We start from the raw sequence: 144,179 nt of genomic DNA, 5'->3' as shown, positions 1-144,179 counted from the left end.
ACAAAATATGCATTCAACATCGCCAATTTAATATCGGTTACAAGAAAAATTGATGTTAAATTATATGCGGTGACATTTTTGTAAATACCTGAAGCTTCTTAACATCGATTTTCGAAAACCAATGTTACTACCAGAAACTTAACATCGGTTTTTTGAAAACTAATGTTGCTAGTACAATTTTAGCATCGATTTTTTGAAAACCGATGTTGTTAGTAATTAGCTAACATCGGTTTTTGAAAACCGATTTGTCAAATTAGTATATAACATTGATTTTTAGATAAAACTGATGTTACTTAATTTTTTCTAATATTTCTAAACCTCTGGCACTAACCCATTTTCAAACCCTCTCATTCTCTCGAACCTTCACTCTTTTGTTGTTGCCATTCTTGTATTCACACGGACTTGCGTAATACTCGAAAAAATAGATATATTGATTAATTATGGCTTTCAGAAACAACAATTAGAATTTGATTGTAACAATATAAATAGCAAGAAATGAAATAAACATAAAGTTCAAGAGAAAAAGAACAAGAAACTCTTTTTGGGAAACTTTTAAAAACACTTGGAGTGCGATAAAAAGAAGTAAAATAACAATGAATAAAAAAAGAGTTAGGGTTGATTTCACTAAACCACCTCCTCATGCTAACAAAGGTCACTAATCTAGTTCAAAGCCCAATTATAATCATCAACTCACAAAAATACTCAAACCCCGGTCCCTCGGATGGAAAGAATCTAAGTCCCTTGATCAAACTATCAATCCCTTGACTAATCCACCCAAATGACAAGCTTTGTTCTATCTCTAGACACAAAACACATGAAGTGTTCCTCTTTATTTCTAAATTCAAAAACATTTTCCACTGACAATTCAAACCACAACATCAAGAAAAGGGTGGTCAAGCCAAAGCAAACATTAATGCATAGAGGATAACACTCAATAATGAAAAATAAACAGATTAATAATCAAAATGTAAACATCTGGATGGATTCAACTACATCAACCCATAAAATGGGTAAACCTAACTACAAGAAGAAAATAGATAATGAGAAATGGTAGGAAAGCCATGGAGGGTAAGGGAGAGCTTTGCACCTGCAACCTCAAACCCTAAATAGTCCCCCAACCAATTATCTACCTTTTATTTGCATCCTTGGAGCTTAAATAGGGTCAAATGGGTCTCATGAAAGGAAGGCCCTAGCCATGTTGGTAGCCTTACAATGCTCAAAGATCTGGGATTGATGATATCATTATTGAATCTGATTGCCTTCAAGTGGAGAATGGAGTGTATAACTATCACTTAGGTAAATTAGAATATGGTGAGATCTTATGAAACTATCTGACTATGCTACATGATCTACCAAACTTTTGAGATTGTTTTGTCAGGAGACAAGTGAACTCGGTGACTCACTGTCTTGCTTGAGCTCTAAATTCTCCTGTTGATCCCCGTTATTTTAGTCATGTTCCAAATTATATTGTTGATTTTTTTTTCGTATGGAAATAATATAAGTCAATTGTCATAAAAAGTTAGAATTATCTGTAGTAGTAATTAATGTCATTGCAGAGGATCCATTTGTGTTTCGTTAATGCTACTAGACAATTTCAAAATTCAGTCATTAAATAAAATGACTCCTACCCCCTCACCCCCATCCAACATAATCACTAGCATTGTGATGTTTCATGTAGACGAAAACACACTCTTGGATTTATAACTCAGTGTAGTGTGTTTGGATTGACCTCAAAATCATGGTTTATTATGGTGAGGTGTGTCAAATTTGTTTTTGACAAAAATTTTGCATGTTTGATTATCTTAGTTGAATCTTTTGATGAAAAATTATGGTGGAGTTGAAGCAAGTAACTTTGACTTCTACCAAAAATGAATTTTAGTGAATTTTTGCCTAATTTACCCTACCCTCTCATCAATACACTCATGCATATGTTTGTTATTTATTGATTTTAAAAATATAATTATATATATGTAAATTGAAAGTCTTGCTATATTTGTTTAATTTTGAATGCATTTTGTCTATTTTAGATAAACTTATGTTTGATGCCTATGTCGAGCTAACACTTTTATTATCTATTTTATTCAATTTAATTTTTTTATAAGAGATGTGGTTCTATTTCAAAAGTTAGCATATTATACACATATTGTCTTAATTTTAATTATGTCTATTTAATTTTAATTTTATATATATATATAACTAATTATAATAGAAAATTGAGTGTACATAGTCATTAAAATCCATTTTGGTCTAAAGACTCTACTAATAAATAATAAGAGTCTACTGCATATAAAAATAATAACAAAATACATATAAATTATATTAAATAGCATACCAATTAAACATTTAAAAAACTTGCTCAACGTGGGTTGGGTCACCGATCTTAACAAAACCCAATCAAGTCAACGTTGATGGATTTGAGTAGCATGAATGGTCATTCAAATTACCTAATTCATTAAGATTAATAAAAATGATTAATTTAGTTGATAATATATTTTATTGATGCATATATACAATAATCGAAAGCAAATGAAGCACAAAGAGATACAATATATTTTATTGATGAGACAAATACTACTAGAAAACATAGTTTTCACATCGGTGGAAAACCACATTTTACATCGGTGATCAACCGATGTTGAATAGGATGTTGTTGAAAGTTAGAAGTTTCAACATCGGTCCCTAAACCACCGTTGTAGAAAGACAACGTTTTCTACAACAGTGCTTTCCTGACCACCGATGTAGACATTAGACCTTCTACATCGGTGTTATCTTAGTGAACGATGTAAAATAGCGCATTTCCACATTGGTGCTCAGTTAAGGAACAATGTAGAAATTAGACCTTCTACATCGATGTTAACTTAGTGAACGATGTAAAATAGTGCTTTTCCACATCGGTGCTCAGTTAATAAACGATGTAGAAATTAAACATTTTACATCGGTGTTATCTTAGTGAACGATGTAAAATATTGTTTTTTCACATCAGTGTTCAGTTAAGAAATGATGTTAAATATTTAATAACCTGTAATTAAAAATTGATTTATTAATGGTCATTTTTTATATTTTTAATATTATCAATATTGCTAATAATCAATAAATCAGTATTTATAATTACAATATTATCAATACTATAATTAATATTAATGATAAAATTTATTTAATAAATAATATTTAAATGATAGATTAAATAAAAATAAGAGGTTTAAGTATTATTTATATTTAATCTATCATTTAAATATTAATTATTAAATTAAAATTTAATATTAATTACAATAGAATTTCATGTCATTCACCATATACCAATTGATATATTTTCAGTAAATTGCTAGCTACTTACTTGAATATTAATATAATCTTCAGGATCATCAATGTACTCTCGCAGCTTTAAATGAAAAGAAAAAGAAAAGTAATTAGGTAAAAGTAAAACTATTTAGTGGACAAAGGACAATGCTGTTCTAATTACAACATTGGAACCAAGTGGACAAAGGAGCAATCAGAGTCCAACCTGCACCAAATAGTTCACACATGAATCTAAGCACACATCTTGTGATTCAAGCCTTCAATGTAAGAATCACAGGCATAAGTTTCCAAGCCTATAAATCACAGGCAAATAGTTCACACATCAATCTAAACACACATCTTGATGTTGAAGTATCAGAGATAAAAGCAGCAGAGTATTATGTCATGATGTACAAATTATACCCATGTATATGTTTATCTATAATTAACCCAAATTATACCCATTAATTATTGTGCTGCAAACTAGAACAAAAAATCGTAAGAATAAAAAAAAGTTAAAAAGGATATATAATGCAAGCATATGTAGATTGAGAAAGAAGAAAAAGAAAACAGTATATTTGTATATTTTTCAAAACCGAACAGCTAGCTAAAGGTTGGAAATAAAATTTAGAGTAAAGTATACAAATACTTACTGAGATTTCGTTAAACTTCTCTTGATACTCCTTATTTTAATTGTTTTTTATTAATATAAATTTCTTAATTTTTCCTATATTAAACATGTTTAATTTTATTATTTATTTATATTTAGTTAGGATTAATTTGACTTGTTGGTTCAGTTTAAAGCCAAGATACATAAAAATATATATATATAAAGCCATTATGAACCATCAAATTTTCAGCCAAAGAAAAATTAAAGTTGACCAACCTGCAGGTCTAGTTTCACATAAAAATCAAAGGCATACGTCACTTTGTTTGCGCAATGTGAAAACAAAGGCATATATGTCACTTTGGATCCCATGCATATGCTAAAAGTTGTTTCTTCATAAACATCGATCCATAACTTGTGGATCCCATGTATTTTCTTATTCTTTAATTTTTCGAAATGATTATTATTATTCTTATTTAATATAGTAAGACCTGAATAAGATGATTTAATTAAGAAGACTTTGATTAATTAAAATGTTTATCCAAAGAAGGTTAGTTACATGTTCACACACATAAAACAATAATTAACTAGAAATATTGTAGTATGATTTAACAGATATTTAAAAATTTGATCCAATCATCTATATAAGAGGAAGGAGTGGTGTCCGATATAATCACACCAACCAAAGCCACAAAAGAAAAGCAATAGCAATAGCAGTAGCAACAGCCCATATAAAATATAATGGCAGAAACCTGCGACTCCAACAATAAAGTGATCCGTGAATACCATCATGATGCTTCCTTTATGTCAAGGTGTGACATCTTTACTGATGTTACCGAGTACCAACTGTGTCTGGCATATGCCGGAGAATCTGGTAAAGGAAACTTCGAACCTAAGTGGGACACAGACAATGTCACTCCCCACCTTATCGAGCAGTTCAAGCTAAATTGTGCTGCCTCGAATCTGCCAGTCAAAGTGTTTGTCAGCATCGGAGGAGATGACCCCTTCAAAGTTGCTGCTGGTGGTGCCGATGATTGGGTTCTCAATGCCACAACCACACTCCACCACATGATCAACGAGTACCACATCGATGGAATCGATGTTAACTACACCACAATCCTGTGCAACAAAAAATTGTTTGTTAACTGCTTTAAGGATCTCATAAGGGGCCTAAGGGAAGCTCTATGCACCACTGGGTTTGAGGCTTCCTTAGCTCCAGATGCTGCCACCAATGAGGCTTTCTACTTGCCCTTGTACCGATCTATTGATACTTCTTGGATTGGAACGGTTGTGTTTCAGTGCTTCGTTGATTTCGAACCTAAAGATCCTAACAGATCAGTTGAAATCTTGGTGCGCCAGGTTGAGAAGATAGTGGAAGAGTATGATTATTATGACTCTAAGATCTTGCTTGGCTACAGCGCCATTAAGGAGGATTGGAATAAAGTTTCACCACCCCTCTTCTTTCTTGCTCTCAATCGCCTAGTGCATTCTTGGCCTAGGGTTAAGGGCGCATCTGTCAAGGTTCTTAGTGACACCTATGCCTTCATTCCCCCAACGTGGATCCCTAAACTCCTGTCTTTGGCCGTCTCCGATCCTGGAAAATATCCTTAATTGAAGATCCATAATTATTAAGTTCTATCTATGCATTCATGGCTCTAGCCATACTATATATGGAATAAGACCCATGCTATATCTATTAATTGTATGTGTGTGTTCCTTCTGCCTATGTCTATATATGTTGTGCGTGCATTTGAAATAACAATGCATGGCATGCATATTTGTGGTGTGTTAATGCCTACGTGCATCTTTCTCTCATCAATAAAATATATTGTATCTCTTTGTGCTTCATTTGCTTTCGATTATTGTATATATGCATCAATAAAATATATCCACATTCAATAAAATTATATTGCATTGCCTATGAAAAAAAATAGATAGAAAAAGTAATTGGTCAATTGATGGATATTTGATTAAACAAATTTAAAAATTAATCAAGCGAACTTAATTAGTATAAATAGACCATTAAACTTAAGCAAACTAGTAAATTAAAGAATAAGAAAATACATGGGATCCACAAGTTATGGATCGATGTTTATGAAGAAACAACTTTTAGCATATACCAAATCAGAAATGTTATTTGGGCTGATAACTTCTAATTTTATTCTCTTTCACACTTGTAGTCTTGGAATTTTCTAGTCGATTTTAATTTAATTAAAGTCTTACTAATAAATAAGAATGTATTGTCTTCGATCACTCTTCACATTGCGCAAACAAAGTGACATATGCCTTTCTTGCATACTTAAATAAAATGCATAGAGACAATTGGTGCAATTATTTCCAGGTCGAGGTACGTGGCAAATTGGACAGCGCATAAGCTAGAATGTGAAACTAGACCAGGTTGGTCAACTTTAATTTTTCGTTGGCTGAAAATTTGATGGTTCATAATAGCTTTATATATATATATATATATATTATTTTTTATGTATCTTGACTTTAAACTGAACCAACAAGTCAAATTAATCCTAACTAGATATAAATAAATAATAAAATTAAACATGTTTAATATAGGAAATCTTAACAAATTTATATATATATTTTTAAAAAAATTATTAAAATAAGGAGTATCAAGAGAAATTTAACGAAATCTCAGTAAGTGCCTGTATACTTTACTCTAAATTTTATTTCCAACCTTTAGCTAGCTGTTCGATTTTGAAAAATATACAAATACACTGTTTTCTTTTTCTTCTTTCTCAATCTACATATGCTTGCATTATATATCCTTTTTAACTTTTTATTCTTACGATTTTTTGGTCTAGTTTGCAGCACAATAATTAATGGGTATAATTTGGGTTAATTAGAGATAAACATATACATGGGGTCAAGTGTTTCTTTTCCCAATTTTTTGCGTGGTAATTAAATTGTGAAAGTGGAAATAATTGAGAAAAAAATACACGGAATATAATGCGAAGAGTTTAAAAAAATTCTCAATATCCACTTATTCAATTTATTTTGAAGAACCTTAATCTATAGCTTTTTTATCTTTTGTTACTAATCACAACAATAAGAGATATAAAAAACTATAGTATTATTTGTAAAATTGAGCAAACTCATACAATTTGCAAACATGGGCTAAAACTTAGGTCAATAACACTAATTAATAGTTCTAGTTCTGCATATCAATTATCATTGCCATATTTTTTTTCTTCCGGAGTTTTAATTTATGTATGAAATCCACAGAATAAATTTGTGAGTTGTCATTGTGGTAAATTAATCTACATGACTAAAGAACCGAAAGTGTTCGTTTGGACTATTCTTTCTAAAATTAACATTTAAGAAATATTTTTTTTGTTTTATCAAATTAATACCTAAAACTTTTTAAAATTAAATAACGGTTATTAACACTTTCTTATTTATTTGAAATATAGATTTGACTTCTACCCAAATAATAACAAAATTCATATTAAAGGGTTTTGGTCAATTCAAGTACATGAATTATTCCATCTGATAGAGACTCCTATGAATAAGTACTAAAAATAATATATGGAAAAATATTTTTTAAAATAAATTTAAAGAAAATTGAAATATAAAAAAAAATTATGTTTAACTTGTTTTATTCTATAGTGTTAATGGGATGATCCATTAAATTTGAAAATGAGAATAGATAGATTGTTATCTATTTATTTAATTTTTTAATTCATCCAATCCTATCCAAGTGATTTTTTGATAAATATTTTTTATTCTTTTAATACGATTCCTTATAATCATCTTAGAATGTGTGTTATAAAAAACAATTTTTAAGATGCTTATGTCGAGTTAATACTTTTATTATCTATTTCATTCAATTTAATTATTTTTATAAGAGATGTTGTTCTATTTCAAAAGTTAGCATATTATACACATATTGTCTTAATTTTAATTATGTCTATTTAATTTTAATTATATATATATAACTAATTATAATAGAAAATTGAGTGTACATAGACATTAAAATCCATTTTGGTCATTACACCCTCAAAATCAATTTTCATTCAAAGAATCTAAACAATATTTTTTTAATTTTTTTTTCTGATATCAGACATGAAAAGATGATTTAAGAATGTCTAAATCATGATTTTAACTCAATATCATTGATTATAACTTAAATACATTTTTATTTTTGTAAGTTTGTATTTTTTTTTAAATTTTGATCTTTGTGAAAAAATTATTCATATTTAGTTTTGGTAAGTTTGTGTTTTTTCAATTTTGGTCCTTGTAATTTTTTTTTTAATTTTTAGTCCCTGTAAATTTGTAATTTTACAATATAGTTTTGGTCATTGTAATTAAGCATGAACTTATGCAGTTTACAAATGAATAAATTAAAATATTAAAGGGACTAAAATTGAAAAAACATAAACTTACAATATAAGGACTAAAAATAAACAAAAAATTTATAAGAATTAAAATTAAAAATAACAACTTTCGGGGACTAAAAACATATTTAAACCTATTAAGATCATATAATATTTTGAAAGATTGCAAGTATATTAATTTTTAATATATTTCTTATTCAAATTTTACTAAAGGTGAATTATAATTTATTATTTTATTTTAGGAGAAGTATAATTGTTGGTAAATTGAGAGGGATAAAACATCGAGAGAGATCTTCACTAATGGGTGGTCATGAGCTCATCCCATAAGTAAACTTGACACTAAGGTTATCAAACTCGATCGAGTCTGCATAAACTCGTGAAAGTTCTAAAAATTCGACTAATGAATTTGACTCGTAAACTCATAAGAATCTACTTCATATAAAAATAATAACAAAATACATATAAATTATATTTAATAGCATATCAATTAAACATTTAAAAAGCTTCCTCAACCTGGGCTGGGTCACCGATCTTAACCAAACCCAATGTGGTCAACGTTGGTGGATTTGAGCAGCATGAATTGTAATTCAAATACTAACTCAAATTGGTTTAGACACTGATTCAGGATCAATCCAGTCTGAGTTGATTCTACAACTTTGCTTCATAGTAATAGGCCCATGCACATATTTATGAAGCACAAAGACATATAATATATTTTATTGATGAGACAAAGATGCACGTAGGCATTAACACACCACAAATATGCATGCCATGCATTGTTTTTTCAAATGCACGCACAACATATATAGATATAGGCAGAAGGAACACACACATACAATTAATAGATATAGCATGGGTCTTATTCCATATATAGTATGGCTAGAGCCATGAATGCATAGATAGAACTTAATAATTATGGATCTTCAATTAAGGATATTTTCCAGGATCGGAGACGGCCAAAGACAGGAGTTTAGGGATCCACGTTGGGGGAATGAAGGCATAGGTGTCACTAAGAACCTTGACAGATGCGCCCTTAACCCTAGGCCAAGAATGCACTAGGCGATTGAGAGCAAGAAAGAAGAGGGGTGGTGAAACTTTATTCCAATCCTCCTTAATGGCGCTGTAGCCAAGCAAGATCTTAGAGTCATAATAATCATACTCTTCCACTATCTTCTCAACCTGGCGCACCAAGATTTCAACTGATCTGTTAGGATCTTTAGGTTCGAAATCAACGAAGCACTGAAACACAACCGTTCCAATCCAAGAAGTATCAATAGATCGGTACAAGGGCAAGTAGAAAGCCTCATTGGTGGCAGCATCTGGAGCTAAGGAAGCCTCAAACCCAGTGGTGCATAGAGCTTCCCTTAGGCCCCTTATGAGATCCTTAAAGCAGTTAACAAACAATTTTTTGTTGCACAGGATTGTGGTGTAGTTAACATCGATTCCATCGATGTGGTACTCGTTGATCATGTGGTGGAGTGTGGTTGTGGCATTGAGAACCCAATCATCGGCACCACCAGCAGCAACTTTGAAGGGGTCATCTCCTCCGATGCTGACAAACACTTTGACTGGCAGATTCGAGGCAGCACAATTTAGCTTGAACTGCTCGATAAGGTGGGGAGTGACATTGTCTGTGTCCCACTTAGGTTCGAAGTTTCCTTTACCAGATTCTCCGGCATATGCCAGACACAGTTGGTACTCGGTAACATCAGTAAAGATGTCACACCTTGACATAAAGGAAGCATCATGATGGTATTCACGGATCACTTTATTGTTGGAGTCGCAGGTTTCTGCCATTATATTTTATATGGGCTGTTGCTACTGCTATTGCTATTGCTTTTCTTTTGTGGCTTTGGTTGGTGTGATTATATCGGACACCACTCCTTCCTCTTATATAGATGATTGGATCAAATTTTTAAATATCTGTTAAATCATACTACAATATTTCTAGTTAATTATTGTTTTATGTGTGTGAACATGTAACTAACCTTCTTTGGATAAACATTTTAATTAATCAAAGTCTTCTTAATTAAATCATCTTATTCAGGTCTTACTATATTAAATACACGGGATCCACAAGTTATGGATCGATGTTTATGAAGAAACAACTTTTATATACATGGTATCCAAAGTGACATATATGCCTTTGTTTTCACATTGCGCAAACAAAGTGACGTATGCCTTTGTTGCATACTTGAATAAAATGCATAGAGACAATTGGTGCAATTATTTCTAGAGGTACGAGGCAAATTGGACAGCGCATAGACTAGAATGTGAAAATTTGATGTTTATGAAGAAACAACTTTTAGCATACACCAAATCAGAAATGTTATTTGGGTTGATAACTTCTAATTTTATTCTCTTTCACAGTTTTAGTCTTGGAATTTTCTAGCTAGTCGATTTTAATTTAATTAATGTCTTACTAATAAATTAGAATTTATTGTCTTCCATCACTCTTCACATTGCGCAAACAAAGTGACATATGCCTTTGTTGCATACTTAAATAAAATGCATAGACACAAGTGGTGCAATTAAATAAAAATGCAGAGACAAATTGGACAGCCCATAGGCTAGAATGTGAAAGTAGACCAGGTTTGTCAACTTTAATTTTTCTTTGGCTGAAAATTTGATGGTTCATAATGGCTTTATATATATATATATATATATATATATATATATATTATGTATCTTGGCTTTAAACTGAACCAACATGTCAAATTAATCCTAACTAAATATAAATAAATAATAAAATTAAACATGTTTAATATAAGAAATGTTAACAAATTTATATTTTTTTTAAAATAAAATTAAAATAAGGAGTATCAAGAGAAATTTAACGAAATCTGAGAAACAATCATGGGATGATGGATCATGGGACTTTTACCACAACTCTCCTCACGCTCATCATACAATATCAAAAAGTGGGTTTTTCATAAACTTAACTCAACCATACAAAATTGGATTGTAAGGGGAGGATTATTTATGAAATTGAGCGAACCCATACAATTTGTAAACACATGGGTTAAAACAAGGGTGACTAACCCCACTAATCACGATTATTTTAATTTTATAATTTACATATCTATTATCTACCTATTATCTATTATCTTCTATAAATATTTTCAAAAAATTGATGTTGTTAGTAATTAGTTAACATCAGTTTTTGAAAACCAATTTGTCAAATAACTTGATAAATCAATATCTTAAACTTTTTAAACTAAATAATAAACAATTAACACGTTAATATTTTTTTCAAATATATGATTTTTTTTTACCAAATTACGTGGTTAGGTAAAACTATATATCAAATAGGTGATTTCAGCAACTATTTACCAAAGATGATGATTTTGATTTGACATAGGTTGTAATTATAATATATGTGGAAAAATAACTCAGCATAGTTATAATCAATTTTCTACATCTTGAATATGATTACTTCTCATAAAGGATAATGTGATCTTGAGCATTTTTTTAACACAATTTCTCTTCTTGATTGAAATTTACTAAAAATAGAAAACTTTTATGAATCTCACATGGTATTTAATCATTATCTCTTTTTTATTTTATAGCTTTAAATACATTACAACACATTATAGAGAATGTTTGAAAGAGTCCTCCTACCAAAGTTCTTAAAGGCTTATTTAAGTCACTTTTGCATTTGAATCCAAAATATATTAAATTTTTTTCTCCTGACCTAAACTATTGATTTTCAAAGTTCATATACAAAGTTTAAGAAATAATTAATAGTACTTACAAACTATATATTTAACCTAAAATATCATCATTTGATATTTATGATGAGAGTAGTTGTGGAATAATCCATATATAATTATTTAAGTTATGTTAACTAAGGGCAAATGTGGAAGAAATAATTAATTATGTCAATCCCTTATATCGTAAATGTAGTTTCATTTCATGATATTTCTTTTCTCTTATTATAATTATTGTGTAAAAATAAAAAATAAAATCTCAAAATGATTTTTTTTCTTCTTTTTCTTCACTTAATTATATCTCTTATAACATTAATAATGAACAATAAAATCTATAAATGAAATAAAAATTATATAAGATTAACTTTATAAATTATCAATTCTTTTTTTTCTATTTATTAATTTTTGTGTTTGTAAAATAACTTAAGACGGTAATTTTTTTTTAGTGTGAAGGGAGTAACAATTTTCTTTGTTTATCAAGAGAGGAACAAATTAGTTATGCAAACAAATTGAATTTCTTTTGTTTCATTAAATTAATATGTGAAGCAACAAGTATCATAAAATATATACTAATTTGCAAGTCTTCATTATAATAATATTACATTAATTAATTTTTTTATTGTTTTCAAAAGTTTTCATGTTTGTATTATAATTTATGTATTTATATATTAACATAAAAAATTTCTAAATAATTTTTTGTTGAATAAGTGACCTCAATAACTTAAGAGGAGGGGGGGAGGGAGGATGAATTAAGTCTTAAAAATATTTCGATTAACAAGGTTTAATCCCTTCTAAATGATATGTGATAGATTCAGAATGTAGAAGAAAAAGCAATAGTCAATTTAACAATGTTCTTTAAATGTGTAAAGATAAAGTAAATTGCAATAAAATAAACGAGATAAGGGAATAGAAAATTACAAACTTGATTTATTCTGGTTCAGCCACTTTCCATGCTTATGTCCAGTCTTTAGGTAACCCACTTGAGATTTTCCACTATTTTTGTAAATCCTTTACAATCTTTGAACACGCCTTGGGATTCCTTACCCTTATGTTCGAGTTTCTCACATGTCAAGAGATAAACAATCTCTTGATTACAACTGAATTTTATAAGATGAACATAATGATTTCTCTCTTTTAGAGCAGATGATACAACTTGAAATTCTTAGAAGAATTCTCAATAATTCGCAAGAGTTTGGCCAAAGATGTTTAGAGAGGTTTTGAAAGTTAAGTTCTCTGAGAAATCTCTTCTTTTCGAAGTAAGGACACACATATATATAGACCCATTGTGTATTTTCAAAACAGTTTGAAGAGATGTGTCGTTTCAAAAGATTTTGTGAAACTTTTTCACTGATAATCGATTACATGACTCTGGTAATCGATTACACAATCATATCTTTGAAGGGGACACATAGTCAGTTTTGAAGGGGACACAAAATCGATTACATGTCACTGGTAATCGATTACATGGTCAGCATTTGTTTGTAGAGGATGCAGGGAACACATAGTTGGTTTTGAAAATTATACAAATACACCGTGTTCTATTTCTCTTTATCAATCTTAGATCTATTTGCATTATAAATCCTTTTTTTGTTCTTATGATTGTATTGGTCTAGTTTGTTGCACAATAATGGGTATAATTTGGATTAGAGATAAACATAAGCATGGGAATGGAGATCACGTTTGTTAATTTTTTTTCCCCAGTTGTTATTGCGTGGTACTTAGTTAAATTGTGAAAGTGAGAATGATTGAGAAAGAATACATGGAATATGATATGAAGAGTTTAAAGAAACTCTCAATATCAATTTATTCAATTATTTTTAAGAACATTAATATATGGTGGCTTTTTATCTTTTGTTACTAATCACAAAAATAAGAGATAAAAAAAAGTATAGTATTATTTATGAAATTGAGCGAACTCATGCAATTTGTAAACATATGGGCTAAAACACGCGTGAATAACACCGCTAATAACAATTATTTTAATTTTATATTTGACATATCTATTATCTATTATCTTCTATAAATATTTTTTAAAAATTTATGTTGTTAGTAATTTTGAAAACCAATTTATCAAATAACTAGATAACAACGGTTTTTAAAATAAACCTGATGTTAGTTCTTTTTTTATATTTCTAAACCTCTGGCGCTAACTCACTTTGAAACCCTCTCATTATCTCGAACTTTCACTCTTTCGTTGTTGTCACTCGTATTCTCAGGGACTCACGTAATACTCGAAAAAATAACAATATTCACTAACTATGGCTTTCAGAAACAACAATTATAATTTGATTGTAACAATATAAATAGCAATAAATGAAACAAACATAAAATTCAAGAGCAAGATAACAAGAAAATATTTTTGGGTAATTTTTATGAACACTTGGAGTGCGATAAAAAGAAGTAAAATAACAAAGATTAAAAGAGTTAGGGCTGATTTCACTAAACCACTTCCTCATGCTAACATAGGTCACTAATCTAGTTCAATGCCCAATTATAATCATCGACTCACAAAAATACTCAAACCCCGATCCCTTGAATGGAAAGAATCTATGTCCATTAATCAAACTATCAATCCCTTGACTAATCTACCTAAGTGACTTGCATAAAGAATAAGAGTTAAAAGATGACTAGCAAACTCTGTCCTATCTCTAGACACAAAACTCATTAGGTGTTCCTTTTTATTTCTAAGTTCAAAAGCATTTTTCACTGACAATTCAAACCACAACATCAAGAAAAGGATGATCAAGCAAAAGCAAGCATTAATGCATAGAGGAGAACACTTAATAATGAAAAATAAACATAGATTAATAATCAAAATGTAAACATCAAGATCAATTCAACTACATCAACCCCTAAAATGGGTAAACCAAACTACAAGAAGAAAATAGATAATGAGAAATGGTAGGGAAGCCATGGAGGGTAAAAGATAGCTTTGCAACTGCAACCTCAAACCCTAAATAGTCCCCCAGCCAATTATCTACCTTCTATTTGCATCCTTGGAGCTTAAATAGGATCAAATGCGTTGCACTGTTGTTTATGCATAATTGCCTGCACGCTTAGCCTAGAATGTCGCACTCAACCTGTATGTAAAATAGAATTGTTGTAAGTGATTGTGCGCTGAGCTTGAGGAACATCAAGCTCAGGAGTTTTTTGACTACGATTGGAGAAAAGCTCAAGTGATTGAGAAGGCAAACTTAAAGATGATCGGAAATTATTTCTGTTGAACTGAAATACTATCCTAAAGATAATTTTTTAAAATCAAATAACAAAATTTATACTTAATTTAAGGGGAGTAACTTTTTTTTTACTAAGATAAAAAATAAATATAAAATATAAAGATGATTCTTAAAAGCAAGTAAAAATATCATTACCTAATATACGAGAAACTTTTTTTTTCCAAAGATAGAAATTATATACAAAAAAAAGAAGAAAATGATCTTTTTAAAGAAAATAAAAAAAACTATATTTAATTACTGAGGAGTAAATTTTTTCCTATTTAATACATATATAATTCCATAACTAAGAGAAATTTGAATCAATGAAATTATGATAATATAAATGGTTTTTTAGCTTAAATAATTTTTTAATTACTTTGTGTTATTTATTATAGAGAATATGAATAAAATATAATGAATGAGAATTGTGTAAATAATTATTTTTCTTTCTTGCTTAGTATCTTATCACTTAACTAATTTATTGAATATCTGATTTTATTTAACATAAAAGTATAAATAAAATTAACATCTAAAATTGAATTATAGGTAAATGATGTATTTCTTATTTATCATCTTCTTACTCATATAAGTTTTTCTTTTTTACTTAACTAATGTTTTTGAATACTTTGTTTTACTTAATATGGAGAATATAGATAAACTATTTTTTTATGGAAGAATATTAATAAAATATAACTAATGAGATTAATGCAAATGTTTTTTGGTTTATTTCTTGCTTATTTTCTTTTCACTTAACTAATTCATTGAATATCTTATTTTATTTAAAATACCAAGTATAAGTCAAATTAATGTCTAGAATTTATATGTAAAATTATGAGGTGGAGTTTTTCTTTTCTCTTCTTCTCCCAGTAGATTATCTAAAAATATGATAATGATATTTTTAAGACAAGTAACAAAATCTATATTTAATTTGTGGAGATGAACATTTTTTTTAAAGATAGAAACAACATATAGAATGAAAAATATGAAATTTATGTTTAAAGCAAGTAAGAAAATTTATACTTAATTTAGGGGCAGAAATATGTCAACTATAGATACAATTTTCATAGTGCGAAATATGAAATACATCCTCAATAATCAGCTTAACTTTGGTCTTCAATTGGTAAATTATATTACTCATGTATTAGTACTTCAATTATTCAAATTAGTTTTACACAGTTTGAATTGTTATTTTGCATTTTTGGAGTATAAGCACAAATTTTGTCAAACAAGTTAATACAACAACTGCATTTGTATGTAATTTGTACAAAGAAGCTTAAATTCAAGGTAATATATTAAATATCAAATGAAATAACAAGATAATGGTACCTGTAGTCCATGCAACATTTCTGGGGTTGGAAGCTCAAGAAAATGTGCAATACCAACAAATTCAATCTCCTCATTCCTCTTAGCAACACTGTTTTTAAACAAATAAAATTTAAAAAAGAAATGTTATTCTATATAGTTGCAACACAATAGTATATTGTATCGAAGAAACATGTTTTTGATGCAAGATTAGTAGTCTCAGCTGCAACCTAGTAATACAATGTAAAATTAGTTTTTCTTTAAATTCAATCATATAATAATTATAATTTGTGATAATGTACAATAAATCAGTTTGCATGTGCATTGCACGGGCTCTAATACTAGTGTCTCTCTCTCTCTCTCTCTCTCTCTCTCTCTCTCTCTCTCTCTCTATATATATATATATATATATATATATATATATATATATACATACATTTTTCCCTTCTACTTCTAGAAATACACACATGCACAATATTTTCATAGATTATAAAATTCACTAAGTAAAAAACAAATAAAGTTAAAATTATGATAATAGTATTAAAATTATTATTATTATTTTAAACAAATAAATAAAATTAAACACTCAAATGTTCATATTTAAGCAAGAAATTATAATAATCATGGAATAAATAAAAAATTTCAGAAAAAATTATTGGAAAGGAAATAAAAATAATAAATGTGACTTTTTTTATCCGTTGGAATCAAAGACATTTATCAAGAGGTTTACAACTAAGGTTATCAAATACATATATATTTGACACTAAGGTTATCAAACTCGATCGGCAGTTTACATAAACTCGTCAAAGTTCTAAAAACTTGACTCATGGATTCAACTCGTAGACTCATAAGAGGCTACTCCATATAAAAATAATAACAAAATACATATAAATTAAATAGCATACTAATTAAACATTTAAAAAACTTGTTCAACCTGTGTAGAGTCACCAATTTTAACAAAATCCAATCAGGTCAACATTAATAAAATATAACTAATGAGATTAATGCAAATGTTTTTTGGTTTATTTCTTGCTTATTTTCTTTTCACTTAACTAATTCATTGAATATTTTATTTTATTTAAAATACCAAGTATAAGTCAAATTAATGTCTAGAATTTATTTGTAAAATTATGAGGTGGAGTTTTTCTTTTCTCTTCTTCTCCTAGTAGATTATCTAAAAATATGAAAATGATATTTTTAAGATAATCTATACTTAATTTATGGAGATGAACATTTTTCTTAAAGATAGAAACAACATATAGAATTAAAAATATGAAATTTATGTTTAACGCAAGTAAGAAAATTTATACTTAATATATGAGCAAAAATATGTCAACTATAGATACAATTTTCATAGTGCAGAATATGAAATACATCCTCAATAATCAGGTTAACTTTGATATTCAATTGGTAAATTATGTTACTCATGTATTAGTAATTCAATTATTCAAAATAGTTTTACACGGATTGAATTATTATTTTTCATTTTTGGAGTATAAGCACTAATTTTGTCAAACAAGTTAATAAAAAAACTGCATTTGTATGTAATTTGTACAAAGAAGCTTAAATTCAAGGTAATATATTAAATATCAGATGAAATAACAAGATAATTGTACCTATAGTCCATGCAACATTTCTGGGGTTGGAAGCTCAAGAAAATATGCAATACCATCAAATTCAATCTCCTCATTCCTCTTAGCAACACCTTTTTTAAACAAATAAAGTTTAAAAGAAGAAATGTTATTCTATATAGCTGCAACACAATAGTATCGAAGAAACATGTTTTTGATGCAAGATTAGTAGTCTCAGCTATAACCTAGCAATACAATGTAAAATTAGTTTTTCTTTAAATTCAATCATATAATAATTATAATTTGTGATAATTTACAATAAATCAGTTTGCCTATGCATTGCACAGTTTCTAATACTAGTGTGTGTGTCTATATATATATATATATATATATATATATATATATATATATATATATATATATACATTTTTCCCTTCTATTTCTAGAAATACACACATGCACAATATTTTCCTAGATTATAAAATTCACTAAGTAAAAAACAAATGAAGTTAAAATTGTGATAATAGTATTAAAATTATTATTATTATTTTAAACAAATAAATAAAATTTAATACTCAAATGTTCATATTTAAGCAAGTAATTATAATAAATATGGAATAAATAAAAAATGTCTGAAAAAATTATTGGAAAGGAAATAAAAATAATAATTGTGACTTTTTTTATCCGTTGGAATCAAAGACATTTATCAGGAGGTTTACAACACGTATCTTACTCAACCACCTATAAATTATTTTAAAACATGTGAGAAAATCAAATGTGACATTTAATTGAATAATCTTCACGATAAAGTTGACATTAAATAGAAAATAGGAAATAAATAGATGAAAAAACAATTAAAGTAAATGAGTAAATGAATAACTACATCCTAAAAAGAAACTAGTGCTTGGCTTCTTGGCAGCATGAAAGATGAAGTTTGAGAAAATGAAGTGTGGGTGGAGAAAGACGAGAAATGGGTATGCATAGAGGTTGGGCCTATGGAGGCCCAAATATTGTTTTACCCACATCGGTTTATTTGAAAACTGATGTTGTTAGTACAATGTTAACATCATTTTTTTAAAAAAAAATCAATGTTGTTAGTAATTAGTTAACATCGGTTTTTGAAAATCGATTGTCAAATGAGTAGATAACATCGATTTTTAAATAAAATTTATGTTAGTTATTTTTTTTAATATTTCTAAACCTCTGGCGCTGACTCACTTTTAAACCGTCTCATCCTCTCGAACCTTCACTATTTCATTGTTGCCACTCTCGTATTCATAGGCACTCGCGTAATACTCAAAAAAATAGAAATCACTACTAGAAAAATGTTATTTTACGACACGCGTTCTACGACGGTTCTTTTAGAACCGCCATAGAAAACGAACCGGTGGCATTTTTGTAATTATTGTACTAAAAAAGCCTTGTACGATACACATTCTAAGACGGTTGTGTTGGTCATAAGACTTGCGACGGGTTTTATTAAAGCACCATCGTTATCTCTTGGTCTTATCCACATGTTGTGGTGTCCCTTTGCATTCAAAAGCGTCGAAAGAAACCTAACAACGAGCAGAAGCAGCGATGAAACCTCGACCTCTAACCCCAGCACCAAGGGGTTGTGCCTGTCGCTGTCCCTTGAACAATGAGCAGAAGCGGCGATGAAACTGCGGTGACTGAAGAAGCACCACCCAAAGAGTCCCTACCGAACCTCTTCTCTTTGTTTCCTAAAATCAATTTTCAACTCCCTTTCCTCCCACCCAAACCTCAAGAACCCAACCCTGAGGCTCAGGGTCCGAAGCCTAGCTGTGTACAGTTGATGAAGACATGACCAAGAGCAAGGGCAAGGATCCACTTGAAGGACTTGGAGGGCCTATGACAAGGGCTAGAGCAAGGAAAGCCAAGGAAGCTCTTCAACAAGTGCTGTCCATACTATTTGAATACAAGCCCAAGTTTCAAGGAGAAAAGTCCAAGGTTGTGAGTTGTATCATGGCCTAAATGGAGGAGGACTAAATGACACCACTTTGTCTCAATTTTAGAGTGTTTAGTTTGTCTAAATAATGGCCCAATTCTTGTAAAGTTGGCTGACCAAAAATATGTTTTGGGTTAATCAACTAAAAGGGCTTTAGTAGGTTTAGTTCAAGTTGTAATAAAGGCCCAATTGGCAACCTAGGCATCAGCCTTTTGGGAGACCAAATGGTGGCTGACTTGTTGGCTGTTGGGGGTGACCTTTGGTTGCCACAATTTCAGTTACACTCAGCCATTAAGTTTTTTTTAATTCCCTAGGTTAATGGCATTAAGTTATTTTAATTCTAGGTTAGTGGGTCATTACTAAAATCTGTTGTAAAGCTTTTATATAAGCTGAACCATTTTATCAATAAAGACAAGTTGAGTTTTATTCAGAAAATTAGAGTTTATCTCTTTTATCTTAGTGAGAGTGGTTCTCCTAAATTCTTGAGTGATTCAAGAACACCCTGGCTGTATCAAAGGACTTTCACAACCTTTGTGTGTTGCCCTCGCCGGAAAGAGTGATTTTTTTCTTCCTTTCATCTTCAACCTTGTTCTTTCAAATCACAATTCCAGAAAATCCACCTCTGCCCATAATTATCTCGTGGCCATAACTCCCGTTTTACGCACTCAAATTAAGTGATTCTTGAGCCTAAATTGAATTTCAAGACGAGTCCTTTCACCTCGTTTTGGAATCACCTCATTTGGAGCCCTATAGCTTGAGTTTTTGTCATTTCTATATTTCTGTCCAGCCACCACTTAACCTACGTTTTCTTATCTCATTATTCCATTTTATGCCAAGAACCACCTTATTAAGACCCACGAAATTAACCACCTTATTCGTCATCCTTTCCTTAATCAATTTCCACATTTTCCATCAAGGTTTAATCCTAGACGATCCTAAGTCAGCCCTTGTGCCATGAGGGTTCATATCATTTGGTAATCAGAGCTCCGGTTCTAGGATCAACACTTCCTTTGCTGGAAATATTGGGTAACATCCTTCTTTATTCTCTTTGCCATTTATATTACCTTCTTATTCATATATATATTTTTTTTAGGCTGAACCATTGCAAAAGTTAAGCCTTTTGATCTCTTTGTTATAAAAAAAAAAAAAGAAGCAGAATTTCGTATAAGCAAAATTAAAAAAAAAATTGGGCTGAATGGTTCATGCTTGAAGAACTTTAAAAAAAAAATCTCTTTAAGGTAATATATTGGTTGCATGAAGGATTGTTACTTGAATTCCTAAATTCTGAATTTTATTTCCTTCATTTGTGCCTAAAAACATTGTTAGCCTTTTTCTTGGTTAACCTTTTCCTTGTCTCTCTAGCCTTACCTTACACATATTGGTGAATTGTTCTTTGTTGTGGCCATAATCTCTTGAATTGCCTAAGAACTCAAGGGGAATTAGAGTGGTAAAAGGCAAGAGTGTTTCATTAGAGAAAAGCCATAATTGTGTGATACACTTGAGTGGGTGAGGTATTCAAACAGAAACTATAATTGTCTTGTTACGTTTGATTTGTTTGTTTGAGATGTCAGGTACTAATCCTAATGATGGAGTGGGGCTTTCGCAATTCCAAATGCAAGCTTTGATGCAACATATGGAGAGGTTAATGAAACAACGAGATGATGCGCTCCATGAGAGGTTGGATCAAATGGAGAATAGAGATCATAATGAAGAAGAAAGGAGGAGAAGAGGGAATGATGGTGTTCCTAGACAAAACCGAATTGATGGTATTAAACTCAACATTCCCCCCTTTAAAGGAAAGAATGATCCGGAGGCCTACTTGGAGTGGGAGATGAAAATAGAGCATGTTTTCTCATGCAACAACTATGAGGAGGACCAAAAGGTGAAGCTTGCCGCCACAGAGTTTTCCGACTATGCTCTTGTGTGGTGGAACAAGCTACAAAAGGAGAGAGCAAGAAATGAAGAGCCAATGGTTGATACATGGACGGAGATGAAAAAGATCATGAGGAAGCGATATGTGCCGGCTAGTTACTCAAGGGACTTGAAATTCAAGCTCCAAAAACTAACCCAAGGCAACAAGGGGGTTGAGGAGTATTTCAAGGAAATGGATGTGCTCATGATTCAAGCAAAGATTGAAGAAGATGAGGAGGTAACTATGGCTCGATTTCTTAATGGTTTGACTAATGATATCCGTGATATTGTTGAGCTGCAGGAGTTTGTTGAAATGGATGATTTGCTTCACAAAGCAATCCAAGTAGAGCAACAATTAAAAAGGAAAGGAGTGGCTAATAGGAGTTTTACCAACTTTGGTTCTTCTAGTTGGAAAGACAAAGGTAAGAAAGATGGGGCTGCTACTTCTAGTAGTTCCACACCTATCCCATCAAAAACTCGCTCAAAGTCCCAAGAGGAACCCTCTAAAAGGAGTAGAGATGTGAATTGTTTCAAGTGCCAAGGCCTAGGACACTATGCTTATGAGTGCCCTAACAAAAGGTCCATGGTTCTTAGAGATGGAGAATATATAAGTGAATCTGATGTTGAAGAGGAAGAGGAGAGTGAGTACATAGAGGAAGAGGAGACTCCGGAGGGAGATTTGTTGATGATTAGGCGGTTACTTGGTGGTCAATTGAAGCATGAGGAGGAGAGCCAAAGAGAAAACATCTTTCACACTAGATGTTTAATCAATGGCAAGGTGTGCATGGTGATCATTGATGGAGGTAGTTGCACCAATGTGGCTAGTGCTAGATTAGTGTCAAAGCTAAATTTAGCTACTAAACCACATCCTAGGCCATACAAACTTCAATGGCTTAGTAAGGATGGGGAGGTGCAAGTGAGGCAGCAAGTTGAAGTGGACGTTTCCATTGGGAAATACAATGATAAGGTACTTTGTGATGTTGTTCCTATGGAGGCCAGTCACATACTTTTGGGGAGACCATGGCAATTTGATAAAAGAGCCAATCATGACGGTTACACCAACAAGATCTCTTTCATGCACCAAGACAAAAAGATTGTGCTCAAGCCATTGAGTCCACAAGAAGTGTGTGAGGATCAAAAGAAAATGAGAGAAAAACTTCTTCAAGAGAAAAGAGAAAAAGAAAAAGTGAGCAAAACACTTGAGAGTGAGAAAAAGAGGGAAACACTTGAGAGGAAAAAGAGTGAACAAAAGAAGAGTGAAACACTTGAAGTGAGGGAGAGCTATTTAGCCACAAAAAGTGAGGTCTAGAGGTTGTTTCGTGCTAAACAGTCATTATATATCTTATTTTGCAAAAATCAGATTTTGACCACTAACACTTTTGATGATTTTGAAGTGCCTTCTAGTGTTAAAACTCTTTTGCAGGATTTTCAAGACATGTTTCCACCAAATGTGCCAAGTGGACTACCACCTTTGAGGGGAATTGAGCATCAAATTGATCTCATTCTGGGAGCTTCTTTGCCCAATAGGCCAGCCTATAGAAGTAATCCACAAGAAACCAAAGAGATTCAAAGACAAGTGGATGAACTCATTAGCAAAGGTTGGGTAAGAGATAGTATGAGTCCTTGTGCTGTCCCAGTGATTTTGGTCCCTAAAAAGGATGGGACATGGCGCATGTGTTCCGATTGTAGAGCTCTTAATAACATCACCATTAAATATAGGCATCCTATACCTAGGCTTGATGATTTGCTTGATGAATTGCATGGTGCATGTTACTTCTCTAAAATCGATTTAAAAAGTGGATACAATCAAATTAGGATTAGAGAAGGGGATGAATGGAAAACTGCTTTTAAAACAAAATATGGTTTGTATGAATGGTTGGTTATCCCTTTTGGCCTAACTAACGCTCCTAGCACTTTCATGAGACTAATGAACCATATCTTGAGAGAGTTCATAGGAAAGTTCGTTGTGGTGTACTTTGATGATATTCTTATCTATAGCACTTCACTTGATTTGCATATTGATCATTTAAAATCTGTCTTGACTGTGCTTAGAGAAGAACAATTGTATGCCAATCTTGAAAAATGCATCTTTTGTACTAACCATGTTGTGTTTCTTGGTTTTGTTGTGAGTTCAAAAGGAGTACAAGTTGATGAGGAGAAGGTTAGGGCTATTCAAGAATGGCCTACACCTAAGTCCGTGACCGAGGTGAGGAGTTTTCATGGCTTAGCAAGTTTTTATAGACGATTTGTGAAGGATTTTAGCACATTGGCAGCACCTCTCAATGAAGTGCTCAAGAAAAATGTTGGTTTCAAATGGGGAGAGAAACAAGAAGAAGCTTTCAATGTTCTTAAGCAAAAGCTAACTAATGCCCCCATACTTGCGTTGCCAAACTTTCAAAAATCTTTTGAAATTGAGTGTGATGCTTCAAATGTTGGGATTGGGGCTGTGTTGATGCAAGAAGGCCATCCAATTGCTTATTTTAGTGAAAAGTTAAGTGGTCCTACCCTTAACTATTCAACTTATGATAAGGAGTTGTATGCCTTAGTACGGGCTTTGAAAACATGGCAACACTACCTTTATCCCAAGGAATTTGTCATTCATAGTGACCATGTGTCCCTCAAATATATCAAGGGGCAAGGCAAGCTTAACAAAAGGCATGCGAAGTGGGTGGAATTCCTAGAGCAATTCCCTTATGTTATCAAACATAAAAAGGGAAAAGGTAATATTGTAGCCGATGCTCTTTCTCGGCGTCATGCATTACTTTCTATGCTTGAAACAAAATTGATTGGTCTTGAATGTTTGAAAAGCATGTATGAAAATGATGAAACTTTTGGAGAAATTTTTAAAAATTGTGAAAAATTTTCAGAAAATGGTTTCTTTAGACATGAAGGCTTTCTTTTCAAAGAAAACAAATTGTGTGTGCCTAAATGTTCTACTAGAAATTTGCTTGTTTGTGAAGCACATGAAGGAGGTTTAATGGGGCATTTTGGGGTCCAAAAGACTCTAGAAACATTACAAGAACATTTTTATTGGCCTCATATGAAAAAGGATGTGCAGAAATTTTGTGAACATTGCATTGTATGTAAAAAGGCAAAGTCTAAGGTAAAGCCTCATGGATTGTATACTCCATTGCCAATTCTGGAGTATCCTTGGATTGATTTATCCATGGATTTTGTTTTGGGGCTGCCAAAAACAAGCAATGGTAGAGATTCCATTTTTGTGGTTGTTGATAGGTTTTCTAAAATGGCTCATTTTATTCCATGTAAAAAAGTTGATGATGCTTCCCATGTGGCTGATTTGTTTTTCAAGGAGATTGTGAGACTCCATGGTTTGCCAAGGAGCATTGTTAGTGATAGGGACTCTAAGTTCCTAAGTCATTTTTGGAGGACTTTGTGGAGCAAGTTGGACACTAAATTGTTATTTTCAACCACTTGTCACCCACAAACCGATGGGCAAACGAAAGTTGTTAATAGGACTTTGGGAACTTTGCTTAGGACAGTTTTGAGGAAGAACTTGAAAACTTGGGAAGCTTGTTTACCCCATGTTGAATTTGCTTACAATAGAGCTGTTCATAGCACCACTAATTGTTCTCCTTTTGAAGTTGTTTATGGTTTTAACCCACTAACTCCTCTTGATCTTTTGCCTATGCCTAATGTTTCTGTTTTTAAGCATAAAGAAGGTCAAGCAAAGGCGGACTATGTGAAGAAGCTTCATGAGAGAGTCAAAGATCAAATTGAGAGGAAAAATAAAAGCTATGCTAAACAAGCCAACAAAGGGAGAAAGAAGGTTGTCTTCGAACCCGGAGATTGGGTTTGGGTGCACATGAGAAAAGAAAGGTTTCCGGAACAAAGGAAATCAAAGCTTCAACCAAGGGGAGATGGACCATTTCAAGTGCTTGAAAGAATCAATGACAATGCTTACAAACCTTGTTCTTTCAAATCACAATTCCAGAAAATCCACCTCTGCCCAGAATTATCTCGTGGTCATAACTCCCGTTTTACGCACTCAAATTAAGTGATTCTTGAGCCTAAATTGAATTTCAAGACGAGTCCTTTCACCTCGTTTTGGAATCACCACATTTGGAGCCATGTAGCTTGAGTTTTTGTCATTTCTATATTTCTGTCCAGCCACCACTTAACCTACGTTTTCTTATCTCATTATTCCATTTTATGCCAAGAACCACCTTATTAAGACCTACGAAATTAACCACCTTATTCGTCATCCTTTCCTTAATCAATTTCCACATTTTCCACCAAGGTTTAATCCTAGACGATCCTAAGTCAGCCCTTGTGCCATGAGGGTTCATATCAACAGTTTCCGAAAACCCAAGTGGCGGTGGTTGTTTCTTCGCCTCTGCAAGCTGAACCTGATGCTGACCACTCTCCCGCTGCTAAGACAACCAATCCTCTTATACTCTGGCAGGTAGGTTGTTTTCATTTCCCCCTTTTTTAATAAAAAATCGCATTCATATGTGTCATCGTATTAGGGTTTGCTTCCGTGAAGAGAAAATAGTCAAATCAATGATGACAAAGTTATATTTATGTGTTAATTATGATTAAATCGTTTATTTTTGTTGTAGTTGAATCTTATTGCTATTCTCTCCTTGGATTTATTTTTGCTTCAGTTCTACTTCCCTTTATTTATTAATTATTGGTTAAAATTTCTTCCAGGACTTTTGTGGGGACAAATTTAAGTCCTATGTGGGAAAGGTTCCTGTTTCCATTAGAAGGTAAATCATTACAATTTTCTGCCTTCTTTTTAACTCAAGTACTACTATTTTGTGGTTACCCTGTGACCTTAAACTGTTAGCACCTGAACTTAGGATAATGTGACTCCTAACTTTCAAATTGAAGTTGCTTTGATGTCCAATAAAATCATCAGGAAGGGGATGAGGGTTGAGTTATGTTCCCTCTCGCTCTGCCTCATCCTCTTCCATCCTTTCTTTGCTTTGAATTGGTATTGATTTATTTGTCAATCTTTTGGCTTCATCCTTATTTCTCCTCAGATGATTCTGTTCTTTGTCAGCACACCTCCAGCCCACTAGGAAATGGTGCAGTGGTAGAGACAAATGACAACAAAATACTAGTATTACAATGAAGTAATAATGTTGATGAATTTCCTGGACATTTTGTTTTCCCTGGAGGCCACCCTGAGGTATTCAATGGTGAAGTGGATGTGTTAAATCCTTTCTGTTGCTGCTATCTAGTGTTGCAGTAGTACCTTTATTTTCTACAATAGATATGTAATGGACAGTTAGTTCAAAAATAAGTCTTTAATTTCATTTATGGGGGTGTGATGCATTTATTTGTCATGATATATGTTCCTTTTTGCTGTACCGTATTGTATTTTGCTCTTTCTACTTTACTGTATTGTCTTCTGTTCAATGATTAATTGATTACTGAATAGAAGCCCATAATTTTTTCATGTTCATAAAATTTATGCGATGACTTGGCTATACGTTGATTTTTCTTTATTACTGATTGACAGCCTCAAGAAATTGGTATAACATCTCATCAATATGACAAGGAGTTAACAGAATCTATTAACGTTAAGGTTTCACAGGAGATTTTTTACAGCATTGTTCATGAAGTAGTTGAAGAAATTGGAGTGCCAGCTTCATCCCTTGTAAGATTCATAATTCCTACTCTGATAGTATTACTATGAGTGAAAACAACATACATGGTTTTTACCTTTACAAGTGAGTGAGCTTCAGAGCCACCTAGTATTAGCTTTGGGAGACTTTCTGATTTATATGTTTTGGTTTTTTGTTATACACCTGTTCTCTCAGTGAATTGATTGCTGGTAAAATTTCAGTTGGTTGTGCTAATATTAATCTCATGTCCCTTTTCCCTTTTAAACTGGGCTTGGATAGGTTTGAAAAGTCAGTATCTAATTTTGATCTTTTGTCATGTAGAGTTGGGATGAGGTGGAGAAATACCTCATTGGTATATATCTCGCAGGAATTTGAATGTGAGACCAGCTGCATTAATTAACTTGTTTTATTTTTGTTAAAAATAATAATAGGCTTGAGCAGGAGTCAGCGTTTTTCTTTAACATTCATATTTTGAGGATGAAGTGCACAATGGCAATTGGGATGAGGTGGAGAAATACCTCTCTGGTTTCACAAAGGTGGATGATAATAGGTATTCTATGAAGATATTTTTTGAGATAAGGAAGCAGAAGTATCTGGAGGCTTTAGATAAGTAAGCTCATAACAAGTTCACATTTAGATTCTGTTGTTGACTCTCTCTTTCTCTGCATCCTAGTTCTAGGCTTCTACTACTAGCTGACAAGTTTAGTTGAACTGTTTTAAATTTTCGTAGGCATGACTGGTCCAAGGCTGTAGAAATATTAGTGAAGGATTTGAAAGTGTTTGTTACATTTAACGAAGAATTGTTCAACGAAATCACACAGCTTCTGACATTGGAAAATTTTAGGTACCAGTCCTAATATTTACTCCCGTTTTCAGTAATGAAGTTAAGTAAGATGCAGCTATACAAAAATGAGTTAATGTTGAAATAGGGAAAATGAACAATTGTCTAAGTATGGTGATACAAAGTCTGCACGAGCAATTGAATTAGAAATCCTTAATACATTTGTAACGTGCATAAATAGATTAATTCTCACTAATTTAATAAGAACTTATCAAACAAAAATGTCACTTCAATCATATTTCAACTGTTAACATCCATTTTATATCTTAAAACGATTTTTCAACTGTAGACATTGTTGTGTAAGTTTAGTGCTAGTTCTTTTCAAACATCACCTAAATACACCTTATTAAATAAAGCAAAAGGCTAACTATTTTTGTTATTTTTTTACCAATGCTAATTGTTGTTGTTAGGAAATTAATTAATGAATCAAAAGCGATTTTTTATTAGAAAGTATAACAGTGTATTATTTGAACTTTAAAAAATTTACTTATTAATTTCTTAACAAGTACCCTAATGATATTATTAACAAGACTCTTAAATAAATATTAATATGATTTTATATACGTGTAAAGTTTAATGTTTATATACTATTAGGGTAAATTTTTTTACATTATCAATTAATAAAAAATAATTATTTATATGATTTTTAAAGTAATTATTTTAAATTTATTATACATGATTAGTAAGTAAAAATAAAATAAATTTATAGGAAGCTGCCAACTGTTTTGCAGATGCGTGCAGCTGTATGTGAAGTTGTCAATTGTTTTACCACTGCCGTTGTTAGTGGAAGGAGCAAGGATAAGGTAATTCACTCAGTCAACAAAATATTGCACTATGTAGACATTAGATATCATCCTAGCTTTATTTTCCTTTTGTTTTTGAGGTTGTATTATTTTCCTTTTGTTTTTGAGGTTGTATTAATTCACTCAGTCAAGTATAAATTTTAAAATAATTATTATAAAAGTTAATGATATAAAAAGTAAATAGGTTATTAATTAAGGAAGTTGGACGATTGAAAAGCTCCTATAAAGTATAAGCCTAATTCAAATTGTCCCTTAATTTTTTCCCTTGCACATGTGAAGAGATTAAGCCTTCATATATCATTTGCCTCTGTTCCTGAATGTTCCATTTATGTCTTGCAGATAGTAAGGTTTTGAAAGAAAATACAAGAAGAATAAAGGACTCTATGATTGAGGATAATAGATTTTGTGTCACTGTACACTACCGGTGTGTGAAAAATGAAGAGGTACTAAGATACAAACTAGATTGACAAATCTAATGTGAAAATATGAGGATCATATATAAGCTTATGAAATTGTGTTTCTTCAAAAAAAATTTATAGGAAGTTGGTGTTCTCAAAGAAATGGTGAAGACTATTATGAAAGCTTACCCCGATTTTACATATCAGGAGGAAGAAAGGTACCAAACTAAAATTGCTATTGATGAATACAATAATGTTTAGTTCTTAAACTTTTGACCTTACATCCTTCATCCTTGATTAGTTTATGGAGATACGTCCAACTGGAAACTGGGACAAAGGTTGCTCTTACATATTTGCTTGACACTCTTGGCTTTGACAACTTCCAATGTTCTTCAGCAATATTAATTGAGTAGAAAAATTATATATTTTCATCATGATACATCTTTTGCAGGTTTCATCATTGGAATTAGCACAACTTCCAGTTCTATGCAAGGACAAGCTCATTCCTTGTATTGTTTATATACAGCAATCTTGCAATAGGAAGTTTTCTAATGTTTTCTTGGCTTTGACAACTTCAGCAATCTTACATATTCGCTTGCAGGCCCTGTTATGAAATGATTTTAAGTCTGGATGTTACTTTTAACTCTAAAAGTCTAATGGTGATGAAATGATTTATGACTGAGTTTCTATTCCAGACCCTGTTATGACCAAATTCACCATAGCCTTACGAGAAATTGGAACATACAAGGAAGTTCTTCGATCACAAGTAAATCATTGTGTTGTACTTGTAAGCAGATCTAATAATTGTTAGTTTTTATTACTATATTGTTATTTTAGGAATACTAGATTGTGTGAAGTTGGGGACCAAACCCCATAAATTTTGATATGCATGATACTTTGTGAAAACTTTGCTTCTTATCATGTGATTGAATGTGATACTGATACTTTGGAAACCAATTGTAAATTTGGTGCAGGTAGAATGTTCAGCATTCTAAAATGGAAAAGGCTATCCCTTTTTATGACATTGGCTACGACGACGGTCGTCAACCGATGTAGAATGCTCACGATAACCGATGTAGAATCTCGCTTTTCTAGTAGTGAATATTGACTAACTATGGCTTTCAGAAACAATTAGAATTTGATTGTAACAATATAAATAATAGGAAATGAAATAAACATAAAGTTCAAGAGAAAAAGAACAAGAAACTATTTTTGGGAAATTTTTATGAACACTTGGAGTGCGATAAAAAGAAGTAAAATAACAAAGAATAAAAGAATTAGGGTTGATTTCACTAAACCACCTCCTCATGCTAAAAAAGATCACTAATCTAGTTCAAAGCACAATAAATAATCAACTCACAAAAATACTCAAACCCCGATCCCTCGGATGGAAAGAATCTAAGCCCCTTGACCAAACTACCAATTCCTTGACTAATCTACCCAAATGACTTGCTTTAAAAACAAGAGTTAAAAGATGACTAACATGCTTTGTTCTATCTCTAGACACAAAACGCATTAGGTGTTCCTCTATATTTCTAAATTCCAAAGCATTTTCCACTAACAATTCAAACCACAACATCAAGAAAAGGGTGGTCAAGATAAAGCAAACATTAATGCATAGAGGAAAGCACATAATAATGAACAATAAACATACATTAATAATCAAAATGTAAACATCAGGATGGATTCAACTACATCAACACCTAAAATGGGTAAACCTAACTACAAGAAGAAAATAGATGACGAGAAATGGTAGGGAAGCCATGGAGGGAAAGGGAGAGCTTTGCACCTGCAACCTCAAACCCTAGATAGTCCCCCAACAAGTTATCTACCTTCTATTTGCATCCTTGGAGCTTAAATAGGGTCAAATGTGTTGCACTCTTATTTCTGCATAAGTGCCTACACGCTTAGCCTAGCATGTAGCACTAAGCTTGTATGTAAAATAGAATTGTTGTAAGAGATTTGGAGAAAAGCTTGAGTGATTGAGAAGTCATACTTAAGACCCAATGCAAATCTGATGGTAGTAAGGTGGGAACCTCCTCCTCTAAGGACTTTAAAATGCAATATTGATGCTGCTTTTGTCGAATAAGAAAATTCTTTTAAGTTGGTTGTTGTATCAGGGATGATAGAGGTCACTTTGTCATGGCTTTATCTCACACTTCCCCGTTTGAACTCATGAAAGGAAGGCCCTAGCCATGTTGGTAGCCTTCTAATGGCTCAAAGATCTGGGATTGATGATTTCATTATTGAATCCGATTGCCTTCAAGTTAGCATATTATACACATATTATCTTAATTTTAATTATGTCCATTTAATTTTAATTATATATATATATATATATAACTAATTATAATAGAAAATTGAGTGTACATAGACATTAAAATCCATTTTGGTTATTACACCCTCAAAATCAATTTTCATTCGAAGAACCTAATCAATATTTTCTTCAAAAATATGTTTTTTCTGATATCTGACATGAAAAGATGATTTAAGAATGTCTAAATTATGATTTTAACTCATTATCATTGATTATTGATAAATAATAGTTGATAATTTTTAATTTTGATACTTTAATTGTAAATTCATATCAATTAAATCTCTTTTAAATACATTTAGTTCAATTAACTAAAATCTCGATATTGAATGATAAATATTTAAATCATCATATTATATGACTTAAATACATTTTTCTTTTTGTAAGTTTGTATTTTTTTTAAAATTTTGATCTTTGTGAAAAAATTATTCATATTTAGTTTTGGTAAGTATGTGTTTTTTTTCATTTTCATCCTTGTAAATTTTTATATTTATTTTTAGTCCCTGTAAATTTGTATTTTTTCAATATAATTTTGGTCATTGTAATTAAGCATGAACTTATGCAGATTACAAATGAATAAATTACAATCTTAAAGGGACTAAAATTGAAAAAACATAAACTTACAATACAAGGACTAAAAATAAACAAAAACTTACGGGAATTAAAATTTAGAAAACAACTTTCAGGGACTAAAATTAGAAAAATACATTTAAAAGGACAAAAAATAAATAAAAAAGACTAATTTACAGGTACCAACAACATATTTAAACCTATTGAGATTATATAATATTTTGGAAGATTGCAAGTATATTAGTTTTTAATATATTTTTTATTCGAATTTTACTAAACGTGAATTAGAATTTATTATTTTATTTTAGGAGAATTATAATTATCGGTAAATTAAGGGGGGATAAAACATGGAGAGAGATCTTCACTAATGGATGGTTACAAGCTCATCCCACAAGTAAAGTTGACATTAATGTTATCAAACTTGATCAGGAGTCTACATAAATTCGTCAAAGTTTTAAAGACTCAATGATTCGACTCGTAGACCCATAGAAGTCTATTCCATATAAAAATAATAACAATATATATATAAATTATATTAAATAACATATGAATTAAATATTTAAAAAACTTGGTCAACTTAGACTGGGTCACTGATCTTAAAAAAACAAATATATATAAATTATATTAAATAACATATTAATTAAATATTTAAAAAACTTGGTCAATCAGGTCAACCTTGGTGGATTTGAGTAGCATGAATGGTCATTCAAATACTAGCTCAAATTGGTTTAGACACTGATTGTGGATCAAACCAGTCTGAATTGATACTACAACTTTGCTTCATAGTAATAGGCCCATACACATTATTATGAAGCACAAAGACATATAATATATTTTATTGATGAGACAAAGATGCACGTAGGCATTAACAAGCACAAATATGCATGCCATGCATTGTTTTTTCAAATGCACGCACAACATATATAGATATAGGCAGAAGGAACACACACATAGAATTAATAGATATAGCATGGGTCTTATTCCATAGATAGAACTTAATAATTATGGATCTTCAATTAAGGATATTTTCCAGCATCGGAGACGGCCAAAGACAGGAGTTTAGGGATCCACGTTGGGGGAATGAAGGCATAGGTGTCACTAATAACCTTGACAGATGCGCCCTTAACCCTAGGCCAAGAATGCACTAGGCGATTGAGAGCAAGAAAGAAGAGGGGTGGTGAAACTTTATTCCAATCCTCCTTAATGGCGCTGTAGCCAAGCAAGATCTTAGAGTCATAATAATCATACTCTCCCACTATCTTCTCAACCTGGCGCACCAAGCTTTCAACTGGTCTGTTAGGATCTAGAGGTTCGAAATCAACGAAGCACTGAAACACAACAGTTCCAATCCAAGAATTATCAATAGATCGGTACAAGGGCAAGTAGAAAGTCTCATTGGTGGCAGCATCTGGAGCTAAGGAAGCCACAAACCCAGTGGTGCATAGAGCTTCCCTTAGGCCCTTTATGAGACCCTTAATGCAGTTAACAAACAATGTTTGGTTGCACTGGATTGTGGTGTAGTTAACATCGATTCCATCGATGTGGTACTCGTTGATCATGTGGTGGAGTGTGGTTGTGGCATTGAGAACCCAATCATCGGCACCACCAGCAGCAACTTTGAAGGGGTCATCTCCTCCGATGCTGACAAATACTTTGACTGGCAGACCCGAGGCATCACAATTTAGCTTGAACTGCTCGATAAGTTGGGGAGTGACATTGTCTGTGTCCCACTTAGGTTCGAACTTTCCTTTACCAGATTCTCCGGCATATGCCAGACACAGTTGGTACTCGGTAACATCAGTAAAGATGTCACACCTTGACATAAAGGAAGCATCATGGTGGTATTCACGGATCACTTTATTGTTGGAGTCGCAGGTTTCGGCCATTATATTTTATATGGGCTGTTGCTACTGCTTTTCTTTTGTGGCTTTGGTTGGTGTGATTATATCGGACACCACTCCTTCCTCTTATATAGATGATTGGATCAAATTTTTAAATATCTGTTAAATCATACTACAATATTTCTAGTTAATTATTGTTTTATGCGTCTGAACATGTAACTAACCTTCTTTGGATAAACATTTTAATTAATCCAAGTCTTCTTAATTAAATCATCTTATTCAGGTCTTACTATATTAAATACATGGGATCCACAAGTTATGGATCCATGTTTATGAACAAACAACTTTTATATACATGGGATCCAAAGTGACATATATGCCTTTGTTTTCACATTGCGCAAACAAAGTGACGTATGCCTTTGTTGCATACTTAAATAAAATGCATGGAGACAATTGGTGCAATTATTTCTAGAGGTACCAGGCAAATTGGACAGCACATAGGTTGGTCATCTTTAATTTTTCTTTGGCGGACTTTTACCACACCTTCCCTCGCACTCAACCCTACAAAACCGGTTTGTAAGGTGAGGATTACTCCCCACTTATAAAGTTTACATCGACATTGTCTTTGTGAGATTTCACCACATACTTTACTCTAAATTTTATTTCCAACCTTTAGCTAGCTGTTCGATTTTGAAAAATATACAAATACACTGTTTTCTTTAATTTTTCTTCTTTCTCAATCTACATATGCTTGCATTATATATTCTTTTTAACTTTTTTTTACTCTTAAGATTTTTTGGTCTAGTTTGCCTATTAAAAAAAAATAGATAGAGACTCCTATGAATAAGTGCTAAAAATTAATATATGAAAAAAATATTTTTTAATAAATTTAAAGGAAATTGAAATATTAAAAAATTATGTTTAACTGGTTTTGAAATATTAAAAAATTATGTTTAACTGGTTTTTTAAATTTATTAAAAAATATTTTTAGAACTTTGACGAATTTATGTAGACTCTTGATCAAGTTTGATAACATTAGTGTCAACTTTACTTGTGGGATGAGCATGTAACCATCCATTAGTGAAGATCTCTCTCGATGTTCTATCCCTCCCTCAATTTATCGATAATTATAATTCTCCTAAAATAAAATAATAAATTCTAATTCACGTTTAGTAAAATTCGAATAAGAAATATATTAAAAACTAATATACTTGCAATCTTCCAAAATATTATATAATCTCAATAGGTTTAAATATGTTGTTGGTACCTGTAAATTAGTCTTTTTTATTTATTTTTTGTCCTTTTAAATGTATTTTTCTAATTTTAGTCCCTGAAAGTTGTTTTCTAAATTTTAATTCCCGTAAGTTTTTTGTTTATTTTTAGTCCTTGTATTGTAAGTACAATGCCCAATTATAATCATCGACTCACAAAAATACTCAAACCCCGATCCCTCGAATGGAAAGAATCTATGTCCATTGATCAAACTATCAATCCCTTGACTAATCTACCTAAGTGACTTGCATAAAGAATAAGAGTTAAAAGATGACTAACAAACTCTGTCCTATCTCTAGACACAAAACCCATTAGGTGTTCTTCTTTATTTCTAAGTTCAAAAGCATTTTTCAGTGACAATTCAAACCACAACATCAAGAAAAGGATGATCAAGCGAAAGCAAGCATTAATGCATAGAGGATAACACTTAATAATGAAAAATAAACATAGATTAATAATCAAAATGTAAACATCACTACTACAAAAAGGCCTTTCTACGACACAGTTTTTAAGACGGACCTGAAGAACCCGTCGTTGTTATCAACATGGTGGCAATTCCGTAATTATTCAAAGTTTTTATGTGCAGCGTTTCATGTTCAACGACGTTTGTATTTAAGCCCGTCGTTGTTGAAGTCATCAAAGACGGTCATGATGGTTGGACCGTCGTAGAAATAAAAATACAAAGTCGGTGTTACGAATCACCGTCGTAGATTTTTGAGTTTATATATTCTCGCAAAAAAGCACCAGCGCCCTTGCTTGCCTGAATTACAACTCGAAAAACCTGGCGCCTCGACTGCAACCCTTGAAAAACCTAGCACCGCCGTGAAGTCCGTCCCGCTACCAGCCTGAGATTTAGGTTGTCGCCGTGAAGAACTTGTCCCCGTGACCCGCTGCTCCCACCACCGCTACCGCGACGCAGGCAAAGTCGTGGGTTTTTCAGACCTTTCCAGTGTTGGTGAAGGTAAGCATGTCCACTATTTTGAGTTGTGTCTTGGTATTTTTTGTGAAAATCTTGCCCTTTTGTGTTTAATTGTTAGTATTTGAATTGTTTGTGGTTGTACCTTAACATAAAACAAAAACCCTATTTCCCAATTTGTATCCATTTCCACTCATTGTTCATGTTACGGTAGTAGTGTTTGAAAAAAAGTAATTGTGTGAAACAAGTTACTATAGTATACATGTTTGAACTGCAAGGTGCTATTTGGAACTAATTAGAAGAAGGTCACACCCTCAAACTAAGTACACAAAGGTGCGTTTGTTCTGAATCTGAAAATTATGGTATCCCTTTGCACTCATTGTTGTTGAACGCCTGCATAACAGTAAAATTATGGTATGCAATTCGTAATAATAAAACCAATGTTCATATGTTTTTATGATAATGCTACACTTCAAAAGCACATTACAGTATGGTTGTATTGCTGGATTGGATTCTACTTTTTCTATGGCTGGTTTTGACTGTTCTGTATTGCATTGTATGAGACTCATTGTAGGGGAGAGAATCAATACCCAATTAGGAGTAATCTGAGTCTCACCTAATGAACCCATGATTCAAGATTTTCTATATTGGAATGAGTGTTTTTTCTCTGTGAGCTTGTGACCACAAAGGTGCCAAGTGAACTGGTTATTTATGCATAGATATTTAGCAATGATTTAATGGCCCACCCATCTATCCTTGTTTCCTGCCCCCAACCACCCCACAAAGATCATTCGTACATACTTCAATCGAGATTGTACTTGAATAGTTGATGTCTTTTTGTTATGATTATGCATCAAATATTAAGAGAAGAGAAGAAAAAAAACTTATTAATTGACTAATTAACTTGTAACCTACCTCACAGAGAATTAGACAAATTCGTCATTAGGTGGCTGATACAGGGAGCTGGTGGGATAGAGGTGTGAGATGATATTGAAGGTGGAAAAGACTGTTATTTATGTGGGAGGAAGAGTTACTTGGAGAGTGGATTGAGAATAAATTTGTATTGCGAATCACAGATTGCACCATAGCAGTGACAAGTGCAGAATTTCTCCAACTCTCATCCTATTTTTTTGGAAGGCTGAAAATATATATATATATATATATATATATATATATATATATATATATATATTATTAATAAGTAAACCAGTACCAGTGGTACCAGAGATTAAAATTACAAAGCACCAAGGTCCTACCCTCCAAGAAAACCATCAACAAAAGCAAAAATCAACCAGGCCCAAACCCAACTAGGCAACGAAATTGGAAATATTAGAGGACCAGTAGTGGAAGCTAGTACTAAAATTTTTATCCTTAGCCTTTAACCATGACCAAGCTAAAAAATTAGCATGTTCCATGACTTTATAGGGATCAAAAGGTTTTCCTTGGAAAATCAAATGATTCCTATGTTGCCATATAGAGCTAGTTAAGGCAATCCACCACCGACATCTTGTACTATGATTCACATTTGCCCCAAACTCATTCACATTTTTGTCTTAAAAATGTTGCCATCAGAATTTACTGAAGTGGTGTTCATGCATAAGCTATAAGCTGACCTTGTAGTGTATTGTCCATTAGATTCAGCCAACCACAGCATATTATCTTTCACCTGTCTTTGAATAGGAACAAAACTGAAAAAACATTTTACCCCTTATGACATTGACTCCCACCATAGAGGGAGGATGCTGTTGCAGGTGAAGAATAAATGAGCAGCATCTTCCTCTTAATTTCTGCAAAAAGGACAGAGGATGTCATTTACCTGCACCTGCCTGCTGCTGAGATTTTTTTTTTATCAACAAAGATAAATTATATATATATATATATTAAAGAAGTACCAGAGGTACTGATTACAGAGTTAGTCACCATAAATATGGTTCCTCAATCAGGCAGCATAAGTCTGATTGGGAACCAAAATATGGGAAGAAAAAATACATGTGATTTGATCCCAATGCCACCCCTACTACTGCAAAAAATTATGTTTGAAATTACTGGACCATTGATTGAAATGGATAGTAAAATCCTTCTCCAAATTATGAACCCAAGTCCACATTAAGAAAGTGGCGTCTTCAACCAATTTGTTTCCATCGAAGGTCGCTTCGGAGAACAGAATTTTGTTTCGAAGCTGCCAAGTGGACCAAGTGATAACCAACCACCAATATTGCCACCTCCTATTCCTTCTACCATCATCCTGCAAAAAGGAGTACTACATGAACAGCTGTTTTGTACTCAATGGCATAACACCTTTGAAATTTATCCAGGACATTGAATCCCACCATAAAGGTTGGATCTTACTGCAGTGGATAAAATTTTTACCTTGTCCCCAACTTCTACCTTCCATTTGAGTTGCTGTTGTAAACTTATACCATAGTGAGAGTGCTGAATGCCTCTTTTTAAATCCCTCCACCAAATGGACTGCAGATTGGCTCTTCCTTCTTCAAGTAAACCCCTCCAGTCCCCATATGGTGCCTCCAAAACTGCAACCCATAGAGACCCTTGGTGCTGCATAAGGTTCCACATCCATTTACCTAGAAGGGCCAAATTAAAAGTCTGAATATCCTTGATGCCTAAACCCCCTTTGTGTTTAAGAAGACACACTTTCTCCCATGCTATCCAAGCAATCTTGTTGTTGTCTTGACCCCCTCCCCAAAGAAATCTCCTTTGTAACTTCACACCAACAAACTCAACGACGGTGGGACATACACAACGTCGTTGAAAATGACAACAAGAACGACAGGCTATCTGAATGGCCGACGTTGAAGTCGTTGTTACCATGACGGCCTTTATGGACGCACGACGTTGATGCATAACCTACAACGACGACGTTTATGTATAAACGACGTCGTTATGCTGAATACAATGGCGGCGTTTATGTCAACCGTGACGTTGACAGCTTAAGACAACGACAGATATTAATGAATACCCGTCGTCGCTTTCATGTTTACGACGACTGTCCTAAACTGGGCATGACGTTGCATTTTTTAATTACAACGACGGGTATGGCGGCACCGTCGTAATCGTTGTCGGGAAACAACGACACCTGTAACAAAGACGGTGGCTGGCCCGACGTAGAAATGGCTTTTCCACCGATGTAGATCGTTACGTTTCTAGCAGTGCATCAAGATCAATTCAACTACATCAACCCCTAAAATGGGTAAATCAAACTACAAGAAGAAAATAGATGATGAGAAATGGTATGGAAGCCATGGAGGGTAAAAGATAGCTTTGCAACTGCAACCTCAAACCCTAAATAGTCCCCCAACCAATTATCTACCTTCTATTTGCATCCTTGGAGCTTAAATAGGATCAAATGCGTTGCACTGTTGTTTATGCATAATTGCCTGGACGCTTAGCCTAGAATGTCACACTCAACCTGTATGTAAAATAGAATTGTTGTAAGTGATTGTGCGCTGAGCTGGAGGTACATCAAGCTCAGGAGTTTTTTGACTACGATTGGAGAAAAGCTCAAGTGATTGAGAAGGAAAAATTAAGACCCATTGCAAATCTAATGGTAGTAAGGATGGGAACCTCCTCCTCTAGGGACTCTAAAATGCAATATAGGCGCTGCTTTTGTCAAAGAGCTAGGAAAGTTCATTTAAGTTCGTTGTTTTATGAAGGATGATAGAGGTCAATTTTTCATGGCTTTATCTCACACTTCCCCGTTTAAATTGTTGATTCATGAAAGGAATGCCCTAACCATGTTGGTAGCCTAAGATCTAGATATTGATGATATCATTATTGAATTTGATTGCCTTCAAGTGGAGAATGAAGTATATAACTATCGCTAAGATAAATCGAAATATGGTGCGATCTTATCCAACTGTCGTACTATGCTATGTGATTTACCAAACTTTTGTGTTTGTTTTGTAGGGAGACAAGTTAACTCAATGACTCACTCTCTTGCTCGAGCTCTGAATCCTCAAGTTGATCCCCACTATTTTAGTCATGTTCCAAATTGTATTGCCGTTTTTTTTGTACCAAAATAATATAAGTCAATTGTCATAAAAATATAGAATTTAATAAAAAGTTACAATTATCTATAGTAGTAATTAACGTCATTGCAGAGGTCCATTTGTGTTTTACTACTGCTACTAGACAATTTCAAAATTCAGTCATTAAATAAAATGACTCCTACCCCCTCACCTCCATCCAACATAATCACTAGCATTGTGATGTTTCAGGTAGAATATGAATAAAATATAACTGATGAGATTAATGTAAATGTTTTTTGGTTTATTTCTTGCTTATTGTCTTTTCACTTAAGTAATTCAATGAATAATTTATTTTATTTAAAGTATCAAGTATAAGTAAAATTAATGTCTAAAATTTATATGTAAAATGAGGAGGTGTGGTTTTTCTTTCCTCTTCTTCTCCCAGCAAGTTATGTAAACAATATAAAAATAATATTTTAAAGAAAACAAGTAACAAAATCTATACTTAATTTGTGGAGATTAACATTTTTCTTAAACATAGAAATAACAAAAAATATGAAATTTATTTTTAAAGCAAGTAAGAAAACCTATACTTAATTTATAGGGAGGAATATTTCAACTAAAATTAGAAATTGTTTATTCAATATAAAATATTAAGGTGACTTTTTTTATGGCCTTAGTAGTCCAATTCATGGGAGGAAATGTGTATTGACTAATTTGGAGTTCAATTGAGGGTAAATAAAGTTTGATCGGAAATTATTTCTGTTGAACTGAAATACTATCCTAAAGATAATTTTTTAAAATCAAATAACAAAATTTATACTTAATTTAAGGGGAGTAACTTTTTTTTTTTACTAAGATAAAAAATAAATATAAAATATAAAGATGATTCTTAAAAGCAAGTAAAAATATCATTACCTAATATACGAGAAACTTTTTTTTTCCAAAGATAGAAATTATATACAAAACAAAAAAGAAGAAAATGATCTTTCTAAAGAAAATAAAAAAAACTATATTTAATTACTGAGGAGTAAATTTTTTCCTATTTAATACATATATAATTCCATAACTAAGAGAAATTTGAATCAATGAAATTATGATAATATAAATGGTTTTTTAGCTTAACTAATTTTTTAATTACTTTGTGTTATTTATTATAGAGAATATGAATAAAATATAATGAATGAGAATTGTGTAAATAATTATTTTTCTTTCTTGCTTAGTATCTTATCACTTAACTAATTTATTGAATATCTGATTTTATTAAACATAAAAGTATAAATAAAATTAATTAACATCTAAAATTGAATTATAGGCAAATGATGTATTTCTTATTTATCATAAAAGTTTTTTTTACTTAACTAATGTTTTTGAATACTTTGTTTTACTTAATATGGAGAATACAGATAAACTATTTTTTTATGAAAGAATATTAATAAAATATAACTAATGAGATTAATGCAATTTTTTTTTGGTTTATTTCTTACTTATTTTCTTTTCACTTAACTAATTCATTGAATATCTTATTTTATTTAAAATACCAAGTATAAGTCAAATTAATGTCTAGAAGTTATATGTAAAATTATGAGGTGGAGTTTTTCTTTTCTCTTCATCTCCGAGTAGATTATCTAAAAATATGAGAATGAGATTTTTAAGACAAGTAACAAAATTTATACTTAATTTGTCGAGATGAACGTCTTTTTTAAAGATAAACAACATATAGAATGAAAAATATGAAATTTATGTTTAAAGCAAGTAAGAAAATTTATACTTAATTTACGGGCAGAATTATGTCAACTATAGATACAATTTTCATAGTGCGCAATATGAAATACATCCTCAATAATCAAGTTAACTTTGGTCTTCAATTGGTAAATTATATTACTCATGTATTAGTACTTCAATTATTCAAAATAGTTTTACACAGTTTGAATTGTTATTTTGCATTTTTTTAGTATAAGCACAAATTTTGTCAAACAAGTTAATACAACAACTGCATTTGTATGTAATTTGTACAAAGAAGCTTAAATTCAAGGTAATATATTAAATATCAGATGAAATAACAAGATAATGGTACTTATAGTCCATGCAACATTTCTGGGGTTGGAAGCTCAAGAAAATGTGCAATACCAACAAATTCAATCTCTTCATTCCTCTTAGCAACACCGTTTTTAAACAAATAAAATTTAAAAAAGAAATGTTATTCTATATAGCTGCAACACAATAGTATATTGTATCGAAGAAACATGTTTTTGATGCAAGATTAGTAATCTCAATTGCAACCTAGTAATACAATGTAAAATTAGTTTTTCTTTAAATTCAATCATATAATAATTATAAGTTGTGATAATGTACATTAAATCAATTTGCATGTGCATTACACGGGCTCTAATACTAGTCTATATATATATAAATGTATATATATATATATATAAATGTATACATTTTTCCCTTCTACTTCTAGAAATACACACATGCACAATATTTTCGTAGATTATAAATTCACTAAGTAAAAAACAAATAAAGTTAAAATTATGATAATAGTATTAAAATTATTATTATTATTTTAAACAAATAAATAAAATTAAACACTCAAATGTTCATATTTAAGCAAGAAATTATAATAATCATGGAATAAATAAAAAATTTCAGAAAAAATTATTGGAAAGGAAATAAAAATAATAAATGTGACTTTTTTTATCAGTTGGAATCAAAGACATTTATCAAGAGATTTACAACTAAGGTTATCAAATACATATATACTTGACACTAAGGTTATCAAACTCTATCGACAGTTTACATAAACTCGTCAAAGTTCTAAAAACTCGACTCATGGATTCAATTCATAGATTCATAAGAGTCTACTTCATATAAAAATAATAACAAAATACATATAAATTAAATATCATACTAATTAAACATTTAAAAAACTTGTTCAACCTGTGTTGAGTCACCAATTTTAACAAAACCCAATCAGGTCAACATTAATAAAATATAACTAATGAGATTAATGCAAATGTTTTTTGGTTTATTTCTTGCTTATTTTCTTTTCACTTAACTAATTCATTGAATATTTTATTTTCTTTAAAATACCAAGTATAAGTCAAATTAATGTCTAGAATTTACATGTAAAATTATGAGGTGGAGTTTTTCTCTCTTCTTCTCCCAGTAGATTATCTAAAAATATGAAAATGATATTTTTAAGACAAGTAACAAAATCTATACTTAATTTATGGAGATGAACATTTTTATTAAAGATAGAAACAACATATAGAATTAAAAATATGAAATTTATGTTTAAAGCAAGTAAGAAAACTTATACTTAATATATGAGCAAAAATATGTCAACTATAGATACAATTTTCATAGTGCGGAATATGAAATACATCCTCAATAATCAGGTTAACTTTGGTATTCAATTGGTAAATTATGTTACTCATGTATTAGTAATTCAATTATTCAAAATAGTTTTACACGGATTGAATTATTATTTTTCATTTTTGGAGTATAAGCACTAATTTTGTCAAACAAGTTAATACAAAAACTGCATTTGTATGTAATTTGTATAGAGAAGCTTAAATTCAAGGTAATATATTAAATATCAGATGAAATAACAACAAGATAATGGTACCTATAGTCCATGCAACATTTCTGGGGTTGGAAGCTCAAGAAAATATGCAATACCAACAAATTCAATCTCCTCATTCCTCTTAGCAACACCTTTTTTAAACAAATAAAGTTTAAAAGAAGAAATGTTATTCTATATAGTGCAACACAATAGTATCGAAGAAACATGTTTTTGATGCAAGATTAGTAGTCTCAGCTATAACCTAGCAATACAATGTAAAATTAGTTTTTCTTTAAATTCAATCACATAATAATTATAATTTGTGATAATTTACAATAAATCAGTTTGCCTGTGCATTGCACAGGCTCTAATACTAGTCTCTCTCTCCCTCTCTCTCTCTCTCTCTCTCTCTCTCTCTCTCTCTCTCTCTATATATATATATATATATATATATATATATATAAATATATATATATATATATATATATATATATACACACATTTTTCCCTTCTACTTCTAGAAATACACACATGCACAATATTTTCCTAGATTATAAAATTCACTAAGTAAAAAACAAATAAAGTTAAAATTGTGATAATAGTATTATAATTATTATTATTTTAAACAAATAAATAAAATTAAATACTCAAATGTTCATATTTAAGCATGTAATTATAATAAATATGGAATAAATAAAAAATGTCTGAAAAAATTATTGGAAAGGAAATAAAAATAATAATTGTGACTTTTTTTATCCGTTGGAATAAAAGACATTTATCAGGAGGTTTACAACACATATCTTACTCAACCACCTATAAATTATTTTAAAACATGTGTGAAAAACAAATGTGACATTTAATTGAATAATCTTCACGATAAAGTTGACATTAAATAGAAAATAGGAAATAAATAGATGAAAAAACAATTAAAGTAAATGAGTAAATGAATAACTACATCCTAAAAAGAAACTAGTGCTTGGCTTCTTGGCAGCATGAAAGATGAAGTTTGAGAAAATGAAGTGTGGAAGGAGAAAGACAAGAAAGGGGTATGCATAGAGGTTGGGCCTATGGAGGCCCAAATATTGTTTTACCCACATCGTTTTTTGAAAACTGATGTTGTTAATACAATGTTAACATCATTTTTTTATAAAAATAAATCAATATTGTTAGTAATTAGTTAACATCGGTTTTTGAAAATTGATTTGTAAAATGAGTAGATAACATCGATTTTTAAATAAAATTGATGTTAGTTATTTTTTTTAATATTTTTAAACCTCTGGTGCTGACTCACTTTTAAACCGTCTCATCCTCTCGAACCTTCACTATTTCGTTGTTGCCACTCTCGTATTCATAGCACTCGCTTAATACTCAGAAAAATAGAAATCACTACTAGAAAAATGTTATTTTATGACACGCGTTCTACTACGGTTCTTTTAGAACCGCCTTAGAAAACGAATCGGTGGCATTTTTGTAATTATCGTACTAAAAAAGCCTTGTGTGATGCACATTCTAAGACGGTTATTGAAAACCGCCTTAGAATGTGTGATGGTCATAAGACTTGAGACGGATTTTATTAAAGCACCATCGTTATCTCTTGGTCTTATCCACATGCTGTGGTGTTCCTTTGCATTTAAAAGCGCCGAAAGAAACCTAACAACGAGCAGCAGCAACGATTAAAAAAAATGATTAATTTAGCTGATAATATATTTTATTGATGCATATATACAATAATCGAAAGCAAATGAAGCACAAAGACATATAATATATTTTATTGATGAGACAAAGATGCACGTAGGCATTAACAGAGCACAAATATGCATGCCATGCATTGTTTTTTCAAATGCACGCACAACATATATAGATATAGGCAGAAGGAACACACACATAGAATTAATAGATATAGCATGGGTCTTATTCCATAGATAGAACTTAATAATTATGGATCTTCAATTAAGGATATTTTCCAGCATCGGAGACGGCCAAAGACAGGAGTTTAGGGATCCACGTTGGGGGAATGAAGGCATAGGTGTCACTAATAACCTTGACAGATGCGCCCTTAACCCTAGGCCAAGAATGCACTAGGCGATTGAGAGCAAGAAAGAAGAGGGGTGGTGAAACTTTATTCCAATCCTCCTTAATGGCGCTGTAGCCAAGCAAGATCTTAGAGTCATAATAATCATACTCTCCCACTATCTTCTCAACCTGGCGCACCAAGCTTTCAACTGGTCTGTTAGGATCTAGAGGTTCGAAATCAACGAAGCACTGAAACACAACAGTTCCAATCCAAGAATTATCAATAGATCGGTACAAGGGCAAGTAGAAAGTCTCATTGGTGGCAGCATCTGGAGCTAAGGAAGCCACAAACCCAGTGGTGCATAGAGCTTCCCTTAGGCCCTTTATGAGACCCTTAATGCAGTTAACAAACAATGTTTGGTTGCACTGGATTGTGGTGTAGTTAACATCGATTCCATCGATGTGGTACTCGTTGATCATGTGGTGGAGTGTGGTTGTGGCATTGAGAACCCAATCATCGGCACCACCAGCAGCAACTTTGAAGGGGTCATCTCCTCCGATGCTGACAAATACTTTGACTGGCAGACCCGAGGCATCACAATTTAGCTTGAACTGCTCGATAAGTTGGGGAGTGACATTGTCTGTGTCCCACTTAGGTTCGAACTTTCCTTTACCAGATTCTCCGGCATATGCCAGACACAGTTGGTACTCGGTAACATCAGTAAAGATGTCACACCTTGACATAAAGGAAGCATCATGGTGGTATTCACGGATCACTTTATTGTTGGAGTCGCAGGTTTCGGCCATTATATTTTATATGGGCTGTTGCTACTGCTTTTCTTTTGTGGCTTTGGTTGGTGTGATTATATCGGACACCACTCCTTCCTCTTATATAGATGATTGGATCAAATTTTTAAATATCTGTTAAATCATACTACAATATTTCTAGTTAATTATTGTTTTATGCGTCTGAACATGTAACTAACCTTCTTTGGATAAACATTTTAATTAATCCAAGTCTTCTTAATTAAATCATCTTATTCAGGTCTTACTATATTAAATACATGGGATCCACAAGTTATGGATCCATGTTTATGAACAAACAACTTTTATATACATGGGATCCAAAGTGACATATATGCCTTTGTTTTCACATTGCGCAAACAAAGTGACGTATGCCTTTGTTGCATACTTAAATAAAATGCATGGAGACAATTGGTGCAATTATTTCTAGAGGTACCAGGCAAATTGGACAGCACATAGGTTGGTCATCTTTAATTTTTCTTTGGCGGACTTTTACCACACCTTCCCAGTACAAGTGGAGTTCCTCGACCGGAAACTGAACACGTACTTAATGCGCGTTTGATTCTAGAGTTACATCACCAACCACAAGCTGGCCTGTGCTAGGGGAGCATTTCTCATGTGGAGAATAAATTGGAAAATTAACCCAAGAGTGCCCAATTCAGTGAGGTCCACACAAAAGCAAAAAGGAAAAAGACCTTTCCCACATAAATTTTTAGTCCTTCAAAAAGTTGGACTTGTTTTTTGTATTCCATCCACTCAGAATTCAGTGTATGTTTGGTTATTTGTTATAAAATTTCTTTTGAGGTAAAAATAATTTTATCAACGGATTAATTTTTTAGTTTTTATATTTATTTTACTTTTATTTATTAGATTTGTACTTGAATATGTATTGTATTATTTTTAACTGTAAATCAAATATGTATTAAATTATTAGTAAGATCATAATTTAGAGAGCTCAAGTTATAAAATTTATTTTTGTTTGTTTGTCAGATAGGGTCGAAGCTATTTTGGCTAAATTGGGCTACGTACAGCTAATGAGGTTAAATTTCAATTATGGTTCATTACTTAGGACTTCTGGGGTAGGTATTTCTTATTAACTAATACGTACTCCTACGCAAGAACTCCGAAATAATGTACGCTACAACTCATAGTAAGTAAATGGAGTATTTGGTGCAAAGCAACCTTTTCTTGTTCGTAAATAAATGGAGGTTAAATTTCAATTATGGTTCATTACTCTAAATTTTATTTCCAACCTTTAGCTAGCTGTTCGATTTTGAAAAATATACAAATACACTGTTTTCTTTAATTTTTCTTCTTTCTCAATCTACATATGCTTGCATTATATATTCTTTTTAACTTTTTTTTACTCTTAAGATTTTTTGGTCTAGTTTGCCTATAAAAAAAAAATAGATAGAGACTCCTATGAATAAGTGCTAAAAATTAATATATGAAAAAAATATTTTTTAATAAATTTAAAGGAAATTGAAATATTAAAAAATTATGTTTAACTGGTTTTTTTTAGTGTTAATGGATGATCCATTAAATTTGAAAATGAGAATAGAAAGATTCTTATCTGTTTATTTCATTTTTTAAATCATGCAATCCTATCCAAGTGATTTTTTGATAAAAATATATTTTTTATTTTTTTAATATTTGAAAATAATGTTTTAATCCCTATAATTTTACATAAACATATGTTTCTACTTTAATTTTTCTTTGGCTGAAAATTTGATGGTTCATAAAGCCGGCTTTGGTCTAGTTTGCAGCACAATAATTAATGGGCATAATTTGTTTTAATTAGAGATAAACATATGCATGGTTCAAGTTTGTTTTTTTCTCCATTTTTTTGTGTGGTACTTAAATTGTGAAAGTGAGAATGTTTAAGAAAGAATACACAGAATATAATGTGAAGGGTTTTCTCAATATTCACTTATTCAATTTATTTTGAAGAACCTTAATATATAGTTTTTTATCTTTTGTTACTAATCACAGCAATCAGCAATATAAAAAACTATAGTATTATTTATGAAATTGAGCGAACTCATACAGATTGCAAACATGAGCTAAAACTTGTGTCAATAACACTAATTAATCGTTCTAGTTCTGCATATCAATTATCATTGGCACATAAATTTTTTTTCTTCCGGAGTTTTAATTTATGTATGAAATCCACAGAATAAATTTGTGAGTTGTCATTGAGGTGAATTAATCTACATGACTAACGAACGAAAGTGTTTTTTTAGATTATTCTTTCTAAAATTAACATTTAAGAAATATTTTTTATTTCATCAAATTAATACCTAAAACTTTTTAAAATTAAATAACGGTTAACATTTTCTTATTTATTTCAAATATAGTTTTGGCTTCCACCGAAAATAGCAACAAAATTCATATTAAAGGGTTTTGATCAGTTCAAGTAAATGAATTATTCGATCCCATAGAGACTCCTATGAATAAATGCTAAAAATTAATATATGAAAAAAATATTTTTTAATAAATTTAAAGGAAATTGAAATATTAAAAAATTATGTTTAACTGGTTTTTTCTAGTGTTAATGGATGATCCATTAAATTTGAAAATGAGAATAGAAAGATTCTTATCTATTTATTTAATTTTTTAAATCATGCAATCCTATCCAAGTGATTTTTTTGATAAAAATATATTTTTTTATTTTTTAAATATTTGAAAATAATGTTTTAATCCCTATAATTTTACATAAACATATGTTTCTAGTCTCTCCAGCCAACTGATTAAAATCACATCACTTTTTTTTAAAAATGTAGAAATTAAAAATATATTATTTTGTATAATTAAGAATTAAAACTAGCATTGTGAAATATTTTAAGAGTGTAAAAATATCTGTTAAATCATACTACAATATTTCTAGTTAATTATTGTTTTATGTGTGTGAACATGTAACTAACCTTCTTTGGATAAACATTTTAATTAATCAAAGTCTTCTTAATTAAATCATCTTATTCAGGTCTTACTATATTAAATCAGAATAATAATAATCCATTCATGTGTGAACTATTTGGTGCAGGTTGGACTCTGATTGCTCCTTTGTCCACTTGGTTCCAATGTTGTAATTAGAACAGCATTGTCCTTTGTCCACTAGATAGTTTTACTTTTACTTAATTACTTTTCTTTTTCTTTTAATCTAAAGCTGCGAGAGTACATTGATGATCCTGAAGATTATATTAATATTCAAGTAATTAGCTAGCAGTTTACTGATAATATATCAATTGGTATCTGGTGAATGACATGAAATTCTATTGTAATTAATATTAAATTTTAATTTAATAATTAATATTTAAATGATAGATTAAATATAAATAATATTAAAACCTCTTATTTTTATTTAATTTATCATTTAAATATTTATTTATTAAATAAATTTTACCATTAATATTAATTACAGTATTGATAATATTATAATTATAAATACTGATTTATTGATTATTAGCAATATTGATAATATTAAAAATATAAAAAATATCATTAATTAATCAATTTTTAATTACAGATTATTAAATATTTAACATCATTTCTTAACTGAGCACTGATGTGGAAAAATAGTATCTTACATCGTTCACTAAGATAACATCGATGTAAAAGGTTTAATTTCTACATCGTTTATTAACTGAGCACCAATGTGGAAAAAACGTTATTTTACATCGTTCACTGAGATAACATCGATGTAGAAGGTCTAATTTCTGCATCGTTCCTTAACTGAGCACCAATGTGAAAATGTGCTATTTTACAAACACAAAAATTAATAAATAGACAAAAAAGAATGAAAATTTATAAAATTAACCTTATATAATCTTTATTTCATTTATAGATTTTATTTTTCATTATATATGTTGTGTAAGAAATATAATTAAGTGGAAAAAAAGAAAAAAAAAATCATTTTGAGATTTCTTTTTGAGATTTTGAGAAAAAAAAATCACCTAATTGATATATAGATTTACATGACCACGTAGTTGGTAAAAAAATCATCTATTTGAACAAAAAATAAAGTGTTAATTGTTTATTATTCAGTTTAAAAAGTTTAAGATATTGATTTATTTAAAACTAAATGTATTTTTAACAATTTATTTAGAGAAAAAAATTGCTAGAAGGAACACTTTCGTTCTTTTAATTATGTAAAATTAATCCACATCAAAAGAACAACTAATAAATTCGTTTCCACTACGCGTGTATCAGTTGGATATTAGTTCTTCTCCTTCTTCTTTTTTTTTACAATATATTGTGGCCATATTTTGTTCTAGTTTCTAGTTGTGTTTTTGGTAGACTTTTGGTTCTCTAATATTTATATCTCTGACTGATATAAATATATCATAACCAATGTCCTACTGGCTTCATATATTTATGTATAGGGTGTCTTTGGTACCTTTCTTTATATACAATATCTTTCCTTAGCCGACAAAAAAAAAACTAAAAAAATGCAAGTCAATGACTTTGTAAAAATAAATAAAATTTGAAGTTATGGATACACACTATTTGGTATATGTTTTAGTTGTTTTTTCATAAAAGAAAACGTTTCTGTAAGGCTGTCAATAATTGATAGTACTTTAATCAAAATAAGTGAAAAAATTTAATAGTGCATAAAAAGTGGCGAAAAGAATGCAAGTTTCTATAAGTCAACAAGTTTATCAATGGAAAATCCAATGAATTTATCCGGTTGTAATAAAAAATAAAATATATTTTTACACTCTTAAAATATTTCACAATGCTAGTTTTAATTCTTAATTATAAAAAATAATATATTTTTAATTTCAACATTTAAAAAAAAAGTGATGTGATTTTAATCAGTTGGCTGAAGAGACTAGAAACATATGTTTATGTAAAAATATAGGGATTAAAACATTATTTTCAAATATTAAAAAAATAACAAATATATTTTTATCAAAAAATCACTTGGATAGGATTGCATGATTTAAAAAATTAAATAAATAGATAAGAATATTTCTATTCTCATTTTCAAATTTAATGGATCATCCATTAACATTAGAAAAAACCAGTTAACCATAATTTTCTCGTATATTAGGTAATGATATTTTTACTTGCTTTTAAGAATCATCTTTATATTTTATATTTATTTTTTATCTTAGTAAAAAAAAGTTACTCCCCTTAAATTAAGTATAAATTTTGTTATTTGATTTTAAAAAAATTATCTTTAGGATAGTATTTCAGTTCAACAGAAATAATTTCCGATCAAATTTTATTTATCCTTATTTGAACTCCAAATTAGTCAATACACATTTCCTCCCATGAATTGGATGACTAAGGCCATAAAAAAAGTCACATTAATATTTTATATTGAATATACAATTTCTAATTTTAGTTGAAATATTCCTCCCTATAAATTAAGTATAGGTTTTCTTACTTGCTTTAAAAATAAATTTCATATTTTTTGTTATTTCTATGTTTAAGAAAAATGTTAATCTCCACAAATTAAGTATAGATTTTGTCACTTGTTTTTTTTTAAATGTTATTTTCATATTGTTTACATAACTTGTTGGGAGAAGAAGAGGAAAGAAAAACCGGACCTCCTCATTTTACATATAAATTTTAGACATTAATTTTAATTATACTTGATACTTTAAATAAAATAAATTATTCAATGAATTACTTAAGTGAAAAGATAATAAGCAAGAAATAAACCAAAAAACATTTAACTCTTATTCTTTATGCAAGTCACTTAGGTAGATTAGTCAAGGGATTGATAGTTTGATCAATGGACATAGATTCTTTCCATTCGAGGGATCGGGATTTGAGTATTTTTGTGAGTCGATGATTATAATTGGGCATTGAACTAGATTAGTGACCTATGTTAGCATGAGGAGGTGGTTTAGTGAAATCAGCCCTAACTCTTTTAATCTTTGTTATTTTACTTCTTTTTATCGCACTCCAAGTGTTCATAAAAATTACCCAAAAATAGTTTCTTGTTATTTTGCTCTTGAATTTTATGTTTGTTTCATTTATTGCTATTTATATTGTTACAATCAAATTATAATTGTTGTTTCTAAAAGCCATAGTTAATGAATATTGTTATTTTTTTGAGTATTACGTGAGTCCCTGAGAATACGAGTGACAACTACGAAGAGTGAAAGTTTGAGATAATGAGAGGGTTTCAAAGTGAGTTAGCGCCAGAGGTTTAGAAATATTAAAAAAGAACTAACATCAGGTTTATTTTAAAAACCGTTGTTATCTAGTTATTTGATAAATTGGTTTTCAAAATTACAAACAACATAAATTTTTTAAAAATATTTTTAGAAGATAATAGATATGTCAAATATAAAATTAAAATAATTGATATTAGCGGTGTTATTCACCCGTGTTTTAGCCCATATGTTTACAAATTGTATGAGTTCACTCAATTTCATAAATAATACTATACTTTTTTTTATCTCTTATTTTTGTGATTAGTAACAAAAGATAAAAAGCCACCATATATTAATGTTCTTAAAAATAATTGAATAACTTGATATTGAGAGTTTCTTTAAACTCTTCATATCATATTCCATGTATTCTTTCTCAATCATTCTCACTTTCACAATTTAACTAAGTACCACGCAATAACAACTGGGGAAAAAAAATTAACAAACGTGATCTCCATTCCCATGCTTATGTTTATCTCTAATCCAAATTATACCTATTATTGTGCAACAAACTAGACCAATACAATCATAACAATAAAAAAAAGGATTTATAATGCAAACAGATCTAAGATTGATAAAGAGAAATAGAACACGGTGTATTTGTATAATTTTCAAAACCGACTATGTGTTCCATGCATCCTCTACAAACAAATGCTGACCATGTAATCGATTATCAGTGACATGTAATCGATTTTGTGTCCCCTTCAAAACTGACTATGTGTCCCCTTCAAAGATATGATTGTATAATCGATTAACAGAGTCATGTAATCGATTATCAATGAAAAAGTTTCAGAAAATCTTTTGAAAAGACACATCTCTTCAAACTGTTTTGAAAATATACAATGGGTCTATATACATGTGTGCCCTTACATCGAAAAGAAGAGATTTATCAGAGAACTTAACTTTCAAAACCTCTCTAAACATCTTTGGCCAAACTCTTGCGAATTATTGAGAATTCTTCTAGGAACTTTAAGTTGTATCATCTTCTCTAAAAGAGAGAAATCATTATGTTCATCTTATAAAATTCAGTTGTAATCAAGAGATTGTTTGTCTCTTGACATGTGAGAAACTTGAACACAAGGGTAAAGAATCTCAAGGCGTGTTCAAAGATTGTAAAGGATTTACAAAAATAGTGGAAAATCTCAAGTGGGTTACCTGAGGACTGGACGTAGACACGGAAAGTGGCTGGACCAGTATAAATCAAGTTTATAATTTTCTATTCCCTTATCTCGTTTATTTTATTGCAATTTACTTTATCTTTACACATTTAAAGAACATTGTTAAATTGACTATTGCTTTTTCTTCTACATTCTGAATCTATCACATATCATTTAGAAGGGATTAAACCTTGTTAGTCGAAATTTTTTTAAGACTTAATTCATCCTCCCTCCCCCCCACCCCCTTCTCCTCTTAAGTTATTGAGGTCAACAAAAAATTATTTAGAAATTTTTTATGTTAATATATAAATACATAAATTATAATACAAACATGAAAACAATAAAAAAATTAATTAATGTAATATTATTATAATGAAGACTTGCAAATTAGTATATATTTTATGATACTTGTTGCTTCACATATTAATTTAATGAAACAAAAGAAATTCAATTTGTTTGCATAACTAATTTGTTCCTCTCATGATAAACAAAGAAAATTGTTACTCCCTTCACACTAAAAAAAATTACCGTCTTAAGTTATTTTACAAACACAAAAAAGAATTGATAATTTATAAAATTAACCTTATATAATTTTTATTTCATTTATAGATTTTATTGTTCATTATTAATGTTATAAGAGATATAATTAAGTGAAGAAAAAGAAGAAAAAAATCATTTTGAGATTTGATTTTTTATTTTTACACGATAATTATAATAAGAGAAAAGAAATATCATGAAATAAAACTACATTTACGATATAAGGGATTGACATAATTAATTATTTCTTCCACATTTGCCCTTAGTTAACATAACTTAAATAATTATATATGAATTATTCCACAACTACTCTCATCATAAATATCAAATGATGATATTTTAGGTTAAATATATAGTTTGTAAGTACTATTAATTATTTCTTAAACTTTGTATATGAACTTTGAAAATCAATAGTTTAGGTCAGGAGAAAACATTTAATATATTTTGGATTCAAATGCAAAAGTGACTTAAATAAGCCTTTAAGAACTTTGGTAGGAGGACTCTTTCAAACATTCTCTATAATGTGTTGTAATGTATTTAAAGCTATAAAATAAAAAAGAGATAATTATTAAATACCATGTGAGATTCATAAAAGTTTTCTATTTTTAGTAAATTTCAATCAAGAAGAGAAATTGTGTTAAAAAAAATGCTCAAGATCACATTATCCTTTATGAGAAGTAATCATATTCAAGATGTAGAAAATTGATTATAACTATGCTGAGTTATTTTTCCACATATATTATAATTACAACCCATGTCAAATCAAAATCATCATCTTTGGTAAATAGTTATTGAAATCACCAATTTGATATATAGTTTTACCAAAGCACGCAATTTGGTAAAAAAAATCATATATTTGAAAAAAATAATAAAGTGTTAATTGTTTATTATTTAGTTTAAAAAGTTTAAGATATTGATTTATCAAGTTAGTTGACAAATTGATTTTCAAAAACTGATGTTAACTAATTACTAACAACATCAATTTTTTGAAAATATTTATAGAAGATAATAGATAATAGGTAGATAATAGATATGTAAATTATAAAATTAAAATAATCGTGATTAGTGGGGTTATTCACCCTTTTTTTAACCCATGTGTTTACAAATTGTATGAGTTCGCTCAATTTCATAAATAATACTATACTTTTTTATATCTCTTATTTTTGTGATTAGTAACAAAAGATGAAAAGCCACCATATATTAACGTCCTTAAAAATAATTGGATAAATTGATATTAAGAATTTCTTTAAACTCTTCATATCATATTCCGTGTATTCCTACTCAATCATTCTCACTTTCACAATTTAATTATGTACCACCCAATAACAACTGGGGAAAAAAATTAAGAGACGTGATCTCTTCCCATGTTTATGTTTATCTCAAATCTAAATTATACCCATTATTATGCAACAAACTAGACCTATAAAGTCATAAGAATAAAGAAAGGATTTATAATGCAAATAGATCTAAGACTGATAAAGAGAGATAGACTATGATTAAAAAACTAACATTTTGACTATGATGAAAAAAACTTCTTTCAGTAGAAAGTTTTATAATGGGAGATGAGAACTAATTAACTTTGTGTTTTATGTAAACTAGCAAGTATTTCGCAGAATGTACAAGCTTATATATAAATATATGTGAATTATAAACTATGTCGGGAAATAATTATCTAACGTGTGTTACTCATAATTTCTAAGAATACTAGTCATTACTTTTGAGATAAGTTACTTCGTATTAATATTATGTTCAAGAAAAAAAATGTCAACTATAAAAAATACAAATGTAAAAAATATCTAGACATTATTTTTTGTTAATATATAAATATAGAAATTATAATATAAACAGGTAAGCGTTTTAATTTTTGAAAAAACATAAAAAAAATTAATTAATGTAATATTATTATAATGAAGACTTGCAAATTACTATTTTATGATACATGTTGCTTCACATATTAATTTAGTGAAACAAAAGAAATTCAATTTGTTTGCATAACTAATTTTTTATTCTCTTAGTAAAAAAAAACATTGTTACTCCTTTCACCCTAAAAAAATTATCGTCTTAAAGTTATTTTACAAACACAAAAATTAATAAATAGACAAAAAATAATGAGAATTTATAAAATTAACCTTATATAATCTTTATTTAATTTATAGATTTTATTTTTCATTATTTATGTTATAAGAAATATAATTAAGTGGAAAAAACGAAAAAAATCATTTTGAGATTTCTTTTTGAAATTTTGAGAAAAAAATCACCTAATTGATATATAGATTTACATGACCACGTAGTTGGTAAAAAAAATCATCTATTTGAAAAAAAATAAAGTGTTAATTGTTTATTATTTAGTTTAAAAAGTTTAAGATATTGATTTATTTAAAACTAAATGTATTTTTACCAATTTATTTAGAGAGAAAAATTGCTAGAAGGAACACTTTCGTTCTTTTAATTATGTAAAATTAATCCACATGAAAAGAACAACTAATAAATTCGTTTCCACTACGCGTGTATCAGTTGGATATTAGTTCTTCTTATTCTTCTTCTTTACAAGATATTGTGGCCATATTTTGTTCTAGTTTCTAGATGTGTTTTTGGTAGACTTTTGGTTCTCTAATATTTATATCTCTGACTGATATAAATATATCATAATCAATGTCCTACTGGCTTCATATATTTATGTATAGGGTATCTTTGGCACCTTTCTTTAAATACAATATCTTTCCTTAGCAGACAAAAAAAAAAAAAAAAACTAAAAAAATGCAAGTGAATGATTTTGTAAAAATAAATTAAAATTTGAAGTTATGGATACGCACTATTTGGTATATGTTTTAGTTGTTTTTTCATAAAAGAAAACGTTTCTGTAAGGGTGTCAATAATTGATAGTACTTTAATCAAAATAAGTGAAAAAATTTAATGGTGCATAAAAGGTGGCGAAAAGAATGCAAGTTTCTATAAGTCAACAAGTTTATCAATGGAAAATCCAATGAATTTATCCGGTTGTAATAAAAAATAAAAAATATTTTTACACTCTTAAAATATTTCACAATGCTAGTTTTAATTCTTAATTATAAAAAATAATATATTTTTAATTTCTACATTTAAAAAAAAAGTGATGTGATTTTAATCAGTTGGCTGGAGAGACTAGAAACATATGTTTATGTAAAATTATAGGGATTAAAACATTATTTTCAAATATTAAAAAAATAAAAAATATATTTTTATCAAAAAATCACTTGGATAGGATTGCATGATTTAAAAAATGAAATAAACAGATAAGAATCTTTCTATTCTCATTTTCAAATTTAATGGATCATCCATTAACACTAAAAAAAACCAGTTAAACATAATTTTTTAATATTTCAATTTCCTTTAAATTTATTAAAAAATATTTTTTTCATATATTAATTTTTAGCACTTATTCATAGGAGTCTCTATCTATTTTTTTTTTATAGGCAAACTAGACCAAAAAATCTTAAGAGTAAAAAAAAGTTAAAAAGAATATATAATGCAAGCATATGTAGATTGAGAAAGAAGAAAAATTAAAGAAAACAGTGTATTTGTATATTTTTCAAAATCGAACAGCTAGCTAAAGGTTGGAAATAAAATTTAGAGTAAAGTATGTGGTGAAATCTCACAAAGACAATGTCGATGTAAACTTTATAAGTGGGGAGTAATCCTCACCTTACAAACCGGTTTTGTAGGGTTGAGTGCGAGGGAAGGTGTGGTAAAAGTCCGCCAAAAAAAAATTAAAGATGACCAACCTATGTGCTGTCCAATTTGCCTGGTACCTCTAGAAATAATTGCACCAATTGTCTCCATGCATTTTATTTAAGTATGCAACAAAGGCATACGTCACTTTGTTTGCGCAATGTGAAAACAAAGGCATATATGTCACTTTGGATCCCATGTATATAAAAGTTGTTTGTTCATAAACATGGATCCATAACTTGTGGATCCCATGTATTTAATATAGTAAGACCTGAATAAGATGATTTAATTAAGAAGACTTGGATTAATTAAAATGTTTATCCAAAGAAGGTTAGTTACATGTTCAGACGCATAAAACAATAATTAACTAGAAATATTGTAGTATGATTTAACAGATATTTAAAAATTTGATCCAATCATCTATATAAGAGGAAGGAGTGGTGTCCGATATAATCACACCAACCAAAGCCACAAAAGAAAAGCAGTAGCAACAGCCCATATAAAATATAATGGCCGAAACCTGCGACTCCAACAATAAAGTGATCCGTGAATACCACCATGATGCTTCCTTTATGTCAAGGTGTGACATCTTTACTGATGTTACCGAGTACCAACTGTGTCTGGCATATGCCGGAGAATCTGGTAAAGGAAAGTTCGAACCTAAGTGGGACACAGACAATGTCACTCCCCAACTTATCGAGCAGTTCAAGCTAAATTGTGATGCCTCGGGTCTGCCAGTCAAAGTATTTGTCAGCATCGGAGGAGATGACCCCTTCAAAGTTGCTGCTGGTGGTGCCGATGATTGGGTTCTCAATGCCACAACCACACTCCACCACATGATCAACGAGTACCACATCGATGGAATCGATGTTAACTACACCACAATCCAGTGCAACCAAACATTGTTTGTTAACTGCATTAAGGGTCTCATAAAGGGCCTAAGGGAAGCTCTATGCACCACTGGGTTTGTGGCTTCCTTAGCTCCAGATGCTGCCACCAATGAGACTTTCTACTTGCCCTTGTACCGATCTATTGATAATTCTTGGATTGGAACTGTTGTGTTTCAGTGCTTCGTTGATTTCGAACCTCTAGATCCTAACAGACCAGTTGAAAGCTTGGTGCGCCAGGTTGAGAAGATAGTGGGAGAGTATGATTATTATGACTCTAAGATCTTGCTTGGCTACAGCGCCATTAAGGAGGATTGGAATAAAGTTTCACCACCCCTCTTCTTTCTTGCTCTCAATCGCCTAGTGCATTCTTGGCCTAGGGTTAAGGGCGCATCTGTCAAGGTTATTAGTGACACCTATGCCTTCATTCCCCCAACGTGGATCCCTAAACTCCTGTCTTTGGCCGTCTCCGATGCTGGAAAATATCCTTAATTGAAGATCCATAATTATTAAGTTCTATCTATGGAATAAGACCCATGCTATATCTATTAATTCTATGTGTGTGTTCCTTCTGCCTATATCTATATATGTTGTGCGTGCATTTGAAAAAACAATGCATGGCATGCATATTTGTGCTCTGTTAATGCCTACGTGCATCTTTGTCTCATCAATAAAATATATTATATGTCTTTGTGCTTCATTTGCTTTCGATTATTGTATATTTGCATCAATAAAATATATTATCAGCTAAATTAATCATTTTTTTAAATCTTGATGAATTAGGTAATTTAATCTTATATACAGCAAATTTTACACATAAAATGTGTATGGGCCTATTACTATATATGAAGCAAAGTTGTAGAATCAACTCAGACCGGTTTGATCCGGAATCAGTGTCTAAACCAATTTGAGCTAGTATTTGAATGACCATTCATGCTACTCAAATCCACCAAGGTTGACCTGATTGAGTTTTTTTAAGATCGGTGACCCAGCTCACTCACGTTGACCAAGTTTTTTAAATGTTTAATTGATATGTTATTTAATATAATTTATATGTATTTTGTTATTATTTTTATATGAAGTAGACTTCTATGGATCTACGAGTCGAATCATTAAGTCTAGTCTTTAGAACTTTGACGAATTTATGTAGACTCTTGATCAAGTTTGATAACATTAGTGTCAACTTTACTTGTGGGATGAGCTTGTAACCATCCATTAGTGAAGATCTCTCTCAATGTTTTATCCCCCTTAATTTACCGATAATTATAATTCTCCTAAAATAAAATAATAAATTCTAATTCACGTTTAGTAAAATTCGAATAAGAAATATATTAAAAACTAATATACTTGCAATCTTCCAAAATATTATATAATCTCAATAGGTTTAAATATGTTGTTGGTACCTGTAAATTAGTCTTTTTTATTTATTTTTTGTCCTTTTAAATGTATTTTTCTAATTTTAGTCCCTGAAAGTTGTTTTCTAAATTTTAATTCCCGTAAGTTTTTTGTTTATTTTTAGTCCTTGTATTGTAAGTACAATGCCCAATTATAATCATTGACTCACAAAAATACTCAAACCCCGATCCCTCGAATGGAAAGAATCTATGTCCATTGATCAAACTATCAATCCCTTGACTAATCTACCTAAGTGACTTGCATAAAGAATAAGAGTTAAAAGATGACTAACAAACTCTGTCCTATCTCTAGACACAAAATCCATTAGGTGTTCTTCTTTATTTCTAAGTTCAAAAGCATTTTTCAGTGACAATTCAAACCACAACATCAAGAAAAGGATGATCAAGCGAAAGCAAGCATTAATGCATAGAGGATAACACTTAATAATGAAAAATAAACATAGATTAATAATCAAAATGTAAACATCACTACTACAAAAAGGCCTTTCTACGACACAGTTTTTAATACGGACCTGAAGAACCCGTCGTTGTTGTGAACACGGTGGCAATTCCGTTATTATTAAAGTTTTTATGTGCAGCGTTTCATGTTCAACGACGTTTGTATTTAAGCCCGTCGTTGTTGAAGTCATCAAAGACGGTCATGATGGCTGGACCGTCGTAGAAATAAAAATACAAAGTCGGTGTTACGAATCACCGTCGTAGATTTTTGAGTTTATATATTCTCGCAACAAAGCACCAGCGCCCTTGCTTGCCTGAATTACAACTCGAAAAACCTGGCGCCTCGACTGCAACCCTTGAAAAACCTAGCACCGCCGTGAAGTCCGTCCCGCTACCAGCCTGAGATTTAGGTTGTCGCCGTGAAGAACTTGTCCCCGTGACCTGCTGCTCCCACCACCGCTACCGCGACGCAGGCGAAGTCGTGGGTTTTTCAGACCTTTCCAGTGTTGGTGAAGGTAAGCATGTCCACTATTTTGAGTTGTGTCTTGGTATTTTTTGTGAAAATCTTGCCCTTTTGTGTTTAATTGTTAGTATTTGAATTGTTTGTGGTTGTACCTTAACATAAAACAAAAACCCTATTTCCCAATTTGTATCCCTTTCCACTCATTGTTCATGTTACGGTAGTAGTGTTTGAAAAAAATTAATTTTGTGAAACAAGTTACTATAGTATACATGTTTGAACTGCAGGGTGCTATTTGGAACTAAGTAGAAGAAGGTCACACCCTCAAACTAAGTACACAAAGGTGTGTTTGTTCTGAATCTGAAAATTATGGTATCCCTTTGCACTCATTGTTGTTGAACTCCTGCATAACAGTAAAATTATGGTATGCAATTCGTAATAATAAAACCAATGTTCATATGTTTTTATGATAATGCTGCACTTCAAAAGCACATTACAGTATGGTTGTATTGCTGGATTGGATTCTACTTTTTCTATGGCTGGTTTTGACTGTTCTGTATTGCATTGTATGAGACTCATTGTAGGGGAGAGAATCAATACCCAATTAGGAGTAATCTGAGTCTCACCTAATGAACCCATGATTCAAGATTTTCTATATTGGAATGAGTGTTTTTTCTCTGTGAGCTTGTGACCACAAAGGTGCCAAGTGAACTGGTTATTTATGCATAGATATTTAGCAATGATTTAATGGCCCACCCATCTATCCTTGTTTCCTGCCCCCAACCACCCCACAAAGATCATTCGTACATACGTCAATCGAGATTGTACTTGAATAGTTGATGTCTTTTTGTTATGATTATGCATCAAATATTAAGAGAAGAGAAGAAAAAAAACTTATTAATTGACTAATTAACTTGTAACCTACCTCACAGAGAATTAGACAAATTCGTCATTAGGTGGCTGATACAGGGAGCTGGTGGGATAGAGGTGTGAGATGATATTGAAGGTGGAAAAGACTGTTATTTATGTGGGAGGAAGAGTTACTTGGAGAGTGGATTGAGAATAAATTTGTATTGCGAATCACAGATTGCACCATAGCAGTGACAAGTGCAGAATTTCTCCAACTCTCATCCTTTTTTTTTGGAAGGCTGAAAATATATATATATTTTATTAATAAGTAAACCAATACCAGTGGTACCAGAGATTAAAATTACAAAGCACCAAGGTCCTACCCTCCAAGAAAACCATCAACAAAAGCAAAAAACAACCAGGCCCAAACCCAACTAGGCAACGAAATTGGAAATATTAGAGGACCAGTAGCGGAAGCTAGTACTAAAATTTTTATCCTTAGCCTTTAACCATGACCAAGCTAAAAAATTAGCATGTTCCATGACTTTATAGGGATCAAAAGGTTTTCCTTGGAAAATCAAATGATTCCTATGTTGCCATATAGAGCTAGTTAAGGCAATCCACCACCGACATCTTGTACTATGATTCACATTTGCCCCAAACCCATTCACATTTTTGTCTTAAAAATGTTGCCATCAGAATTTACTGAAGTGGTGTTCATGCATAAGCTATAAGCTGACCTTGTAGTGTATTGTCCATTAGATTCAGCCAACCACAACATATTATCTTTCACCTGTCTTTGAATAGGAACAAAACTGAAAAAACATTTTACCCCTTATGACATTGACTCCCACCATAGAGGGAGGATGCTGTTGCAGGTGAAGAATAAATGAGCAGTATCTTCCTCTTAATTTCTGCAAAAAGGACAGAGGATGTCATTTACCTGCACCTGCCTGCTGCTGAGATTTTTTTTTTTTATCAAAAAAGATAAATTATATATATATATTAAAGAAGTACCAGAGGTACTGATTACAGAGTTAGTCACCATAAATATGGATCCTCAATCAGGCAGCATAAGTCTGATTGGGAACCAAAATATGGGAAGAAAAAATACATGTGATTTGATCCCAATGCCACCCTTACTACTGCAAAAAATTATGTTTGAAATTACTGGACCATTGATTGAAATGGATAGTAAAATCCTTCTCCAAATTATGAACCCAAGTCCACATTAAGAAAGTGGCGTCTTCACACTTTCTCCCATGCTATCCAAATTAAAAGTCTGAATATCCTTGATGCCTAAACCCCCTTTGTGTTTAAGAAGACACACTTTCTCCCATGCTATCCAAGCAATCTTGTTGTTGTCTTGACCCCCTCCCCAAAGAAATCTCCTTTGTAACTTCACACCAACAAACTCAACGACGGTGGGACATACACAACGTCGTTGAAAATGACGACAACAACGACAGGCTATCTGAATGGCCGACGTTGAAGTCATTGTTACCACGACGGCCTTTATGGATGCACGACGTTGATGCATAACCTACAACGACGACGTTTATGTATAAACGACGTCGTTATGCTGAATACAATGGCGGCGTTTATGTCAACCGTGACGTTGACAGCTTAAGACAACGACAGATATTAATGAATACCCGTCGTCGCTTTCATGTTTACGACGACTGTCCTAAACTGGGCATGACGTTGCATTTTTTAATTACAACGACGGGTATGGCGGCACTGTCGTAATCGTTGTCGGGAAACAACGACACCTGTAACAAAGACGGTGGCTGGCCCGACGTAGAAATGGCTTTTCCACCGATGTAGATCATTTCGTTTCTAGCAGTGCATCAAGATCAATTCAACTACATCAACCCCTAAAATGGGTAAACCAAACTACAAGAAGAAAATAGATGATGAGAAATGGTAGGGAAGCCATGGAGGGTAAAAGATAGCTTTGCAACTGCAACCTCAAACCCTAAATAGTCCCCCAACCAATTATCTACCTTCTATTTGCATCCTTGGAACTTAAATAGGATCAAATGCGTTGCACTGTTGTTTATGCATAATTGCCCGCACGCTTAGCCTAGAATGTCGCACTCAACCTGTATGTAAAATAGAATTGTTGTAAGTGATTGTGCGCTGAGCTTGAGGTACATCAAGCTCAGGAGTTTTTTTACTACGATTGGAGAAAAGCTCAAGTGATTGAGAAGGCAAATTTAAGACCCACTGCAAATCTAATGGTAGTAAGGATGGGAACCTCCTCCTCTAGGGACTCTAAAATGCAATATAGGCGCTGCTTTTGTCAAAGAGCTAGGAAAGTTCATTTAAGTTCGTTGTTTTATGAAGGATGATAGAGGTCAATTTTTCATGGCTTTATCTCACACTTCCCCATTTAAATTGTTGATTCATGAAAGGAATGCCCTAACCATGTTGGTAGCCTAAGATCTGGATATTGATGATATCATTATTGAATTTGATTGCCTTCAAGTGGAGAATGAAGTATATAACTATCGCTCAGATAAACAGAGATATGGTGCGATCTTATCCAACTGTCGTACTATGCTATGTGATTTACCAAACTTTTGTGTTTGTATATAAAATATTAAGGTGACTTTTTTTATGGCCTTAGTCGTCCAATTCATGGGAGGAAATGTGTATTGACTAATTTGGAGTTCAAGTGAGGGTAAATAAAGTTTGATCGGAAATTATTTCTGTTGAACTGAAATACTATCCTAAAGATAATTTTTTAAAATCAAATAACAAAATTTATACTTAATTTAAGGGGAGTAACTTTTTTTTACTAAGACAAAAAAATAAATATAAAATATAAAGATGATTCTTAAAAGCAAGTAAAAATATCATTACCTAATATACGAGAAACTTTTTTTTTCCAAAGATAGAAATTATATACAAAACAAAAAAGAAGAAAATGATCTTTCTAAAGAAAATAAAAAAAACTATATTTAATTACTGAGGAGTAAATTTTTTCCTATTTAATACATATATAATTCAATAACTAAGAGAAATTTGAATCAATGAAATTATGATAATATAAATGGTTTTTTAGCTTAACTAATTTTTTAATTACTTTGTGTTATTTATTATAGAGAATATGAATAAAATATAATGAATGAGAATTGTGTAAATAATTATTTTTCTTTCTTGCTTAGTATCTTATCACTTAACTAATTTATTGAATATCTGATTTTATTAAACATAAAAGTATAAATAAAATTAATTAACATCTAAAATTGAATTATAGGCAAATGATGTATTTCTTATTTATCATAAAAGTTTTTTTTACTTAACTAATGTTTTTGAATACTTTGTTTTACTTAATATGGAGAATACAGATAAACTATTTTTTTATGAAAGAATATTAATAAAATATAACTAATGAGATTAATGCAAATTTTTTTTGGTTTATTTCTTACTTATTTTCTTTTCACTTAACTAATTCATTGAATATCTTATTTTATTTAAAATACCAACTATAAGTCAAATTAATGTCTAAAAGTTATATGTAAAATTATGAGGTGGAGTTTTTCTTTTCTCTTCATCTCCGAGTAGATTATCTAAAAATATGAGAATGATATTTTTAAGACAAGTAACAAAATCTATACTTAATTTGTCGAGATGAACGTCTTTTTTAAAGATAAACAACATATAGAATGAAAATATGAAATTTATGTTTAAAGCAAGTAAGAAAATTTATACTTAATTTACGGGCAGAATTATGTCAATTATAGATACAATTTTCATAGTGCGAAATATGAAATACATCCTCAATAATCAGGTTAACTTTGGTCTTCAATTGGTAAATTATATTACTCATGTATTAGTACTTCAATTATTCAAAATAGTTTTACACAGTTTGAATTGTTATTTTGCATTTTTTGAGTATAAGCACAAATTTTGTCAAACAAGTTAATACAACAACTGCATTTGTATGTAATTTGTACAAAGAAGCTTAAATTCAAGGTAATATATTAAATATCAGATGAAATAACAAGATAATGGTACCTATAGTCCATGCAACATTTCTGGGGTTGGAAGCTCAAGAAAATATGCAATACCAACAAATTCAATCTCTTCATTCCTCTTAGCAACACCGTTTTTAAACAAATAAAATTTAAAAAAGAAATGTTATTCTATATAGCTGCAACACAATAGTATATTGTATCGAAGAAACATGTTTTTGATGCAAGATTAGTAATCTCAATTGCAACCTAGTAATACAATGTAAAATTAGTTTTTCTTTAAATTCAATCATATAATAATTATAAGTTGTGATAATGTACATTAAATCAATTTGCATGTGCATTACACGGGCTCTAATACTAGTCTATATATATATATATATATATATATATATATATATATATATATATATATATATATATATATATATATATATATATATATAAATGTATACATTTTTCCCTTCTACTTCTAGAAATACACACATGCACAATATTTTCATAGATTATAAAATTCACTAAGTAAAAAACAAATAAAGTTAAAATTATGATAATAGTATTAAAATTATTATTATTATTTTAAACAAATAAATAAAATTAAACACTCAAATGTTCATATTTAAGCAAGAAATTATAATAATCATGGAATAAATAAAAAATTTCAGAAAAAATTATTGGAAAGGAAATAAAAATAATAAATGTGACTTTTTTTATCCGTTGGAATCAAAGACATTTATCAAGAGGTTTACAACTAAGGTTATCAAATACATATATACTTGACACTAAGGTTATCAAACTCAATCGACAGTTTACATAAACTCGTCAAAGTTCTAAAAACTCGACTCATGGATTCAATTCGTAGACTCATAAGAGTCTACTTCATATAAAAATAATAACAAAATACATATAAATTAAATATCATACTAATTAAACATTTAAAAAACTTGTTCAACCTGTGTTGAGTCACCAATTTTAACAAAACCCAATCAGGTCAACATTAATAAAATATAACTAATGAGATTAATGCAAATGTTTTTTGGTTTATTTTTTGCTTATTTTCTTTTCACTTAACTAATTCATTGAATATTTTATTTTCTTTAAAATACCAAGTATAAGTCAAATTAATGTCTAGAATTTACATGTAAAATTATGAGGTGGAGTTTTTCTCTCTTCTTCTCCCAGTACATTATCTAAAAATATGAAAATGATATTTTTAAGACAAGTAACAAAATCTATACTTAATTTATGGAGATGAACATTTTTCTTAAAGATAGAAACAACATATAGAATTAAAAATATGAAATTTATGTTTAAAGCAAGTAAGAAAATTTATACTTAATATATGAGCAAAAATATGTCAACTATAGATACAATTTTCATAGTGCGGAATATGAAATACATCCTCAATAATCAAGTTAACTTTGGTATTCAATTGGTAAATTATGTTACTCATGTATTAGTAATTCAATTATTCAAAATAGTTTTACACGGATTGAATTATTATTTTTCATTTTTGGAGTATAAGCACTAATTTTGTCAAATAAGTTAATACAAAAACTGCATTTGTATGTAATTTGTATAAAGAAGCTTAAATTCAAGGTAATATATTAAATATCAGATGAAATAACAACAAGATAATGGTACCTATAGTCCATGCAACATTTCTGGGGTTGGAAGCTCAAGAAAATATGCAATACCAACAAATTCAATCTCCTCATTCCTCTTAGCAACACCTTTTTTAAACAAATAAAGTTTAAAAGAAGAAATGTTATTCTATATAGCTGCAACACAATAGTATCGAAGAAACATGTTTTTGATGCAAGATTAGTAGTCTCAGCTATAACCTAGCAATACAATGTAAAATTAGTTTTTCTTTAAATTCAATCACATAATAATTATAATTTGTGATAATTTACAATAAATCAGTTTGCCTGTGCATTGCACAGGCTCTAATACTAGTCTCTCTCTCTCTCTCTCTCTCTCTCTCTCTCTCTCTCTCTCTCTATATATATATATATATATATATATACACATTTTTCCCTTCTACTTCTAGAAATACACACATGCACAATATTTTCCTAGATTATAAAATTCACTAAGTAAAAAATAAATAAAGTTAAAATTGTGATAATAGTATTAAAATTATTATTATTTTAAACAAATAAATAAAATTAAATACTCAAATGTTCATATTTAAGCATGTAATTATAATAAATATGGAATAAATAAAAAATGTCTGAAAAAATTATTGGAAAGGAAATAAAAATAATAATTGTGACTTTTTTTATCCGTTGGAATAAAAGACATTTATCAGGAGGTTTACAACACATATCTTACTCAACCACCTATAAATTATTTTAAAACATGTGTGAAAAACAAATGTGACATTTAATTGAATAATCTTCACGATAAAGTTGACATTAAATAGAAAATAGGAAATAAATAGATGAAAAAACAATTAAAGTAAATAAGTAAATGAATAACTACATCCTAAAAAGAAACTAGTGCTTGGCTTCTTGGCAGCATGAAAGATGAAGTTTGAGAAAATGAAGTGTGGAAGGAGAAAGACAAGAAAGGGGTATGCATAGAGGTTGGGCCTATGGAGGCCCAAATATTGTTTTACCCACATCGTTTTTTGAAAACTGATGTTGTTAGTACAATGTTAACATCATTTTTTTATAAAAATAAATCAATATTGTTAGTAATTAGTTAACATCGGTTTTTGAAAATTGATTTGTAAAATGAGTAGATAACATCGATTTTTAAATAAAATTGATGTTAGTTATTTTTTTTAATATTTCTAAACCTCTGGTGCTGACTCACTTTTAAACCGTCTCATCCTCTCGAACCTTCACTATTTCGTTGTTGCCACTCTCGTATTCATAGCACTCGCGTAATACTCAGAAAAATAGAAATCACTACTAGAAAAATGTTATTTTATGACACGCGTTCTACTACGGTTATTGTACTAAAAAAGCCTTGTGCGATGCACATTCTAAGACGGTTATTGAAAACCGCCTTAGAATGTGTGATGGTCATAAGACTTGCGACGGATTTTATTAAAGCACCATCGTTATCTCTTGGTCTTATCCACATGCTGTGGTGTTCCTTTGCATTCAAAAGCGCCGAAAGAAACCTAACAACGAGCAGCAGCAACGATTAAAAAAAAATGATTAATTTAGCTGATAATATATTTTATTGATGCATATATACAATAATCGAAAGCAAATGAAGCACAAAGACATATAATATATTTTATTGATGAGACAAAGATGCACGTAGGCATTAACAAGCACAAATATGCATGCCATGCATTGTTTTTTCAAATGCACGCACAACATATATAGATATAGGCAGAAGGAACACACACATAGAATTAATAGATATAGCATGGGTCTTATTCCATAGATAGAACTTAATAATTATGGATCTTCAATTAAGGATATTTTCCAGCATCGGAGACGGCCAAAGACAGGAGTTTAGGGATCCACGTTGGGGGAATGAAGGCATAGGTGTCACTAATAACCTTGACAGATGCGCCCTTAACCCTAGGCCAAGAATGCACTAGGCGATTGAGAGCAAGAAAGAAGAGGGGTGGTGAAACTTTATTCCAATCCTCCTTAATGGCGCTGTAGCCAAGCAAGATCTTAGAGTCATAATAATCATACTCTCCCACTATCTTCTCAACCTGGCGCACCAAGCTTTCAACTGGTCTGTTAGGATCTAGAGGTTCGAAATCAACGAAGCACTGAAACACAACAGTTCCAATCCAAGAATTATCAATAGATCGGTACAAGGGCAAGTAGAAAGTCTCATTGGTGGCAGCATCTGGAGCTAAGGAAGCCACAAACCCAGTGGTGCATAGAGCTTCCCTTAGGCCCTTTATGAGACCCTTAATGCAGTTAACAAACAATGTTTGGTTGCACTGGATTGTGGTGTAGTTAACATCGATTCCATCGATGTGGTACTCGTTGATCATGTGGTGGAGTGTGGTTGTGGCATTGAGAACCCAATCATCGGCACCACCAGCAGCAACTTTGAAGGGGTCATCTCCTCCGATGCTGACAAATACTTTGACTGGCAGACCCGAGGCATCACAATTTAGCTTGAACTGCTCGATAAGTTGGGGAGTGACATTGTCTGTGTCCCACTTAGGTTCGAACTTTCCTTTACCAGATTCTCCGGCATATGCCAGACACAGTTGGTACTCGGTAACATCAGTAAAGATGTCACACCTTGACATAAAGGAAGCATCATGGTGGTATTCACGGATCACTTTATTGTTGGAGTCGCAGGTTTCGGCCATTATATTTTATATGGGCTGTTGCTACTGCTTTTCTTTTGTGGCTTTGGTTGGTGTGATTATATCGGACACCACTCCTTCCTCTTATATAGATGATTGGATCAAATTTTTAAATATCTGTTAAATCATACTACAATATTTCTAGTTAATTATTGTTTTATGCGTCTGAACATGTAACTAACCTTCTTTGGATAAACATTTTAATTAATCCAAGTCTTCTTAATTAAATCATCTTATTCAGGTCTTACTATATTAAATACATGGGATCCACAAGTTATGGATCCATGTTTATGAACAAACAACTTTTATATACATGGGATCCAAAGTGACATATATGCCTTTGTTTTCACATTGCGCAAACAAAGTGACGTATGCCTTTGTTGCATACTTAAATAAAATGCATGGAGACAATTGGTGCAATTATTTCTAGAGGTACCAGGCAAATTGGACAGCCCATAGGCTAGAATGTGAAAATTTGATGGTCAACTTTAATTTTTCTTTGGCTGAAAATTTGATGGTTCATAAAGCCGGCTTTGGTCTAGTTTGCAGCACAATAATTAATGGGCATAATTTGTTTTAATTAGAGATAAACATATGCATGGTTCAAGTTTGTTTTTTTCTCCAATTTTTTGTGTGGTACTTAAATTGTGAAAGTGAGAATGTTTAAGAAAGAATACACAGAATATAATGTGAAGAGTTTTCTCAATATTCACTTATTCAATTTATTTTGAAGAACCTTAACATATAGTCTTTTATCTTTTGTTACTAATCACAACAATCAGCAATATAAAAAACTATAGTATTATTTATGAAATTGAGCGAACTCATACAGATTGCAAACATGAGCTAAAACTTGTGTCAATAACACTAATTAATCGTTCTAGTTCTGCATATCAATTATCATTGGCACATAAATTTTTTTTCTTCCGGAGTTTTAATTTATGTATGAAATCCACAGAATAAATTTGTGAGTTGTCATTGAGGTTAATTAATCTACATGACTAACGAACGAAAGTGTTTTTCTAGACTATTCTTTCTAAAATTAACATTTAAAAAATATTTTTTATTTCATCAAATTAATACCTAAAACTTTTTAAAATTAAATAACGGTTAACATTTTCTTATTTATTTCAAATATAGTTTTGGCTTCCACCGAAAATAGCAACAAAATTCATATTAAAGGGTTTTGATCAGTTCAAGTAAATGAATTATTCGATCCCATAGAGACTCCTATGAATAAGTGCTAAAAATTAATATATGAAAAAAAATATTTTTTAATAAATTTAAAGGAAATTGAAATATTAAAAAATTATGTTTAACTGGTTTTTTCTAGTGTTAATGGATGATCCATTAAATTTGAAAATGAGAATAGAAAGATTCTTATCTATTTATTTAATTTTTTAAATCATGCAATCCTATCCAAGTGATTTTTTATAAAAATATATTTTTATTTTTTTAATATTTGAAAATAATGTTTTAATCCCTATATTTTTACATAAACATATGTTTCTAGTCTCTCCAGCCAACTGATTAAAATCACATCACTTTTTTTTTTAAAAATGTAGAAATTAAAAATATATTATTTTTTATAATTAAGAATTAAAACTAGCATTGTGAAATATTTTAAGAGTGTAAAAATATTTTTTATTTTTTATTACAACCGGATAAATTCATTGGATTTTCCATTGATAAACTTGTTGACTTATAGAAACTTGCATTCTTTTCGCCACCTTTTATGCACCCTTACAGAAACGTTTTCTTTTATGAAAAAACAACTAAAACATATACCAAATAGTGTGTATCCATAACTTCAAATTTTAATTTATTTTTACAAAATCATTCACTTGCATTTTTTTAGTTTTTTTTTTTGTCGGCTAAGGAAAGATATTGTATTTAAAGAAAGGTGCCAAAGATACCCTATACATAAATATATGAAGCCAGTAGGACATTGATTATGATATATTTATATCAGTCAGAGATATAAATATTAGAGAACCAAAAGTCTACCAAAAACACAACTAGAAACTAGAACAAAATATGGCCACAATATCTTGTAAAGAAGAAGAATAAGAAGAACTAATATCCAACTGATACACGCGTAGTGGAAACGAATTTATTAGTTGTTCTTTTGATGTGGATTAATTTTACATAATTAAAAGAACGAAAGTGTTCCTTCTAGCAATTTTTCTCTCTAAATAAATTGGTAAAAATACATTTAGTTTTAAATAAATCAATATCTTAAACTTTTTAAACTAAATAATAAACAATTAACACTTTATTTTTTTTCAAATAGATGATTTTTTTACCAACTACGTGGTCATGTAAATCTATATATCAATTAGGTGATTTTTTTTCTCAAAATTTCAAAAAGAAATCTCAAAATGATTTTTTTTCGTTTTTTCCACTTAATTATATTTCTTATAACATAAATAATGAAAAATAAAATCTATAAATGAAATAAAGATTATATAAGGTTAATTTTATAAATTCTCATTCTTTTTTGTCTATTTATTAATTTTTGTGTTTGTAAAATAACTTTAAGACGATAATTTTTTTAGTGTGAAAGGAGTAACAATATTTTTTGTTTACTAAGAGAATAACAAATTAGTTATGCAAACAAATTAAATTTCTTTTGTTTCACTAAATTAATATGTGAAGCAACATGTATCATAAAATACTAATTTGCAAGTCTTCATTATAATAATATTACATTAATTAAATTTTTTTATGTGTTTTCAAAAATTCAAACGCTTTCCTGTTTATATTATAATTTCTGTATTTATATATTAACAAAAAATAATGTCTAGATATTTTTTACATTTTTATTTTTTATAGTTGACATTTTTTTCTTGAACATAATATTAATACGAAGTAACTTATCTCAAAAGTAATGACTAGTAATCTTAAAAATTATGAGTAACACACGTTAGATAATTATTTCCCGACATAGTTTATCATTCACATATATGTATATATAAGCTTGTACATTCTGGGAAATACTTGCTAGTTTACCTAAAACACAAAGTTAATTAGTTCTCATCTCTCATTATAAAACTTTCCACTGAAAGATTTTTTTTTTATCATAGTCAAAATGTTAGTTTTTTAATCATAGTCTATCTCACTTTATCAGTCTTAGATCTGTTTGCATTATAAATCCTTTCTTTATTCTTATGACTTTATAGGTCTAGTTTGTTGCACAATAATGGGTATAATCTGGATTAGAGATAAACATAAACATGGGAATGGAGATCACGTTTGTTAATTTTTTCCCCAGTTGTTATTACGTGGTACATAATTAAATTGTGAAAGTGAGAATGATCGAGAAAGAATACACGGAATATGATATAAAGAGTTTAAAAAAACTCTTAATATGAATTCATCCAATTATTTTTAAGAACGTTAATATATGGTGGCTTTTCACAAAAATAATCACAATTATTTTAAGAACATTAATATATGGTGGCTTTTCACAAGAGCGTTTTAATTTCTCAAAATGATTTTTTTCTTCTTTTTCTTCACTTAATTATATCTTTTATAACATTAATAATGAACTGTAAAATCTATAAATGAAATAAAGACTATATAAGGTTAATTTTATAAATTATCAATTCTTTTTTGTCTATTTATTAATTTTTGTGTTTGTAAAATAATTTAAGACGATAAGTTTTTTTTTAGTGTGAAGGGAGTAACAATTTTCTTTGTTTATCAAGAGAGGAACAAATTGGTTATGCAAACAAATTGAATTTCTTTTGTTTCATTAAATTAATATGTGAAGCAACAAGTATCATAAAATATATACTAATTTGCAAGTCTTCATTATAATAATATTACATTAATTAATTTTTTTTATTGTTTTCAAAAGTTTTCATGTTTGTATTATAATTTATGTATTTATATATTAACATAAAAATATTTCAAAATAATTTTTTTTTGAATACATGGCTTCAATAACTTAAAAGGAGGGGGGAGGATGAATTAAGTCTTAAAAAAATTTCGATTAACAAGTTTTAATCCCTTCTAAATGATATGTGATAGATTCAGAATGTAGAAGAAAAAAGAATAGTCAATTTAACAATGTCCTTTCAATGTGTAAAGACAAAGTAAATTGCAATAAAATAAACGAGATAAGGAAATAAAAAATTACAAACTTGGTTTATACTGGTTCAGTCATTTTCCGTGTCTACGTCCAGTCCTCAGGTAACTCACTTGAGATTTTTCACTATTTTTGTAAATCCTTTACGATCTTTGAATACGTCTTGGAATCCCTTACCCTTGTGTTCGAGTTTCTCACACTCCAAGATACAAACAATCTCTTAATTACAACTGAATTTTATAAAATGAACATAATGATTTCTCTTTTTTAAAACAGATGATACAATTTGAAGTTCCTAAAAGAATTCTCAATAATTCGCAAGAGTTTGACCAAAGATGTTTAGAAAGGTTTTAAAAGTTAAGTTCTCAAAAAAAATCTTTTCTTTTCGAAGTAAGCATACACATATTATTTTATGTGTGTGAACATGTAACTAACCTTCCTTTGATAAACATTTTAATTAATGAAAGTCTTCTTAATTAAATCATCTGATTCAAGTCTTACTATATTAAATAAGAATAATAATAATCAATTCCAAAAATTAAAGAATAAGAAAATACATGGGATTCACATTGCGCAAACAAAGTGACGTATGCCTTTGTTGCATACTTAAATAAAATGCATAGAGATAATTGGTGCAATTATTTCTAGAGGTACGAGGCAAATTGGACAGCGCATAGGCTAGAATGTGAAACTAGACCACGTTGGTCAACTTTAATTTTTCTTTAGCTGAAAATTTGATGGTTCATAATGGCTTTATATATATATATATATATATATATATATTATGTATCTTCAATATAAATAAATAATAAAATTAAACATGTTTAATATACGAAATCTTAACAAATTTATATTTTTTTAAAAATAAAATTAAAATAAGGAGTATCAAGAGAAATTTAACGAAATCTCAGTAAGTATTTATATATTTTACTCTAAATTTTATTTCCAAACCTTTAGCTAGCTGTTCGGTTTGAAAGATGTACAAATACACTGTTTTCTTTTTCTTCTTTCTCAATCTACATATGCTTGCATTGTATATCCTTTTTAACTTTTTTTATTCTTACGATTTTTTGGTCTAGTTTGCAGCACAATAATTAATGGGTATAATTTAGGTTAATTAGAGATAAACATGGGGTCAAGTTTATTTTTTCCCAATACTTTACTCTAAATTTGTATACTTTACTCTAAATTTTATTTCCACATACAAATTACTTTTCACTTGCAATTCTGGAGTCAATCCAAACAACTGAACATCATGACATAATACTCTGCTGCTTTTATCTCTGATACTTCAACATCAAGATGTGTGCTTAGATTGATGTGTGAACTATTTGCCTGTGATTTATAGGCTTGGAAACTTATGCCTGTGATTCTTACATTGAAGGCTTGAATCACAAGATGTGTGCTTAGATTCATGTGTGAACTATTTGGTGCAGGTTGGACTCTGATTGCTCCTTTGTCCACTTGGTTCCAATGTGGTAATTAGAACAGCATTGTCCTTTGTCCACTAGATAGTTTTACTTTTACTTAATTACTTTTCTTTTACTTTTCATTTAAAGATGCGAGAGTACATTGATGATCCTTAAGATTATATTAATATTCAAGTAAGTAGTTAGCAATTTACTGATAATATATCAATTGGTATATGGGGAATGACATGAAATTCTATTGTAGTTAATATTAAATTTTAATTTAATAATTAATATTTAAATGATAGATTAAATATAAATAATACTTAAATATTTTATTTTTATTTAATCTATCATTTAAATATTTATTTATTAAATAAATTTTACCATTAATATTAATTACAGTATTAATAATATTGTAATTATAAATACTGGTTTTCATATTATAAATACTGAATTATTGGTTATTAGCAATATTGATGATATTAAAAATGATCATTAATTAATCAATTTTTAATTGTAGATTATTAAATATTTAACATCGTTTTCTTAACTGAGCAGTGGTGTGGAAAAGCGCTATTTTACATTGTTCATTAAGATAACACCGATGTAAAAGGTCTAATTTCTACATCGTTTATTAACTGAGCACCCACGTGGAAAAGCGCTATTTTATATCGTTCACTAAGATAACACCGATGTAGAAGGTCTAATTTGTGCATCGTTCCCTAACTGAGCACCGATGTGAAAATGCACTATTTTACATCGTTCACTAAGATAACACCGATGTAGAAGACCTAATTTCTACATCGTTCCTTAACTGAGCACCGATATGGAAATGTGCTACTTTACATCATTCACTAAGATAACACCGATGTAGAAGATCTAATATCTACATCGGTGGTCAGGAAAGCACTATTGTAGAAAATGTTATCTTTCTACAACAATGATTTGGGGATTGATGTTAAAACTTCTAACTTTCAACAACATCCTATTCAACATCGGTTGACCACTGATGTAAAATGTGGTTTTCCACCGATGTGGATATATCCACATTCAATAAAATTATATAATGCGAAGAGTTTAAAGAAATTCTCAATATCCACTTATTCAATTTATTTTGAAGAACCTTAATCTATAGCTTTTTTATCTTTTGTTACTAATCACAACAATAAAAGATATAAAAAACTATAGTATTATTTGTGAAATTGAGCAAACTCATACAATTTGCAAACATGGGCTAAAACTTAGGTCAATAACACTAATTAATAGTTCTAGTTCTGCATATCAATTATCATTGCCATATAAAATTTTTTTTCTTCCGGAGTTTTAATTTATGTATGAAATCCACAGAATAAATTTGTGAGTTGTCATTGTGGTAAATTAATCTACATGACTAAAGAACCGAAAGTGTTCGTTTGGACTATTCTTTCTAAAATTAACATTTAAGAAATATTTTTTTATTTTATCAAATTAATACCTAAAACTTTTTAAAATAAAATAACGGTTATTAACACTTTCTTATTTATTTGAAATATAGATTTGACTTCTACACAAATAATAACAAAATTCATATTAAAGGGTTTTGGTCAATTCAAGTACATGAATTATTCCATCTGATAGAGACTCCTATGAATAAGTACTAAAAAAATAATATATGGAAAAATATTTTTTTAAATAAATTTAAAGAAAATTGAAATATAAAAAAAATTATGTTTAACTTGTATTATTCTATAGTGTTAATTGGATGATCCATTAAATTTGAAAATGAGAATAGATAGATTGTTATCTATTTATTTAATTTTTTAATTCATCCAATCCTAGTGATTTTTTGATAATTTTTATTTTATTTTTTTAAATATTTAAAAATAAGGTTTTAATCCCTATATTTTTTTAAAAATATGTTTCTGGTCACTCTGGGTGACTGAAATCACATCACCTTTTTTTTTATAAATGTAGAAATTAAAAATATATTATTTTTTATAATTAAGAATTAAAGCTAACATTTTGAAATATTTCAAGAGTGCAAAAATATATTTTATTTTTTTATTACAACTGGATAAATTCATTGGATTTTCCATTGATAAACTTGTTGACTTATAGAAAATTGCATTCTTTTTGCTACCTTTTATGCACTATTAAATCTTTTCACTTATTTTAATTAAAGTACTATCAATTATTGACACCCTTACAGAAGCATTTTCTTTTATGAAAAAACAACTAAAACATATACCAAATAGTGTGTATCAATAACTTCAAATTTTAATTTTTTTTACAAAATCATTGACTTGCATTTTTTAGTTTTTTTTTTTTGTCGGCTAAGGAAAGATATTGTATTTAAAGAAAGGTAACAAAGATATTGTATTTAAAGAAAGTACCAAAGATACCCTATACAGAAATATATGAAGCCAGTAGGACATTGGTTATGATATATTTATATCAGTAGGAGATATAAATATTAGAGAACCAAAAGTCTACCAAAAACACAACTAGAAACTAGAACAAAATATGGCCACAATATCTTGTAAAAAAGAAGAAGAAGAAGAAGAACTAATAACCAACTGATACACTCGTGGTGGAAAATAATTTATTAGTTGTTCTTTTGATGTGGATTAATTTTACATAATTAAAAGAACGAAAGTGCTCCTTCTAACAAATTTTTCTCTAAATAAATTGGTAAAAATACATCTAGTTTTAAATAAATCAATATCTTAAAATTTTTAAACTAAATAATAAACCGTTAACACTTTATTTTTTTCAAATATAAGATTTTTTTACCAAACTAGTTGGTTACTTAAAACTATATATCAAATAGGTGATTTTTTTCTCAAAATCTCAAAATGTTTTTCTTCTTCTTTTGTTCCACTTAATTATATCTCTTATAACATTAATAATGAACAACAAAATCTATAAATGAAATAAAGATGATATAAGATTAATTTTATAAATTATCATTCTTTTTTGTTTATATATTATTTTTTGTGTTTATAAAATAACTGATGATAATTTTTTTTAGTGTGAAGGGAGTAACAATTTTTGTTTGGTTATCAAGAGAGGAACAAATTAGTTATGCAAACAAATTGAATTTCTTTTGTTTCATTAAATTAATATGTGAAACAACAAGTATCATAAAATACTAATTTGCAAGTCTTCATTATAATAATATTACATCAATTAATTTTTTATGTTTTTCAAAAATTAAAATGTTTTCATGTTTATATTATAATTTGTGTATTTATATATTAACATAAAATAATGTCTAGATATTTTTTATATTTGTATTTTTTATAGTTCACATTTTTTTCTAAATATAATATTAATACGAAGTAACTTATTCTAAAAGTAGTGACTAATATTCTTAGAAATTATGACTAACCCACATTAGATATTTATTTCCCGACATAGTTTATAGTTTACAGTTCACATATATTTATATATAAGCTTATACATTCTACCAAATACTTGCTAGTTTACATAAAACACAAAGTTAATTAGCTCTCACTTTCTATTATAAAACTTTCCACTGAAAAAAGTTTTCTTTTTTATCATAGTCTAAATGTTAGAGTCAGTCACAATTCTTTAATTCGACGGAATTATTTGATCTCCATTTTTTCTTCTTCAAAGTTAATTAGTGGATGCATCATGCATGGCTACGTGTTGAGCATTAATTAGTATAAGACATGATCAGCATTTGTTTGTAGAGGATGCAGGGGACACATAGTCGGTTTTCAAAATTATACAAATACACCATGTTCTTTTTCTCTTCATCAATCTTAGATCTATTTGCATTATAAATCCTTTTTACATATCTATTATATATTATGTTCTATAAATATTTTTAACAAATTATGTTGTGGGTAATTAGTTAACATCAATTTTTGAAAACTAATTTTTCAAATAATTAGATAACATCAGTTTTTAAATAAAAATGATGTTAGTTCTTTTTTAATATTTCTAAACCTTGGGTACTGACTCATTTTGAAATTCTCTCATTATCTCAAATTTTCACTCTTTCGTTGTTGTCACTCTCATATTCTCAAGGACTCGCGTAATACTTAAAAAAAAAACAAATAACAATATTTACTAACTATGTTTTTCAGAAACAACAATTATAATTTGATTGTAACAATATAAATAGTAAGAAATGAAACAATTATAAAATTCAAGAGCAAAAGAATAAGAAAATATTTTTGGATAATTTTTATGAACACTTGAGTACGATAAAAAGAGGTAAAATAATAAAGAATAAAAGAGTTAGGACTGACTTCACTAAACCACCTCCTCATGCTAAAATAGGTCACTAATCTAGTTCAATGTCCAATTATAATCATCAACTCACAAAAATACTCAAGCTTCAATCCCTCTAATGAAAGAATCTAAGCCCCATGACAAATCTACCTAAGTGACTTGCATAAAGAACAAGAGTTAAAGATGACTAACAAGATTTGTTCTATCTCTAGATACAAAACCCATTAAGTATTCCTCTTTATTTCCAAGTTCAAAAACATTTTTCATTGACAATTCAAAACACAACATCAAGAAAAGGGTGATCAAGTCAAAGCAAGCATTAATGCATAGAGGAGAATACTTCATAATGAACAATAAACATAAATTAAATAGGGTCAAATGCGATGCGCTGTTATTTCTGCATAATTTCCTGCATGCTTAGCCTAGCATGTCACACTAAACCTGTACGTAAAATAGAATTGTTGTAAGTGATAGCCTGCTGAGCCTAAGGTGCATCAAGCTCAGGAGTTTTTTGACAATTGGAGAAAAGCTCGAGTGATTGAGAAGGCATACTTAAGACCCACTTTAAATCTGATGGTAGTAAGGTGGGAACCTCCTCCTCTAGGGACTCTAAAATGCAATATTAGCACTGCTTTTGTCCAAGTGGAAAATTCTTTTAAGTTTGTTGTTTTATCAGGGATAATAGAGGTCAATTTGTCATGGCTTCATCTCACACTTCCCCATTTAAACTGTTGATTCATGAAAGGAAGGCCCTAGCCATGTTGGTAGCCTTACAATGACCCAAAGATCTGCAGATTGATGATATCATTCTTGAATCTGATTGCCTTCAAGTGGAGAAAGAAGTATATAACTATCGCTCAGATAAATCGAAATATGGTGCGATCTTATCCAACTGTCGTACTATGCTACGTGATTTACCAAACTTTTGTGTTTGTTTTGTAGGGAGACAAGCGAACTCTGTGACTCATTCTCTTGCTCGAGCTTTGAATTCTCAAGTTGATCCCCGTTATTTTAGTCATGTTCCAACTTGTATTGCTGATTTTTTTTCGTATGGAAATAATATAAGTCAATTGTCCTAAAAAATACAATATAATAAAAAGTTACAATTATTTGTAGTAGTAATTAACGTCATTGAAGAGGATCCATTTGTGTTTCACTACTGCTACTAGACAATTTTCATTAAATAAAATGGCTCCTACCCCCTCACCTCCATCCAACATAATCACTAGCATTGTGATGTTTCAGGTAGAATATGAATAAAATATAACAATGAGATTAATGTAAATGTTTTTTTGGTTTATTTCTTGTTTATTTTTTTTTCACTTAACTAATTCATTAAATATTTTATTTGAAATATCAAGTATAAGTACAATTTAATGTCTAAAATTTATATGTAAAATTATGAGGTGAAATTTTTCTTTCCTCTTCTTCTCCCATTGAATTATGTAAAAAAATATGAAAATGATATTTTTAAGAAGACAAATAACAAAATTTATACTTAATTTATGGAGATGAACATATTTCTTAAACATAAAAATAACATAAAATAACAAATATGAAATTTATTTTTAAAGAAAGAAAGAAAATCTATACTTAATTTATGGGGAGGAATATTTCAACTAAAGATAAAAATTATATATTCAAATATAAAATATTAATGTGACTTTTTTTTTTGTCTTAATCCTTCAATTCATCATAGGAAATGAGTCTTGACTAATCTAAAATTCAACTAAGGATAAATAAAGTCTTATCAGAAATTATTTCCCTTGAAATTAAGTACTATCTTAAAGATGATTTTTTTTTAAAACCAAATAATAAAGTTTATACTTAATTTAAGGGGAGTAACTTCTTTACTAAAGATAAAAAAAAATATAAGATATAAAGATAATTTTTAAAAGCAAGTAAGAATATCATTACTTAATATATGATAATAAAACTTTATTACCAAAGTTAGAAATTATATATAAAATACAAAAGACAAAAATGATTATTTTAAAGAAAATAAAAAAAACTATATTTAATTATCGAGGAGTAAATTTTTTCCTATTTAATACATATTTAATTACAAAATTAAGAGAAATTTGAATCAATGAAATTATGATTATTAACTTCTCTATGAAAAAAGTAGAGTAATTTTTTTTAGGAAAATAATTATTTATTTTAAATTTAAATCACTTTTAAAAAATATTATTAACTTCTCTGTTATGTAATTTCTTTATGTCATTGTAAAATTTAATTTTCTAGAAACAAAATATACTATATTATAATTTATATATAATATTAAAGTGTTGGGATATTTGATTATTTTTTAAATTATGATAACATAAATGCTTTTTTTTTTTTAGCTTAACTAATTTTTCAAATACTTTGTGTTATATAATATATAGAATATGAATAAAATATAATGAATGAGAATTGTGTAAATAATTTTTTTCTTTCTTGCTTATTATCTTATCACTTAATTAATTTATTGAATATTTTATTTTATTTAAAATAGAAAGTATAAATAAAATTAATATGTAAAATCAAATAATAGGCAACTGATTATTTATTATCGTCTTACTCATATAAGTTCTTTTTTTATTTAACGAATTTTTTGAATGCTTTGTTTTACTTAATATGAAAAATACCGATAAACTATTTTTTTACGAAAGAATATGAATAAAAATAACTAATGAGATTAACATAAATGTTTTTTTGGTTTATTTCTTTCTTATTGTCTTTTCACTTAACTAATTCATTGAATATTTTATTTTATTTAAAATACCAAGTATAAGTACAACTTAAAGTCTAAAATTTATATGTAAAATTATAAGGTGAGATTTTTCTTTCCTCTTCTTCTCCCAGTTAATTATGTAAAAAATATGAAAATAATATTTTTAAGAAGACAAGTAATAAAATCTATACTTAATTTGTGGAGATAAACATTTTTCTTAAAGATATAAATAACATATAGAATTAAAAATATGAAATTTATGTTTAAATCAAGTAAGAAAATTTATACTTAATTTACGGGCAAAAATATGTCAATTATAGATACAATTTTCATAGTGCGGAATATGAAATAGAGTCTCAACAATGAGGTTAATTTTGGTCTTCAATTGGTAAATTATATTACTCATATATAAGTATTTCAATTATTCAAAATAGTTTTACACAGATTGAATTGTTATTTTGCATTTTGGAGTAAAAGCACAAATTTTGTAAAACAAGTTAATACAACAAATGCATTTGCATGTAATTTGTACAAAGAAGCTTGATTTCAAGGTAATATATTAAATATTAGATGAAATAACAACAAGATCATGGTACATATAGTCCATGCAACATTTATGGTGTTGGAAGCTCAAGAAAATGTGCAATATTAACAAACTCAACCTTCTGAGGCCTCTTAATAACACCCTTTTTAAACAAATAAAGTTTAAAAAGAAAAAATGTTATTCTATATAGCTGCAACACAATAGTATAAAAAAAACATATTTTTTGAAACAGGATTAGTAGTCTAAGCTGTAACCTAGCAATACAATCTAAAATTAGTTTTCCTTTAAATTCAATCATATAATAATTACGATTTGTGATAATGGTGTATATATATATATATATATATATATGTATGTATATATAGCATAATTTGATTTTTTTTTATTTTTTGAGAATATTGTAATTTTTTATGATTTTATTCATAAATAGTTTTAAAAAATATGTGTATTTTTTATTTCTTTTATTTTTATACTATATAGTTTTTCCTATAAGTTACAAGTGTCTATCTGTTCTAAGAAACATTTTTTCCGTCTACTTCTACAAATACACACACGCACAATATTTTCATAAATTATAAAATTCACTAAGTAACAAAAATAAAGTTAAAATTATGATAATATTATTAAAATTATTATAATAATTTTTAAACAAATAAATAAAATAAAACACTCAAATGTTCATATCTGAGCAAGTAATTAGAATAATCATAGACTAAATAAAAAATTTCCGAAAAAATTATTGGAAAGGAAATAAAAATAATAATTGGGACTTTTTTGTCTGTAGAAATCAAAGACATTTATCAGGAGGTTTACAACATGTATCTTATTCAACCACCTATAAATTATTTTAAAATATGTGTGAAAATTAAATGTGACATTTAATTAAATAATCTTCATGATAAAGTTGACATTTAATTAAATAGAAAAACAGGAAATAAATAGATGAACAAGTAATTAATGTAAATGAGTAAATGAATAACTACATCCTAAAAAGAAACTAGTGTTTGACTTCTTGACAGCATAAACAAGTAAGAAAGATGAAGTTTGAGAAAATGAAGTGTGAAAGGAAAAGGATGAGAAAGGGGTATACATAGAGGTTGGGCCTATGGAGGCCCAAATATTGTAACTATTCCCAAACATTAGATCATGTGAGACTAATGGTCTAGAAAAAAAGCGTAGCTTATACCTATAAAATGAAGCAACACATCCTAACTCGTCCCCAGATACAACACATGAGAAACCTAGAGAAAACCAAACACCTTTGACTACAACATTCATAAGAAGGGATGAAAACCTTTTGGAATAAGACAATTACGTCAAAATTCTTCATTTCCTTTAGGATTTATTGGCTTAGGGAGCAAAGTAGCATATGGATGAGTACCCTTTGATGGATGATTGGTCCTCCAAAAGACCAAATGGTCATTAGTACCCGCTATTACATAACACACTCTTAAATACTAGAGAAAAGAAGATGCTTTGTATGATATTGGCTAATAGTAATATGCTTTGTCCTCTTAATGAATTTAGGCTTGGGGGCATGTGTACCCTTTGGTCATATTGAAGACTGAGTAGTGGACCTTTATCGGTCAATAGGACTGAATAGACGTTGACTTTCTTGATACATATATACTTATCATTTTTGTGAAGATTAAAGAATCCTAGTATAATTTATCTTAACATAATCCAATCATTATCAAGGACTTACTATCATGCAATTTTGCATTAACATTCCCTTAATTAAAAAGGCAATGCCCATGGACCATATGACTCAATATGTGTACATAAAGAGTTAAATTTTTTAGATAATACGTATTATTCATTCTCATTTGTCATATATTAAGTCTATTGTTGACTTAAGTGTTTGAGTGCTTTTGTAAGTATCAACTCTCATCAGTCACCCAAAAGATATCATAGGAGAAGCACAACGAAAATAGACGAGAACAATTCAGAATAGCAAAGGAGAAAATTAGTAGAGTACACGTGCAAGTTTAGATTGCAACATGAAGTATGTTGTTAGCCACATTAGGAATTATAATACCTTATGTAACACGAGATTGAGAAAATCTTCCAATTAAAATTTATAAAATTTTATGTGAAAATTAAAGAAAGAAAGTATTAAATATGTTAATGGAAGAAATGAAATGGGGTTTCTTTCTTGCTATTTATTTCACGTGGCTGAACCAAGGGATAGGGTTCCTCAACAAACTGAAATTTGTTTAGTTGGAGAATAGGGGCACCTGCAATACGTGTGAGAGGGTGGATATTAAATTTGTGATTGTCTTATTGCTGTATGAGTGATGAGTCAATCGCGACACTTAGTTGCATAAAATATGGAAAAAATAAAAACTAACTTAATACAACAACAGAATGTGCTCTTAAAAAATCTAAATTAATATATCTAACCAAAGTCATTAAGCCACTGTTGAAGATATGCTTGATGTAGCGCTCCAAAGAGTTTAGTTCCCCCCTTTTTTTGTTTGTTTTTGTACTCTCATTACCAAAAACAAAGTCATTAGCTCACTGAATATATTTAACATAGTTATTCATAATATTTTATTCAATAAAAATTAATAAATAAATTATTATTATATATATTTGTATATTTTATTTTTAAATTTAATTATTCGAATATGTTTCATGAATAATAATAATAATAATAATAATAATAATAATTAAAAATGAAGATTTTGAAAATATGAAGTTAGACTTAATTACATTTTTAGTCTTATTATTTGTTTATTAAAAATTTTAAGGTCTCATTATTTTTAAAAGGGTAGTTCTTTTTCATACAATTTTGTCATTAGTGATTATAATTAACAATAGTTTTAAACCGTGCTAAAAAGAAAAAAAAAGACATAATCCCTAATAATAAGCTAATGTTCAATTTATGTATTTTATAATTTAGAAAATATTAATTTCTAAGTCTTATTGTCAATGATTTAAATAAGAAGAATAATAAAATAAGATGATTTAAAAATATTTTTAATTCTATAAAATAAGATCCAGGTGAACATACATACATACAATGGTAAAAAAAAAAGGTGTACATGCAAAGCACTAGTAATTAATTATATAAAATCCTATAAACTAAAATTTAACTTACTTGAATTAGCAAAACAATATTTCTAAAATATGATCGAGTATCTACGTTACTTTCAGTGTATAACGACTTTCTCAGGCGCATTGTGTTTGACATCGCGCGAAACTCACGTCCTATATTCCCTCTCATATATACATATAATATAATAACGACATTCTCAGCCTCATTCAACGATTCCAACGTCTCTCTCACAACGGTTTTCCATTCGAAAATCTGCGTTCAGAACTCCAATCACGAGGAGCACTTGTTGCTGCAACTGCATGCAATAATGTCGTTATCCGATTCTGAAACGCCGTACGGCGGTGGAACGGAGTACAAGCCTTTCCGCCATATCAGCCGCGATCGTAAGATCCGTTTCGTATTCAGCTTCGCATTTTTCTTTTCCTGTTCCGTTTTTTTCTTCCGGTCTCCGATTGTTTCAGAGAAATGTTGGTTTAGAATTAGAAACTTGGCTTTGAAGCTTCGTTTTCTCTCTGTTTGAATAGAGCTCGATCGGCATCGAAACATCTCTGAATCTGCATTTCATTTGGTTTATTTTGGAAATTAGATTTTAGGGTCTGTCTTTTGAAACTAAATGGATATAATGCGTGTTTGATTTCACGTTAAATGATCTAGAATCACCGTGAAAAGCCAATTAACGTGACTTTGAATACATAAATATTCACATTTTTGGTTGCATGCAATTGTGTCAGTAAAAAAATTTATACTAAACTATCCAAACACAAATTATAATTACTTCAAAATCAATTTTATTTAAAATTAATTTTATAAATCAATTTCATTTAAAATTAATTTTGTATCATGTTTTAGTTTTCTCTTTTAACTTTGATGAGTACAATCATCTAGGAAATGAATTAATAGTTTTCTCTTATAGAAAATTGTGTGAAAAGAAATATGAATTTCGTAACTCTGATATTTTCTTTTATATTTATATCAAATAGAAAACTAAATTTGATTAAGCATTGTGCATGTAATTGCTTCATTTCGCGACTTGTTTCTAATCAGTTTCACGGTTGGACGCTGATAGGGTTATTAATTGAAATGCTTAGATCGGCAAAGTCACCTGATTCGAAAGCTTGGAAGGTGTGTCTTCATACTTTAATATGGATATTGTTTCCATGTTTATATCTTCACATCTTACTTTAGTTAGTTCAAGTTGATATCTGATGTTAGCCGGCTTTTTCTTACTCTAACAGGTGCTAATAATGGATAAAGTCACGGTGAAAGTTATGTCACATTCATGTAAAATGGCAGATATTACAGACCAAGAAATTTCCTGTGAGAACCCTACCAAATGATATCGCTGTTATAGTTTATCACTTTTAATTTTCTTCATTTCTTCTTAAAGAACCTATTTACTATCTATCACTGAGGGCCCAAAATGTAAAGGAGTGGATGTTGCTGAGAAGAACTTATTGTTATCATACAATGGACTAACACTGAAGAAGTGATTATTGGTGTCAAATGCTACTCTTTTCTTCCAAGATTATAAAAAAAAAAAAAAAAACAGACGATATGATTAGCAGTGTTTCTCAGCATGTATGCTATTTTATGCTATTTTAAGTGATTGGATAAAAACAAGGAGTTAAGGACAAAACTTACATCAAGTTTTTTATATCCTAATGATGACAAATGGATTTCTTTTTCTTTTTTAAACTCTGACACACATATTTGATAGAGGTTGTTTTATACTATCAAAAACAACATCCGGGTGTCATCATTTGATTAAAAAACTTGATAGAAGAAATATAAAAAACTTGTCCAAAAAATTAAATAGTTTGCCACAATATTTCTCATTCAATAAGCCATATTATCATGTTGCACCTGATATCAATTGGTCTCTGTCTTTCTCTAGTATGTAGTCTGGGCAGTGTACATTTGTCAAGTTGGTTTCGATCTGAATGCTGTACATTAAATTAGATGATTTCTTCTGTTCATTGTATATATCTTATATTTTACGTTTATATTTACTGAGCCATTTTACCACAGCATCTGTTCTGTGGTCACTCTGTTAAAATATTGATATAGTATAATTTGTTGAACATCTAATTGCAGTGGTGGAAGACCTTTTCCGGAGAAGGCAACCATTACCATCTTTGGATGCTGTTTATTTCATGCAGCCTTCTAAAGAGAAGTAACTTCATCTCTTAATTAGAAATTTTCATTTTTTTTATGTCAGCAACAGATATAAAAAATCATATAAAAATTAAATAATTGTTTTATTATTCAAGGACAACTCTTTCATGACACCCAATATTAATTGGATTTTCATAGATTTTAGCATTTTTATTTTTATTAACTTCCTTCTTGTTATTTAAAACATAGGCACAAAATTTTGCTAGCATTCACTTTGCAACTTCAATGCTTGCCAATTTCAATTTCAATATGAGATACATATACATACATATACATACATACATATACATATATATATATATATATATATATATATATATATATATATATATATATATATATATATATATATATTTCTGTAATCTACTATTTGATACAATCTGTTTATTTATCACAGAAGAAGAGGCTACAAGCTGTATAAAAAATAAAAATAAATTTCTGAGTGATATTATCAATTGAGGGTAGCTGATAGGTTTTCCTTTAATTCAATGCCAGAGGTTTGTGTAATAATGGGTGGGCAAAGAGAGAGTATGTTAGAGAAAATTTAAAAGAAACAACTAGGAGACCTAATAGCTTAATTTATTTCTTTTCTAGCTTGTAGGAGCCTTGTCTAAGTTTTGTGAACCATTACCACAGAAAGATTTTCAGGTTGCAAGGATTCTATATTATTCAAAACTTTCTTGTGTCTACACACAGATCATAGAAAATTTCCTAAAGTTTTGGTGTAGGCTCTAAATGTTTTATCAATCATAAAGTAATCATGCACGCACACATAAAAATATTTGGAGTGTACAATGTATTCATAGAGGTACAAAATAGATTAATAGAGGGACAACCATTACCATGAGTGTATGGGACTTGCATAATGCAAGATGTCAGACAGAAAAGATAGTTTCATTTAAAATAAAAAATCCAGGTACTGCAGCATGTCTCTCCATGTTCCCTGCCTTGAATAATACAGTTATCCATTTATGTACTGCATTATGGTAAAAGTAAGGAAAACATACTAGAGTGAGACTTAAATCTAAACAACCTCTAAGCTTTGATGCCTACTCCAAATAATAATAAGAATAAGAATAGACAGTAAAAAATTGGTTTCTTTCAAAATGGATAGCTATGAGCATTAGTTTAAATAATTGAAATTTGAAAAGCAAAGGCAACTTGATATATAAAATTGTCCCAATTAAATATACAACGGTTACACTTTAAATTAAGGAAAATACATCTTTTGTTATCTATATTATTCATCAATATCCCTTTCCCAGCTTAAATCTATTAGCAGTGTAAGGTCACAAGTATTTATATTTTATTTGTATTACATTCTAAGTCAGGGTTCAATTATTTCTCTAATCCCTTTTGTTTCTAATTTTATTACCATTTTAACACAGTCAGCTGTCCTCCCTTGCATGCATCATTTTAAACTGTCTTTTTTTCTCTGTTGTTTCTTTTGTCTTCACTTGCATAGTTTATCCATATTAAACATATCTTTTGCTAGCATGCAGTGTGGTCATGTTCCTGTCTGATATGTCTGGAAGGGAGCCCCTGTATAAGAAGTATGGGAAGCATTCTAATATTTCCCAAATTTAATAGTTTCAATTATTTTAAACTTAACTCAGGACACAACTTAACATTTTTCCCTTTTTTTTCTTTTTTATACGGGGCGGGCATTGTGTTTCCTTTCTTCCTATGCAATGTTCCAGAGCCTATGTATTTTTCAGTTCACCAATCCCAAAGGAACTTGTAAACCACATCAAGTGTGATACAAGTGTCTTACCCCGCATAGGTGCACTGAGAGAGGTCAAGATTTTGGTTGTCCCTTTCTATGTAGATGTTATCAGCAAGTGGTCAAACATCAAACTGTTTTTTTTTAATTGAAATTACTTTTGGTTCTGTTTGCAGATGAATTTGGAATATTTTCCAATAGATAGCCAGGTAGTTATTGAACTTGGCAATTTCTTTGGAATATTTACTTTCATGAATACCTAGAATGAAATAGTTTAGTCCATTGACCTACTTACTCACAATTTTGGTGTATCATAAATCCTTCTTATATAATTGGTGTAAGAATAAACTACCTGGGTGAATTTGCCGATCAATTTCTAAAAGGAATGCCTATATGCATGATTTTGTCATATGATCCCAATGTATGATTTTTAGAAGAAAAAACACTTGCCAAATCTAAATTTTGCAGTGCTCTCATGCAATTTAGGATTGCAATGCATTCAAAGTTAAGCAGTATATAAATACCTGCATAAGAAATACAAATCCATGGAAATTTGGCCAATATGGTAATATTATATGTTATTATTGTTCTTCAAGTATGCAACACTTACGTTATTGTATTTATTTTCAAGAGAAGAATCGCCTTGACCTTTTTAAATGATGTTCAAAACAAAGAGGAAAATGGATTTTTCTTATGAGATGTATATGGTGCAGGGTTTTATCACTGATCAAGAAACAGCAATGGAAGAACTTTACGGCAATATTGAGAATACTCGCAGATTTAACACCTGCTTGAATAATATGGCTATTCGAATAGCTACAGTTTTTGCTTCATTGAAGGTATATATTACCGACACACCTTATATATTCACCAAAAAAAAGCTACACACCTCATACTCTATATTTGTAATTAGATGGAAGATTTTAATGGTCTACTCTTGACTCACTGTAACGAGAGTGTTGCATGTAATTAAGTTATCACTTTTTCTTGTTTTCTCCCTTCTTTTCTATTTACATCTTTTCATATAATATACCCTTTCTAATTTTCATTAATTTTTTGTGTGTGAATATTTTGGTGTAAGTCTAACTAACTTTTTGAGAAAAAATCACTTATAATCAAATAATTAGTACATTATGATTCCCAGGGATCCAATCAGTTCCCTATTTGTGATAACTTCTGTTACTTTTCCCCATTATTTTAGTTCAGGCATGCTATGGTTCTTTGCGTGGTTGTCAAACTTAAGTTCAAATAAAACTAGATTGCTACTTACTTGTAATGTAAGGTACAATATAGGTCATTCTTCTAATGACTAAATTAAGTTGCTCATTCACTTTAGAAGAGTTAGGAAGGGATTTTCATCATGATAAATCTAAATGCAATGGATATATAATAGAAATTCAATTGTCTAAAGCATCAACCTAAGAAATTAAAGTTCATGTGGTAATTCTTATGACATGTGAAGAATTCCAGACATACTTTCTGAATTGATATACATGGAACACATTGTGAAGGTTAGACAACGAGGGAGGTAAAGGCAATATGATAGGCCACTAGCCTGACTCTCTTTAGGATTTGGAATGATAGATGAAACAAAGATTTAGCTTCTTTGTCTTGATGGCCCTTAAAAATGCATGCTTATTTTTCTCAAACTCTAGAGGTTGTCTATCGTCTCTTATGTGAATAACCCTTTTGTCTATTTTGAGCAACTTGCAACTTATTCCTAATCATTTTGATCTTTTCAATGGTTTCCTAGACTAGTCCCAAAAGGTTCCTTTCCCCAACCTCAAATCAACATAAGGGAGTCTTACTCTTTCAGCCATAAAGAGTCTCTTAGGGTACATGTAGGAAATTAAACTCTTAGGGTCCCATAAAGAGTCCTACACTTACAGCCATAAAGAGTCTCTTTTGGTGCTCTATATTAATTTGTCGACAAGTTAGGCATCTAGACACAAACTCTACCATTTCCTTTTTAATGTCTGACCACCAAGACATTCTCTAAGGTCTTGGTATATAATGATAGCTTCAAGATGTGCAAAACTCTTAACTCTAGCCCAACTTCTCTCCCATGAAATTGGTATTTTAAGGACACCTCATCTGCCTTATTAAAACTTAATTTGAGTGAGTTGTGCGCAAAACACTAAGGCAACGTCATTCGTATAAAGAACCTCAAGTCGAAGTTATACTTGATTTTCATTTAATTTCTTATCTTCTCTATTTAAGGTATATGCAATAACTACTACTGAAAGAGTATATCCAAATGTTTCTATCTTTTTAGGAGTTACCATGTGTGTGGTATCGTGCTGCAAAGGATAGCGACGAGTCTACAGCAACAGCAGTTCGTGAATTAGTTCCTACCAAGCTTGCTAATGCTGTTTGGGACATGGTTTCTAAATATAAATCTACCATTCCCGGTTTTCCACAAAATGAAACTTGTGATATGCTCATTGTTGACAGATCCGTAGACCAGGTTGTTAAAATTGTCTCTTCACTATATGAATGTCTCCTTTTATAGCTCTCACCTTTTGATGACTGTGTTGAATCTGCACCTCAGATTGCACCTGTCATTCATGAATGGACCTATGATGCTATGTGCCATGATTTGTTGACTATGGATGGAGATAAATATATGCATGAGGTATGACTTTTGCTTGTTTGCCCTTCCCTTCATCATGTATACAAGTCGGCCAAGAATAAGGCTACTAAAACTTCTAACAAAAAGTTATTTACTAATAGTTTTTTTAAAGTAAAAAGATCACGTATTTGGTAAAAAAAAACTTGAGATACAACTCTTTCAATTAAAATAAAATTAAAAAAATGTATCTTTTAGAATTTAATTTAGATCTCACTCACGTACCCGAAGCTGCATGCATACAAGTTTTTGCATATTGCTGTTTCTGATTTTAACATAGCAATCATGTTAGGTTCCCAGCAAAGTCGGGGGTCAACCTGAGATAAAGGAGGTTATTCTACAAGACCATGATTCTGTCTGGCTTGAACTACGCCACACTCATATAGCAGATGTACGTCTTATTTATTAGGGTATGCTTAGATAAATTGTTCCATAACTATTTTATAGAAGAAGAAAATAAATAAATAAATTAAATAATTTTTTTCGTAAGCTAAAATTAGTATATGCATAAGCTAACTAGCTTATAGAAATTCTTTCACATTAACTTCTCTAAAACTTGTTTTTAACTTATCCATAAATTAATTTTAGCTTATTTAAGAGTTTATTTTATTTTTTCTTCTTATTTTTTTTCTCTTATAATACTTATGGACAAGTTTATCCAAAAAAAAAAAATCATACTATCAACTCACAATTCATATATTTATGAAATCTCAATGGTCTTTTACCGACTTAAATACCAGGCTAGTGAAAGACTGCATGAAAAGTTTACCAATTTCGTATCAAAGAACAAAGCAGCACAAATTCAACAAAGCGGAAGGTTTGCATTGGCACCTTTATTCTTCCTTTGTGAAAACTAATGGCCATTTCTTGAAATGCCTCCAAATTAATTATGGTCCTATTTCACTATATTGTATTTGTCGTTATTCATTTCATGTATGTGACACGTTTGGCAAGTTTTTCTTTTCTGAGAAGTAATTACTTTTCTTTTTAGAAGCTCGCTCAAAAAGTAAGTAGAAAATGGGAGTATACAATTAACTCTGTTAAAAATTAAATAGAAAATGAAAATCCCAAATACGAGAGGATATTAATCCCACTTGAACCTAACTAGGATTGACAGTGAACTTGGACTAAACTAAGATTAATTACATGTCCAACAGGATGATTTGTATAGCCTCCCACCATTTGCACCTATTTTGATTTTGACTAAACCCTGTTGAACATGGTTCTAGTGCCACTTATTTTTAACCTATAAATTTAATTCTCTGCAGAGATGGTAGTGAACTATCTACACGAGATTTGCAAAAAATGGTTCAAGCTTTGCCCCAATACACTGAACAAGTGGAAAAGATCTCACTCCATGTAGAGGTGATTTATTCCATCTAACTTTTATTACTTTTGTTTATGGTTTGTCTAGGAAAAGTATGTGGTTGCATCTTAAGAATAATGGCAATGGAATAATGTAAGAGAACACTATTAAATGACATACTTTTTGAGAAATGAGAACTTATGATGGCTTTAGACACAAATGACATACAACTCTTTCAACTTGATAAGGGTCACATTGTCATAACAAAAGAAATATATTTCTATGCTGACCATGTTGAAAGAAGAAGAAGATTTTATTTCATTTGGCAAACAAAATACAAGAGTATGATCCCTTATTTATATTAAAATAGAGTGATCACTCACATAATTTGTTTATTCAAGAATACTAAATGCTCACATAATTGTTTATTCAAGACTTTGTAACTTACAACTTTACAACTTTCATCTTCCACAATTTAAGGCTCATAAAACTTGTTATTATTATTTTTCTAATTAATATCTAACATCCTCCCTTAATTGGAAAATTCTTCTACACACTAAGTCTTGCTCGCAATCTTCGAAAATCTTCAAATTTGAGAGGCTTGGTGAAAATATCCGCAACTTGATCTTCAGTTTTCACATGAGTCAATTCTACTTCTTTCTTTGTAATGCACTCTCTAATGAAATGATACCTTATATCTATATGCTTACTTCGTTCATGGAACATCGGATTCTTGGCAAGCTCTTGTGCAGATCTATTATCAACATAGATCTTTGTGCTTTCCTTTTGCAACAACTGAAGTTCCTCCAACAATCTTCTTAGCCAAATGGCATGACATGCGCAAGAAGTTGCAGCTACATACTCGGCTTCACAAGTAGAAAGTGCCACAATGCCTTGCTTCTTAGAACTCCATGTAAATACACAATCACCCATAAAAAATACAAATCCGGTAGTACTTTTTCTATCATCAACATCTCCGGCAAAATCACTATCACAAAATCCCACAAGCTTATAGTTATTGGAGGGAGAATAAAACAATCCAAAATCAATTGTACCTTTCAAGTAACGAAGAATTCTTTTTGCGGCTTTTAGATGAGGAGAGGTAGGAGCCTCCGTAAAGTGACACACAACTCCCACCGCATATAGAATATCGGGCCTTGTATTGGTTAGATACCTTAAACTCCCCACAAGACTCTTGAAGATCGTGGAGTCTACCTTCTCTCCTTCATCAAACTTTGATAACTTCAATCCACCTTCCATAGGTGTGTTCACGGGATTGCAATCAAGCATATTAAATTTCTTCAACACTTCTTTTGTGTACCTTTCTTGTGAGACAAAGATATCATTCTCCGTTTGCTTCACTTCCATTCCCAACATGAGTCCCATATCTGTCATATCAAATTCACGAGACATGGACTTCTTGAAGTCTTCAAACAAATTTGGGTTATTGCCAGTAAAGATAAGGTCATCCACATAAAGACAAATAAATAAGACATCACCATTATTAAAAGTTTTAACATAAAGAGCATACTCATTTTGACAACGAACAAACCCATTGTCTTGGAAGTACTTGTCAATGCAAGTATTCCATGCCCTCGATGCTTGCTTTAGACCATACAACGCCTTGTTCAATTTCAAGACTTTTCCTTCTTGACCTTCGATGACAAAACTCATTGGTTGTTCAACATAGACATCTTCTTCAAGATAGCCATTTAGAAATGCCGATTTTACATCAAGCTGAAAAATTCTCCACTTCATTTGAGCTGCCAAGGAAATAAGAAGATGAATGGTTTCCATGCGGGCAACCGGTGCAAACACTTCACCATAATCAACTCCATATTGTTGCTTATAACCTTTAGCTACAAGTCTTGCTTTGTGTCTCTCAACCTCTCCTTTTGCATTCTTCTTGATTTTGAACACCCATTTGACTCCAATTGCTTCATGACCTTTGGGAAGGCTTGATAACTCCCAAGTGTTGTTCTTCTCAATGGCTTTGATTTCTTCTTCCATGGCTTGTCTCCACCTTTTGTCTTTCATTGCTTCATCAAAGTTTAAGGGTTCACTGTCAACAAAAAGACAAAACAAATCATTTATAACTTCAGTTTCATCATATAATTCTTGAATATTTCTCATTCTTCTTGGCCTTTCACTTGAACTCCCTTCGGAAGATGATGAGGCTTCATTGGTTGAAGGAGTTGGTGAAAGTTCTGGAGTTGAATCATTTGGAGTCAAGGCTTCTTCATCTATTTCTTCAAAGTACGGGAAAAAATCATAAGTGTCTTCTTTCTCCTCCCAATTCCATGTGCCTTCTTCATAGAACTCGACATCTCGGCTCACAATTGTCTTTCCATTGTTTGGATTGTATAATTTGTAGCCTTTTGAGCTTGCATCATAGCCAATGAACACATGTTTCTCACTCCGATCATCAAGCTTGAATCTTCCTTGGTCGGGTACATGAGCATATGCAATGCTCCCAAATACTCTCAAGTGATCAACTTTTGACTTCACTCCACTCCATGCTTCTTGTGGTGTTTGATCTTTGACATTCTTTGTTGGGGAGCGATTGGACAAATAAACGGCACATGCAACAGCTTCGGCCCAAAATTCCTTTGGCATATTTTTAGCCTTCAACATACATCTAGTCATATTAAGAATAGTTCTATTTTTTTCTCTCCGCTACCCTATTTTGTTGTGGAGATCTAGGAACCGTTAGAGGGCGACGAATCCTATATTTTTCACAAAATTCATTAAATTCTTTTGATGTGAATTCGCCACCTCTATCGGATCTTAGAGCTTTGATTACATAGCCACTCTCCTTTTCCACAAGAGCTTTAAAATTTTTAAAAGCTACAAATGCCTCAGATTTTTGCTTTAGAAAATAAACCCAAGTCTTTCTACTATAATCATCAATAAAAAGCAAGAAATATTTATTGTTACCACATGAAGGAGGATTGATTGGGCCACACACATCGGTGTAAACAAGTTGGAGAGGCTCCTTTGCTCTTGAATTAGCTTCTTTTGGAAAACTCCTTCTTGCATGCTTTCCAAGGAGACATGCTTCACACAATTGATTAGGATGGTTGATTTGAGGCATCCCTTTCACCATCTTCTCCTCTCCTAAGGATTTTAGTGCTCCAAAATTCAAGTGCCCAAATCTCATATGCCAACACCATGATTCATCTTTTATGCTAGCCTTCAAACATTTTGCTTCATTGGTTTTAATGTTCAAAGTGAACATTCTATTTCTTGACATAAACACCTTGGCAATCAAATTAGAATTTTGATCTCGAAGCCATAAACAACAATCTTTCATATGAATTTCATACCCCTTTTCAACAAGTTGTCCCAAACTCAAAATATTGTTTTTTAGTTTAGGAACATAGTAAACATCCGTGATTAATTTGTGAGCACCATCTTTTAAAGAAATTAAAATGGTACCTTTTCCTTGGATTTGCACCTTGGAAGAATCTCCAAAAGAAACATTTCCTTTCACCTTCTCATCAAGTTCCACAAATTTCTCTTTGCATCCACACATGTGATTGCTTGCTCCATTGTCAAGATACCATAAGCATTTGTCTTCCTTCTCACCATTATTAAGTGATAGTAGTAGTGTTGACTCTTCAACTTCTTTATCTTCTTTATCATCAACAAGATTGACCTTCTCTTCAACATTTGTTTTACACTCCCAAGAGTAATGGCCATATTTATGACAATTAAAACATTCAACATTAGATTTATCATACCTCCTTTCATATGCTTTTTCATAATTGTTTCTACCTCTTCCTCTTCCTCTTCCACGACTTCTAGTGGATTGATGGCTCCTCCATTCATTATTGTCAAAATTATCACAATCTCCTCTTCCTCCTCTTCCTTGGCCATGACCACGTCCACGACCACGTCCTCTTCCACGTCCACGTGCTTTTTGACTACTTTCTCCTCCATTTTCTTTCAAAGAAGCTTTGGCTTTGAGGACTTGCTCCAATGGCTCATCATGTCTTCTATTGAACCTTTCTTCATAGGCTTGAAGAGAACCCATCAATTGGTCTACGGTCATTGAGTCTAAATCCTTAGACTCTTCAATAGCACAAACCACATAATCAAATTTAGCGATTAAGGAGCGAAGGATCTTTTCCACCACACGAACATCTTCCATATTTTCTCCATAACACTTCATTTGGTTCACAATAGCCAACACCTTGTTGCCAAAATCTGAGATAGATTCGGATTCCTTCATATGCAATGATTCAAACTCTCTACGTAGAGTTTGTAGGCGCACCTTTTTTATCTTATCAACACCTTCAAGGGAGGTTTTCAAAATCTCCCATGCTTCTTTGGATGTGGTTGCATTTGACACCAACTCGAACATAGCTTCATCCAAACCTTGATGAATGAAAGTAAGTGCTTGTTGATCCTTCTTCTTCGACTTCAACAAAGTCTCCTTCTCATTTGGTGACAAAATAGCCTCATTTTGAGGTTGGGTATAACCTTTCTCTACAATCTCCCATGCATCTTGAGAACCTAACAAGGCTTTCATGCGACGACACCAATTATCATAATTCTCTTTGGTAAGACGAGGGAATTGAAACATACTCAAGTCATTGCTTGCCATCTCTCAACTCACAAAGTGTTTCTCTCTCAACACTCTAGAACTCAAGCTCTGATGCCACTTTGTTGGAAGAAGAAGAAGACTTTATTTCATTTGGCACACAAAATACAAGAGTATGATCCCCTATTTATATTAAAATAGAGTGACCACTCACATAATTTGCTTATTCAAGAATACTAAATGCTCACATAATTGCTTATTCAAGACTTTGTAACTTACAACCTTACAACTTTCATCTTCCACAATTTAAGGCTCATAAGACTTGTTATTATTATTTTTCTAATTAATATCTAACAGACCATTCTGCTGGATGAATTCAAAGCAGATAGCTGGAAAGATCAACAAAATTATCAGAGAAACAGACCTTCGAGAGCTTGGACAGTTGGAACAAGATCTTGTTTTTGGGGATGCTGGAGCCAAGGAAGTTATTAATTTTTTAAGAACAAAGCAGGTCTTGAACTGAAGACACATATCTGAATAGTTAGTATTATTTTATTCTGAGCACACAATAAACACTTTCTTTGTTAAAATTTGTGTGCACATGCAGAATACAACTCCTGAATATAAGTTGCGTTTGTTGATGATTTATGCATCTGTCTATCCTGAAAAGTTTGAGGGTGATAAAGCTTCAAAACTAATGCAGGTCATTACCAACTCTTAACAAATTGTGCATGTTTCATGTATTCTCCAAATTATTTTTTTTTATTGCGCATGAATATAATTCAAAAATATGCCTGGTATTTCCACTTTCCATAACTTCAAAATTTGTAATACAAGATGGTCAATATTCTCGTCATATTCATATTCTTCAGAAGGTTAGGGTAAATTTGAATGAATTGAACTTGGGAGACTGTACCTAACTCACACTTGCTTTATGTTCATGTCTCATTTTTTAGAAGTAAATGATCTTTTGTCCATATGACTTTGTGTCACTTTATTTATAACTTGCTCCTGTATAAATCTGGATGAGGTGTCTAAAGACAGGACAAAACAGGCTTCCTGTCACATTTCTTAGTATGTTTGATTTCTGAGGGCCAATCTGTTTTCCAAGGAATTCAGCATCTATCAACTATTGCAATATTAATTTATAATTCAGGAGAAAATAATTTACCTTAAGCAACCATTATAAAGTTCTGTACTAGAGATGCGTGAAAGCTGTGCCTAAGGAAAGTGGTTTTTATTAATTGTTCTGCTTATCTAATCAGTTGGCAAAACTATCACCTGATGACATGAAAGTTATCAGTAATATGCAACAGCTGGCGGGATCATCAAACAAGAAATCATCTGCTGCTGGTGGTTTCTCACTCAAGTTCAGTAACCAGAAGGTAAACATATATATATATATATATATATATATATATATATATATATATATATATATATATATATATTCAGTTCTTATAGTACCTATGAAGTACCTACTCCTTTGTATAGAACCAATCAAAACTAAAATATTGAATTGTGGATTTCCTTTCGTTAAGGATTTTAAATATTTTAGGCTGAGGGTGATATTTCTCTTGCAAGCCCTTGTTGATAACTTCTCTTTCACACCAAACTATCTGTAAAAGGGTTGTTTTTCTTGCATAGACAAAGCAAGCAGCGCGCAAAGATCGTACTGAAGAGGAAGAAACATGGCAATTATTTCGATTTTATCCCATGTTAGAGGTATGACTAAAGATCATGAAAGCCTTGCTTTCGTGAATACAATTAAGTAATTTTCTATAGCCTTTTCTTTTCCTTTAACCAAAGAAATGTGAAAGTAATGCTTGCTAATTAAACAAGGATCAAGGGCCATTTCCTTCACTAAAGATCTACCTGTAGGTAGCGGCTTTATTTTCATGTCGTGATTGTGTGAGAAAGAATCTGAGTAAAACTTATGAAGGAGATTGCATGCGAAATCTTTTTGTTTGCTTAAACATAGCAGGACTTGTTTCAGACATTCTTTGTTTTACTATATATGATCAAATGCAATTCATAAATGGAATTGTGTTTATTAGGAGCTCATTGAAAATCTAAGTAAGGGAGAATTGGCAAAGAATGAATATTCCTGTATAAATGAGCCAAATCCTAGTAATGCACGAGGTTCAGTTAGAATCAGCAAACAGACCCAGACACCTCCAACTACTGCTCCTCATTCAATGAGATCTAGGAGGACTGCAAACTGGGGACGAGCTCGTACTTCGGATGATGGATATTCAAGGTGACATGAACTATTACCTCAACTGCAATTTGTTTCTTTACCAGAAACAAGTTGTGCTTTAAAATGATTACAGTTTCAGTTTCAAGTTTCAACCCTGATTTTATACTTCTTCCTAACTTCAATAGTGACTCCACATTGAAGAATGTGACTACTGATTTCAAAAGGATGGGAAAGCGAATCTTTGTGTTTATCATTGGTGGGGCTACTCGATCAGAGGTAGAGTATGATAAAAAAAAAAAACTTTGACTTAATTACACTTTTAGTCTTCTAGGTATTGTAATTATGTGATTTTGATCCTTCTAATTCCAATTGCATGAATTAGACCAAAGTTAGGCAATCATGTAATTTTGGACCCTGCATTAATCTTACATTAAATATTAACAGATTTTATTGACATAACACAGGATGATGACATGTTGATGACGTGGTAATTGGCATTCAATGCCACATTAACAAAATCTATTAAAATATTTAATGGAAGACTGACAAAGGGACCAAACTTCTACAATTGCGATATCTAAAGGATTCAATTTGTACAATTAGAACTTAGAGACTAAAATAACACAATTGTAATACTTGAAGACTAAAAATACAATTAAGTCAAAAATAATTAGTAACTATATCTTGGATGGTGCAATTGTAATCTTAACTTATACTACTTCTATTTTGTCATTTTCAGCTGCGAGTTTGTCACAAGTTGACACCAAAATTAAAAAGGGAAGTAATCCTAGGTACTACTTCCATGGACGATCCTCCACAATATCTTACGGTAATAAGTCTTATTCTTTTTTGCACAATTTTTCACAATTAGTACAGGGCTCTGTGGCTCTCATCATGCAGATTTTTATTTCAGCAATGTCCTGATTATATTTGTAGTTCATCATATAGCTGCTTTATGATGTTGAAGGTTGAATTAAATCCATCTCAAATGATTCCAGTTTATATTGCCAAGAAAATTTTCTGATCCAAGTAACATGATTAAGTGACCTTTTGAACTGTTATGGTAACTCTGCAGTTACATGTTATACTATCACTTTCTTGAGTCTGAGGCTTCTATCCGATATTAATTGGGACTCCGTTTTAACCTTTGGGGCTGAAAGCCAAACATCTTGTTAATTAACCCACAAGGAGCTATTCCGAATATTTTCAATGCAAAAACAACATAAAGTGAAACAGATATGGATCATAAAAAGGAAATATAGAGGATGGAAATTAAAACAGATATTTCATTAATAGGCATTTTCATCAAAACAATATTTGAAAGAATGCTATGAAAAGAACAAAAATGCTACTACTACATCAAGTGAACCACTTACATAGTGTTGGAGATAAGAGAAAGAACACACTCTGGAGAAAAAAATGAGAGGAATGAATTAGAAATTTTATTAATCACACACTCACTATGTTGCAATCCAACTGATTATGGGTATTTATACACAAGTCACATATTAGATACCACCAGTTAACCAATTATACAACTGAGTGATTTGTACTAGCCTTACAATTAAAGTGTATAATTGAAGTAGCTGATGATATTTATTTGTTTATACATCTTTTAATTTTCCTGATGTGGTGAATGTACAGAAATTAAAGTTATTGTTCGACAACAATGTTTCACAGCTGAATGGCCTCGGGATATAAACTTGTTTCTAAAGACTGCTAATTACAGTATGTTGGCATAATATCCTTTTGTAGCAATTATAATTATCCATAATTGTTTAGACATTAGAAAGTTTATACTCTCTTGAAAAGGGATGAACACAGGGGGGCCCTTTCAGTTTTTGTTTTATAAATTTTTTGTTAAAACACCACTCCACTCTCATATAGTCATATATATATATATATATAGACGGAGGACATTTTTTCTTGAGTGTATACGATGGGTATCTGGTATAAGCTGTTGAAGTATAAGTATTCATTTGACACATTTCACTCTCATATATATACGAAGGATATTTCTTTTCTTGTGTATGATGGACATCTGCTATAAGCTGTTGAAGTATATGTATCCTTATGATACATTTCACTCTCATATATATACGAAGGACATTTTTTTTCTTGAGTGTATATGATGGACATATGCTATAAGCTGTTGAAGTATATGTATTCATTTGACACATTTTAATGTTAAGAGGACCGAAAATGTATTAAAAAGTTTACAAGAAAAAAATTCAAATATTTTTTATTTTAGAGAACAAAAAATATATTTTAGTTTTAACTTTTTTTAAAGTTAAAACATTTTTTTTTAAACATGACTACCTTGTAATAGGAAATCACCAATTTTGACCGATCTAAATGCTTTTTGATTGGTTCTTGATCTAATTCAGTTTTCAAAACACACATGCATACCATTGAATTTTTTTTTTGGTAAATGCATAAATTGATTAACTTTAATAGATAAAATAAATTATGTTTCTCTATTCTTATATTTTTAATGTTCTTATAAATTAAAATAAATTATATATGTTTTATTTTTTTGTTATCATATTATTATTAGTATATAATATTCATTGTTAGTGATCGGTTTTAATACAAAATTCATCATTTACAAAGACATGTATTAAGAATTGAAGTTGGTCTCTTCAAAAAAAAGAAAAAGAATAGAAGTTGGTAACCAATTTCAATAGAGGTCGTTCTAACTTTATGTCATTGATTTTTTTTCTACGCGGGATCAATTTATTTAAACTTATTTGTTAAAATAAGTATTTATTTTAATAAGATAACTCACTTTTTAATTTTGTAGTGTGTTTATTTAAATTGTTTTTTCTTTAAAAAAAGAAATATTTTGTTTATTTTAAGTAATTTTCTGTATATTAAAAACATTTTTTAAAAAGTGTTTTTTTAATTATTTTTTTAAAGTTTAAATAAACGTACGTAAAAGTTGAAGGTTTATGAAAAATTTGATGACATGGACAGCTGCATTAATTAGAATTTTAACACTTCATTTGTGTATGATAGCATGTATTTAATGAACTGTTAAAATTGCATAGATTTTAACGATTTAGTAAATAAGGGTTCAAGAAAGAAAAAAAATTGATAAACTTGCATTAGAAAAATGTTGTGCGAATAAATGATGTTTTAAAAGGAAAAAAGAAATCTTATTCAAGTGGTGACATCAATAAACTATGTTCAAATGTTCACATATACTTTTTTTCTCGTTGTGCAGCATGTTTACATTATTGTTCTTTCCCGTGGATTAAGTATTCTCTAATGGTTGGATCAGATATTAATCATGTTTATCATATATATGGTTATCATTAGTTTAGGAAAATTTTACAAAAAGAGTAAATATAAGTTTTACCGTTAAATAAATTATTTATTTTCGCTCATGTAAATACAATATACGACTTTATATGCTACACCAATCCTTTTGGTTAATATTCACATTCTTTGATTTCATAGTTAGTAACATTTTTATATAATAATTGTACAAAATATCATAGATCATGATCATATTAATTATTTATTTTTAAAGTTTGTTTATTTTCTTTAACTAATACTTCATTTAAGTTTATTTATTTATTTATTTTAATTAATATTTTTTAAAATTATTTTGAAATTTAATTTAATTTTAATATTTTTTTATTTTCATTTGTTTATTTTTTAAAATTTTGGAAAATTCATTACTCATCTAATAATACCATTAAATATGTTTGTTTCACATCATCTTCTATTATCGGGAATATGAATGAGAGAATATTGGTAACTCAATGGCAATTGTATTCAGATTTTATATATGTCTAATTTTAACCAATTAATGAATTAAATTCAATATTGGTAGAATAATGATACAAAATGTAAATTTTAACATAAATAAAGATAATTAAAGAGATATAACACAAACACTTTTGGGGTGAGTTGTTGGTTGAAGCAGAATTATGGAACATGTTGGGAATCAGCCTACCGAAACTACTTTGATGCAACATTAAGGATTTTTTACTATTTAACATCATTCTGATTATTACCTTCACCCGTTAACCTAACCTAACCATGATCCCTCATGTAAAAGAACCTAAAGTACCTAATTTCACTCCTAATCTCTTAAGAGTTTCATCAAAAAAATTGCTTTAAGAATAAAGATGCATAAATAAGGTTAAATAATACCATTTTAACCCTAGATATGGAATACCTAGATGTTCTTTTCAAGTTCTTAAGAGATAAACATTTTTTCAATGCATAAACCTTATAACACTATATGAGCATGGGTGGTCAAACCATAAACATGATATTAAGCACAAAAAAGAGACAATAATATCAAAATAGCATTAAATAGATGGTTAGAATCATTACATCAAGAGAGTTTGGTTGTTGATCTCTCAACAATGGATGGTTTAGCCTCTAATTGTCATGAAAGGTTTACTAATGCAAAAAGGAAACAAGAGGTGTTGAAGAAAATGAAGGAAATGATTCCCAAGTGAGTGGGTTCTCCCTCTTCTCTCGTGCCCTAGCTCTTTCTTTGGTCCCCAAAAAAATTACCCTCTGGGTTCTCCCTTTTCCCCCTCTAAAACGCAACACAATCATGTTTTTTAACATCGATTGTGCGCTTGCACATGGACGCTAAGTGCACTTGCAAAGTCCAGCTAACATAAGTGACTCCATGCTTAGCCGCCAGATGCGAGCTAAGCCGTCAGATGCACGCTAAGTGTAGCCTCCAAGCTGGCTCCTCACACTAAGCAGTTGTTGACGCACTGAGCGCGTTGCTCTAGTTCTTCAACCCTTTTCGAGGTCTCCTGTATAATTCTACCAAAAAAAATACACCCAAAAATAGTATAAATGAACTAACTTTAGCATATACTAGATAAAAATTCAAAAGAAGCTAAATTCTTAATATTTTAGCACAAAAAACAATAAAAGAGAGGAAAATTAGATAATAACTATGTGATTTAAATATTCAAATTACATATGCATAATAATTATCAAATATTTACTTCTATGTTTACTAAAAGGTTATCAAAATATAATTTGAGAAAAAAATATTATGCACTAATACTAATACTGTAAAAAATTTTACACGATCATCCAATCATAACATATCATGTATAGTAAGTTTGTTGACTTTTAAAATAATTATTTTAAAGTAATTTAAATAATGATTTGTAAGTTGATAAGGGTGTAAAACTATTTTTACACCATCAACGTATAAATATTAAACTCATATTTTTTTGTATCTTTTATTTCCACGATGAAGAGTGAGAAAGTGATATTTTTATTGGAATATATGAATTTTTTTTATTACACATGTGTTTTCTATTTTTACTTAAATTATTTGAATTTTATAAATAGTATCATTTTATTTCTTGAAATTATAAATTATTTTTGAAGTAGTCTTTAAAATTAGAAAAATGTTAAGCAAATTCTTAAACTCAAAATTTGTTAGTCATATTAGGCCTGATGTCTAGTTTCAAACTTTCAATGCTGTAGAATTTTGACTTGATGACAGGGTCTTGGAGATCGAAAGTTTTTGCATTTTAAGGAAAAATACCAATTCTAAGAAAATAAAAGGAGGAGAAAATAATTTGGGAAGTAGGGTTTGCGACAGTTGCTAGCGGTTGATAACAATTGTGACAACTTTTGGTCACAAAATGAAAATTTCATCCTAAAGGCTTTTTGTTTTTTTTTAACTAGAGGTATTTTAGGTTATTTTGTGTTTTTTATTTGATACCTAATAAATCTCATTTTACTTCATTAGTTTATTTTTTGAGTAAAATGATACCTCAAATTATAACTTTATGTTTAATTCGGAAATTAAATTCCAAACTTTTTAACTAACAGATTTAAGTATCGAACCATTCGTGTCATGAACAATAGATAATTTATGTTTGTTTTAGATATTCTTTTTTGAAGCAATCTTTTTTAATATTATTGTTTTTTTAACTTCTTTCCTATCATTAATATTGCCTTCTCAAATCATGTCCATCCATTCTAAAATAAATAAAAAATTTGAACGGTTATTATTTTGTTTCCCATGGTGGGCGAGTGGCTCAAATGAAATAGGATAAAATCGATAAAATACGACGGATAGGGGTGGAAATGAGCCAAGCCAAACCAAGCTTTACTAGGCTTGAGCTCGGCTTGAGTTGAATATGTAAGGCTTGAGCTTGGTTCATTACCTATCATAGGCTTTTTCTAAAGGCTCAACTCGGCTTACATAAAAGTCTGGCTTGACCCACGAGCCTATTTAAAAGCTTGCTTAAAGACGTCTTTGATTAATTAATTATTTTAAAACCTAGTGAAATATTAACTAAAAAAAAACTTATAAAATTTCGTCTAAGTAATGTACAAATCCAAAAATAATTGATAAATAAAATCATATTGAATTCAAGTCGTTAAAGCACAAAGTATATCAAAAGAAAATAAAAAGAGCATAATATTAAAAAATGTATGGATTAGGTCCTCAATCCCAAAGCTTACAAATCTATTTTAAGTCCAAGCCCATAAACGAAATAAAATAAAATCTGGCCAAGATAAGATAAGATTAGATGAAATAAAATTTGGACGAAATAAAATCTAGATGGAATAAAATCTGGATAAAATAAAATCTAGATGAAATAAAATCTGGATAAGATAAGATTTGATAAAATAAAGTTATTATTATTATTATTATTATGATTGTTAGTTAAACAAACCGACTTTTTTTTATAGTTTGAATTTGACCTTTTTATCTAAAATGACTTTTTAAAAAGCTTGAGTTTGGCCTTTATAGTAAACAAGTCGAGCCTAACCGAGCCTTACGCAGGTCGAGCCAAAGGCCCTTGACAAACTGCTCGGCTCATTTTCACCCCTAACGACGGATCTGGATTCTCTCTAGCCAAGTTGTCTCCCGCAAGATTATAGACCATTGGATATATCTAATGGTCAAAATTACAAAATATTAGCCTTCTCTCTCACTCTCTGACCCGTTACAAAGCAATGCATTCTTATTATTTAAATGTTTTGTGCTTATGATGCTATTTTTTTATTTAATAATTATCAGATTTCATAATATCATAATATTAATAATTTTAAAGATTATAGAATAATTGAAACTAAAATAAATTCTAACCAAGAAAAAAATATAAAAATGAAAAATGTGATAAAGAAAAAAAATATTATATAGGGAAAGTGAATATATATATATATATATACTTTGAAAGATGAGAGAGATAACGGAAAAAATATCTAATAAATAGTATGTTAAAAAGAAAAATTGGCTATTAAAAAATGATGAAATCTATCTAAAACAATATATATTTGCTATCATTTAGTTGATATATATATATATATATACTTTCTTACCTTTGTATCACACCGGGCCCATGAGAGTTTGGTTGCAGTAGTAATTGACCTCTAAGATCTAGTAACTTTCTTTTTTTAAGTACTCACCCCTATTATAATAAAGGAGCCCATACACTTATAGAGAAAAGAGAGAGACATGTTGGATCTCGAAGTCACAAAACCTAAAAAAACATATTTTTACATATTAATATTTAATCTCAGTTTCAATTATTTTATAATCTTTAAAATATTATTAATATATAAAATGTTATGAAATCTCCTAATTATCAGATTGAATAAATAATATCATGAGCACAAGATATTATAAATAAAAAAATTGGGTTCACATGGACAACACGAAAAGTTGTGGACTGTAGCGAGTTACAACTTACAAGTGAGAAAGAAAAGGAAGCTTTAAACCTTTTTAAATTTATAATCTCAACCGTTAAATATATCCAATGGTCTAGAATGATGCATGAGAGAAGCTGGAGACAGTTTAGCAGGAGAGGATCCAAATCCAGAAAACGACACCATTTTGCTCAAATAATTAAAAAGGAAAATATTCTGCTTACCCTATTCGTTACAATCAGTAGTGTAGTTTGAGAACAACCTGAAAAAGTTCTTCCCAGCAACTCCGCCGTGCGCCGCCGCCAAACTCCAACGAAGCTCCCGTCGCCGCCGAGACACGCCATCGCAGGTTAGCTGCACTTGTTTCATGATTCCTTCCGTCCTTTATTTATCATATGAACAATAGTATCTGAATTAACCTATTATTCATTATGTGATTAATGTAATCACTAATTAGGTTAATTGAATAAGCTATGTGTGTGTGTATGACATTCTGCACATAGACATAGGTGAAGTAACTATGTCACTGGAATAATTATTTTGAGCATGATATGCCTACGTGGCAGTTCTTATCATGTGCACTGTAATTTTAATTCAAATTGGAAGAGTGTTTAAGCAAAAAAGCACACGTGAAATTTGGAGTTCGAGAACTCAGTTTAGTATGTTCAGTGTGTAATGTGCTGATGTTTTAATTTTTTTATACATGTCTTATCGCATTGAGGTTGCTTTAATCAAAACTCTCGTATGGTTTTTGTTTGAAACTCGATAAAATCTATGGTTGTGAAGTTGTGATGGTATCTAAATATCACTGTCTTTTATGAATGCAATGGTATTGAATTTCCATGCTCTGTAGTGGTATCAATATTGTGATGCTATCGAAATTCCAAGCACTTTTTGAATGCTCGTTAGTTTCTTAGATGTAGAAGTAAATAAATAGTCTATTGTGCAGTTCTGTTTGTTGAAATAGAAGATTTTAGTGGAACTGAAGGTTTTATTGTGACAAATCTGGGGGCTTTTTGGGTGTATACAACTTCAGTTGATCCTGCTTGTTATGTATTAGTCTATTAGTCAATAAGCTCCTGATTGATTTTTCTAAATAAAACGTTATTTTAACATGAGATCAGTGTCCATTGTTTTGACTTTTAACACCAGCAAAGAAAGTTTTTTCGTCATTAATTGGGTCTTATTCACAGAAACCCTCTGTTGCATAGGGCAGAACTGGTTTCTGAGCATAGCAGAATGGAAACTTGGGAAAGTTCTGGAGACCAAATTGAGTTCAATTCTCAAAGGTAAATTACTCGCCTTTTTTACGAGTCTTTAATCATTTGAATGACCCTTGCTTTTTTTTTTTTGGGTAGTTTGGGTGATGGTGATAGCAATGCTCTAATTTTGCCTGCTAAGAGGATGAGGAAGAGGAAAGGGAAGGAACAGGTAGGGACAGTTGAACATGCTTATTTGTTCATTCAATTTGCATGCTTACAAATTTTGTCTGATCAAAGTTCTGTTGACTTAGGAAAATGGAAAAGTCAAATCAAATAAGAAACAAAAATTGAGCAAACCTCAAAAAAGGAAGATGAAGAAGTTAGAGGTTTGTTGGGTGGCCAAAAGGGGAATGCTTTTTATTATCTTCTCTTCTTTAGTTCAGTTTAGTCTCAGTTTGTTTGGTTCCCTTTGTTTATGTAGGATGACAAGGAGAAGCAACTTCTGCTGGAAAAAGCCATTAAGACATTGAAGTATGTCAATAACTTATTATCCAGTTACAGTTTCTGCTTTAATGCTGTTTTCTGTGGAAAGCATTAAGTTTTTGACCAAAGTTTGAATTTTTATTTTTATTTTATTTTATTTCAGTGAAAACACACTTCCAGAGTATGCGTATCCTCTTTTGCTGTCTTCATGCAATATAAATCGGGTTTGTGTTGTTGAAACAGTGATAGTTTTATGGAAAAATTGTTTAGTGTTGAGACTGTTTGTTTACCGGTGCCATCATACATTTGCAGGATGAGACTATGAAGGAAAAGCGTAGAAGGGCTGTTCATCTATTAAAAGAAGGATTGGAGGTTTCATATGATGGGTTGTCTATGAAACCTGAGACGGATGAGATTCATTTAGAGCAAGTTGATGAAGTTGAAGAAAATGACATTCAAATTCAACCCATTAGCCCAGAAGAAGTCTTAAATACAACATCAGTTTCTTTAGAGTCCTCTCAAGAACCAGTTCATGGCAATGAAGTTGAAACTTATAAATATGTTTCTGAACATCCTACTGACATTTCCATTGACAACCATCTTGATGAAATCAGAAGTTCTCCCATGTCTTGTTCTATTGATGAAATAAAAGGCACCAAGTCAAAGGTATTGTTCCTACTCAGATTGCAAGTTAGTATGTACAATCAAGGCACAAGATATAATTCAACTGTGTCATTTGGACCATTGGAGGAATACCCCCATATTTATAACACTTATGCATTAGTCCTTATATTCGTCACCTTCTTTTTTTTGTATGTAAAAATTACAGATGCTTTCAAAGTTTGTTTCCTATTTTGTTAATTTTGGAAGAAATTATCTTGTATATGCAGTACACTATGCTTATATACCTGTAATGGTAGTTACTGGTTAGTTAATGTGTCATTTTTTGTTATTAATTGACAACATGATTTATGAGATCCCTTTTGTCTTTCTTTAAGTTACTTTAATGCTTTTTGGCTCTTGTTTGTTAACATGGGACAGTATAGGACAAACGAGAACCATAACTCCAATGAATTGAGCAACCTTCCAGGTTATTCTGCACCAAGGCGGTCAAATGTTCCTACTGTTGTGCATGTGTATAGACCAACTGAGGTTGAAGACAAAAGAAAGGATCTGCCTATAGTTATGATGGAGCAAGAGATAATGGAAGCTATAAATGACCGTTCTAGTGTTATCATATGTGGAGAAACTGGGTGTGGTAAAACAACTCAAGTTCCTCAGGTGAGTTTGTCTGCTACCTGATTATGGTGATAGTGTCTATCATTTTAATAAGCTTACCCGCTGATTATTCTCTTTTAATTTTTGAAATTTATCAGTTTCTTTATGAAGCTGGTTATGGTTCAAGTAAGGGTATTATTGGTGTTACTCAACCACGCCGGGTGGCAGTTCTTGCCACAGCTAAGCGTGTGGCATATGAGCTTGGTCTTCATCTAGGGAAGGAGGTTGGTTTTCAAGTTAGATATGACAAGAAGATTGGAGAAAGTTGTTCAATCAAGTTTATGACTGATGGAATTTTGCTACGAGAAGTTCAGGTTATTATATTTTACCCCATTTCCCCCCTCTCCATTTTTTAATTTTGAGACTATCAAGCTTCCTACTGGATGAAAAATGAATAATAAATTGAAAGTCCTATCATGCATTAAGTTTTAAGTAACATACAAGGATCACTCAACTTAATGCATGATAGGATCTTTCAATTTATTATTCATTGTGTAACATCTTAATCAATCATTTCTGGAGGCTAATTACTTGAAAACATTTATTTATTGGTGAAATATTTAAGAACATTGTCTATATGTGAATTTGAATGCATTTTGGGATGATGTATATTCCAAATCTCACTTTAGATTGGAAACTGAAAATTGATTTATTATAAATTTACCTCTTTCATTTGTTTGCACCATGTTTATTGTGATCAATAGTTGCAAGTATCATTCTTATCAGCAAAGCGGTGTTGCTATTATTTTATTATTGTCGTGATGATAACTGTGTGCTATATTAGGATGATGCTCTGATGTAATTGTGCCTTCTTATATTAGTTACACTAGAATACAAAATCATATGTACTTCTGTTGTTTAATTAAATACCTGGTGCAGAATGATATTTTGTTGAGGCGTTATTCTGTCTTAATTCTTGATGAGGCTCATGAGAGGAGCTTGAACACAGACATTCTGATTGGGATGCTCTCACGTGTAATTAAAACTCGCCAAATGGTAAGTGTTAAAGTGATTTCTTTTACAAAGGAAATATTTTAATAGATACCTCTGGCATTCTAATAAGGATGGTCTTTTATTTTGCTATTATGACAGATTTATAATGAACAGCAGAAGATGATACTTTCAGGGGAAAATATAAGTCCCGAAAAAATGGTCTTTCCATTAAAACTTGTGCTTATGAGTGCCACCTTGCGAGTACAAGACTTCACTTCTGGAAAGTTATTCCATACTCCTCCACCTGTGATAGAAGTTCCTACAAGGCAATTTCCAGTAACAGCGTATTTCTCAAAGAAAACAGAGAAAACAGATTACATTGGAGAAGCATATAAGAAGGTCTTGGCAATTCACAAGAGGTTGCCACCTGGGGGCATACTTGTCTTTCTCACTGGGCAAAGGGAAGTAGAGGACTTGTGCAGGAAGTTACGCAAAGCATCAAGGGAGTTTATCAAGAAAAAAGTTGAAGGGTCTTTGGAAACTGATAGCACTGTGGTCCATGAAACAAATTCTGTTGAGGGAGTAAATATTAATGAGATCAATGAAGCATTTGAGGTTCATGGAAGTTCGTCCATCCAGCAAACCGATAGATTTAGTTGTTATGATGAAGATGAGGATAATGTAAATTGGAATGAATCTGATTTTTCTTATGATTCAGAAACAGATAGTGAACTGGAATTTGATGAGGATGATGATAATCTTGAGCTTTCAGAGAACAAAAGTAATATTGTGGATGTCTTAGGACAGGCAGGAAGTCTTGCTTCATTGAAGGCTGCTTTTGAAAAATTGTCTGGGCAAGCCACATTAAGCTCCTCAAATGAAGAGGAGGCATCTGTGAATATAGAAGGTAATTTAGATCAATCAAAAGTTTTCAGGGAGAAAAGAGCTAAAGAAAATTGCAGTACTCCAGGTGCACTCTGTGTTCTACCTCTGTATGCCATGCTTCCTGCAGCAGCTCAACTTCGTGTATTTGAAGAAGTCAAGGACGGAGAGCGGCTTGTTGTTGTTGCCACAAATGTTGCTGAAACATCTTTAACAATCCCAGGGATAAAGTATGTGGTTGATACTGGGAGAGAAAAGGTGAAGAATTATGACCCCTCTAATGGCATGGAGACATACGAAGTACAATGGATAAGTAAGGCATCTGCCGCACAGCGTGCAGGCAGATCTGGAAGAACTGGACCTGGACACTGTTACCGTCTCTATTCTTCTGCAGCCTTTAGTAATGAATTTCCTGAGCACTCTCCTGCCGAAGTTGAGAAAGTGCCTGTTCATGGTGTTGTCCTTCTCTTGAAATCCATGCATATTAAAAAGGTAGGTTAAGTGTGTTACCATATCCTTTGAGTTTTCATTCCATTTGCTTGTTTATGTTGGGTGCTATCATTAGATGACAAAGTAGGAGGTAGTTTATTAAGTTCTCCTTTCTGATAGCCTGGCTATTTATCATGGGCTGAATGAGGGAATGGGATGCTTCTTATTCCAAAGGCAAAAGGTCTTCAACAACATATATCATTAAGATATTATTCACAGATTGTTCCTGTTTGGTTCTAAGGCATTATAATCTCAATTTTGTTCCTGCATTGTCAATTTTGTTATATATTGTAAAATTTATCAAGCTTTTTAAATGTCTGGCCATGTGATTTATTCAATTCCTTCCTGATCAAACTGGATCTTTTCTTTTTCTATTCTCTGTTTTTTTTTTTAGTTTGAGATATTTCTATACTCATTATTATTGCTTCTCATTCAGGTTGCAAACTTCCCATTTCCTACTTCTCTTAAAGATTCTTCTCTGCTTGAGGCTGAGACTTGCTTGAAAGCTCTTGAAGCACTTGATAACAAGGATGAACTTACACTTCTAGGAAAAGCCATGGCACATTATCCCTTGAGTCCTCGTCATTCTAGAATGCTTCTCACTGTTATTAAAAATACAAGACATGTGCATAAATTTAATCCAAATATGCTTTTGGCATATGCTGTTGCAGCCGCTGCAGCTTTGAGCTTGTCAAACCCTTTTGTAATGCAATATGAAGATGATAGCAGCAGAGATTCAGAGATGTCTGAGAAATCTAGCTTGGGAGACGGTGACAAAGGCATTGGTAAAAAAGAAAAGTCAAGGAAAAAGAAACTAAAAGAAACAGCTAAAGTTGCACGTGAAAAATTTCGAGTTGTCACTAGTGATGCCCTAACCATAGCTTATGCTTTGCAGTGTTTTGAACATTCACAGAAATCAGCAGAATTCTGTGATGACTATGCATTGCATTTCAAAACCATGGATGAAATGTCCAAACTTAGACAACAGCTACTTAAACTGGTCTTTTATCAGAGCGATAAAGGTGGTTTTGAAGAAGAGTACTCATGGACTTGTGGAAGTTTAGAGGATGTAGAACGTGTTTGGCAGGCTTCTTCTGAAAAATATCCTCTTTCTCTGGTTGAGGAAAGGCTCATCTGTCAAGCAATATGTGCTGGCTGGGCAGATAGGGTTGCTAAACGTATTACAGCTTCTTCTAGGGCCTCTGATGGAGAGAATACTTCTCGTGCTTTAAAGTACCAATCAAGCATGGTTGATGAAAGTGTTTTCCTTCATCGTTGGTCATCAGCTTCCATAGTAGGCCCCGAGTTTTTGGTTTACAATGAACTGTTAGAGACCAAAAGACCGAACAAAGAAGGGATAACAAGTGCCAAGAGAGCATATATGCATGGAGTAACAAGTGTAGAGCCAGCTTGGCTAGTCGAGCATGCAAAGTCTTCATGCATCTTCTCTCCTCCCCTGATGGATCCTAGACCTTATTATGATGCCCAGACTGACCAAGTAAAATGTTGGGTAATCCCAACCTTTGGGCGTTTCTGTTGGGAGCTTCCGAAGCATTCATTGTCCATTAGCAATGACGAACATCGGGTGCAAGTGTTTGCGTATGCTTTGCTTGAAGGCCAGGTGTGTCCATGTTTAAAATCTGTTAGAAAATACATGTCAGCCGCCCCTGAAAGTATTATGAAGAGAGAAGCATTGGGTCAAAAAAGGGTGGGAAATCTTTTAAGCAAGTTAAAGAGCAGGCTTATTGATAGCTCTGCTATGCTAAGAATGGTGTGGAAGGAGAATCCTAGGGAATTATTTTCAGAAATTTTGGATTGGTTTCAGCAGAGTTTTCACAAGCACTTTGAAGAGCTATGGTTACAAATGGTTAATGAACTGCTTATGGAGAAACAAGAACGACCTCTGCATAAAAGTTCTAAAAAAAAGAAAGTAAAATCTAAATCACTACGATAGTTGCTCAGCAGTGAAGGTAAAACACATTTTTCAATTGTTTGTGCAATCTAAGTTACTAATGTATTTCCTGTATTGACAGAAATTCAGTCAATTTTTTTAGATATAGTTTTTTGTTTGCTCAGCAGTGTTAGAAGAGAAAAAAGTTAGAGAAATTTTACAAAGAAATTGATATATAATTCAGGGAGAAGGATCAACATGTGTTGGGTGGAAGGGTTGAGTTGTGGGTTTAATACGGTGCCTAGCTTGCATCTTATCCGAACCAGCATATCATTTTTTTGTTGTCTTGAATATTATGTTGCCTTTTGCAGGAAAAGAAAGCATCCCAGTTTTGACCAAGTCAGTGTTGACAAGAAAATGATGGGCATCTCCATCACTGTATTCATCCTGAACTACCTCCCACCCTAATTGCCGTAGCATGCTCAATCACAAAGCTGAACTAATTTATTAGCATGAGAAATGCTTCAGAAATTCTCTGCTATTCTTTATCCTCTTTGGTATGCTTTGAAGGAAGCTGTATAGCTTTGTGGGAAAAAATTAAGAAAATTATGAGTTGAAATTGTCAAATTGATCCGAATTGAATTTGTTCTTAGTTTTCTATCTTGCTGAATTTATTGGCTAACAATTTTGTAGTGAGTAGACAAATAGTAGTTGGATTTGATTGCTCATGAGCCAAAATTTGAATATTTTGGTGAAGCAAGGAGTATTAGCAATTTTTGAAGAGCATTTCTGGAAGCATTATTCCTTGATCTACACCATTAACAAATTCTATACTCGAAGCCCATATGCTGTCTAACTTATTTCCTAGATTGTATCAGAACATAGAAAAGGTTATATAATCAGCATAATGAAATATTTGATTGGTGCTTCTTGTTTGTAGCTTCCTAGTGCTTAATTTATAACAATAATAAAGGCCATTGGAAGTTTCGGTGTTTATATTTTTAGACTATATTATTATCCTTTAACTGCACACTTGATTTTTATTTAACCTTTCGCATCTATATAAATCGTTCTTTCCCCTCTCTTTTCCCCTTTAATATATTAAAAAAAATGGACACCATTTCTTCACATTCTCTATGTATATTGGTTACATTTAGAAATAGTATATTATTCATTTCTATGTAATGAAAGTTAATAATTTTCAGTCAAATTTGACTGTCTTAAATCTGAAAAATGATTTGTCAATAAACTAGAATAATAAAATTTGCACATACCTAAAATTTAATAAAAATGCAACCACATTAAGTAAAAAAAATAAATTTCTAAACTAAAATTAACTCATTATAATATATCTAATTTATCGTTTCGTTCCTAAAAAACAGAGTGGACACAGACACTGTCTTTCTGCTAGTTTTGATATTACGGTCAGGTTTTGACCAACCGTGCACTTATTTGATAACATAAGATGCCAAAAGAAAAGTATACAAAGGAAAGGTGCATATGATTTAATAAAAAAAAAAACTATAATGTAAGGGGAAAAAACGCCCACCGTGGGGCTCGAACCCACGACCACAAGGTTAAGAGCCTTGCGCTCTACCAACTGAGCTAGACGGGCTTTTGACTATAATGAATCTCTCTCTATTTTTTAACCAAATAATTCTTTGTAGCATGGCATCAAGACACTTATTTCTGCATTAAATTATAAAATGTACATACCTATAAATAAGTATATATATATATATATATATATATATATATATAAAACTTGAATTATGGGCTATTCTGTTGGGTGTCCCTATAGCTTGGAATAGAGGGTTCAAGGACATGTTGGTCGAGTCGGATTTGTCGACTGCTATTGCTCTTGTGAAGGATGGTTGTCCTGCTACTCACGCATCTTTTAATATGGTTGAAGTAATAAAGAAGTTCATGGTTAATGGTGGTGTTTATGAGTGGAACCACATATATAGAGAAACAAATCAAATGGCAGATACTCTTGCAAAGTATGGGTTCCTTCTTTTAAAATCTTTGATTTTGTTACATCTTTTCTTTTTAGTCTGATTATGGCTGATGTATTTGGAACTTTCTTTCCACGTGGCTTTTAATAAAGTCCTTTCTCTTGGGGTGTCTTAGTTCCATGTTTGTCACCGAAAAAAAAACACCCTTCAAATTATAATTCTTTATGATCTTAATTAACTTGAAATTAATGAAAACTATATTTTTATTTTCTCATTTTAAAAGATTTAAATCTTAAATTATACATCTCTATAAAATATTAGCAATATGTTTTATTATAGCTTTGCTTTCTCTCTGATACGTTCTGCATAAGAAAAGTTAGACAAAATTTATCTTAAAAATTGAGCTTAGCATAATAATCTTGAAAGGAATGCGAGCAAACTATATTAACAGCATCGTACTTAAAATGAGGAATGTGAGCAACTATATTAATAGTATTGTACTAACACATTTTAAGTTCCAAATTATTTAATAAAACTATTACATGGTGCTACAACTATTTATACAGCTTCTAAAACAATTGGTTTTAAGGGGGGAGAAAATATAATATTACACATTAGCTGAATATAACTACAAATGCTGCCAGTTTCTCAACAAGGAAACAAGGTTATGAAATACAAGTAAATTCAAATTAGGAAATAGAACTCAAGTAGTGTGTAGTGTCTGTTTTTTCAATCACAAGCTTTATTATTTCTCTCGCTTATTTAATAGTGTTGCATAGAAGGCTCTGTGTGTTGTGACAACCATTTAATTTAAATGGTAACTCCACACCCAAAATATAATAATTGCAGATGCTCAAGCAATCAAGGGTTATGAATGAAGGCATCAGGTTGTCTTTGTGGTGATGAGGCTTGGAACTCTGGCAAAGTTTTGTATGTTTCATTCAATCTACTCAGGGTAGGGGATTTGGACAGCAAAAACTCAAAACAAATTGCAAATGTTCATCATATATAGAGGGTTTATATTTTCTTCTATCAGGCAGCAGCATTTAGTGATGGTAGAAAAATAATTTTATTGATAATGAGAATAAGAAATACTGCAAAAACTCAAAAGCAAATTGTAAATGTTCATAATATAGAGGGTTTATAATTTCTTATCTTAGGCAGAAGCATTGATTTATGATAGAAAAAGAATTTTATTGAGAACGGGGATAAGAAATACTCTACAGCATGAGAGAAAAGAACATAAACTAAGAGCATGATGCATGTAGGACAGCATGCCAATCTCTGAATATCTTCAAAGAAATTCCATGAAAGAGACCTTTGGCATGACTTCAAAGTAAAACTAGACAAGCCATGAAAACTAGACATATAGCATTTCTTTCCTACCCAGAACAATTAATGACAAAGTAAGACTGAAGATCCTTAAGACAGATCCATCCTTCACCCAGAACAATTTGACCATTTGAAACAAAAATTTAAAAATCAACCCATAGATTTCAAGACCATCTCTCTTTTAAAATATGTAAAATTATTAGGGCCATCTAATGTTTAAAATATTGATGCATTTTAACACCTTTAATTTAATTCATAGGTCCTAAAACAAGTAAGCTTAATTTGGAGGGGGAAAAAAGACAAACAAGACAAGACGAGACAAGAGAAGAATTTTGTCTCCACTTGCAACTAGTCAAACTTGTGAACCAATATTGGTAGTTTGAAACAAACGAAATATATCAAGAAATGATAAGAACTATATCACATCAATATCAAATCTCTGAGATGCCAGTGTAATTTGTGGGGCCAAAAATACATCAGCCTGCATAATACAACATTTACTTTGTTAGATATGCCTTTCCAGGTTGGGAATTTAAGCAATTAACTCATAATATCAGAAAATTTCACTGTTTCCAGCTAGATTGCTACATTAATCTATTCGAGCATAGTAAACATTAAATGACAAAGATAAGGCATATAAACCTTTGAAGATTATGAATGCGCAACAAGCTTCAGAGAAATTTAAGATTCACTTCCAACGGAGCAGGAATCTCAAAGTAGAAAGAAAAAGATAATGCTTGAAAAACTCATTTTGGCAGCACACAGAAATTTCAAAATCTATGATGAACAAACCCAGGATAATAGTTAAATTTAAAAGGGTTAAATTGGAGGGGGGAAAGATTTTCTGCTAGATTATCAGGAAAAGGTAGAGAAAGTTCCATTTACAATTTTTCTTTTCTCCATTTAATAAATAGTTTAACCTCAAGAAATATTTTCAGGAATTGATGTTGACCACAACAGCATGGAACAGATTCAAAAAAGGCATTCAAATCATATTGAAGCAAGCCATTATAGTAAATAAAAAAGAGAAAGAAGGCTTTAGGGCAACCAGATTATACCATATAGAAATGTTCCCCTGTGGCATATGTACAAACATAATCCTTCAGTAATTTTTCAAGAGCTAGACGTCGTCCAAGTAAAAGTGAAAGTAAGAGAACGGAATAAATAATGTAACAATTACAAAATACAAGGAAACAGAAGCATAGAGTATGGTTACCGGTGAAACCTTTGTCAATGTGATTCCAAACCAAACATTTTCTCCATATCTTTCTGTAGAAAAATGTAAGTGTCAAAAATCCAAAATATTTGAGCATAAGGCCAATCCAAGCATTTCAAATCAAAAGAATTAAGAATGTAGCAGAACTTTATGCATATGAAGAGGTTGTATACTGGAGTGAAAAATACTTGCAACCTGTAAAATAACAATCATCAGATAGTAGCCAAGCTACAGAAAGATTTGGAGCCACGCATGATCTATCAGTATCAGAATATTTCCTTTCAGGACATATGTTCAAATCACAGATTGGACTAGAGAATCATTTTATTTTATAGTGAGCAAATTCTTACAATGCATGGTCTTTTTATATATCTTCTATGATGCACAGATACGATATGTGTATCCAATACAATACATATCCAATACGGTGTTACGATTATTCTAAAATATATAGGATAGGATAAGTGTAACGTATATATCTAAATATGTATAAAAAAATCATAAAGCACAATAAATTATAGTTTCAAGTCTACAAATCCAAATTAGGAACATACTTCTTGGACATTACTAATGACAAAAAAATTATAAATCATTTTCATAAATCACTTTTAATTGTCTACAAATAGAAATAGTACCAATCTCATTTCTTTTTTGAAATCATTCATAAATAGGACAATTTTCATTTTTGGTTCATTAAAGAATAATACTTCTATGTTTCTATATTATGTGTGCCTTTATGTCTCTTATGTAGTTGTATTGGATTTGCATAACTTTTTTAAAGGCTTGGAAACTTCACAAATTCGTATCAGTAGAGTATCCAAGAGTATTGGTATCGAATAGGATACGTGAAGCAAATTAAAGAATCGACGCTTCATAATACATCTTGCAACCTGCAGAACTTATAGTTGGAAGCCTATATAATTCTATAACTGCTTTAGTGTATATATGTATATCATAAGATTTTATTTTGAACTTAATAAATTTAATTTACCGACCAAAAGAAAAAAACGAATTCCTCAACTGAAGAGCACAGCACGCTTTTCATTCATGGACGGTGATATATATATATATATATATATATATATATATATATATATATATATATATATATATATATATATTAATCTGTATCAAAAAATGTCAGAAATTTGATTATTTCTACTAATAAATACTATCCTTTATCAATAAAAAAAAATACCAATGTTGAGGTTCCATGAGCAAATGTGATATTTGGTTAGCTTCCATAAAATCAAGCACCACCGTCCACCAACAACTCGCTGTTTTTCATTCTATCCTTAATTTCAATTAGTAAGCGAACCCATTAACATTATTATTCCAGTGTCTTGTTTTTATCTTTGAATTGCTTGCTTATTACTTATAACACACTATTGTTCTCTTCCTTCGTCATATTTTTATTGTTGATAGTGAATTTAACCCAAAAAAAAGTATCTAAGCGTGTATTAATTAAGGAGTATATCCATATGTAAGTTTTTTCTTAGAATATATATATATATATATATATATATATATATATATATATATATATATATGTATGTATATATATTTGTTATATTTTCATCGAAACTTGTTTTCAGTTCCTAAACTTTTATATCCTCTAATTTAATCCCTAAACTATACAAAAATCTTATTTTTAATCCTTTCTGATAGAATCTTTTTATGTAAACCAAAATGACACCATAGGTATCACCATTATAAAAAATATATAACACTACCAACCCAACTCACCATTGTATTAAAAGATTATAAAAAAGTTCTCCATCTCCCTAATTATTGCATCTCCAAAACATTCTCTCATTATATATAATTGTCGGTTCTCACTTTCAACAACAACTTTTTCTCACATGCACATTCCATTCATATTGGGTGTGAAGAATGCGTTATGAATTTCGAACCACAACCTCTACGTGTAGATGTAACTTTTGAAAGTTAGAGTTTAATGTATTTGGGGGAGATATTTTAATAACTTTTTAAAAAAAAAAAAAAATTCCCATGTTATTTTAATTTATTTTTAAAATAAAAACACACTGTTTGCCATGACGTTGAATACAAGCAAACACCATTAGAACACAAGTTAACATCGTTAGTGAAAATTCTGTGAAAGATGATTAAAAATAAGTTTTTTGTAAAGTTTAGGGACTAAATTAGAGGATATAAAAGTTTAGAAACTAAAAACAAGATTTAATGAAAATATAGGGATTAAAAAATACTTTCCCTTTTTTTAAATGACATTTTTAAAATATGTAAAAAGTAAATAATTGTTAAATCTAAGGACATGTTTGGGTAATGTTTTCTAAGAATACTTTTAAGAGAAGAAAATAAAATAAAATGAGTTTCTTCCTAAGTCAAAGAAAGCTCTCCATTAACTAATTTACAAATATTCTCTCATCTTTTAAAAAAGTTATATGAGAAAGTTTCTACAAATTAATCATTTTAATTTATGAAAAAATTCATTTCATCTTTTTCTTCCTATTTTTTTTCTCTTAAGAGTACTTCTAAAAAAGACTTATCCAAACAAACTATAAATATACATATGAAGAATTTACCATACATATAAAAAAATGGAAGGGTTTATCTATCTCGAACTTAATATTAGAGTACATGTATTTAAGTGTTATTTTATTTAATACGTAAAATTATATTATTAATAGTACATGTATCTTTTTATCTAATATGGTTTTTTATTAATATTTCAAATGAGTATTATTTAAGTTTTCAATATAATATTGATAATAAGATTAATTTATAAAATTATTATTTTTATCTATTTTTTTATTTAATGTAAAATAATCTAGGACAACCCAAACAATTAATATAATGGTATAAAATTTTATGCATTCATATGGGGAGAAATTCGTATTTGATTCATAAGGTGTGTAAAATCTTCTTTGACCAATGACCACAAAATACTTTTAGTCAAATAAGTGATTTGGAGACAACCATAATTTCTAATTCAAGAAAATAAAATCTAAAATGAAACTTATTCTAAAAAGTAAACGGATATAATAACATCCTTCACAAAAACCTTTTCGTGCATATAAGCATTTCTGAATATTTGTATTATCTGAAATTGGAAATAGTCCACTATCTTAAAAACATCGAAATATAATTTTTTTTCCAAATATCCAAATCCATAAAAAAGAAAAAAAAAAAAAAGTCCCACCGCCCACCTTCTTTATCACATGATTCACATCTCATTCCTTATATTTGGTTCACATTCTTAAATTATAAATATTTCGGTCTGTGAAGATATATGTCCATAAGTTCCTTAATTTTCTCGAACCTTCATTTTCAGCTCCCAACAACAATGGCTTCAATGGCATCTTCAAGCTCCTTCTGCAACCTCAAGTTCATCACCAAACCCAACAATGGTAGAAGAAGCTCTCTTCCCCGTATTGTATTCTGTCAGAAGCACCACGATAGCACACCCACCGACCAAATCAACCGAAGGTTCTTATTTCTTCACACTCGCACTTTCTAATTCCTTTCTATGGATTATTCATATCTATTCATACCCATCTTCTGAAATCTCTTTATATTTCAATTATTTTGTCTATTGAAGAGAACTCATATTGAGAAGCAGCGAAATAGCGACCATTGGTGCCATCTTGAACTTCGGGTACCCCTCCTCTGCTTTTTTTTGGAAAATTTTTGTTTTTCATTTTATTTTGAATGTAAATTGAATTCAAGATTTGATTTTGTTGGTGGGTTTGAAGACCCTTTTGGTTTTTAATTTCGGTTTTGTTTTGTATTGGACATGGGTGGTTAAAAAAGAGAAAATTGAGTTTGTGTCTTGTGTTTTGATGGTGCAGTGGGAAAAAACCTGATTATCTTGGAGTGCAGAAAAACCCACCAGCATTAGCTCTGTGCCCGGCAACGAAGAATTGCGTGTCAACCTCTGAGAATATCAGTGATCGCACACATTATGCTCCTCCATGGTAAAAGTTTCCTTCTTTTTCTTATTTTAATTTTCACCTTGGATTTATGGGATTATATGTATTAAATGCATTTTTTTAATTGTGTTTGGACAAACTACTTAGTTAAGTGCTCATCTCATCATGTAAGTGCTTATGCATAAGTTGTTTCTATAATAAAAAAATAAAAATACATACGTATGAGTTGTTGTTGTAAGCTTTTTTCTTAAGTTATTCTGGAAATCTTATTGAAATAATCTGAAAACAACTTTTTTTTTTACATGATCTGCTGAAAACAACTTATAGACATATGGTAATCACATATCATTAAGTTAAGTTATTCCAAACACTTACATAAACACTTATAAGAGAAAAACAATAAGAAATAAAAACAAAATAAAATTTTCAATAAGTTAAAATTAGTTTATAAAAGTTTTTTTTTATTATAGAAGCTCTCTTGTATTAGCCTCTCCTAAAGTTTTTTTTTTCTTCATAATTTAGCTTAAAAAGAAACCTATTTCATTTTTTCATTTTATTTTCTTCTCTTGTAAATGCTTTTGGAGAAGTTTGTCCAAACATACCTTTACACAAATACTTATAAGATAAGTCTAATTAAGCTTTTTCAAACACACTCAAAGTTAAAGTATTTCCATTTTGTTGTTTTTTTGGGCCTTAATTTTCGGTTAACTAACTTGTGGTGTCTAAATTTCGTCTTGAGGAGGGTCTGATAAACCAGATTTAGGAGATAAGTAAGCAGTCAGTGTTTATTTATTTATTTTTTGGATTTAGTCCAAAAGGAACCTATGGCATATTTGTGAGAATCACGTTGCAATAGACAATAGTGCACCTGGAACGATTTATCACGTTTTAAACAAGTAGTCCAACCGATATTGGACTATTGACTGTTGAACATTGTTGACTTGACATAAGAATTGGACAATTGGTCACACACACATTGGCCGGTGAAAGTAGTGCAATCTTTACTTTTTATTTCTTTTTGACAAAAAAATTTTCTCTACCTTTGGCCCTTGTATTGAGCATGGTCGCAACAAAATCCAAACTTTATTATTGTATAGATGAATCATGATCTCACTTTGTTTTAGTATTTTCATTCTTTTTCAGGAACTATAATCCTGAAGGTAGGAAAAAACCTGTGAACAGAGAGGAAGCAATGGAGGAACTGATAGACGTGGTAATAAATCTAACTGAACTGAAATTTTGAATTATATCACTGGATTGCAATTTTCTTTTCCTTCCCTCTTTTAATCAACATCGATTATAATTTATAAAATTTATAAAAGGGGTGATAAACTGAAAGTAAATATACACTTTGTAATGCACTATTCCTAACACACTTTCTATTATTCATTAAAATTTATTGAAAATTACGAAGTCATGGGTGGAATTCATTGAATAAAGAGTAAGACCTACATGATTTTGTAATTTCTAATAAACTCTTACTATTAATAAAGAATGTATTTAAAAGGGTATGTTGTCAACATATCTCTAATTTATAGTTGATTTGTGATAATAGCTGGTTATTTGCACTTTTCCTTCCAATCATTGAAGTAAAGTTAAACCAGTTCCGGACAATTTTGCAGATAGAATCAACAACACCAGACAAATTTTCACCACGGATAGTTGAAAGGAAAGAAGACTATATTCGTGTGGAGTACCAAAGCTCAATTTTGGGGGTAAGTGTAACTTACATCTAAGGAAACTCATCACGAAGAAAAATGATAATTTTATACATTTGAGATGATATCAAGATTCAAGAACCATCTCTAATTTCCTTCCCTCCTTTTTCTGTCATGTGCTAACAGTTTGTAGATGATGTTGAGTTCTGGTTCCCACCGGGTAAGGGTTCTACTGTGGAGTACCGATCTGCATCTCGGTTAGGAAACTTTGATTTTGATGTGAACAGAAAAAGAATAAAGGTGTGATTTCATAATTCATGTGTTTTCTCTATAGTTAGATAAAGAAATTCTTGGTTCCATGGTAAAACTCCTCTTTCCTTCATGTCATGTCAAACATTTTATACTCAAGTAGATGATTCACTAAATTTGAGTCTCAAATGTTTTAACTTTATTCTAAATTAGTCACTTATTTTAACTGAAGGTAAATTTGGTTAACTATGATCAGAAATACATTGACATTTTTTAATTGGTAGAGATAAAGAATATTTTTTATGTACAATAAAGAGAGTATTTACTCCAGAGGATGTAAATCCCTTGCTAAATATTTTTGTGATGAAAAATCTTGGTTGTTGACAGGCACTGCGACAAGAGTTGGAGAAGAAAGGATGGGCATCTCAAGACACCATATGATGAATAAACTCAGGCAGAATTAACATCAGCATCTAAGCAAATATTATTTCATATACTTTGTGACCTTGTATACATTTGTATTAGATACAAATCTCACAGGATCATTGAAAGCAAACTTTTCTTTGATTATTGGAATTGTAGAGAAATCATTGAGAACAGTACTTCAAACTCTCGGGGAAGGAATGAAATGAAGACCTTGCCCCATATCCTTCTTCAAGTTCATTAATTGGTCCGCTTATTTACTCTTTCACCAAGTTCAATCTAACAATGTATCGTTCTTGTTTCAAGAATATTAATTTGTGTTTTGTTTCAAATGTGTTCTTCACGATTCACTTTTGTTGTAAGTTTGACTTAGCTTCTTCATGTATTAAAACTTAACCTTGTGATCAATTTGGATACTTTAGGCCTTTCTCTTATCAAAATGTACCTATGTCATGATCTCGAAATTGTTCAATCTCATTGATCCTAACTAGAAAATTCGTCCAACAGCAAAGAATGCAAAGCTAGGAAATCAAGGACGAATTTTGTTGGCTTATAGATAGGGGTTTGGCTTAATTTTGAGAATTTATTTGGTGGATTTTGGATGTATGAGGTTGAAGTTGAGTTTTAATTGAAATTTCCTTGTCCAACAAATGCAAGCAGATTTAGCATCAGGAGAAAAGATAATGCAATAAAAAAAGGTTAGACAGGATAGAGAAGCACTCTAAAGCTATGAAATAAAATCGGACAAATATCCAATGCAAATATAAGTGAAATTATAGTCTAGTTATAATGTGAAAAAGACTAGTACTTGTTCAAATCCATTTCACTGGAATTACCATGCTTAATTTTGCTTCATGGGAAAAACCCACCACGTCATTTAAAATTCTAGAAGCATTTCATACATTCCCAATCCAACTCTGGTATCTCCAACAATAAATTTCTGTGTAGCGTTTTAGGATGGCAATTTGAAGCTTCACTCACTGTAAAAACATCCACAGTAAGTTACAAGTTTCTCCTACAGTCAAATGGTAATTATGTATGTAATGTAGCACAAACTTACTGTGTATATATCTATCTCAGTTGCAGATGCAAAAACAGTTTTGACCAGATCAACTGCTTCTGTTTCAGACAGTGGAGTAACAGCATCAAACTCTGATTATATATATATATATATATATATATATATATATATATATATAAACTAGTTTTAAAATAATTATCTTGGGATGGCCCAAATGATTTGCAGGTCAACCCAACAATAAGCATTTTTTGGTAATTAAAAGTTTTTAGATATGTAATTCACTGTTAACTAACATGTTAACTGTAGGGTTATATAGGAAAAAAAATACAAAGTTGTCTATATGTGATTCTGTGAGTTGTCTCATTTTAATTGTGCTAAAGTGAGCTGTGTAGACTTTGCCGATTGTCTTCATTCTAATTAGCAAACTGCCATTCGAGCTATCATTGGGTGTTGCTCAATGCTCTGTTCTACTCGTTTAAACAGGTCATAATTTTTTAAGCTCAAATTCATATTCATATAAATTTACAGGTCAACCCATGGGAGAAAGCTTGGCTGAGAAGTGTAACACACTCCTAATATTATTGGTTAAAAATGATTAAAAACTATGATTAAAAAGATAATTAACGTAATTTTGAAATAAGGATGAATAATTAAAAATTCAACAAGAAAATATAAATGATAATGTTACATAATACTCTATCTTTACTTTTATATATATATATATATATATATATATATATATATATATATAAGTCAATCTGTCAAAAAAAACATAGTATATATAACTCAATGACCCAAAGTAAACTTAACTTAATCATTTAAAAAAACAAAAGAAATTAGGAACCAAATATTAATTCTTGGGAGAAGTTTACACAATCATCTAGTAATCCTCGACGTACTCTGATCCTAAGTAAAATCAAAATTATAAAAGAACTTTAAAAAAAAATAGGCTGTCTGTCATGCCATGATTCTATCTTTTCAAAATACTTGAGTGGAACAACACCTTTAAAACCTTCCGTCAGGATCACCTTGTTGTCAGAAATGTAAAGCTTCATACCTTCTGAACTAGGATGAAAATACATAGATAAGTAGTGATCAGTAGCCTTATTTGTTGTAGATTTTACTCACTATCAACAAACAACAAAAAATTCAGTATTTCAAGATGAATTTGTACATATTCAGTTCAGAACATGTTTGGAATATTTTCATATCATACCTTCTAATGCTTTTCTAACGTCTAGAAAGATCAGAACATTGACATCCCGCCTCATACATGGAGAAAGATCAGTACACAAGAGACCAATCAAAGTACCAGAACTTACTGCAACTAAGGAAATAACTAAAAACTTCTAAAGATTATGCTACACATTAGTACTTGAAAAGACGAGGTCGTTTCCTTCAAAGAATTGAGCAAAATGGTTCATGCAAGAACTTTAATATTCTATACAAATTTCACAGGACACAGTAACTCCCATGTCAGCCAAAAAAAGGGATTTCCAATTCCAAGGTCTCCACCCTCCAACAGATAAGTTGCAAAGGGATAGATGCTAATAGTAATAGATCCAAGCTGTGATCATTAATAGTAACTGTCAAAGATATTGTATTGCTAAATTGAAACAAATATCTACAATATGATTAATCATTTGCAGGGAAATGATTAGTCACTAATAAAGCACTAAAGTATACAGGTATGTTGCTTCCAAGTTACTGACTTAGCTAAACCATATTGAGACTTCGAAGGATGGACTAATTATTATTTGAACCTATTTTTATGAAATAAGTTTAAAATTTCTAATATTCTGGCTTTGGGGAAAAAAACACATAAGTGAAAGGATAGGAGGCAAAACTAGGAATTTGTCATTTGGATTCCACGCTTGGTACAAAGCTACATTATCAATCATAATAGGCATCTTGGTTGTCATTCCTTCTGTATTTTAAAGCTGAGAACCATACTACCATCCTTAATATTCCTGTCGGAAAATTAACTTGCCTAACCAAAATAAAACAAAATTATATAAATTTACATTTGTGTAAATAGGATTCGTTTTAAATAGTATATCACATTACCACTAATTACTTCTCCATCTATTGGTAAACCACAAGGGAAATGAACATGCAATCTCTTCATGCACTTCAGACCAGATCCTAGAATTGATTCCAAGTTCTTTCTGTAGGTTCCATGCACACAAACTGCATATAGTGGCAAAATCAAGCATATGAAACAAATAAAATAGCAATACAGAAAAAAAATTAAAATTTATAGAATGACTTCAAAAGACAGATATACAGCTCTTCAGTAATTAGAATTGTGTTAATAAAAGTTTGAAGTGCACCATAAATATGGCAACATATCCGCCATTCAAAAGATAATTTTTAAATTATAAACATGTACATAACATTCAGAAGTGAATGTATTGTAAAAATTCTTAAGGGGTTTCCTAGACTATCAATGATAGGAAACAACAGGATCTTGAAACCTATGGTTCTCACAAACAATCAATTAACAACAATAGATAATGATGTGTACCTTTCTCCATAGGAACTTCTCTCCAGTGCACTTTGATTTCCTTGAAAGAGGAGAGAAATAAGATTTCACTTCCTTAGGTCTTTCTTTTCTGCCTCTCTCCATTCGTGATGGCTATGGGTGAGAGAGAACACTTTCTGGTCAAGAAGGAGACCTTATTTCAGGTTAGTGGGTATTAAGCCCCTTTTATAACCACTACTCTCATCAAGTAGCAGTTAGCTCTAGAAACTTCTCCTATTAAGCCCAATTACAATTTAGCCCTTAATCGTTAATTATTTATTTATTAGTCCCTACTAAGTCACATGCCTCTCACATGAGATATTAATTTTAACATTCTCCCACTTGGCTCATGTGACTTTAATAAACATTATGGACTAAGTAAATAAATAGATTAACTAACATAATGCGCATTAAAAATTGACTAAATTGTTCTATACATTGGGTACGTCATAATTTCATGATTAAGAATAGGAATCAATTCGAGTCATGACGGTTGTACATCATCTAATCGACATAGTCCCTTCCATGTACTACAAATTAGTCTTCTCCTTAATATGACCATTAGTTAGGAGTACATAATTGGTCCAACATAATGTCTTCATTCAAGACAAAATCTGTTAACATTACTCTAACACAAACATGCATGCAAACATAGAGAACAGGTAATCAGAAACATATCATAATTGAGCTCAGAGTGTCAGCAAAATTACATAAGATAAATTACACTTAATGATCATCAATAACAATAATGTTCATACTTTCAACATGTTCTATAATATCTTGGGCAATAATCCCTTATTCAAAGGGTCAACTATCATAAGGTTTGTGCTAATATGTTTTATTGACACTCTTTGTCTCTGAACTTCTTCCTTCACGACAAAGTACCTCAATTTCATATGCTTAGCACCCTTAGAGTACTTGCCGTTCTTACAAAAAATATTGTTGCGGAGTTGTCACAATACATTTTCAGCGACCTAGTAATACTGTCGACAATTTCAAGCCTTGAAATAAAGTTTCGCAGCCAATTGGTCTGAATTGTAGCCTCAAAACATACTACAAATTCAGCTCTCAGATGCAACAACAACAACTGATGCATACAAAATTACTTTCATTTGTTTTCGTTCCATATCATTTCTAGGACATTGTGCGAGACTAACTCTGTCTCATTTCTAAATTAGAATAGGCGATGTTAAACACATTTTCATCTTGAATCTCTCTAGCACTTTATCGATATATATATATATACTTTATGAGATAAGCCTAACAATCCTTGTGATCTATTATGGAATATTTCTATCCCTATCACATAGCTTACCTCACCCATATCTTTCACTTCAAAGTTTCTAGAGAGAAATTTCTTAGTCTCATGAAGAAGACCAAGATCGTTAGCTGCAAGCAAGATATCATCAATATACAAAATTAGAAAATAACCTTACTCCCACTGATCTTCAGATACATACACCGATAAACAGTATTTTCCTTAAATCTAAAGGAAATAATGGTATCATTAAACCTCAAATACCATTGGCGGGAAGCTTGCTTTAAGACTGTATATTGATTTCTTTAGTATGCACACCATGTGTTCATTTCCTTCAACTGAGAACCCCATTGGTTGGTCCATACAAACATTCTCCTCTAAATCTCCATTCAGAAAGGCGGTTTTCACATCTATTTGATGTAGCTCCAAGTCTTAATGGGCTACTAATGTCATGATAATCCTGAAAGAATCCTTTCGTGAGACTAGTAAAATGTCTCTTTATAATCAATGTCATCTTTCTGAGTAAATTCCTTAGCAACAAATCTAGCCTTGTAACGTTCAAGGTTGCCATGAGAGTCACGTTTAGTCTTGAAGACCCACTTACAACCAACTCTCTTACAATCCTTTGGTAATTCTACAAGGTCCTAAACACCATTATGTTTCATGGAATTTATTTCTTCTTTCATGGCATTTAACCACTTCTCAAAATTATCACAACTTACAGCTTGTGAAAATGAAACTGGATCATTATCATTAATGCTTTAGTTTATTTCTGTTTCATGTAGGTATACCACATAATCATTCGAAATAGCTGGTCTTCTTTCTCTTTGAGACCTCCTTAATGCTACTTCTTGTGGTTCTTCCACAATGGGTTCATTATGTATCATGGGCTCATCATTGTGTTGTACTTCTTCATTAATTTTGTAACAATAACTAAAAAGAGCAATCACCTTACTGGTAGAGGCATAAGCTAAAAGGACTTACACTTTAATTTCTTTAATTTCCACTTCTCGTGGAACTGTACTCCCACTGATTTCACTGTTTTCAATGAACCTTGCATTTCCAGTTTCGATAATTCTCATACTATGATCAGGACAATAAAACATATACCCATTTTGTTGGTTAATTTGAAAATCGAGATGATACTGGATAGATCTGAAATCGTGTATAACACTTTCAGATTGAATCAAATTTCGGGGTTCAACCAAAATTGTTCAATCGGATAAAATCAGAAGATTATAATTCAAGAGTTTTGTTTTGGTCTTGTATGTTTTGTCACCCGTTATGCTTTCTAAACCAGAATGATTATTTATGATCAAAGAACAGATGGTTTTTGGCGGTTGATGGAAGTTTTTTCTTTTTTAAAAACTGTTGTTGATGGAAGTTTTAGTAACTTCCATGTAACTTCCAACCGTTGATGGAAGTTTTAGTAACTTCCATGTAACTTCCAAAATTTGCCTAAACCGAACATCTCGTTATTACATTAAAACAAGCGTGCACTCTTATTTTAACATAATAAAGAGATCAATTACACTAAAATGTCCAACACATTTGACTTTTCTGGATAACCAATGAAATATCCACTGATTGTTCTTGCATCCAATTTTCTTTCTTGCGGATTGTAAATTCTTATTTCTGCCTGGCAACCCCAAACATGCAGGTGCCTTATACTAGGTGTCCTATTTGTCCACAGTTCAAAAGATGTCTTTGGAACTGCCTTACTATGAACCCTATTCAACAAATACATGGCAGTTTTCAAGGCATACATCCACAAAGATACGGGTAAAGTCTAATTGATTAACATACTCCTAACCATATCCATTAAAGTTCTATTACGCCTTTCTGATACACCATTTTGTTGTGGTGTACCGAGAATTGTGTATTGCACACAAATGCACATTTCTGAACAAGCTTAGCAAATGGACCTCGGTGTTGCCCAGTTTCATCATATCTTCCGTAATACTCATCACCTCTATCATATCTAATAATTTTCACATTTATGTCTAATAGCCCTTTTACTTCATTGTAGTAAATTTCTAAGGCATCCATTGCCTAAGAAATCTCGGGCAGTAAGTAGACATAACTATAAAGTGAATAATCATCAATAATGATGATAAAGTATCATTCCTTTCCGAAAGAACTAACATCAAAAGGTCCACAAATATCAGTATGCACAATTTCAAGAAGCTGAGTGCTTCTTGTAGCTCCTTTCTTTGTATGTTTTGCTTGTTTTTCCTTAATACAACCCACACAAATATTTAGATCCGTAAAATCTAGATAAGGAAGAATTTCATTCTTTATTAATCTTTCCATTCTTTCTCTAGAAATGTGACCTAAACGTTTATGCCACAAGAAAGCAGATCGTTCATTCACTAAACTATGTTTAGTGTCAACATTATGATGCAGAGTTAAAACAGTTTCAGCATACAAACTGTTTATTTCCAATTTATATAAACCATCACAAGAATACCAATACCAATGAGATGATTATGTTTAAATAAATTGAAACATCCATTACCAAAATTAAAAGACTATGCAGTAACATCAAGTTTAGATAATGAAACTAAATTCCTAGATAAACTAGGTACATAAAGAGTTTCCAATAAATCTAAACGATGTCTAGTATCGAGTTTTAAACAATAAGTCTCAACTGTTTCCACTGGAGCTTTCACTCCATTCCCCATGAAAATGAACTTCTCATTTGGGCTTATGGTTTGGATGGTAAGGAATCTCTGCATAATGTTAGAAACATGAGTCATACATCCAGAATTAATCCATCATGTATCATGGGAAACTACGGTTAAGTCTGATTCAAAACATACATGAGCATTAAGCTCACCATTCTTTTCAAACCAAGACTTACACTTTAGGCAATCCTTTTTTGGAAATGTCTTAATTTCACAAAATTGACTATTATTGTCCTTTAATACCTTTCTTCTGGATTTGCAAAGAGTCGTCATTGTTCTTTAATGACCCTTTGCCTTTATTATGATTCTTCATAAATTTCTTTTCAAGCTCCTTGATTCTCTTGGTGGCTAAAATAATGGACTAAGTGACTTCCTTGATTCTTAAGCCTCATTTCTTTCTGAACTAACATACTGTGCAATTCATGCACATTCCATTTATCTTTCATGGTATTATAGTTCATTTAGAACAGGCCAAACTCAGACGGTAATGAGTTTAGAATAAACTGAACAAGAAAGTTCTCATTCACAGTCATTATATTCCCAAGGTCTTAAGTCTTGCTGCATTGTTTGTCATCTCAATGACATGTTCATACATAGTACGGGAACCATCAAACTTCATGGTGGTCAATGTACTCATTAATGTCCCAACAACAGACTTATCAGCTGTTTGAGAATACTCTCCCACTAATCCCATAAACTTTTTAGCACTTTTGATTTTAGGGAGAGTTGTCTTAATACTATCTGCAACAGTCATTCTCATCAACATTAGGCTGAGTCTGCTAGATCTTTCCCAAGTTTTATGATGAACTTTCTCTTCATTGCTACTAACATCAATAGTAGTAACAAACTTCTCTTCCAACATAGCAAGATCATGATCCAAAACACCGAGGTGAAATTGGACATGCTCATTTCAGTCAGAGAAGTTAAGCCCATTAAAATTGGCTCAGATGATACATAAGAATTCAAAACATGTATTACATAATAAAATTCACATAAGTGTTTTGAGACATAAAATACATGTCATGCATATGATTCATTTAGATAACGGACAATGTATATTGATGTTCTCGTTTGGGTGATACACCAACATACAACATACAAACATAATGATGTTAATAAAATTTTAACATTATTTGACAATTAAATATACACCAATTAGTAGTATCTATTTCATTTGGGCATATAAATAAAACTAATGATACACACAAATTGTCTACAATTATATTCATTAATTATAAGAACAACTAATCAACCTTTGGGCGATTCATAAATGCCTTATAACAATGAATTTCAATTACCCATAAACCAATAATCATATAATTTAGCATCCATTATTCTATGAGTAATTGGAATAATCATTAAGTTAGAATTAAATAACCTTACAAATTTGGCCACTTTGGTGACTAACAAATTCAACATACATTTAATTCCAACCAAATATTATTGAAAAAATCATTAATTTGGAATTAAATAACCTTACAAATTTGGTCACTTTGGTGACTAACAAATTCAACATACATTTAATTCCAACCAAATATATATGGCATGTACATACTTATTGCTATTAATAATTCATAGCCATTCTATTAATTTCGTTCCAGGCCATAAAATAATATTTGTATTTATTTATGTTTTTGCATTCAAACACGTTCAAGCAAATATGTAGCATATACATATATTTACTGCTACCAATAATTTAAAAGCATTCACGTTAATTTAATTACAGGATATAAACTTTCAATCCTTCAATTACGTTTAATAATAATTTCCAGGAAAAAAAAACACAAGTGGGACTGGAAATAGCAAAATGGGTTGCAAATAGCAATATCCAAAATTTCTAATTCTCCTACAAGGAAGGTACGCGTAGCAGCGGTTTTTCAATTGGAATTGAAAGAAAGGTACATGCAGCCACACAACTTTACAAAACCAATTCACAACATAGCGCGTCATTATTTCTCCATAATTTAATATATAAATAACGTTAATGGAAAGACAACTTTCTCCATTAGAAATAAAATTGACAACAGAAGCTTTCTCTTTGAAGTTTTGTATAATATTTCTTTCATACAAAATTTCATACATGTACTTTAATTGAAAATACATGTAATAGAAATTAAAATTCCTAAATTTCATAATTAGGTTTGATGCATAATTTGAAGAAATTAAATTATCCCTAAATTTCATAATTAGGGTTCATGCATAATTGGAAAAAATTAAATCATTCTTGTAGAATCATAAATTTCATAACACATGCTCTGATACCACATGTAAAAATTCTTAAGGGGTTTCCTAGACTATCAATGATAGGAAACAACAGGATCTTGAAATCTATGATTCTCACAAACAATCAATAAACAACAATAGATAATGATGTGTACCTTTCTCCATAGGAAGACTTGTACCTTTCTCCATAGGAAGACTTGTACCTTTCTCCATAGGAACTTCTCTCGAGTGCACTTTGATTTCCTTGAAAGAGGAGAGAAATAAGATTTCACTTTTTCTTAGGTCTTTCTTTTCTGCCTCTCTCCGTTCGTGATGGCTATGGGTGAGAAAGAACATTTTCTGGTCAGGAAGGGGACCTTATTTTATGTTAGTGGATATTAAGCCCCTTTTATAACCACTACTCTCATCAAGTAGCAGTTAGCTCTAGAAACTTCTCCTATTAAGCCCAATTACAATTTAGTCCTTAATCGTTAATTATTTATTTATTAGTCCTTACTAAGTCACATGTCTCTCACATGAGACATTGATTCTAACATGTATTGCTATGTGCAGTGATCACCAAGACTCAAGTATATCATAAAAAAAAAATCAAAAACTCCAATAACTATGCACCTGGAAATTCTTCGACTGAAAGGTTTGGTTTCAATAAGCTTTCAGTTTTAACAGCCTGCAAACCAAAAGTCAATAACTGTATTGTAAGGGCAGGTGAACAAAATTGAATGAATTCACAATCCAAAAGTTAAACATAACATAAATGACAACATTAATATAATATATAATTGATCTTTTGTGATCTATGATCAATGTATACATGTAACATGTTATACCTTTCATCATTCTTCCTTCACTTTATTCTTATATTACTCTTACAAAATTTATACATAATACTTACTTTTTATCAACTTTAGTCGAGTGGTCAATCTCCAATTTTAAAAATTTCCCTTACAAATATGTTGATATAAAAAATATTTTAAGTTATACGTAATCTTTTTATCTTCTTTAATAGAAAATGATATAAAATATCTTTGACAATTATATTTTTTAACTTAGTTTATGAAGCAAATAATTTATTTAAATATTTCTTTAAAGATTTATAAATTGGCGCAACCCGTAAATGTGTGTCTAGTTAGTTTTAACAGTCAAATACACCTTCTGTAGTATTACCACTTACCAGTGTAAATGGCTAGTTCCTAAAAATTATACAATACACTTTGTTGAAAGACTTTGTCCCCACCAATTTTACCAACTGCAGAATGCAGACAAACTACATTTAATTGATCAGCATTGGAAGACTTTGTATCTGTACCTGTTGGATTTTAGTGCATTCGAAGTGCCGAAGAGTCAAGTCTACAACGTGGAATATTGATTGAAGTGAAAAATGGGTTAGGAGGACCGAGCAACAAGGCAATGAATGAATCAGTCTGAGTCGATCTCACAAGTAATTAACCAATCACTGTGCTTACTCATAAAGACACTGCATACACATGTCACGAAATTGGCTTCTCTAATGTCATTTTTCTAACTGTTCCTGTGTTGTCTATGTTGTTGTATTAATATTTAATTTTATTAATATTTAATTTTGTGATTCAATTTTAAGATTGTGTAATTTTTAAGAAACAACACAGGAACAGCTCAGAAAAGACAGCAGAGAAGCCAGGTTCCACATGTCACCTACACCATTCTATCTTCCACAAACATGGACCCTCCTTCCCCCTTTAACCAATCAATTCTCAATTCCTTAATGGATTCTTTGACTTCCCGAGAAATCTGATCAAATTGTGTCCCCATCAATTTTGCCAACTGCAGAAAGAAGAACAAGTTACATTTAGGATGTGTTTAGTTTAGACGATGAAAATAGAAGAGAATTTTTTAATTAGAATGTAAAGAGTGTAGGTAGCACATGAAAAAGTAAAAAATTTCTCTCTTATTTCTCTCCTTCCACCCAGAGCCTTAATTAATTCAGCGTTGGAAGACTTTGTATTTGTACCTCTTTGATTTTACTGCATTCAAAGTGTTCGATCAAGTTTATTGTTGTATATCAGTCAGAGTTAAGTGGGCACTACACTTTCCGAAAGGTGACCCCCTGCAATCACTTCACAATTGCTTTGCGCAAGACTATGTAGGTCATTCATTGTCTTCACGGGAAAAGTTTGAGTGCAAGTTTCTCTTTTGAAAATATTTTTTTATAATTTAAAATTTAAAAGTATATGTATATTTTTTTCTTAATGGGTTTTTTTAAGATAACAATTATTCCCTATTTATTTATTTTTATCTTTTAGAAATTACGTTTGACTAAATTTTTAGTTTTTTTATCGGGTAAGAGGCCTTTAAGATTTGTTATGTTTGTTACTAGTATGTTAATTGTGATACTTGGGCTGCACATTTGGTGGTTTTTTATTTTTTTTCTCTTATGAAAAAATAAGAAAAATACGTATAGGCACACATTTACACTAAAATATCATTTGTCTATTTCTCTTTTTTATAAAATTATATTGTGTTACTATATAACTATATGTTTTGGAGCATGATGTTTTTTGGTTTGGGATCCTTTCATTCCTTTCACTCCACTTATACTTTGATAGCACATCATGAGCACCTAGAAATATATCCCTTTTTCTAAATTTAATTTTTATTTTAATTTATATATATATATATATAATGTTTAAATAATATTTAAATAAAAATTGATCCATAATTTTCTATTCCTTTATTTTTATATTAGCATGTTTATTTATTTTGATATTTATTTATTTATTTGAGATGTTTCTTTACTATCTTAAGTATTGTTTTCAATTCAACTTATTTAATAAATAAATAATTTTAATTTCAATTAAGTCTACATCATACTTTTTGCTTACAATAAATTTTTTATATTTTATTTAATATAATAATTTTAATTTACTAACAATTACATTTTAATAATTGTTTTTCAAATGAGTATTCAATCAATTTAACTTCAAGTACAAGCATCTATATCAACTTAGACAATCCTGATTTTGTAAAGTTCAAGATAGGGTAATAGGATAAAATGAACTTCCTTCTTTTATTTTATTTTATTATACACATCTTGTAACATTCAAGAAACAAAATCGTTAATTTATTCTAATTCTTTGATTGATGTAGTTAAAAAATTATAAATTTTATTTTAAATAACTACTTTGTAGAAAAAAATAGAGCAACATCAAATAAAAGGACTATCTTCTCCAAGTTCTACCAACAGTGAAAAGAATGTCAAAAAATAGAAGATTTTTACAAGATATAATGCCCATGAGATGGGTATGAGAATCACATGTATCCTAACCTATCATACCTTCATATTCATAATATTCAATAATACTTTATTTTTCTTAGTTTTAACATATACAAAATAATAGGATAATGTGTTCACAATTCATGCAACAATCAATGAGATCGATGATAAGTTTGGTTGGAATTTGCTGCATGTGGGAGATGCCAAAAGAAAGTTATAGAAAAGGGAAATCAATACACTTGTAGAGAATGCACAAATAGTCATCCAAGTACCCAACAACAAGGTTTAATGTTTTGTATATAATGAATTATTTTCTATAACATAATTAAATAAATATTAAAAAATTTAAAATCTTTTTTAAGTTCAAGATACAATTGAAATTCTCTGGTGACACCGATGTAGCAACATTCACAATCTTCGATCGAGATGTGCAACAAATTTTAAACACAACAACATCTGAACTCCTTCACACCCAAAATGCAAATAAGGCCGACATACTCCCAATATTGTATATCCTTTGTAAACACACCTTTATTTTTTAAATCATGCTCAGGGCTCACAACTTAAAGGAAGGATTTCAAACCTATATCGTCACAAGAACTTTTATCTAAAAAAAATATATCATTCAACATGATCCTCTCCTCAAAGAAATTAAACAGGTAATCATATTTATAATTTATTTTTATTTTTACTTCTTGTACAAAATATTAATAGTTTCATCCACTAATTAATATTTTTATTAAAAAAGGAGCTCACTTCACCACAACAAATATCATCATATGAGTCACGTGAATAACTAGTTATAAGTCAAAGCCCAACAAGCATCGAATAAATCAAAAGGTTCATCTTCATGGAGAAGTTTATCAAATCTCACAAAGTCCATTAAGAAAAAAACAAATAAACAAACTGTCAAAAGTCAAAGTCCAAAGATACAACTATCCAAGAAGTCAAAAGATTCATTTTCATCGTCAAAAGAAGAATAAAGTCCATTAAAAAAATGTGAAAAAAACAATATGTCATAAGTAAAAGCTCAAAGCTATAAGCATCCAATAAGTCAAAAGATGCATTTTCATCATCAAATGAAGTTTATTCAATCTCATAAAGTTCATTAAGGAGAAAGGTGATGAAGAGTCAATCTTATTTCAAAGTTAAATAAGGAGCACATAAAAAAAACAAAATTCAACAATAGGTCACCAACAAAAGAAAATAAATATAAAAATTATATTTAAATGAACAATTTTCGGTGTTTTATTTGCATCAATTTTATGTTTTTTACCATTATGATTGACTGTTTTTCTTTTATTAAATATATTTTTTTTACTGCTATATTATGTCAATTTCACTTTATTCTTATATTGTTCTTATAAAATTTATATATAATGCTTACTTTTAATTAACTTTAGTCGAGTGATCAGCCTTCAATTTTAGAAATTTCCCTTATAAATATATTGATAAATAAAAAATATTTTAAATTATACCTAATCTTTTTATCTTCTTTAATAAAAAATGATATAAAATATCTTTGACAATTATATTTTTAAACTTAATTTATGAAACAAATAATTTATTTAAATATTTCTTTAATGATTTATAAATCCACGCAACCCCTGAATGTGTCTAGTTAGTTTTAACAGTCAAATACACCTTCTGTAGTATTACCACTTACCAGTGTAAATGGCTAGTTCCTAAAAATTCTACTTTACACTTTGTTGAAAGACTTTGTCCCCACCAATTTTACCAACTGCAGAATGCAGACAAACTACATTTAATTGATCAGCAATGGAAGACTTTGTATCTGTACCTGTTGGATTTTAGTGCATTCGAAGTGCCGAAGAGTCAAGTCTACAACGTGGAATATTGATTGAAGTGAAAAATGGGTTAGGTGGACCGAGCAACAAGGCAATGAATGAATCAGTCTGAGTCGATCTCACAAGTAATTAACCAGTTACTGTGCTTACTTATAAAGACACCGCATACACATGTTACTAAATTGGCTTTTCTGTTATCCTTTTCTCAGTTGTTCCTGTGTTGTCCATGTTTATGTAGTTGTGTTAATATTTAATTTTATTAATATTTAATTTTGTGATTCAATTTTAAGACTGTGTAATTTTCAAAAAATAACCCAGGAACAGCTGTGAAAGAACAACAGAGAAGACATGTCACCTACACCATTCTATCTTTCACAAACATGGACCCTTCTTCCCTTTAACCAATCAATTCTCAATTCCTTAATGGATTCTTTGACTTCCAGAAAAATCTGATCAAATTGTGTCCCCATCAATTTTACCAACTGCAGGAAGAAGAACAAGTTACATTTATGATTTAGGATGTGTTTAGTTTAGAGATGAAAATAGAAGAGAATTTTTTAATTAGAATGTAAAGAGTGTAGGTCGGACATGAAAAAGTAAAAAATTTCTCTCTTATTTCTCTCCTTCCACCCAGACCCTTAATTAATTCAGCGTTGGAAGACTTTGTATTTGTACCTCTTTGATTTTACTGCATTCAAAGTGTTCGATCAAGTTTATTGTTGTATATCAGTCAGAGTTAAGTGGGCACTACACTTTCCGAAAGGTGCCCCCCTGCAATCACTTCACAATTGCTTTGTGCAAAACTATGTAGGTCATTCATTGTCTTCACGGGAAAAGTTTATAATTTAAAATTTAAAAGTATATGTATATTTTTTTCTTAATGGGTTTTTTTTAAGATAACAATTATTCCCTATTTATTTATTTTTATCTTTTAGAAATTACGTTTGACTAAATTTTTAGTTTTTTTTTATCGGGTAAGAGGCCTTTAAGATTTGTTATGTTTGTTACTAGTTTGTTAATTGTGATACTTGGGCTGCACATTTGGTGGTTTTTTATTATTTTTTTGCTTATATGTAGCTTTCTCTTATGAAAAAATAAGAAAAATATGTATAGGCACACATTTACACTAAAATATCATTTGTCTATTTCTCTTTTTTATAAAATTATATTGTGTTATTATATATCTATATATTTTGGAGCATGATGTTTTTTGGTTCGAGATCCTTTCACTCTTTTTACTCCACTTAGACTGAATTAACATGTTGTCGTACTTTGATAGAGGAACACATGTATATTAATTTATTCTACTAATGCAGTGGCGGCATTTTTTTTTTCTAAGTATAATGCACTTCAATTCAGGCTCTTTTTAAACTCTTATTTGTTATTATATTTATTTTTGTATTAAGTATTATTATAAAAATTGTTCATGTATTGATTATATGTGAAATAAGTCGACTTCTATGTTTGTAATTTTGGTTTCCTAATCATATTTCTAACAATCTTAGAGAGAAAAACTTATATTTTGAATTTGAGTTTCCAAGCAACAGAATTCACCTATAATGTCACAACCCACTCTTGGACCATGATTGGCGCACAAACTATAATTTTTGTAGTCTAGCTAGTCTATCCTATATTAATTAACCTATAAAAACATATAATATATCTTGACAAATCTCTGTGTGTGTGTGTGTGTGTGTGTGTATATATATCAATCCAACAATTAGATATTAAGGCATCAGGTCACAACATAGACCCTTGATATATTGTCCAAAATATTAACTAATAGTGATGTTGGTCATAAATACCAATCATCAAAGTGTTTCAAAATATCATAAATACACCATCAGCATATCTATAAGAGAGGATCATTTAAATTTCAAAAATAAAGGAATTTTCTCTATATTTATTACTACCCTTATCCCTATAGCTGCATTATACTGGAGTAAAAAAAAAAACTCTTCGTCAGACGCAATGAAGACCTACCAAATGATAATCAAATTCCTGGATAAGTCAGCAAATCCTAGGAAGTCAATTATTCCACTATTTGTGTAGCTGAGAAAATAGAATAAAATAAGGGGATAAGTCACAAAGACTTAGTGAAAGCATAAAATACAAAGCGAACAGGAAGGAGAGCACAACATAGCATAGCATGAGTCTTTACATCCAAAATGAATTTAAATAACATTAAATAAAGAAAAATAAATACAACTTGCATTTAGAAACTATTGTATACTCCCTTGAAAAATTTTAGAACTACATATAAATTTGTATTCAATAATAATAACTTTATAATCAAACTTTCATTCCACTATGTGCACATAGACCATGTTATCTCTTTGTTGTGGTGAATGGTAATTATAGAACTATGACATTTAGCTCATAGACTGCATTATCTCTTCGTTGCAGCGAATAGATCTTTAGAAACTATGGATATTCAACCCATAGGTTGCATTATCTCTTTGTTGC

At 30.5% G+C, this 144,179-nt stretch overlaps 9 protein-coding genes, 1 non-coding gene and 1 pseudogene across 12 annotated transcripts; 5 read left to right on the top strand and 6 right to left on the bottom strand.

The window, feature by feature from the left end:
- Positions 1-4,557: 4,557 nt before the first annotated feature.
- Positions 4,558-5,731, top strand: LOC114405869 (ruBisCO-associated protein-like). The gene has a single exon (XM_028368385.1). The coding sequence runs from the start codon at positions 4,625-4,627 to the stop codon at positions 5,492-5,494; it is 870 nt and encodes a 289-aa protein (XP_028224186.1). The 5' UTR covers positions 4,558-4,624; the 3' UTR covers positions 5,495-5,731.
- A 3,185-nt stretch (positions 5,732-8,916) lies between these two features.
- On the bottom strand, positions 8,917-10,095 carry LOC114405868 (ruBisCO-associated protein-like). Its single transcript, XM_028368384.1, has one exon. It carries the CDS (start codon positions 10,027-10,029, stop codon positions 9,160-9,162), a length of 870 nt encoding a protein of 289 aa, XP_028224185.1. The 5' UTR covers positions 10,030-10,095; the 3' UTR covers positions 8,917-9,159.
- A 23,141-nt stretch (positions 10,096-33,236) lies between these two features.
- On the bottom strand, positions 33,237-34,378 carry LOC114405867 (ruBisCO-associated protein-like). The gene has a single exon (XM_028368383.1). It carries the CDS (start codon positions 34,311-34,313, stop codon positions 33,444-33,446), a length of 870 nt encoding a protein of 289 aa, XP_028224184.1. The 5' UTR covers positions 34,314-34,378; the 3' UTR covers positions 33,237-33,443.
- Positions 34,379-45,752: 11,374 nt separating this feature from the next.
- On the bottom strand, positions 45,753-46,895 carry LOC114405866 (ruBisCO-associated protein-like). Its single transcript, XM_028368382.1, has one exon. It carries the CDS (start codon positions 46,828-46,830, stop codon positions 45,961-45,963), a length of 870 nt encoding a protein of 289 aa, XP_028224183.1. The 5' UTR covers positions 46,831-46,895; the 3' UTR covers positions 45,753-45,960.
- Positions 46,896-58,839: 11,944 nt separating this feature from the next.
- On the top strand, positions 58,840-59,983 carry LOC114405865 (ruBisCO-associated protein-like). Its single transcript, XM_028368380.1, has one exon. It carries the CDS (start codon positions 58,906-58,908, stop codon positions 59,773-59,775), a length of 870 nt encoding a protein of 289 aa, XP_028224181.1. The 5' UTR covers positions 58,840-58,905; the 3' UTR covers positions 59,776-59,983.
- A 9,666-nt stretch (positions 59,984-69,649) lies between these two features.
- Positions 69,650-70,800, bottom strand: LOC114405864 (ruBisCO-associated protein-like). Its single transcript, XM_028368379.1, has one exon. It carries the CDS (start codon positions 70,732-70,734, stop codon positions 69,865-69,867), a length of 870 nt encoding a protein of 289 aa, XP_028224180.1. The 5' UTR covers positions 70,735-70,800; the 3' UTR covers positions 69,650-69,864.
- Positions 70,801-87,106: 16,306 nt separating this feature from the next.
- LOC114405863 (protein transport Sec1a-like) lies at positions 87,107-103,079 on the top strand. The gene is made up of 21 exons (XM_028368378.1): positions 87,107-87,182; positions 87,866-87,921; positions 88,035-88,116; positions 88,894-88,972; positions 90,477-90,527; positions 90,675-90,771; positions 90,874-90,906; positions 91,411-91,536; positions 92,973-93,164; positions 93,249-93,332; positions 93,619-93,717; positions 94,067-94,143; positions 94,595-94,691; positions 99,564-99,689; positions 99,786-99,881; positions 100,444-100,563; positions 100,826-100,903; positions 101,236-101,438; positions 101,564-101,654; positions 102,118-102,207; positions 103,023-103,079. Exons 1-21 carry the CDS (start codon positions 87,107-87,109, stop codon positions 103,077-103,079), a joined length of 2,010 nt encoding a protein of 669 aa, XP_028224179.1.
- Positions 103,080-109,231: 6,152 nt separating this feature from the next.
- On the top strand, positions 109,232-117,192 carry LOC114405861 (ATP-dependent RNA helicase DEAH13-like). Of its 3 annotated transcripts, none has more exons than XM_028368375.1 (13): positions 109,232-109,389; positions 110,234-110,329; positions 110,399-110,471; positions 110,554-110,628; positions 110,724-110,773; positions 110,889-110,949; positions 111,038-111,391; positions 111,767-112,006; positions 112,102-112,317; positions 112,883-112,999; positions 113,096-114,310; positions 114,744-116,277; positions 116,570-117,192. In XM_028368375.1, the coding sequence occupies exons 2-12, from the start codon at positions 110,280-110,282 to the stop codon at positions 116,259-116,261; spliced, it is 3,969 nt and encodes a 1,322-aa protein (XP_028224176.1). In that variant the 5' UTR covers positions 109,232-109,389; positions 110,234-110,279; the 3' UTR covers positions 116,262-116,277; positions 116,570-117,192. The 3 variants fall into 3 exon arrangements, with proteins under 3 accessions (XP_028224176.1, XP_028224177.1, XP_028224178.1); XM_028368376.1 differs by having other exon boundaries at positions 109,255-109,389; positions 110,257-110,329; XM_028368377.1 differs by having other exon boundaries at positions 109,255-109,389; positions 110,252-110,329.
- A 548-nt stretch (positions 117,193-117,740) lies between these two features.
- On the bottom strand, positions 117,741-117,813 carry TRNAK-CUU. The gene has a single exon. It is a non-coding gene; the product is annotated as a tRNA-Lys (tRNA).
- Positions 117,814-119,000: 1,187 nt separating this feature from the next.
- LOC114405860 lies at positions 119,001-127,611 on the bottom strand (annotated as a pseudogene).
- On the top strand, positions 123,935-127,358 carry LOC114405859. The gene is made up of 7 exons (XM_028368374.1): positions 123,935-124,169; positions 124,282-124,338; positions 124,532-124,657; positions 125,756-125,825; positions 126,235-126,327; positions 126,457-126,570; positions 126,907-127,358. Exons 1-7 carry the CDS (start codon positions 123,973-123,975, stop codon positions 126,958-126,960), a joined length of 711 nt encoding a protein of 236 aa, XP_028224175.1. The 5' UTR covers positions 123,935-123,972; the 3' UTR covers positions 126,961-127,358.
- Positions 127,612-144,179: the final 16,568 nt, after the last annotated feature.

This window comes from Glycine soja, chromosome 3 (genome assembly GCF_004193775.1).
Source record: "Glycine soja cultivar W05 chromosome 3, ASM419377v2, whole genome shotgun sequence".
NCBI classification, from domain to species: domain Eukaryota; kingdom Viridiplantae; phylum Streptophyta; class Magnoliopsida; order Fabales; family Fabaceae; genus Glycine; species Glycine soja.
Note: the sequence above shows the minus strand (reverse complement) of the source record. Positions and strands in the feature narration are given on the sequence as shown.

Coding starts and splice junctions, on each gene's coding strand:
- LOC114405869 (XM_028368385.1), top strand. CDS start 4,625: ATGGCAGAAACCTGCGACTCCAACAATAAAGTGATCCGTGAATACCAT.
- LOC114405868 (XM_028368384.1), bottom strand. CDS start 10,029: ATGGCAGAAACCTGCGACTCCAACAATAAAGTGATCCGTGAATACCAT.
- LOC114405867 (XM_028368383.1), bottom strand. CDS start 34,313: ATGGCCGAAACCTGCGACTCCAACAATAAAGTGATCCGTGAATACCAC.
- LOC114405866 (XM_028368382.1), bottom strand. CDS start 46,830: ATGGCCGAAACCTGCGACTCCAACAATAAAGTGATCCGTGAATACCAC.
- LOC114405865 (XM_028368380.1), top strand. CDS start 58,906: ATGGCCGAAACCTGCGACTCCAACAATAAAGTGATCCGTGAATACCAC.
- LOC114405864 (XM_028368379.1), bottom strand. CDS start 70,734: ATGGCCGAAACCTGCGACTCCAACAATAAAGTGATCCGTGAATACCAC.
- LOC114405863 (XM_028368378.1), top strand. CDS start 87,107: ATGTCGTTATCCGATTCTGAAACGCCGTACGGCGGTGGAACGGAGTAC. Junction 90,528..90,674: donor AGGGAGCCCCTGTATAAGAA/GTATGGGAAGCA, acceptor GCAATGTTCCAG/AGCCTATGTATTTTTCAGTT. Junction 100,904..101,235: donor GATTTTATCCCATGTTAGAG/GTATGACTAAAG, acceptor TGTGTTTATTAG/GAGCTCATTGAAAATCTAAG.
- LOC114405861 (XM_028368375.1), top strand. CDS start 110,280: ATGGAAACTTGGGAAAGTTCTGGAGACCAAATTGAGTTCAATTCTCAA. Junction 110,472..110,553: donor AGAGGAAAGGGAAGGAACAG/GTAGGGACAGTT, acceptor CTGTTGACTTAG/GAAAATGGAAAAGTCAAATC. Junction 110,950..111,037: donor CTTCATGCAATATAAATCGG/GTTTGTGTTGTT, acceptor ATACATTTGCAG/GATGAGACTATGAAGGAAAA.
- LOC114405859 (XM_028368374.1), top strand. CDS start 123,973: ATGTCCATAAGTTCCTTAATTTTCTCGAACCTTCATTTTCAGCTCCCA. Junction 124,170..124,281: donor ACCGACCAAATCAACCGAAG/GTTCTTATTTCT, acceptor TGTCTATTGAAG/AGAACTCATATTGAGAAGCA. Junction 126,328..126,456: donor ACCAAAGCTCAATTTTGGGG/GTAAGTGTAACT, acceptor ATGTGCTAACAG/TTTGTAGATGATGTTGAGTT.